The sequence below is a fragment of the Triplophysa rosa genome, linkage group LG25 (genome assembly GCF_024868665.1).
Source record: "Triplophysa rosa linkage group LG25, Trosa_1v2, whole genome shotgun sequence".
NCBI classification, from domain to species: domain Eukaryota; kingdom Metazoa; phylum Chordata; class Actinopteri; order Cypriniformes; family Nemacheilidae; genus Triplophysa; species Triplophysa rosa.
The window spans coordinates 4762251-4906429 of record NC_079914.1 but is presented as its reverse complement, the minus strand read 5'-3'; the positions used below and the strand labels follow the sequence as shown (position 1 = coordinate 4906429).

At 38.5% G+C, this 144179-nt stretch overlaps 4 protein-coding genes across 6 annotated transcripts in view; 3 read left to right on the top strand and 1 right to left on the bottom strand.

Moving 5' to 3' along the window:
• dock3 (dedicator of cytokinesis 3) overlaps positions 1-7951 on the top strand; it is a 125072-nt gene extending 117121 nt beyond the window's left edge. Inside the window, exons 49-55 of the mRNA XM_057326450.1 lie at positions 49-181; positions 1043-1124; positions 1260-1378; positions 1515-1602; positions 2386-2505; positions 3388-3470; positions 3701-7951. Of these exons, the coding sequence (XP_057182433.1) occupies positions 49-181; positions 1043-1124; positions 1260-1378; positions 1515-1602; positions 2386-2505; positions 3388-3470; positions 3701-4279 (1204 nt within the window). The 3' untranslated portion in view covers positions 4280-7951. The remainder of the gene's footprint in view (positions 1-48; positions 182-1042; positions 1125-1259; positions 1379-1514; positions 1603-2385; positions 2506-3387; positions 3471-3700) is intronic.
• Positions 7952-8596: 645 nt separating this feature from the next.
• On the top strand, positions 8597-11068 carry manf (mesencephalic astrocyte-derived neurotrophic factor). Its single transcript, XM_057325927.1, has 4 exons — positions 8597-8799; positions 9413-9540; positions 9625-9766; positions 10447-11068. The coding sequence occupies exons 1-4, from the start codon at positions 8712-8714 to the stop codon at positions 10629-10631; spliced, it is 543 nt and encodes a 180-aa protein (XP_057181910.1). The 5' UTR covers positions 8597-8711; the 3' UTR covers positions 10632-11068.
• Positions 11069-11521: 453 nt separating this feature from the next.
• Positions 11522-15189, top strand: rbm15b (RNA binding motif protein 15B). Its single transcript, XM_057325620.1, has one exon. The coding sequence runs from the start codon at positions 11720-11722 to the stop codon at positions 14135-14137; it is 2418 nt and encodes an 805-aa protein (XP_057181603.1). The 5' UTR covers positions 11522-11719; the 3' UTR covers positions 14138-15189.
• A 15458-nt stretch (positions 15190-30647) lies between these two features.
• pcbp4 (poly(rC) binding protein 4) lies at positions 30648-106619 on the bottom strand. 3 transcript variants are annotated; one of them, XM_057325887.1, is made up of 14 exons: positions 106470-106613; positions 66487-66665; positions 65007-65030; positions 59547-59579; positions 56134-56250; positions 50890-51021; positions 49345-49473; positions 47975-48049; positions 45332-45403; positions 42683-42724; positions 42429-42507; positions 40079-40131; positions 35450-35619; positions 30648-32742 (listed from the first exon to the last, which is right to left on the bottom strand). In XM_057325887.1, exons 2-14 carry the CDS (start codon positions 66592-66594, stop codon positions 32412-32414), a joined length of 1365 nt encoding a protein of 454 aa, XP_057181870.1. In that variant the 5' UTR covers positions 66595-66665; positions 106470-106613; the 3' UTR covers positions 30648-32411. The 3 variants fall into 3 exon arrangements, with proteins under 3 accessions (XP_057181870.1, XP_057181871.1, XP_057181872.1); XM_057325889.1 differs by lacking the exon at positions 30648-32742 and adding an exon at positions 32751-33015 and having other exon boundaries at positions 106470-106619; XM_057325888.1 differs by lacking the exon at positions 45332-45403 and having other exon boundaries at positions 106470-106615.
• Between the last annotated feature and the right edge of the window lie 37560 nt (positions 106620-144179).

Genomic DNA, 144179 nt, shown 5'->3' with positions numbered 1-144179 from the left:
TGGTCACTCCATCCCTGCATGTATCTGTTTGTCTGTCTGTCTGTCCAGCCCTCTGAATGTGTTGGGCTCTATCCGCCACTCCTCCTCTTCTCTTTCCTCTCACACCTCCAGTGAGACAGGAAACCTGCTCATCCTGACGGACGGCATGATGGAGCACCCGGAAGACCTCTACCACATGCAGGTGCGCTACGTGAACTCTTCGGGAGTGTTTTCTTGGTCCAGGACACTTGTTGAGACTTGTATGATTCCCTTTATTGTTGAGCATAGCATTAGGTACAAGGTATAGTTTATCCAAAAATGAAAATGCTGTCATCATTTACTCATCCTCGAGTTGTTCCAAACCTGTGTTCATTTCTCTGTTCTGTTGAACACAAAAAGAAAGATGTTTTGAAGAATGTGGGGAACCAAACAGTTCTGGGCACCATTGACTATCATAGAAGTTTTCTTTTCCTATAATGGTAGTCAATAGTGCCCCAGAACCGTTTGGTTACAAACGTTCTTCCACATATCTTTCTTTGTGTTCAGCAGAACAAATACATGTATACAGCTTTAAAACAACCTGAGAGTGAGTAAATGATGATTTTTTTAGTGAACTTTAACAGTGAACTTAAAAAAATGTCTCCATTAAGAGTTTCAGAAGAGATCTCAACAAGCTCAGATTTGTCAACATGTTATTTTTGGAAAAACATCAGAGGCTATGTTGATACTGAATTGAAACACAATTTAGAACTCTGCTATCCAACCAAAGGAAACACCTTAGCAACCGTCTAGTAACACCCTAGCAACTGATCAGAACATCATAGCAACTGCCTAGCCACACCATAGAAACTGCTTTGCAACCCTCTAAGCAGTGCCCTAGCAATCGGCAATACTGTAAAATTGTAGCAAATGCCTATCAGCATGCTAACATACATTGAGAACACTTTAGGAATGACACATTTAACATTGACATGGCAGTATATAACCATTACAATTGGTTTTATCTCAGGTCTGTATGTTACATTTAAAGAAATCTGTATCTCACCCTGTGTAATATTTTCAGCCTAGTCCATCATCATCCAGCTTGAGCTCGACTCATTCTGCTCCATCTCAGATGATCAACTCAGGTCACACCAGCATCAGAGGTGAGCACCAACTTCTGAAAATCAAGTTAGTGGATGGACAGTCAGTATGTTCACTAATGTACAAGAGTTTAGGGTCACTTGACTGAAATGTTTCTCATGATGTCTAACCTATGAGTTTTATTTTTTCCTCTTCAGTTGGGTCCCCGTCACTCCCTGACAGATACAGACACAACCGAGAGATGTTGATGCTTCTGCCGCCTCACAGGGACCGTCCAAGCAGCGCCTTGTATCCTAACCTCACTGAGAATGGACAGGTTTGCCTCAAAACCCAGTTTATTAATGTCTTACACACACATAACCAATGATGAAGGATGTTTCAGATTGAATGGCCATATGATGACTGTAATTTAAAATAATATGCATTAGTATTTTTTTGCTTTTTCCCTCCAGCCGACCAATCACCAGAGGGCTTTGTACCATCAGGTCATTGGCCCCTGCAAACCCTGCAGTGACCCAAATCTCTCTGTGGCTGATAAAGGTATGACTGGGTGTGTATGATTCTCTAAACCAACAGTACCACTCTACTCCTCCACAATCCCATAATCACCTGTACAGCCAGAGGTGACAATATGGTTTAAGTCAATGCCATTAAACCTTTAAGGACTGTCAAAGTCAAGCCATTAAAGATGCAGGTTAAAGCACATAAACAGTCAGTGTTGAAAATTATATCATATAATTATCATTATAATAATGATTTATTCATTCAGCTGTCAGGTCTGATTTCGGGGAATATGTCATGCTGTTTTTCAAAATAAAATTATAATATAAGTATTTAAAGCAACCTACAATTTTATCTTTCAAACAGAGATGCCGATAGAGAGTCAAAAGATACAGATTGCAGCTTTAGATGTAAACATTACTACGAGTTCGAAATTAGATGGGTAGCATTTGCTGTTGCTTATGTTTTGCCATCACAGATCCTGAATCAGTGTGTATGTCAGATTATTTGGAAATTTAAGATGTTAATGTTGGCTGGATAGTGCTGATTTAGTGTTGGCCTAGCTGGTCTATCAACATGTGTACGTTGTACTTGGTCCACCAGTATTAACCTTCAGTAGAGTCAACCAACACTTTTGGTATTGATCTTGTTTGTTGTGCTACTTAAGGAGCCAGTTTGATGCTTGTTTCAACATTCAAGACTCAACCCATTCTGGTATTTTGAGCAGGACTTCTTGAGAAACGTGACATTCAGGTTTAGATCCAACAGGTCAGTACAGTGATGTGTATTGTGATGGTCTTTTCTCTTCTTTCTCTCTCGCAGTGTTGACTGCTCCAAGCAGCTGGAGTTTGGACAGTGGCACCAGGGACACTCTCACGTTCCTCTCTGCTCATGTGGGGAGTGTGATGGCACCGCCCGTACCCCCCCGCACCCTCCCTCCCGGTAAGAAAGCAGTGTGTATATGTGCAAAGAAAGACTTAAGGGTGTTTCTTTTACTTCTGGAATTAATTTAAACAAGATGTAATAGTTTTATGGTGGAATAGATTGGTGAAGTTATCTTTAAGCATGAAGAGGTGTGTGTAGCTGATATGTCAGACCTCGGAAACAAGAACCTGCCACAATATGCATGTACTGTGAGGAAGTACTGAAGGTTGAGACCAACAGAATGAAGAATTAGGTTTTATTTAAACACAATTTAAAGTGCAACTCTGTAACAATACAAGGTGGGATCAAAATTGGAATTATTGGAAATGTTTTTGGTTAAAAGTAAACAAAAATCAATTGTACAAATCTCTTACCAAGATTCACAACGGTAAGCCAATAATATTTTAAAAGTTGAGCTTGACATCATTTCAATTCACCCCTTACATAAAGTTACCTGCAATTGTATGTTTCATACAGAGGTGGCGATATAGAGGCAAATGGTACGGATTACAGCTTCAACTAGATATTTACATTTACGTTTATGCATTTGGCAGACACTTATCCAAAGCGACTTAAGTTGCATTTTACTATACATTTCTTATTGAGAATGTACAATCCCTGGGATCGAACCCATGAATTTGGTGTTGCTAGCGCCATGCTCTAACCACTGAGCTATAGGAAAACTTGTAGCTATTATTATTGTACCTATGTCCTCACATGATCCAGACCACTAGGTCCCTTTCCACCCTGTTTCCCTCCCAGTCATCATTCTGCTAAGTTCTAAGTTCAGAAAGTGTCCTTCATAGCGCTCGCTATGTGTGCATGCGCGTGTGTGTGGATCTGCCTGTGGCGTGTCCTCTTTCCAACCCGGGTTCTGTCCGCCTGTGTCTCCCCCTTTAGGACACTTCTCGATGCACTTTGATGCCTTCCACCACCAGACCAGCGAACTCCCTCCAGCTCTCCCTGCGCGCTCCTTAAGAAAGGTATCCTCCGCCTAGATGTTTCTTATGCTTATCCCGTTTCGTACATGTTCCCGCTAGTATCCAAGATGCCTTGTGTCCCGTTGACCCCAGATGTCACCCCGAGTTGAAATATACTTGAGTCTGGCTCTGGATATACTTGGTTTTCAATAAAAAAATCTTGATGTTTTTGGTAGAAAGGTTTTGACGTGAAAGTATATACGTAACAACCTTTCACTTCTGATCCTCACCAGTCTCCCCTGCACCCTATACCTGCCTCACCCACCAGTCCACAATCAGGCCTGGATGGCAGTAACTCCACCCTCTCCGGCAGCGCCAGCAGCGGCGTCTCCTCCCTGAGTGAGAGCAACTTCGCCCAGTCATCCTCTGAGCCTCCGGCACGAGCCGACACCCTGGACTCCATGCCGAGCAGCCAGGCCTGGACCACGGACACAGAGGAAACCGAGAGCCCCTACCTCCCCGTGCGCTACAGCGTCTCCGAGCCCGAGGTTCTGGACCCTCTCAAGCCCGCTCCGTGCCGCAGTCACTCGGCCCCGTTGGGCGTAACCCCGGGAGTACCCCCAGATAGTCATCATCACATGCACCTTCACCACCACCATCCACACGCAATTCACATCACCCACCCCCACTATCATCACCACGACCCTGCGCCTGCTCTTCCCCCCAAACCCTACCTGAGGGAAGGATGCATCCCTGAAGAGGACCTAAGGCCAGTTCCAAGGCCCATGCCACGCAAGATCTCCCAGCCTCTGCTCACCAACAAGGAAGAACAAGCTAAAGTGGCCTGGGAACATGGAATCAGCGAAGAATAGATGAAGAATAAGGTCCTGCCTGGACTGTTGGATTTTGTTGATGTGTTGTTGGGTTTTGGGAATGTTGACGCCCCGAAGGAACTGGTTTAAAATTTCCCCTATACTTCCCATATATACAGTGTAAAGCTTTTCAGAAGTGCTTGCCATGTTGCTGAGCTTCCAAACTCGTGAGATTTTTATGTTTTGCGGTTGTTCAACCGGCTCGTATATGCCCAAAGCATCTGTACACGGATTGGATAACCCATATGTGTGATGGCATGGAAAGATATGTTCAGATGGTACAGGAAGCACAATGATCACATGGTTTAACAGGTACGCAGGGTAATTTGCCATGCCTGGTGTACTAGATGGAAAAATTGTTGGCCTTTATATCTTTTGAAGTTGTTTTACAATCCAAACCTTGTGTTATTGAAATAATAGTGTTGTCAAACCTTGCCAGGAAGCACTTTTCCATTCCGGCGGGGTTGCACTTAAGCACTTATCCTTAGGCCACCAAAAGATATATTTTTAAATGATGCTAGCAGTGGTCAAACAGCTTAAGTTTTAGCCACTACTTTGATTTGCATCTTCCCAATATAAGAGTGGATTATAGAAGTTCTTTGAAGATCTTTTCAGCATGAATATTTCTCTTGACAAGATATTCACCTTCCAATCCAATTCAAGCGTTTCATTAAAAATGATTTAACACAATGTCAGATATAACATGCCAAAACTTCATTACCGGCCCAAAACACTTAGCAGACGACTGCTACCTCCTGCATGTTTGCGAGAAGCTTCTCCAGAGAGAAGCTGCGCTGATTTGACACTAAAAGGCTTTTACAATCTCCGTAAAGCCTCATTACACGATATTGTCATGCCGCGAAAGCAAGTCAGCCTCGCCCAACATTACTATCCCGTTATGCTAATAACGCAACAGTCAAAGAGCTGTTATATCAAAGCCATTTCCCAGATGTCTCCTTACGGTAAAGCACCTTTCGGTCTCAGCAGGTTTCTTTGGGATGTGATTTCCGTTCCTCTGAGTTGACAGTTTTCATAAAAAAGTATATATTTTTAGATAGAGCTGTTATAAAATTCCAAGACTTTAATATAATTGTATAGTAAAATTTAAAAAATGAGAGAGAGAATAAATACAGCTTAGATTATATCATAAATATAGCTATGAACGATTATATAGTGTGTTTAGGAGGCTGGAAGCAAGATTTATGAGTGTGCGTGTTTTATGTTGCACTGATGTGTTTATGGACGTCAAGTCCTTCGGCTGCTGATGGATTCGCACTTGATACCTGCGTACCAATTTTTGATGACTTAAAAGTGTGTTATTTTAAGAGCTCATTTATATGTACAGTTCTGCATGTTCTCTACACTTGTGGTCACGATATTGTCATCTGTCACTTGAAGGAAGGTCTCGTAGAGACGTTGCTTGTCTATCTACTCATCCTCAACATTAATTCACGTTACGTCACGATACTGATAATATTTTTTGCATTGGGTTTATTTGGACTGGAATGGATTTTTGTGGCTAAAGTTGTCGTAAAAGCCTAAACATGCTGGGCAATTGTAAAATCATTTTTTCGTGAAAAGCAAGAATGGCCTTTGAGACCGTGTCTTAACCAGAAACGATGAGTTCAGTTGCCAAATTGGCGACTTGGTCACTAGATTTAGCGACTTGCTTTCAGAAAAGCACCTAGCAACAAAACTAGCGACTTTTTATGAACTTTAGCTGTCTTGCTTTTCCGGGACAGGAACAAATTGAAAGAATGAAAGAGATTTGCCTATACAAAGCAGTGTTTCCAAGAACCAATCATTTCCAGCCAAGTTAGTGCAAATATGATGTGATGCCATTGTTAATCTATCATTAAATATGCTAATTAAGCTAGCACTTATCTAGCGACATTTAGCGAATTTTCAAGCAGGCCTTGCGCTGTGTTGAGACTGCTAGCGACTGTGTTCACTGTGCTTTATGTCACTTTAAGACTTTATGTTTGGCGTTTGGGAAATACAATGAAGTCTTTTAAAAGTTTGGCATGCAAACACAAAGTATACAGTATAATCATACTGCTCATATGAAATTAACTTCAGTCCCATACGAGTCCCATATCAAAGGGGAATGGCAAGTGTTTAGGAGATCTACAAGTTTTTTATGTGCATTTTTGTAATATGAAAACTGTAATGGTCATGGAGAGATGTACAGTTTCAAGTGCATGTTAACGTAATGGCACATCGTTTTTAATTTTTATTGCCAAGCAAAGTCAATACAAGAGTATGTTTTGATAAGGGGCCTTTTGTAAACATGAGAATCTATCATGCATCACATAATATTCAAATCCCGTAACCATTAACTAACCTCATATCTCCATTTTAATTATCCAAATGCCATTTCTTGAAGTAATTCCAAGCTGATGATGGTATACATTAGTAGTAAAACATTGCATTTTAAACACATACAGATATGGTTTATGGATTAGTTTGTAATAGTTATTGGGATTACCCTTCAATCATTTAAATAATTATTTTTTATTTACATTAAATATCGAGTGATCAGGGATGGAACTGCAATCTATGCAAAGATCGTGTGATATAGGAAAGAGTGTAAACTGCTTAAGTGTATCCGGGACGGCCCATTCTGTGAAAATTAGCACGGATAAACAAAAAGGCATCGATATTTATTGTTTTCCACATTTCTTCTTATGGCTTTCCAGACATTTTGCATGTAAATATTGACTGACGGATACTGTGTGTCTTGTACTCATCCACCAAAATCATAATTTTGCTTGCATATTCAAGCCCAAAATTAATAAAAAAGCATTAAACATATAATCACAATTCATTTAAACCGGTTACTCATTTAGCACAAAACATCATGTAAAAACAATTGTACATATTTTACATGTTTAATATCTCAGTAGAGGAAAGCTGAAGTTTTGGATATGGAGTTTGAGGGTGACGTTTTATTTTTTACATGATGAGGTTGCCCTGGTAAGCATCTGCAATTCAGTATTCGATCAGTACTTTGATCAGTACATATATACAGCATTAGGTGTTATTTGCTAATGAAATATTTTTTTCTTCTGTATTTTGCTGAGAACATTGATTGAAAGATAGATATTGCAGTATGTTGGAAATGGACAGTTTTTGGCAAATGTGCAAAGTTATAACACTGGAAAAATGACTTTTTGTTGTTTTTGTACATAAGAAAACCTGAATAAGAGGGGTACTAAACACTGACCTGCATTACAATTTGTACCACACCATGTCTGGCTTTATTTTGTGTATATAATCCTTCAAAAGCTTTGTATTTATATGGTCAAGAAGGACAAATCATGTATAGACTGAGATTAATTGTCTGCCTTGTACTTTCTGATGTAAATGTGTTTTTAAAACTGAAATGCAAATGAGTTAAAATGAAAAAAAAAAAAAAATCAATGGGCTAATCACTGCAGTTATTTTGTGTATTTTGCATCAGAATCTAAAGAAAGTTACGTTTTACCATGCAGAAATATGAAAACCTTTGTACAAGTATTCTCAAGTATTTTTTCTGTATATATTGTGTGCTAGCATGAATAAATGTGGTGTGGATTTTAGATGTAAATACACTTTTTTTTCCTACTCACTTAACCGCTGTGACTTGTAATTCATTAATAATGCCTAATATTAAAGATAATGTTTTATCAACTTATTTTTGCCTTGCTTTCTTTTCTTCAAGTGTTTGATGTTGCTATTGTACATACATTTTTTTGTACTTTCTTATGCAACAGCACAGCCTAGTGGAATGTGTAGTTAAGACTAACAAACCCCCCCCAAGTATTGAAAATATTGTTTTTTCCATTTCAAAATACATTTTAAATACAAGTTACTGAATATTGATGAAGCAATCGTGTAAATATCAAGACTGTTTTCTGAAAAAAAATCCCCAAAATATGTTGGCCTATTTACTAATATAAGAGTTGATTTGTGTAATGACGCCACGAAATCAGTGAACTATTTTTAAAACAAAATATATTTACAACAAAAAGGAAACAGACACAATGGACTCGACAGATCAGACCCACCACAGATAAAAAAGGACCTAGTAAATAAAAATAGAAAAATGTAAAAAAAATCACTGAACTACAATGATGGCGTTTGTTTCAGACGACACGTAATCACTCCGAGTTCACCCTCGTACCCAATCAGAGGCCGCCAACTGGACTCACTCCTGAACGAACACTACACATCCAATTAGACGAGAGTGCGTGTTGCGACGTCACAATTTAACCAATAGGATTGTGAAGAGCGTTACCTTACCCAATCAGATGTGTGAGTAGGCGGGTCTTTTCCTGTAGGAAGCGGTGTTGAATCATTACGTTGCCTGCTGTACGCCCGGTATCCTTATGCTCATACCGGTACTTTTCATAAGATATTTAAGTAGTTAGACGCTCTTTTTACTTTTACGATGTTATATATAAGCGGACTTTCTGTGGCGCTGGCCCTGACACTCGTGCCGAGCTTCAGTGATGCTTTGAAAGATGGAGAATGTGAAGGTGAGTTTGTTATATGCTCGCGATATAAACACATGTCTTGCCTGTCAAGTGCATCTCGCATATCACTTTATTGATCTTCATAAGTTTAGTTTGTGTAGTTTACGTTTATGTTGTAGATTTGGTAGATGTTTTTTTCTCTGAATTAATTTATGCATCAATAACCTATTGATTTAGTTTCGGTGATGCTAGCATATATATACTTTTTACAATTATACATATATACAGTTCATATATAACTTGTTTTATATAAAAAAAATTGCATACTTTGATTATGCCGGTATATTTCCAATAATATATATTTTCTCGATTGGGTTACGTAATGTTACTGTATGTTAAACATGCATGTTATGATGTCAGTGTTATGACACACCTGATAAAATAACAACCTGTTATTTTGAACTGATCGATAACATACAGTCATTCGTATGAATTCAGATTTAAATTGAGTGACTTAATGGTCCAGGTGTCTAAAAATCATTTAAATGAATACAATCTGAAGTTTGTTGATCTAGTGTAGCATAAAACTTGCCCAAATATATACTGATAACTGATTTTGTAAAAAAATCCAAATCTTATGAGAATTGTTAACTTTTTCTTTGTTTTAACATTCTAGTTTGTGTGGGATTTCTGGAACGCTTTTACCAGTCGCTACAAGACGATGATGTTAAATTCAACAGCGACTCGATTGAAAAAGCTCTTCTAAAAGCTTGCAAAGATGCCAAAGGGAAAGAAAACCGCTTTGTAAGTGTGTCTTTGTCTATATGAAGTTCTATATTGTACATCATTTCTGTTTATTGATGAGCTGTTTTGTTATTGTGTGTATAGTGTTATTATATAGGTGCAACCAGCGATGCAGCTACAAAAATGACTAATGAAGTTTCCAAACCCATGAGTTACCACATGCCAGTGGACAAGATCTGCGAAAAACTCAAAAAGAAAGACACTCAAATTTGTGAACTGAAATATGGTAGGTTGAAAATTGTATTTGCATGAGACATCTGTTTTCATGTTGATTTCATGCATTGCTGCTGTTTAGTAGTAGTTTCACAACCCTGTTTCTGAATGGATTATTTTATACCGATGCACATATACTGTTGGGTACCACTGATACAAAGAGGCTGGGCGATTTAATGTTCATATATCATTAAATGTATCATTTATTGATGACATATACACCAAACAGCCTAAATTAAACGAATACTTCTTTTACTCAAATATTATTTTGAAAAGCAAACATGTTTATTATCCATTGACAAGGCTGTTGATAGTTTTTCAATTGATCCAAATGGGACCTTCCACCTCTTAACAGCTTAATGCAGAAAAACTATTGGCCATCACTACTGCGGTTCTGCTCTGTATGTCATCTTTATGAAAATCTAATCATAAAACCACAAGATTATTTTTTTAAGCAAATAGTTGCAAGAGGCTTTGTAAATATAGTCATGGTTGAGGATGTTGTTATATAGCACAGACTCATGGGATGGAGCTTTTGACTTTGATACAACTCATAACTAAATTAATCAGGGTGTGTGTCAGCGAAGAATCATAGGCCTAATGTTCCCAACCTCTGGTTCAAACGTCTGTCTAAGATATTTGGTTTTAAAATTAGCACCATCAATGTGGTAAACACGTTTCCCTTTCTTCTAGATAAACAAGTTGACTTGAGCACGGTCGACCTCAAGAAGCTGAAAGTGAAAGATCTGAAGAAAATTTTGGAGGAATGGGGAGAGTCCTGCAAAGGATGTGTGGAGAAATCTGACTTCATCCGCAAGATCAATGAGCTCATGCCCAAATACGCACCTAACGCAGCCAAGGCAAGGACAGATCTGTAAACACGCACAGAATTATGGGACCCAAGGCAGTGGCCAAAGCCGTTTAGGGTGGAAGGTACGGCTAACTGACCACCTAACAGTTGGGGTTCGCATTGTGCTGTCACTTTACCATGCTCTCCTGGGGTCAACACCGTGAATTCAAGCACGCACATTACCATGCAAATACAACTTTTTGTTTATAACCCGTGACACAGGCTTGACTGAGATCCACCACGACCTGCATTTACCTCCAGATGTTATGGTATCATTTGACACACTTTGCATAGTTTGAATATATAAATAGATTTTCCTTTTTTTTGAGGGGATTGGCTTTACTAGGTGACTCCTATTATATGACATGGATGGAAAGAGTCTTGCCTTCAAAACGTTTGAATGGACTTTGCTGTAAAATGTGTTTAATATGGTATACTGTCTTTTTCATTAAAAGATGAAAAATATTTTGTCGTGTCATTTTATTGATATTGTATTTTCTTAAACGTTTGTTGTAAACACAAACTTTAAACCTTGTTTTATTTTTAAATAAAATTTCTATATATGCACCATAATGCTCAACCAGACCATAACGGCATCTTTCCTACCACATTTATTAACCATGTGATTTAACATTGTCGTATGACAACACTATAGCATACTTCTGTTGCAAGCATTTATTATTGCATACTTAAAAACCGGATAGCATACTTGTGCAGTACTTCAGCCATTGTATTTTCTCTGCTATTGAAAATGAAAAGCAGTTTTAGACTAGCTAACAAAAATATTTTCTAATTTGCATCCTCAACGTGTTATTTTTAGGGACAAAAATGATTTTCTATCATTCTCTCGCAATCCGCGCTGACGTCAGCGACGTCTCCTCCCTCCCGCGGGCGCGCGCACATTCCTTTTGTCCAAGATGGCGGAATAGATGCAGCTGCGCCGACGCTAATGTTTGTTGCTTTATTTTTAACCGTATAATCAAATATCCCGCCGATTGTTTTTTTCGTGCACGCGTTGGATTAAACTCCCCTCACAAATGTGCACCGTTTCCCGGAGCCGGGACATTTCACATCGGTGCTGAATTTGTATTTTGCCAGGGGGAGCATCACTGTAAAATGAAACGGCAGGCCGAACGCGACGCGAGTCCGTCCAGGGCGCTCGCCAAACGCGTCCGCGAACGAGAGCGCGAGGCGAACCCACCGCTCGCGCTGCTCCTCGCCGAGAGCCGAAGTTACCACAAACGAAGCCGCAGCCGAGAGCGGGAAAAACCGCGGGCGCGAGAAGAGCGCGACAGCCTCCATCACCGTGAACTTGGACTGCTGGGTCGAGCCCCGCTCCGAACCGCATCGGTTTTGCCTAAAGGTAAGACCGCAACTGCCGACATGGTGGGCCCACGACTTGAATACAAGACACTACTTATAAGCAACCTCGGCTCACAGCTTTCTGACGAGCACATAGAGGACGGACTGTTTCACGAGTTTAAAAAGTTCGGCGACGTGAGCGTCAAGCTTTCTCACACGCCTGAACTGGGTCGCATCGCCTACGTAAACTTCCGGCACACGGAAAACGCGCGGGAAGCGCGGCACGCTAAAACGAGGTTGGTGCTTTACGATCGTCCCCTCAAAGTTGAACCCATGTACATGCGGCGTCGCAGTATCACGCCTCCTGACGTAAGTTACGTGTCCGTGCACGGTGCTGCATATGCCTACAGACAGCGGTCTCTTTCTCCAGGTGCTGGAGGTAGTACGAGGGATGTGAGAGCAAGGCATTACGTTGATGGTATTGGACTCAGTCGGGACAAAGTTTTGGACTATTATAGCGCCTTGGAGGAAAGGAGTCGTGCGTATGCATATCAGCTACCCGAGGACGACTTAAAACCAGAGGACGATCAGAGAGCCACAAGGAATTTATTCATTGGCAACTTGGATCATAACATTTCCGAGGTGGAACTACGACAGGGGTTCGACAAGTATGGGATTATCGAAGAAGTGGTCATCAAGCGCCCGGCTCGTGGACAGGGGGGTGCTTATGCTTTTCTCAAATTTCAGAACCTGGATATGGCTCATCGAGCAAAAGTGGCCATGCAGGGACGTATGATTAACGGAAACCCGATTAAGATCGGATACGGCAAAGCCAATCCAACGACCCGGCTGTGGGTGGGCGGACTCGGCCCGAATACATCGCTGGCTGCTTTAGCCCGCGAGTTTGACCGCTTTGGGAGTATTCGCACCATAGACTACGTCAAAGGAGATAATTTTGCCTACATTCATTACGAGAGCCTGGACGCGGCCCAGGCCGCCTGCACGCAAATGCGTGGCTTCCCTCTGGGCGGTCCGAACCGTAGGCTCCGTGTAGATTTTGCCAAAGCGGAGGAGACCCGTGCGTACCCTCAACAGTACCAGCCTCCTCTGCTTCCCCCTCCACATTTTGACGTCCTGCCCGACGGCTACGGACGGCACCGCAGTCTAGAAAGAGAACTGAGGGCAAGAGCACGTTCACCCTCCCACCCCCTGTTTGTGGAACGAGAAAAAGACCGCCTGTCGGACCGAGAGTGGAGTCCGCCGAAAGGGGAGGAGCGGAGGGCAAACCCGGATGCGTTTGGCCGAGCGAGGCCGCGCAGTCGTAGCCGCAGCCGGGAACGCTGGATTAAAGAGCGAGAACTGGAACGAGCACAGGGGAAAACCTTGGAGGAGCGTCGCAAACGGAAGAGCCTCAGCCCCATCGAGCGCTCCACAGAGGAGCGTGGAAGGTCAAAGGTACGTGGACGAGCTCCCTCCACCCCGGAGGACAGCCCAGACCGGGGGCGCGGACGACTCCCTGACTCCACTTCCGAACCCCTCGATCACACTCCTGACATAAGCAGACACTCCGGTGACGAACGCTCAGCACAAGACGAGTCCTCGCACTCAAGGAAGGACCCCGAACGCAACCATCGCAAAAGCGAAAGCGATCCTGACTCTCAAACGGAAAAATCCAAAACGGACTCCAAAAAGCCCAGCACGCTCTCGGAATACGCTCAGACTCTTAGTCGCGTGTGGCGCGGTTCTCTTGTTCTCAAAAACAGCTGCTTCCCCACAAACATGCACATGCTGGAAGGCGGCGCCAGTTTTCTTCATTCCCTCATGAGGGACAATCAAGCGGGCGGGTCCAAGATCACCCAGCTCAAAATTGCTCAGAGGCTGAGGTTAGATCAGCCAAAACTGGACGAGGTGACGCGGCGCATCAAACTGGGCGGCCCGAATGGTTACGCCGTGCTCCTCGCCGTCCAGGGACCCGTGGACCGCGAAGCCCCGCCTTCAGAACCAGGCCTTCAGCAGCGCCTTCTCCGAAACCTGGTGACTTACCTCAGGAACAAGCAGGCGGCCGGGGTCATCGGTTTGCCTCTTGGTGGCCCCAAAGAGAAAGAGATGGGGGGCATGTTGTACGCTTTTCCGCCGTGCGATTTCTCACAGCAGTATCTCCAGACTGCGCTGAAAACTCTTGGAAAACTCGAGGAGGAGCATCTGGTCATTGTGGTGGTTAGAGACTCTTAACAGATCCATTTCGATAAGTTAGATAACACTTTGTTCCCACGATCATCCAGATGTTATGCCTCTTGATTTTAGTGTTTTTAAGTCCATGGCATTCACTCCATTTACTTTGAAAGGTTTTTAATATGGAAAAAACTCCCCAACAAGCGTCAACAAACATACCAGCGAGTTTTACTGTCCAAACAATGTTCGAAAGTGTGATTGTCCTCTTGAAAAATGTGTTTATAATTTGGCATGCAACGCAAATTGACTGAGTTATTGTTTTTTTTTTTTGCAATTTGCTGGTTTTACATTTGTTTCATAAATGAGCCCATTGACCTGCATTCAAGTATAATAATATGTTCTTTGCGTTTTAACACATTTAACAATTCTTTTCTCCCACATTACATCACTTTGTCCATTCACACTAACTGGATAAAAGTGTAGTTTTTCCATTGTCAGCGATATACAGTACTCGAGAAGGCATTTGGCATCTACCTCTTAAATCACGTAACGCATCAGGTTTCTTCAACCTTGTTTTTGAGCCCACTCCAATGCCATTGTGTTTTAAATATGCCCCTGGAACACTAACAGAGGTCATGTGACCACGTGTACTGTACCAATCCGAATACACTAAAGTCTGTAAACATTATGAACACTATTGCTCGTGTAACTGTTTGTTTGTGCGCAGGAATGTTTTTTTATGCATTATCCATGTTTCGACTGCCCTCCTTTGTATGACTTTTTGCCAAGTCATTTTAACACGGTAAATTGAGCCAACGCAGGTTTTAACAGGTGCTTTTGTAATGGCTATAAAATGTCCAGCCATTTCAGTTTCGTGATGTTTGTCAAGCTCTAATCAAGTGTTATTTTGAGATTTTAGTTATTGGTGTTTGAAAGCCTGTCTGCCAACACTACAACCTTTGCACTGAACACAGTCATTGTTTTGTTTTTATTGCCTTCTGTTGTTATATCCCCTCTTTTATCACTCCTTTTTGTAACACCTTTTTTCTAGGAAAATCTTTTTTTCCCGTCTGTATGCAAACCATATGTATAACACAAAACTGTAAGTAAACATGTTCTTGTTTTAAATCTCGCTCCTGGTCCTTATTTGCAAATGTCAGCATTCGTTTCAAACGTTAAAACGTCAAATGTGTCATAACAAAGGGGAATGGGCAACACACGTCACTTAACATCCTTGAGCAATGTCTTGTCTCCATAGTTACCTCTCCATCTCAGGGTGCCAGCAAAAGTTGTGAAGGTTAAAGTGGTAACCAAGCAACCGCATCCCTCATACAAAGAGTTCAAATAAGGCCTAAATGTGAAGACGCTCATTAAAGCCACTAGGTGGCAGTGTGGTCCAAGAAAAATGCGACGTTTAACCCAACATATGAATCCAGGAGTCCCTGCTGTGCAAGTGGGATGTTGCTCTAGGGAAAACAATTGATGCAGTGCATATTAAACGCTTGCTGGAACGTTGTTACCGCATTTAACACTGACTTGAAAGCAGTCTTCATTTAGTTTCGCCCTGTGCTGAAACGCAAATGAAGTTTGCATGTGATATTTATGCTTCAGTTTCATATATAAAATCCCAATTGTTTCTTGTTGTTTTATAAGGCTTGTTAATAATATAGGAAGTAGTGTGAACTACTAGACACTGATCCTGATTTGGCTCAGCCTGCGGTAGATGTGTCTGACAGGTCGTCCTGTTAAAGACCTTTGGGTTACTTAATTGACCGGACCTCCTGATCTCGGCCTGACTGGTAATTCCCAGAATCCAGTCATTTATAAAGAATTTTGTGTTTGCACATGTACACACGCTGCTGTGATTTACAGAGTCCACTGACATCTGATGGTGTGTGCTGGAGAACTGTGATTCATGAACCCGATTCAAGGCTTTTTGTTGTTGTATGTAGACCGAAGACGGTAAGATGGTCTTATTAGGACAAAAGGGGCGTTACTAAGTTTAGTCATTGCATTTTATAACTCATTAATATATATCTTACATAATGCATATAAAAACAGGTTGCATTACATTAGTTGGTTTATTGTGTGCTATTAAAATGTACATACTTGCAGAACCAAATTTCGAAGTTGAATATGACAATCTATTCACCCTTGTGTTGTAAACCCATTGGGGCGGTTTCCCGCACAGGGGTTAGTTTAAACCAGGACTAGGCCTTAGTTAAATTAGGATATGAAGTAGTTTTAAAAGAACATACCTTATAAAAACATTACTGGTGTCTCGAGAAAAAACGAACACTAAAATATTTTAAGATGTGTCAGTGTGAGCTGTTTTCGATCAAGTTACACCTCTAACATTTGAGTTAGTCTGGGACTAGTCTTCAGCCCTGTCCGGGAAACCGCCCCATTGTGTTCACTATAAAATGCTTGAGCTTCTTGTTAGTTCGCACGTGCCATGCCAAACTAAACTTGTTTGTGACACATGACAGCATCATATTTGATTTGAGAGATGCAGCGGATGATGATATTTTCAGCAAAGATTTGGCTTATATGGACTATGTTTATGATGTGTTTATTGTTGTCCTTTTTGAAGCTTGACAGACTACATGGAGATTCTTCAGAAATGTTTTGTTGTTGGGGGAAAAACAGGTTTGGTTCAACGTGTGGGTGAGTATAGACGGTTTCAAATCAACAACATAAACCAGGGGTTCTCAACCCTTTTGACTCCAAGGCCACCCCACTATATTCCATAATATTCAAAGCCCCCCTCCCATGCACAATAATATATTTCAGAGCTGGAAAAGCGTTTATTCATTTTTAAAATGGCCAAATGATAAATAAATATATATATATATTTTGTATTTCCATGCTCATTTGTCTAATTTTAACTTTTTAGTGTTCTTGAGGTTTAGTGTCCCTGTTGAGAACCACTGATAAACGTTACCGCGCAAAGTGCGCGTGCACTTTTTTTGCTCCAAACTTAACTTCTGCTACACATCCACAAAGAATAGAGTCCCTGTAGATTATTTCTGATAACAATAAATTACATTAACTAGCAAGTTAAAAGTATGTCTAGCCAGTATTATTTTGGGTTACCAGTAGAAGAACCGTTACTTGGCTAAATTTAAATGCGACAAAGTTACATGACCCATTCAACAAATTGTTTATTTTATAAAATTATTATACAATAAAATTCAATAAATTGTTTATTTAAAAAAATATATGTAATACAATTATTATACAATACAATAAATTAAATAAAGTATAAATAGTTATATTATTAGTCACTAGCCAGACCGATCAACAAACAGAGACCGGACATTAACTTCAGGCGCGTGTGTCCGATGAAACCGTCTATAGTGAATAGATTTGATGGGGATGATAATTATCATGTACATTATCAATCTAAAGTCTGGACTAACTTGATTCAATTTATAGCCATGATCTGAAAAATCATTTGCTGTGGAGGTATATGCTCAAACATGAATAACATTTTACTGACCAACATGAATAGTGCATATTCTGGTTCACATGTGCTGAGGGAAGGGTGGCTACTTTGAGGGAGCTACAAAATTCAGAATTAACTGTTGTATTTGTATTAACTAACAATACAAGATAAATACTGTAAACACTATTCAATGTTAGTTCATGTTAGCTAATGCATTTAATAATGTTAACAAATACAACCTTGCGTAATTTATTACCTTTGATAGCTAAACACAACAATTGGCAAATCAGATTGAAGAATTACAGGGCACATATGTTTGATCTTATGTTTGAGAGTGTTTCATATTCTTATATCTGCATAATTTGAAATATATGCGTAATATTCAAGGCACAGTAGACGGACAGACAGAATTCTCAAGTCAAAACTATTTGTCGCAGACACCTCTTTCTTTATTGACATTGACGGATCCTTTGAAGCGGCACATGAAAGGCTTTTTTAGCAAAGCATCTTTCCATGGTGTGCTGAGCCAGCAGCCCGTCTGACCTGCATATGTCTCATCGCTTTAGTGTGCGCTGTTGCTCTTGAATACATTAATGTCCACAATTCATCTGAACTGAAGAATATAATATTAATCCCATCTACAAGACGTCGCGTTGATGTCTCTAGCTAAAAGATGTCACATGCTGTTCTCAAGTTTGTGTGTCAGCTAACGGAAAAAGAAAACAATTCATACCAATAAAAAAAAGCTTGCTCAAGTAATGATGGAACGGATTTTTCTGGCGATGCATTCTGGGACATGAAACATTTACTAAGTGAGCTCTCAAGTCAAACTAGGTTATTTATTTACAAGCACACGAGTCTCGTTCCGGCTCAGATTTGTTGCAAAATATTTTTGTTCGCTCAAAGGAAGTGCGATGTTTTGTTTATGTCCGTATTGGAGCTTGGCAGACTACATGAAGCGTCTCCTTTTTGTTGGAAAAACAAAACCTTTAAGGTGAGTAAATACCATCATTTTCATATTTGTGTTTAATCTCTTTACAAAATTGCTTTTGTCATTTTGGATCCATGAGGGTCACCGTTTCGATCCCCTGGGTGTGGACGGCTCATGGGCGTATCAGGGGAGTCGGACGGTTCCTGGTAGCAATCCATCGACCCGCAGAGCTTCGCTGTAAGCCAGCCCGGCGCTCTTAAAGCCAGGAAATGGAAGACACAAGTAATGAAATATTAATGCAGAATCATGAGAGGTCCAATGAAATCCATTAAAGCAGGAAAAATCAATGGAACGTGGTCCCACAGCCTCTCAGCTGGGCCAGAGAGATGATCAGATCTGGTGATGTTGTTCTCTTTATGGACCCTTGGTAAGAACACAGGTGAACAAGCATATGCTAGAGTCCAGCCATTAGTGACACACAGGACCTGTATCCTATTAAAGGGACAGTTCACCCAAAGATAAAAATTCTGTCATCATTTACTCACCCTCAGGTTGTTCCTAAGCTGTATACATTTCTTTGTTCTGCTGAACACAAAGGAAGATATTTGGAAGAATGTCAGTACACAAACAGATCTCATACCCCATTTCCTGCCATAGTAGGGAAAATAATTATTATGGGAGTCAAAGGGGATGAGATCTGTTTGGTTCCTGACATTTTTCCAAATATCTTCCTTTGTTATAGCAGAACAAATAAATGTATACAGCTTTGGAACAAACTGAGGGTGATGACAGAATTTTCATTTTTGGGTGAACTATCCCTTTAATATACGATGGGACCTTCACAGCTTAGGCCTTTAAGACATCACTGTTATTCAGGACTTTTTTAATGAAAGAAACGAATGTGTAAAAAAACTCCAAACCTCTATGTAGCCAAACCATTGACTTCCACTGTATGAGCACACAACCACTGAGACATTTCTCAAAATATCTTCTTTTGTGTTCCACAGATATGGCGTAACCACAACATCGCCGGCAGCGACATGCACCCAAATGCTCTCTACCAGATGATGTCATCGGAGCCTTTCTGAATCCCTGGCTTTGAGTTCTGTCAAGCAGGCAGTTGGCGTTTGGCCATCTGGCATGTACGTATGGCATACCTACCATATCGCTTCAAGCATTGTTATATGACTACAAAGAAAGCTCCTCACCGCTGTTGAGAGCTTACTGCGCTGTCCCGCAAATCCGACTCGTTTAAAGCAGACAAGAGTGGAATTCTTCCTAAGACAATCTCCTTCTGTTTTATCCCGATGAGATTGCCGGTGTATTTATAAAGCATGAAACAGGCACAATAGAACAGAAAGACAGTGCAGCACTGTAGATGCGTGTTTAAATGGCCATCTCTCTCCCGCGATACCTGTCAAGATGATGTCAGGAGCATACTGGAGACCGGGGCACGTGTCACACGGGGAAGATGTCACACAACATGTAACTCAGTAGGTTTAAAGTCAAAAGCCTGGTTAATGTGATTTCAATCACATATTTTATACCTCGCTTGAATTAGAACCATTTTTGTGGTTGTTTCTTCCACCCCAAGACAACATAGATGAGCATTCTTGAATGAAGATCGTTTGCATTGTTTTCTAAAAGGAGCAGTTCACCCAAAAATGAAAATTCTGTCATTTACTCACACTCAAGTTGTTCCAAATCTGATTAACACAGAGAAAGATATTTGGAAGAATGCATGTAACCAGACAGTACTTGGCCACCATAGTAGGAAAAATTGCTTTATCATTTTTTTGGTTTTGTTGAACACAAAAGAAGATATTTTGAAGAATGTAGGACAGCAAACAGTTCTGGGGCACTCCCTTGTAATTTTTCCTACTATGGTAGTCAACGGTGGCCAAGAACTGTTTGGATACAAGCATTCTTCCAAATATCTTTCTCTGTGATCATCAGAACAAAGAAAAGTATAAAGATTTGGAACAATTTGGGGGTGAGTAAATGACAGAATTTTAATTTTTTGGGTGAACTGTTCCTTTGAGGACCCCATTCACTACTGTAATTCAAATCCATTATAATTTATTCAGAGTTTCAATGGTAATTTTCATGACTGTAATATATAGATTTTAATTATTATAGCATACATTAAAGGCAGCACAACTATCATATGTAAATAGACTTGTATACATTACACTGGTAGGGCATTTGAGAATCAATCATTCTGTACAGATGCCCCATGTTTTTGCCAACACTGTGAAATTGGCTGCCACAGTGGATTAAATGGTCGCGTATATATATATATTTTTACCCTGAATAAAACAATACAGTTTTTTATTTCTATATCATATGCATACATAACAACAATTAATACCCGAGATCAACATTAAATTTGTTTTGTCCTCTAGAGCTTGGCGGCCTGTGGTCATTGGATGCAAAAGATCTGCTGAATTTGTGGTCTAGGAAAAAAATAACAGCATACAGATATAGGACAACATCAGGGTGAGTAAATATGTATTAATGGCACTGTAACAAAAAATTATAGCACCTATCACAAGCACTTTTTGGCGTCATCTCAACCAACAACATGTTAAAATCATAAGTTCTCATAACATAAATGATGTAAATTGTTACCATTACCTAATGATAGAATAACATGATTTTTTGTTGGATCAACATTAGCAGGTGGATTGATTGTTTAAATACACAATAAACATCAGTTGAACCAACTTAAAATAATTAAGCGCTTTATTTATTGAGTTTCTTCAAATAAGGACTCAACTCAAACGATTGAAGTTTTTATCTAACTTTTCTATTGCTACTTTATCATCATATATACTTTGTATATTTTCTGCTTTAGACAGATCAAAAGTCCAGTCAACAAAATAATCTTTGTTAGCAACATATTGTGCATACACCATACCACCCTTCTTGTTCAAATTACTTTGCAGGAAATTATTTTACAAGTTGGATTGTACCTACCATATGCTTATGTAGTCAAACAATCTTGACTGCCAATGAAAAAATGTATGCATTTATTTTCAACAAGATGGCAGAATTTAAGACAAGCCAAGGAATATGAAGTTAAATTAAACATCGGAGTTTATAATGGTGGTCTGAACATTTTTGGTTGCCTTAGGGGAAGTGGATGTATCCCACCTCTAATTAGAAATAAATGCTAATGTAGAGCATGCTTCACAACAGGGAGATTGTCAGAGGGGAGCTTTTGAACTTATGATTCACTGCTTCTGCTTTAAAATGTAGGCACTTTATAAAGCAGTTCTGATGAATCAATCAACTCGCGCTTATAATCAATGCTTTAATAATTCAGCGTTCTCCCCGGAGTCTGATGATCGGCGTTGGGTGCGTTAATCAAGTAAAAAAATCAAGTTAATTGTTGCTAATTACTTTTTTTAGATTGTAATGAGATTACTGTATTAAAGACTTAAAACGGCACATTTACAATCGTTTTTATGATACACTTGAAAAATGTATATCAGATGGACAGTACAGTGATATAGACCAAATTATGCAAATCTTTATTTAAAGCTGTAATCTGTAACTTTTAGTTAAAAATACAGTGTAAAATACCCATAAAAAACAGTAATATTTCGGCAGCTGAGGTGCCAAACTAAACATAAAATAACATTTTTGTACAGTAAAATTCCACGTTTTCCATGCATGTTATTTAACTTGTAAATTTGCATCTTTTTTCTAATTTGACAATTTTACCGCATTTCAAAAATGCATGAAAAATCTGTAAACTAAATCAGTAAATTTACTTTTTTACAGTGTTTAAAAAATATCATTATGCTAATATGCGCAAGTACAAGAACAAAAAAACCCAAACAAATAAAAAAGTGTTCACAACACCATTTACAGCAGTAAGATTATAATACTAATAATTAATAATTTGAGTTGACGGGTTGGATTTTGCAGGAAATTAAAGTTTGACGTCAACCAGCGTAAAAATAACTATGTAAAAGAAAATGCGATTCCATGTCTCAAACAGAAAAGGATAAAAGGCAAAGAGATGCAAAAGTTACAGATTGCAGCTTTAAATGGACAGTTAACCCAAAAATGAAAATGCTGTCATAATTTGCTCACCCTCGAGTTCTGTATAAATTTGTATACATTTCTTTGTTCTAATGAACACAGAGAAAGATATTTGGAAAAATGCTTTTAACCAAACAGTTCTTGGACACCATTGACTTCCATAGTAGGAAAAATGACAATCATTTTTGGGTGAACTGTTCCTTTAATATCAAGTAAAGTATCAAATGGAAAAACATACACGTATAAAAAATATAGTCTCATCCTTAAGTGTTTTAAAGTATTTAAAAGTAATAGGAAACATATAAAGTAATAGGAACAATGTTCAATTTTGCCATCTAGGCTATATTTAACAGCAATTAAATGTAAGTGATGCATCTATAAACTTAAAAAAAATGTTTATAGAGCAGAAACACAAGTCAGTTAAAAGTTACATAAAGATGTATAGCACATATAACAGAACTTATAACAAAATGTGTTACAGTATTAGTATTAGTGCCATTTTTAAACATTCAGCTTATCGGCCTTGGTTTTCATGATTTATTTGCATATAGACAGAAAATCCAACGACTTCACGTTATCTGACACCCATGAGTGCATAACACACCCCATCACAGCTGTATGTATTGAAAGGTGTGGTCTGTTTGTCTTTTACCCCCAAAACAGCAGCCCCGGGGCAAGCAGATGGTGACGGGGGTCCAGGTGCTCCACCTCCTCCCGTTTCAGGAATTGATCCCTCGGATTGCCCTCCTGAACCGTCCCACCACGGACGGCCCTCTGGGACAGAAAACTTAAGAGGCCTTTGATTTGAGGTGAGGGGTTTATGGTATTGGATTGAGGATCGCTGTCACAAAGGCGGGTTAAAGTAAAGGGGGTCTGGTGTCAGCACAAAGAAATGTCATTGAGCCGTCTCCCCTGTGCTCAAAAGAAAGCTTTGGTTCTTTTGAAGGCTTGTGTTGATAACCAGGTCATTCAGTCGAGCCTCTCACAATTCATTTTGCATGCAGTGAATGCTGAATGGGAAGGCGGTTGGTACGTGATGTACGTATGAATAGCTGGATAAATAGGCAGTGTGCCTAGTGTATTAACGTTTGGGACGGAGCCCTGTCACGAGGCCGATGTAGGAACACTTAACACGCACGGACCTTTGCTCTGGCACTGGGCATGTTTCTCGCCGCACGTGCAAGCGGCGTGTATTTGTTTCGCTTGCCGTATTAGCAGGTCACAATATTGCCTGCGTCAGCGACGCTGTGTGTTATAATGTAAGTTTCTGCGTCTCTAGCCTATTTTTGCTGAAAATATATTGAGAAAGCAATGTAGAGCTATTTATCAACACCATCTTCTGCGGTGTAGGCTTTTATGAAGCGACATAAATAATGCAGTTAAGTACTCACCCGTTGTATGAAGAAAAACATCTGCTGGGCTTGATGCTAAGTATAGAGAAACATCCACAAACACCGCTGTCTGATAAATGTCAATGCATAAATTTAAAGGTACATTTAGGTTTGCTTTACTGTAAATTATCATTTGAATGTAAACTTAATCTCTCCTCGTGTGAATCTGATTTCCTGAAGATCAACGTTGCACTAGTTCTCCAAGCCCGATTCCTATAACCATTATAAAATGTATTGCTGCTGTCAAAGGAAGCCAGAAATGACTTTGTCGCAGCTCTGTTATTCGGTAGAAAAACTCAATAAAAAGCTACAAAACACATTTTTTTCCATTTGTGTTGATGTGTTGGGACAGGGAAATGGGAATAGGTTCATGGCTGTGCGTTAACTTGTTTTTGCATGTAGCACTGATGCTACAGAGGTTTAAAGTTTTGTAGCACAGGCCAAACAGTTGTAGCACAAGTATAAAACGACCGTTATATTAGAAAAAGATATATACACATAAAACATATCTATACGTAGTTTATCACATAAATAGGCAGGTAACATTTATGTTACAGTTGGGTAATGTTAAATTAGAGCCATATAAGCCATTTTTCCCAAGATCCTAAGTTGGAGTAAGTATACTCTAGTGTTTATGTAGTTTATGAGTTTACTACTAGAATGCTACAATTTACTGTAGTAAATGTTATAATACAATACAGTGTTTTTAATGTGGATGTTAAAGTTAACCAGATTTTTATTTTGACGGGTCGTCGCAAAGAGTGTCTGGTTGACGATAGCTTTTTTCAAACAGTGAAATGCTTATGGAAGAAACTCCCAGATCAGCTCTGGAGATGGAGTTCATGTGTTCATGTCCTCATATAGAGACGCAAACAAATGCACGAGCGTCACACATACGTGATACGTTATATTGTTCAGCTCATTCACATTCATGCAAAACGAGCAGATGGCATATTTAAAAAGCCGTATCGCGGAAATCACAGGGCTCTAAATATGATCTTAGGAAAACAGGAAAGCAGGAAAACAAGTTGTAAACGCAAAAACAACTTGCATAGCGGTGCACCATTGATTTACACCATACGCAAACAAACAAGCATCGCGACAACAACACCTCACACAAACAAGAGGCTCTGTCTTCACGTGCAAAACTGTGTTGCACACGTGCTACACTGGCACATTTATTTAGTAAAGATTGTTTCGTAGAGCTTGTCTTTTTTAAAGGCAGATGGCATATTTTTGTTTTGTTCATTTTTGTTCACCCAAAAATGAAAATTCTGTCATAATTTACTCGCCCTCAAATTGTTCCAAACCTATATAATTGTCTTTGTTCTGATGAACACAAAGGAAGATATTTGGGAGAATATCATCAAACAGATCTCATCCCCCATTGACTCCCATAGTATTTTTTCCCTGCTATGGCAGTAAATGGGGGATGAGATCTGTTTGGTTACTGGCATTCTACCAAATATCTTCCTTTCTGTTCATCAGAAGACAGTTATTTTTGGAACAACCTGAGGGTGGTAAACGATGACAGAATTTTCATTTTTGGGTGAACTGTCCCTTTAATGTTCAGTAACCTTAGTTTGTGAGCAGTGATTTGCTTTGTGCTGTTCCTAGGCTGGAGGTGCCTAGGGGGAGGGGTTACATTCTAGAGCAGTTGATTGGACAGAAAATTGGGCACGCCCATAAGTGCAAGGTGAGTCATTACTATTTTTTGTCTGTTTTTGTGGAAGGTAAAGATACAATTTTATGTGATATTGGATGATTTGTCACAGTTTAGGAGTACACTAGCATATAGATTACTTTAATGCTACCAGATATGAACAAAATAAAGAGTTAATTGAGTTTTCGAATGTTTGTTTTTTGGTTTGGGTTCAACTGTGATGCTCGTTTGAAGGATGCTTGGGTAAATTTGACACAGGATCACTCAGAAAATATTCGCCTCTTTGTTCGGAAAAAGAATTTTAATCATGGGATTTTCAAAAACTTGGATATTATCTGAATTTTTAGAATAAAAGAATGTGATCCATGTCTTGAGTGTTCAAAACTACAATAGTGTCTTTGACGAAATTTCAGATTTGTAAAAAGTCAGCTCCGTAAAATACCACATTTTAAACCCACAGTTTAAAAAAGTAAAGCTACAAATCTCAAACAACATACCTATAAACTTGACTAGTGTAATAAAATCTCAAATTTTGTCTGGGAAAATACCAAAAGGAATTACATCAGTAACACCACCAGATGTTCACACGCTAAAAACATCAGTCCCACCAGTACAAGGACAGTTAAAAAATTGTGAGTATTCTTAGTCTAACTTTGACAAATCTGCTTTAGCTTTTTCTGGAGTGTCTTGTCCCAACAACCTATTTTATATTTGCATTCATGTAAATGAGATTCTTTCTACAAACTGAGAGTCATTTTCAGACGTGTTCAACTTTTGAACCCGGTGTCGTGCAGTGAAATATCTCCCCACAGACTCCTATCCACTGGAGAACAACTAGCATCTGTGCGTTTAGAATATCATTTTCCACAATCTTCAAAATAATCTTAGTGGTTATCCTTTGATAGCATGTGTAGCTAAAAAAAGATTAACAGTACGAAAAAACAATAGTAGTTTATTCATTTGTGTATAAACTAGGCTAATCATCTAGCAGTCAGTTAGCTTGTATGCAAATAAAATATTCTTTAAATTAAAAAAATATACGTGTTAACATTTATAGCTTTGTTAATATAATATAGTAAGTTTATAAGACAACAGTTCTTTTACATAGTTTAAACAACATACATGTGGATCTCTAGTCAGGCACCAGAAAGTACCCATTGGAAATTCATTTAGCTAATGTGTATTTGCCCAAATAAATTATAAAATAGTCCTAAATCTTTTTCAAACGAAACATTTTCTAAATTAAATATTTCTTGTGCTTTATTTAGGAGTTGAACATAAATGTTTGTGAATCACATCAACACACCACACAAAAAAAACCTCACTGCAACTCATTAACGGATCTTCTGAAAAATAAATGAATAATTTGATTATTTTCCTTTGATCCTCTTTTTGATATTTGAAGAACTCTCTGCTATTATACACATTTGGCGATGTACTTCAAAACAGCCCAAATCTGCATGCATGAATGTCTTATTGTCCCATGATGCATCTTGCTAAATATTGGCTGTTGGTGACCGGTGTCACTATTATGTAAAGAACATCAGATATATTAGTCACAGAAGACGTTTGACCTTTTTGTGATGTCATCACCGAATAGGGTCCATCTGTCACATTGCCAATTTCAGATACTAGGCCTGAAGCATTGTTGAATATAAATGTTGGGGTGGATTATATACTATAATAGTATAATAGTAAATATATACAGTGAGTGGATAACATACAGACCTCAGACTTGCTTTATGTCACAAGTAATATATGTTTGTACGGGCAAATCCAGGCCTGAAAGCAAAATCAATTCAATGTACACGTCTCACTTCGGTTTTCTGAAGTAATGTTATGATGGAGATTAGTTGTTGCTCCCTGTTAATAGGCCCTGAGAATTGGCAAAGTTTCTATTTTTGAATTCCTTTCATTTTCCTGTGACACTCCAAAATACAGGCTTTCACGTTCCCTCTGGGAAGGTCACAGCGACCCTAAATAATTCTTAGTCCTTTCCGAATAGCTTTAGGCTAGAAATACGCTCTATTTTTTGTTTAATGGGCTGAGCTGAATTTCAGTTTCCTCTAAATTGAATCCCGATTTAATGTTTTTTTTTCCCGAGTACGTGGCACGGAGCGCATTCTTCCGTCGTGTGCCAAGCCCCAACCAAGAGGCCATATAATTACAGACTTCCGTTTTAAACCGCTTTGTCCTCAAATTGTCGTTAATTGTTGGTAAATTGTAATTATCATTCCACTCACTGACTGAAGGAAGTTATCGCTTGCGTAATTACTCACGGTCGACATCGACGGGGGACCGAAAAGAACCTGGAGGTTTTTGTGAGTTGTCGTGAGTTGTTGTGTGTGGACACTACTAAGGTCCTTTGTGTGAGCTGGAGACTGTGGTTAGGCTGTCATTACACCCCCCAGCAAACCCACGCCTGTAAGAATTTGTTTGTGTTTGAGCAGCTGCTGTGAGGTGTAAGCTTTATTCATAGACCGCTTTCATCTCTGGCGTCGTCGCGTTTAGCGGCGTGATGGCCGGCCGCCAGTTGGGCGGCGCTCTTAGCCCGGGTTCGGCTGGGATTGTGAGACACGGGGATCGCTGGTGTGTCAGCATGTTATTATAGCCCAGTTTGTTTATTATACACATGAATTTCGGCTATCGCTGTAAAGACGCGCCTGCATTACTCTCGAGAGGCCTTTCCGCCGGAATGAAAATATACCTTGTGCAATGAGTGACACAAGAGGGACTTGTTGAAACAAAGCATGGATGTCTTATTTTAGATCGCTTGTTTTAAAGGGCTGCGGCGCGGTAGCTTTTTAATTAGCTTTGAGAGGATGCTAAAGCTTGTAAAAACAATGTCATGCATCGACAGACCAGAAAAGTCTGGAAATGAATGCAAAATAAGCGGAGTTCAAGCTCTACAATATGAATGATGGATGTAAACGATAAAGCAAAAATCTATATTATAACTGAAATTGTGACTTAAATCTATATTAACGTGCTTACTTTACAGTAGGGCTGTCACAATAATGATTTTTCTCTTTTTTTGGCAATGAATCACTCTAAATATGAGTGTTGGTAGGCAGAGAGTTTGCCAACATTGTGGATTTTAAGGCAAAACTATAAACAGTTGCCGAATTGTTTACAATATAACACGCACACAATATTGATTTGTGGTTTATAAATCACAGTTATTATCAATACCACATTGTAACAGTGGATTTCTAAAATTCTACAAAAAGGGAAAAACCCTGTTTATATTTTGTTTTACCAAAAGATTTTACCATATTGATACCAGGGTTTTTCCTGGCTCAAAATGAGGCGGAGGTGGTGCCATCCTGATCTTGTACACACACACACATGTAACGTTAGGCCTACCGTACCTTTAAGTGGCTTAACCAAAGTGACTTTGAGTTTGACATATTAAATGTTCTAATAAAATTAGATAAAAATGACAATTATTAAGTTATATAAAACATTACTTTTATTCAACCAAACAGAAATGTTTTTTTATTCAAATAAAGTTTTTTTATCATTTCAACTAACTTTTCAGCCCACAATAGCCAACTGAATTAACCAGTCTTTCTAAATGAGCAAAGCTCATTCACATCTTGCATTCTCTGTGGTTCACTTTAAATGATTCAATGATCTCTTATATTCGCTAGTGACTGAAAAGTTCAATAGTTTAAATGAATCGGTTCAAATGAGTCATTCGTGTGCGAGTCGTTCTGAACGCAATGTGCGTTCATACTGGTGAACTCGCTGTGTACAGTATACGCTGATTCAACGATCCAACTGCACAGCTAAAGACATTACAATGATGTACGTCATGTTAATTTAAAAAATTTCAAGAAATTAAACGTACTTTGATGCAAAACAAACTCTTGTTCTGCACCTATTTTTAGCGCCTCAGTGTACTGATAATGAAACAGCGCCTCCACTGTGGCGTAATGTCGCAACTGCAGTTACAAATGACAGTCTGTTAAATGCAAGCAGCATTTCTTGTGAAGACTTGCAACATAATTTTGGCGAGAGCCTGAGGTGGCACGACATTTGACAGAGGCGGTCGCCTCCAATTTCTCTATGCAGGAAAACCCCTGGATACTAGTTCAGATATCCATATTTGCTGGTTTAAATCCACATGTGAGGTCTCAGAGTTTTTCAGTGCCTATTTCAGAATTGTCACATCCATAACAGTCCATATTCCTCATAAATGGGCACATGGATATTCAAATAAAATACAGTAACTATTTCATGGTCTATGAAGAGGCATCCCTTCTCCAGTTGTTGGGTATTATTGCTTCTGGGTAGTACATTTTTACTCACCGAAATCTTACAAAGTATGTTGTCTCTCAAAAACTCATTTTTTGGTCATCTCCATAACACGTTTATTTCTCTCTTTTAAAATAGAAAATGTGTATAGACCGATATTTTCCTGATGTCTAGACTCTGTCAACAGGGGTTTAGTCAAATATAAACAGATGATTCAACATATTGGTAATAAACACATCTCTCAGAGTTTATATTTCAAGTTTGACTGAAAGTCACATCCATAACGCTGTAATTGTCCAGCAAGGTCATATATAAGTTCGAGAACATTTTATACTGTATTCTTATGTACAAGCCAGAAGTGTGATTTGTAACTTTTAACCACATCTCTATGTAGAAGAGGAATAGGAAAAATACTGTCAAATCTAAAGACTGCTAACAAGCGGTTCTTAATATAATAACCTTGGTGTCTTCTGTCATATTACTGTTACATTTTTTCTTTAAATCAGTAAGGCAGTTGAGGCTTTGCGATATATCGATTTGACCACAGTAAAGGGGCATTCCTCCACGCCTCAAGACCCTTTACACTAAAAATCACTGTAATCTTTTGCTTTACTGGCTTATTGTTGTAAAAAAAAGCAGGCATCACACAGAACGGCTTACTTGTTAATCTGACATTTCATCAGACATCAGATTTATATATTCTTTATAGCTCCAACTATTTGTCTTTAGAGTTAAAGTTAGTCATCGTGACCGTACTGGCCCACATGCTCCACCGTTGTTCCAATCCACACAGTTAAAAGAAGAAACAAGAGGCAGGATTACGTTAATACAGTATTGTTTTTATTCATTTGTATGGCATTGATGAATGGAACTAAAACAAGAGCATTTATGCCGAGACTGACAAACGAAAACGTGTAAATCCAAAAAACAGATGTCAGATAATTCAAGCATCTGAACAGTTTCCGAATTCTCATGGTGAAGTGCAACAGTGCATATCATATCCACACTGTGTCATTTCATATAGTTTGTGAAAGAGTGGTTACGTGTTAGGCTTTGGAATGGGAAGTATGGATATAATACAACGTATATATTCATGTATACAGTATATATTTTACAAAGCATGGTTCATAAAATCGAAAGCATCATTGTTCTTGCCTTGGGTTCCGGTTTCAGCCCTTTGTCAACGATGGTTTGTTCAGGGCTGTTGACACAGGATACTTCGCTGAACCACCCCGAGATGTTTTGCATAGACGCCAAGTAAATTCATGCAAATGAGTATGGGACAGACGTTTGAGAAATATATCTAAACAAATCATGAAGGAACAAAACGACAAACTCAAGGTTACACGACATCTACGAGTGAATGAATCGATGCGAGTGGTCACATTCAATTTTAGGACTTTAGTTTTAGAAAAATAAGTGTGATATTTCTATATTCATTTTAATAAAAAGAAAAAAGGAAGTCCATGTAAGATACTCTCGTGAGCAAGCGTAATAATTCCTGTAGCTACAGTCGAAACATGTTTACATCTAGGTCTGCTATACGTGTGTATGTGTGTGTGTGTGTTGAACCAATATTGCTCTTCTGCAACACTGCCTATTTTAAAAGCCGTCAACAAACAGACCTACACTGTTATTTGTCTTTGCTAGTGCGTACGTGTGAGGGGCCGAGTCAACATGCAGCATTAGTTTCTGACAAGGGCGGTCACCATGCATAGTAGTCATTTTACGCCATCAGAAAAAGTGAAGGAAACCCCCTGACATGGACATCACCGGCCATACCCTGCTGTTTTCAGCCGAGTTTGGAAAAGAATTAGCTAGCGTGTATTGTTTAGTATTTTTACTTTTAATAACGGTAGACTTCACCGCGGCTCACACACGCTTTCCATAAAACTGTAAAGAAGATCACTACGTAAAGAACTTGTTCAGATTCACGTCTATTAGAATGTGTGTATCATGACTGAATGGAAGATTATTTTGTTGTTGTCGTATTTCACCTGCAGCTGTTACAGAAAACAAACATTGATCGTAAAAGAAACACTCCGTACAATAAATAAAATAAATAACATTTCAAAACGAATGTGAACGAAACGTAAAAAGTTAACACAAAAGCGAGGTTTAGATCTGTTGACATTTTAAAAACGTTTTCTTTTTTTTCTCCGTATTTTCAATTTAATACATTGTTTAAAGATTCCTAAAAAAATCAGGAAGTTGTATACAGAAGCATTCACAGACATCATTGTATAAAAGCTGATACGTAAGAGATTAGCATCAGTCAACAGTGTTCTACGTTATAAATCTTTGCGGGAATATTTCATCGTTATCAATAAATAAGAGCAGACAATAAACGCGTGTAAAGATATTTCGGGAATATAGGAGATTAGGAATAGTCTATGGCTTTAGCGGCTACCTCAGCCAAAAACAACATTAAAACAAATTTTGCCATTATTTTTTTAGGACAAGCTACAAAAAAAGGAAATAAGTTGGTACTTTCTGTTTCAACTACACGGCTACATCAGGCTAGAAGAAGCATCCACAAAGGATTCCTCTCCGATTCTTGTCTCGAGAACAAAGGTTTCGGAAGTTCCTCAGTAGGGCGCAAACTTCTGTCGCTCCGGTTTCTTGATGCCGTTGGCGGAGGAGATCTTGGCGGTGTAGGAAGCCAGGGTGCCGTGAGTAGGGGCGGCCGCAGCAGCGGGGGCCGAGAGCGCCAGGAAGGGGAATGATTTGATTCCCAGGAGGCTGGAGAGGGGGAGGGTATAGGGGGAGCCCAAGATTGGAGCGTGGGGCAGGCCACCCATCGCTGCCAGGGCTGCGGCAGAGGACGATGCAGGGGGAGCAGTCTGGGTGAAGCTCATGTTGAGGTCTACAGGGGTCGACATGGAGGAGGACTGGGCAGTGGATTTGGCGGTCTCTAAACTGTACGAGGGGGAGGGAGAGGAGGTGGAGGGGAGGAGGGTGGAGGAACAGGAGAGGGAGGCGGATGGAAAAGGGTTAGAAGGTCAAATAAAAGACATGTTAAACAAAAAATTGAGAGAAATAACAGAAAAACAAAAATCAAAAAGAAAAACAGAAACCAAAAATCATAAGAGAGGTGTGTTTTGCTGGTGGTTGCAACAGATTATTTGAGGGGGGACCTTTGCACTCATGGGAAAGGAGCTGTTTAATTCGGGGTGATGGCTTGGGTAGGGGCTTAGGAAAAAGAAACAAAATGATTTCAATTTCAGTAGCATTTCTTTTATCTTTTGACACTGCAATCATCCTAATCGGCATTCTTGGCTTGTTTAAAAACAATCTAAACATCCAAAAAACAAGATAAATGTACTGAAAACAAAACAATTTAATACAAATTGTGATCGAAAAATGTCTCTTGAACTAATTTAATTTTCTTTTGCAAATGGTTTTCTTGTTTTAAGCAAAAATCGAATAATTGACCGACATTTTGTGTAAATGTGAGTGCTGTCAAATCGATTAATCACGATTAATTGATTCCAAATTAATTGTTTGTGTTTTTAATGTGTGTGTGTCATGTGTATATTTATACTGTATGTATAAACATGTACATATTTAAGAAGTGTTTGTCATGCATATTTATACAAAATATAACTTCTTTTTAAACATGAATGTATATGTACTTACATAAATATTTATTTTGTGTGTGCATTTAGATATACATATAACTATACTAGGGCTCTTAAACGATTAATCGCAATTAATCATATCCAGAATAAACGTTTGTGTTAACATTATATATGTCTGTGTACTGTGCATATTCTTTTTTATTTATAAATACATACACATGCATATATTTAAGAAAAATAGAAAATATACAAATTAATAAACATGTATAAACAGTATATATGATTTAAATTGATCAATATAAATAAGACATGTAAATACTTGCTTAGTATGTATATGTGTAAGTGTGTAACAAAATTAATACAGAATTAATATGCACAGTACACAGACACATTATTCTGGATTCGATTAATCGCGAGTAATCGATTAGACAGCACTGACACAATTTGTCAACAAAGCAAGCACAATTCAAGATATGAGACACAAGACACTGAGTCTTACACAGTTTTGATTCTCAGTACCTTTTTTATCTTGCTTTTAGGATGTTTCGTAATCATTTTTTTGGAAAACCAGACAAAAATACCGATTAAGAAGTTTCTTTGCAGTGTATTCAGTCGTCAAAAAGATGCATTTGTCAACATGTTACTAATTGCAAATGCATGTAATCAAACGTGCACTGACATTTAATGTGCGATTGGATTGTTGACACTAAAGGGCTTATGTTGAATTGATGTCGTGTGACATTCTCAAATGGGGGTGTGTTCAATATGCAGAACATTCTGATGCAACGCACTGAAACGTCTATCAGATGACGAATTCTTCAAAAGTGACATTGATTGGGACTGACGTCTGCCGATAGGACCTCCAGGAAATGAATGATCTTAATGGCTTGAACTCATTAAAATATATTTTGATGCTAGAGTGCCTTGAATTGCTCTGGGATCTGCGTATATTGGCAAAAAATTAAACTGATATGACTTCAACTAATGAGAAACCAGTGAAATCAATCATATTAAGACATAATCAAAACAACAAAAGCTTTCCCAAAATATCTTCAAACCAACTTTCATGCAGAATGCTTAAAATAAAATGAAGGGCTTGACATTACGCACCAGTCTGCTTGTTGAACACACCTGAGACAAGCATGAATATTTCATTCAAGACCTAATTATTGCTCCCTGTCAACTTGCTGAGTCATAATTTGACTGGAAAATTATTATGTAGCCGTGTCCATGTCACTACATTCATCAGGAACCGATATCTCTCTGTCTGTTAGTACTGAAATGATGAAAAACAGCAGTAACTACTTGCTGAAAAAGCCTCTCGATTCGAGTGGAGTCTAATTTATTCCCTTACCTCATTATTATTCATTAGTGAATATGCTCGGGTCGACAGTTTAAATTCTAGTCATGTCATACTGCTCCTGATCTGAACTTTGTGCTAACAAAAAACTATAAATATTTCTTCTTCCCGCTTTGAATTCCGTCAGATTTATGAGCGTTTAACAAATTCTACCTCATGGTAATTGAAATGGCGTTAGATGGATGAAGCGATCGCTTTCCTAAACCAGGGCTTAAAACCAAACTATCAATTTTCCTACATTAGCGAATTAAATTAAGCCCCAGCAATGACAGGGAAGTCTTTGCTGAGCAAAAAGAATCTGGAATCTTATGCTTTCTTGCCTGACACAACATTTGATCAAATTGCAACCGCAAAGATCTCGTGGGAGAAAATTACAGTCTGTCTATGAGGCAGCCAAAATGCCCTGCCTTTCGCTCTAACAAGCTTCTGGCTTGAAACCTGGCCAATTAATCCCTCGCCCTGGCTTCCTTCTTCCACATCTTTTGCTTTGTAGTCGGGCTACGCGTTTGCTTACAAGTGCTTTTTTTGGCCAGCAAACTATAGACTGGAAAGACCCCAAAAGAATATTCCCAAAGGTGTGGATGTGGATCTACAGTATAATGTAGTAAAATGCAACATTGGATAGACATAAAGAGTGGTTAAGTAGGAACACACTGGGTCTAGTGGGTTGGTGTCGGATGCTTACCAGGATGTGATTAGATACTGGGCCAGGTTGATGCTGATTGGGGAGCCTGTGATGGTGACGTGTCGGTCACTGGTGCTGTCGAGCTGACTGCCGATCTTAATCTGGGCCCCGGATACCTGGCGGATCTCGTTGATTTTTGTACCCTGCCTGCCAATTATTGAACCAATCAGCTGTAAGTAAACCAAGACAAATCGGGTTGATTAATAAATCTTAAGCCAACATGCAGGGTTTGTTACAAAACTATAAACTTGATTTCCAACTCTAACCAGATAAACACTGGTTATTGACTACATCATAGAAAACAAGATTTTGTAGTCTGATGTGACTAGCTTGGTCACCTGCAGTCCTGTCAAAATTCATATAACTGGACATACAATCCTACCACCCATCTGTGTGGCTTGGTGACTATTGATTTTAATGGAGAGCGTTTCATGCGCTCTCACGCTTGTATCTAATGCGTTACTACAAAAACAATTCCATCTCTGTGTGCATGTCATCACATTTGGCTGTGTGTTACTGCGAGTCCTGCTGTGCTCTGTTACGGTCGTGGAGTCAGAAGGTGTTGTTTTATCTATGAATTCATCTACTGTAGGCCTACCTTGACAAAGCTGTGCCTACGCATGGCACCGTATCTGTCTCGAGCATCTGCTAATAGCTCTGTTTGTTTTGTGGATACAGACGATTTAAACCGACAAATGGTGGTGAACTCGATTCATCCTACAAGGCTGCATCAAGCTTTTTAAAATGATGCTTGCAAAGCAGGAATATTGTGCTGAAAAGGCTGGCTTACACCGCCATGAATTTCTATGCCGGTTCTGACCTGTCCTTTGTTGGTTGAGCCACCAGAACTTAGCTGGTAAAGCTGGTCGACCACAACGTTAATGCCGGTTGATCTAATAAAGCAACTGCTTGAGGACAAATTTTGATGGTGTTGGCATATCAACAGGCCACCCTGTGTTATGCCAAACAACCCCAGTGGTTATTCCCAGATTTTGAGTTTCTAACCTGTGGAAGTGTGTACAGCTTGCAGGAAAAGGGTCACGGGGGCTGGGTGACCCCTAAGTGTTGGAGTCAAGCTTGGACCATGACAAAATGGAGTGACCCTAACCAGGATGAGTTGCTGTTTAGTATTCAAATGACTGACAGCTTGTCTTTTGTTAACCTTGTGTCCCACCCCCAGCCCTCACCGTGTCTACAAAGCATTCCTTTCCTCAAGAGTCATTCAGACGTCAAAGCCTTTGATTGGTCACACAGCTCTCCCCGGTGTCCGGGGTCTATTAATGGCTCAGTTGATTGTAGCTAAGTGTGTGATGTCGGCCGCCAGGTCTGGCTGGCACCTTGACGTAGAGCATTCAAGAATAACATGTGCACTACACCACATATCTCACTGACATCCTTCATTTTTAGAAATCTAAGAATGATCTATTCCCAAGTCATGGGACAAAGAAACAAAGACTACTTAAAAACTTGCTTTCCAGCCTACAAAGTAGTCATTTTGGTTAAACTACAGTCAAGCTACACAAACGGAAGTTTAGAGCAGTATTTCTATGGCTGACAAACAGTGAGTGGTTTTGAATAAATCATTCCCTGTTAGGATGACAACCATAAGCTTCGGGTCAAATCTAAGCAGGATACAGGTGTATATATTCTAGTATATATTCTAAGATGGAGACAGGTGTATTTTAAGTGTACAACCATTGTGGGCTTTAATTTGTGAAAATCTGGGGACCCATGTGAGGACATGTCACCTGCCAGCTAACACCGGTGCGGCCAAAATTCTCATCCGCCTCTCGCAGAGCAATCCCGGAGCAGGTAGATATGTGACTTGAGGACCCAGACGTATCCCCCGCAACTGCCGCGCTCTCAAGCTCCGATCTGATCCCAATCTAATTGCGTCGTATTCCTGGCGGAAAAACAGATCCTCTGTAGCGAGAAACCTGATTGCGAATGATAAACAACTTAGTCCGCCAGCCGTTTGATATCTGTTTGATGTCGCCTTGCTTTGGAATCGCATTGCTGTGAGGGTACTTCAATAATACATGCTTTCCGTCTCCCTGTTTATGGGTTTGTGCAGGAATACGAATGTACAAGCATGCTAAGTTGGCCCCTGATTGGAAAAACGGATGCTGTTTCTTTGAAGTTCATCGTGTCATGCTTGCCGAGATTTAGAAATGAGGTCTAGTGGCTTATGAATACATTCAGGAAAGTCAAGTTTTTTTAAAGCCGATGTCAATCTGATACGAGGCGAATGTTAATGTGGCCGAGTGCCTGAAGGTAATCAATGATTAACGCTTGTACGGAATCACTCTAGATAATGCATCCACTCAACCACACAAGTTTCGCAAATGCTGATTCACGCTGCCAACTTCAAATCTGCCTGAATAATAAAACAATTTGTCTAACAATTTAGCCATTACCAGAATCAAGATGGAGGCCCTGATTTTCAATTCTCATATGAAGGGCACTAATTTATCTAACAAATTGTAGGTGATTTACTAGAAATAATTGGGTGTTTCGCACAAAATCGTTGTCTGAAATGTGTCAAACATTATTTTTTTTAAATAGTTGCATCAGCAAATTTCATTTTAGGCAATAAAAACAAAGTCGGACATGTTTAAAAGCATTAATTTCAAAACTCTTACTGACAATTTACCAAGTTTTTTAACCATAAAAATCTCATTACAGTAACCATTCCATGACAAATACCATACCATGTTTCGCTAAAAAAGAAGTCATGCTGACTGAGCAAGTTTTTATTTATCATACCTAATTTGACGTTAATTAAGAATATTTCTATTAATTATTTCTATAAAATTCAAATGCAACATTTTTTTAAAATGTGGAAAACAAACCCGTATTGCTAGTCACAGTCAATATTAAACTTTTACCTATAGAAATAAAAAAAGTCTGTTAACCTGGTTGCCATTTGGAACGTATTGACAGATGTGTTCTATCAAAAAAATCAAGCTTAATGTATGTAAGTGTCCGTGCCTGCCTGCAATTGTATTGATTGTAAACAGTCCTTAAAATATCACGGAGGATAAGAACATTAGTCATGGACACTTCTGCTTTTTTTTTACTTGTATTATGCATAAATATTCTGCGAATATTTAGTAGAACATCCAGTTAATTTGTTTCAGAATATTTTAATTTTACGCTATTTAAAGTAATAGTTCACCCAACAATGAAAATAATGTCATCAGTTACTCGCCCTCTTGTCATTTCAAACCTGTATGACTTTCTTTCTTCCGCAGAACACAAAAGAAGATATTTTGAATAAAGTTGGTAACGGCACCTATTCACTTGCATTGGTTTTTATGTCTTTCCAATGGAAGTGAATGGGTACCGCCCTTGTTCGGTTACCAGCTTTCTTCAAAATATCTTCCTTTGTGTTCTGCAGAAGAAAGAAAGTCATACAGTCTTGAAATGACACGAGGGCGAGTAAATATTGACAGAATTTTCAATTTTGGGTGAACTTTCACTTTAAATCGCAACGTATTGTGCACTTAGACATAGCTGGACGTGTTACGGTAATGAGATTTTTAGTAAAATACAATAAAAAATCTTTTTTTAAATTGTTCTTTGTTCAGGTAGAACAAAGCTTTATTATGATGATTTTAGTGTTTTATATTTAAAAATCATTACTGATACAATAATATAGCCATCCCACCAAAGATTTATGATACATAATTACATCAGAAATTTAAACAGCATCAGCGTGCACAGAAAGGATTATCTTTATTTTATAAATATAAAATGTCAGTAAATAATGTGTACGACAATAAGTGTTATCAGTTTAAAGTAAGTACTACGGACAATGCTCAGCAATGCATTTCAAAGGAAAGAAAAAAAACCTGTTGTGGACCTGTACTGTAACTTAGTTCCTTGTTTTAAACCTTGAAGCTTTGATAGAATGTTTTACTGAAACCCACACACTACTGCTAGAATGTAATTACTAGTATCAAGCAGCAGTATATTATTGTTGGACTGACAAGGGGCCTTAAAATAACAAAACAAGAGCAGCTGGAATTATAGGTTGAGTGAGTGTGGACCGAGTCTGTGCCGTCCATTAATCCTGTGATCTCAGGGAGACGTGAGGGCGAGAGGGAGCCCCAGTCAGCAGGCATGAAGGGAACGTCCCGCATGCCCCCTGGGTGCTGGCTCTGTGTCACAAGCTAGAGCTCTGACAAAAGGCTGAGGCTTTATTTACCATCTCTGTTTTGACAGCAGAGCAACGCTAAGCATGTCAGACGCGGGAGGGTTCAGATGGACCTCGTGAGGCACACGAGTCGTGTATTTGATGGAAGATGTAAAGTTGCATGGCCAATGCATCACTTGATGCATCCATACATTCTCTAATGGTCCGAATGCTTTGAATAATTTAGATTTTTTATGCTAAAATATTCTTTTTATAGAGACTGCATGAAAAGTAAAACTCTGCTTTTTAAAGCAATGTAGCTCTGATTTCGTTCTGTTAATTATAATGAGAAATTGTATAATTAACATCTTTATATTTTATTTTCTGTGAAAAACAAGTCTCGTTTACCAATTAAAACAGTAAAGATGAAAGCATAGTTGCCTTACAAGCATTCGCCCCGAGAAACATACAAAGAAGTAAAGAGCTCTTACGTCATTTGGAATGAGGAGTTCTTGTGACGCTGTCTGGGAGCTGGACTCGATGCCTGCCGGAAGACAAACAAGTACCAAGTTAACAAGCCGAAGGAGAAATCACTTAAATTTGTTTGTTTGCATACAAACGTATGTTATTACTTATTTTTTGCTTTTTTGAGCTGCCTGACTGTGCTTGACATAACACTGACTCAACCAATAGCATGCGTTTGAAGGCGGGAGATTCGAAGTAAAAGTTGCTATCTGAAAAAAAATCAAACGCCAGTGTGGCGAAGAGTGTTTTAAACGACTGTAAAATATTTCAAGATTTGTGTAAACGTAGCCCTAGTTTAACATCATGTTCTTTCAAGAACAGTACGTAAACTAATCTGCAATTTTATGTTTGAAAGAGAGATGACGATATAGAAGCAAAAGTTACAAATTGCACCTTTAATCTTGTGCAGTGGTTCTCAACAGGGGGGCCCACAAGGGGGCCCCAACTGACTTTCAAGAGTGCCTCGAGATGACTATATTTTAAAATTAGACAAAATAAGCATTGAAATATATTCACAAAAACATAAACACAAGATATTTCTTATTATTCGGCCATTTTCTGATGAATAAACAATTTTCCAGTTAATGTCAAGCTGTAAAATATTTTATTCGGTAGAAATTTTAAAAAGTGGGGGGCGTTGGTGTCAAAAAGGTTGAAAACCCCTGTGCAGTTCACCAATTTCTCTTTTCTTGCATTAAAGGAATAGTTCACCCAAAAATGAAAATTCTGTCATCATTTACTCACCTTCGACTTGTTCCAAATCTGTATAAATTTCTTTGTTCTGATGAACACAGAGAAAGATATTTGGAAGAGTGCTTATAACCAGACAGATCTTGCCCCCCATTGACTCCCATAGTAGGAAAAATTACTTAATCTTTTTTTTTTTGTTCTGTTGTACACAAAAGAAGACATTTTGAAGAATGTAGGACAGCAAACAGTTCTGGCGCACTTTTAACAACCATTGTATATTGATAGTCAATGGGGGCAAAATATGTCTGGTTATAAGCATTCATCAGAACAAAGAAATTTATACAGATTTGGAACAACTCGAAGGTGAGTAAATGATGACAGAATTTTCATTTTTGGGTGTCCCTTTAAAGTATAAAGTATCCCTTTAAGTCACATATGCAGTGGTCTTATAGTGGTTTCACGCTAAAAGTCAGATTCAAAACTCTTTGGCCGCCACACTAACTGCGCTACAGTACTTTACATCCATCAATCCACCATAACTGAGTTTTCCAGTTTGCATGAAGCATTCTCAATAGCCAAACCTGGACGCTATCACCTAACCGCTAATGACAGTCACAGAGCTAGCGTGCCTCTCTTCTTCTCCACTTCCTGTGACAGCAGGAGGTCCAGACCCAGCGCTGCCTTCCATCCCAACAGGGGGCTATTTAATAGACTGAAACATTGCCTTGACTGATGAGCTTTTTACCTCAGACATAATCGAATTCCCCAGCCATATCACGAGTGGATGTGCTCTCGTAGTTTTAGCGGCAGGAGGGGCAACTATTACATTTGTTTCGACTTCTCGGTTGCTCCGAGGGCCCTTCTGATTCTCACATTTGCTGCGAAAGTGCTTATTTACCATAATGTTCAACAGTCTGCTGGCTGTAGGAGTGCCTGCGCAACAAACCTTTCGCTAAACAAATGTTGGGAATCTCCAGACAAGTTGAAAGACATAGCCGAATAACTTCGGGTGGCTGCATAATTGGATGTCTGCTTGTGTGGAAAAATACGAGACACTTGGAGCGAGAAATAGAGAGAGTCCCTCCTTTTGCTTCAGTCTGAAATTTGTAATGGCTATGAAAAGCCCCAGGAGCTGCCTGTGAAGTTTTGTAAGGCTTGGCCCATTTTTGCACGTCTAATCTACATGTGCCGTATGCTTCACGGAGCTCAGGTGTAATAGCTTGAACCTGGGTGGCCGATGGCTTTTTGGGAGGTCTGAGACCGAGACACGTGTTTACACACTCGAGTCCGCTTAACAAAAAACTCAAACTACTTTGAGGACCAAAAAATAAACACAATTCTCATTGCATTCACACTGTGAGTGGAAGCGGATCACAACAACATTAACATGTATGGGAATTGAAAGTAGTACTGATCATTCCTGAAACATTGAACATATAATTGTTGATCCAATATACACTTTATTCAGAAATGGTTTCAGTTCATTTCGAGTGTTCACATATAAGCCAAAATGAATCTGGATCGCATGAACCTCTAAACACAATTTGTGTGATCTGTCTCCATCTCAACCCTCTTAGATATGAAGATTATTTCTCTTCAAAAAGAAATTGGACGGGGATAACATACCGGGCAGGACTTGAGTAGCTGTGGGCTGAGACATGGGGGCAAGACCCTGCTGCATGGACAACTGGTGCAACTTGGCCAACTGAGATAAAAACAGAAACAGTAAGGAACATCTTGTATAAAAAGGTTTAATTACTCTTATCAGACGCCACAGCTCTCATACAGTTCTTCATTTAGAAGTGTTAAACAAGCGCGTGCTTCACAGAAGGACTCTCCGAAGATACAGCTTAAATATGTTTGAAGATTTTCTCTCTTACCTCTGAGTGTGGAATGCCATATTGGTTTTGTACAGTATATGCCTGAAAGAGAAACAGAGACAGGTGTTAATATACAGTATAAACAGAATGAATGAATGTGATTTTCTCAGCACATCTGTTGTTATTTTTTAAAGCGCGACGTGTTTTACGCCCACTTCGCACCATGACGCATTAAGTTTTGCCCTACTTATGAGACGTCAAAGGGGAAGCACCTATAGGTGCCGTCTGTATTGCATTATAATCTTAATTTTCGACAACATTCGATATTTACAAAGTTCTGTAATCTTAAACACAATTGCCTCAATAATACCTAATATTCCAAAATCGCCGCTCTTTAAGGTGTGTATGGTGTGGTGATCTTAGCAGACGATGTGTCTCGTAAACCAGAACGGCTTTATTGGGCAATAAGCTGTATTAAAATACAAAATGATCCGAGAGTAGAATGAAAAGAAAGTTCCCACTCAAAACTACGTGATGACGTCACAAATATGTTAATTAGCGTGTGACATCATCCAGCGCCACAAAATCCTAGCGGAAACATTGTTGATGTGTTCATTGTTGTGACGTCAATCCAATGATGATATACTATAGACCTCTTCGGATGACGAAAGCAATGCTGGTCCAGAAGAACTTCCTGTTTCAGTTACACAAATGTTTGAACATAACACAACAAACAGGATATTTATAACCGATTTAAAATGTTAAACAAATATCTTTAATATTTTACTATATGTAAGATTTAAAACAATACTAATAATAAACAGAAGTGCTTCTGGACCAGTGTTTACATCATGGAAAGTGGTCTATAAGTACAACCTAGCTTAATTTAAATAAACATTCTTGGTGAATCATGGAAGGCGTCTACACACATCGAAATACTTCAAAAGCGCACATAAAATCTTGTTTTCACTTATACATGCTTATAAATCATCGCAGCTGCTCAAAAGGGTGCAGATGTAAATGCAGAATCAAGGCCTCTGCATCAAAGAGAATGAGAAGCCAAATAGCCAGACGCTACGAAGAACGCTACAGTGCGTGCTTTTTCCAGAGGTTCTCTTGCATAAGCCCGTTTAAAAGTTTAAACACATGGAAGAGAGAGAAGCGAGAATGAAAAGCCAGAGAGTGAGAGAGAGAGGAACAAGGGAAGAAGAAACTGGAGGATGGAAATCCAAAGATCAGTGATGCAGAAATGGCAGTCCATGTTAAGGAGGAACCCTAGTTTGTGTCTCTGGCAGCCGGGTTAATACGTGATTGGTTATAGTTCTCAAGGAGAACGTTGTTTGGGGAAAAACATGAGCCTTTGTCAGGCTGGATGTAGCTTGTTTTGCGAAGCGAGTCCTGTGAGAACTAGTCTTTGACTGCCACCCATGACCCTTCAGTGTGTTTGACATTTTCTCCATATATTTACCTTTCCGATGACACTTGGTTTCCCCCCTCTCTTTATGTCCATCAGTTATCTGTCAGACAGCACTTATTCCTCAAATCTCACACCTTCTCTTTACAGCCCCCGAGGATATTGTGTATTGAAAAGTCACATGGTTCCCCTTATAACCCTTAGCTCGGAGTCTTAAAGGAATAGTTTACTCTAAATTGAAATTTAGGGGTCATCTACAAACTCTCATCCTCTCTTTTTGTGTTAAATGACTGATCATGATCTGTTTAAAAACTCAACCCCATCTGAATGTTCCCATATAAACATACACATAATGCTGATTCTGATAGTTGCGAGATTATGAGTAAATTATGATGGTATCAGAAAACAGTGAAACATCTTGAACAGACCGTATTAAACACCTTGAACTGTAAAATTGTGCCACATTAGAAACAAGTTCTCTGCAAACTTGGAGTAAGATCAGGAAAATCCAGATAGAAGTTATTAGAATGGACTAGTTTATCTAAAACTCCCGATCTTACCCTTAAATCAAACCCCTATATTTGAATTTGAAACACAGAGGGTGTTTTGGTAGCGTGTCTGAATGAATGCTGCTTTTCTCTATACATGGAAAGTAGATGGAGATTTAAGACAAAGAAAAAAAGGAAAATATAAATAAAAATACAATTGATGTATCTTAAAATAAGTTGTCTCCCCAGACACACCCCTGAATTCCCATTTAAAAAACATCACAGTGTGTATATAGCTGCAGAAGAGCAATATATAAGAATATGGCACACAAGTTGTATGGACTTATATCATGGTGATTTTTGTTTTTTTAGGCATAAGTAATTTTCCATTTTCACGGTCATTTTTGTGTGAACTAATTCATTACTAAGCAATTTTGTTACATTTCAATTTGTAAAATTTCATGTGACCAAAGTTGTGCCCGTAGAGATACTGTTTGTCCCAAAAGTTTCCCAAAGTCGAGTCAAAGCTCACAGCATCAATAAAACCAACACAGTTGCAGGGGCCGAGGGTGAAGCCATGCATAAATGGAGCGTCAACTAGAAAAACAACCTCAAGTCTTAAAAACAGTAATTGCTTGTATACTGTCGCGCCCCCTCGCTCAAATGGGGAGGACACTGGCTGCAACATGCGGTAAAAGGAATGACAGGGGGGAACAGAATTCCCACCTCCATGCTGGGGCGGAAGAGGCAAATAAAGAAAGAGCAGGGAGCACGTCTCCCTATCCGTCAAGGATAAAAGATACTCACTTGTTGCAGATCCAGCCCTCCCTGAGCCATCGAGAAAAGCGGGTGAGACGCAAACTCTGACGTTTCGAAAACCTTAGAAAGGCAAATGGGGGACAGAGACACAAACCAAGGCTTCATTCGCATGTCATTACCATTACGCATATTCATATTTGCGCACAAGTGGCAGTTTTGCTGTTACTAGTGTCATGACCGTAAAAGCGTTAATGGGAAGAAAACACATTATATGGTATGAAGCAATGAACATTAATTTCATTATTAGACATGAATCTTGCTCTGGTTATGACAGGTTGGTAAATATATCAAACAGACAATGTATCACAAGTGCACGCGTCAAAGTTACCGACACTTCGATCAATTACACCCCGGTGAATGACTGTAAAGCGATTTTAATAGAGATGAATATTCATGAGACTGTTTGAGCTTAATTCTACTGTTGTTTATGCATAAGTGTGCTGATAATAAATAGCCGTGTCAACATGAATAAACACCCATCCACTCTAGTCTCTTCTGAAGAGTTGTCGGAGAAAATGTAGGACGAATGGATTGCCAGCTAAAACGATGTTTAAACTAATAGACATTATAACTAGTAGACGTTAAACCTAAAGATAATTTATTTGACAAAAATAGTGAATAAATAAAAAATCGACGACTACCTTCATCGATCATTTACATAAGAATGATTTGAAAAATATTACACTTTGAATTTTAGGGATGCCTATTGAGCATGGTTATATCTAAATAATACGTAAAAACGTTAAGATTGAACGCAGCAATTTTGTACGAAGGAGTTTGTAAATTGACACAATGTTCCGCTTGTCTAATGAACAAATTGAAATGTGTTACAAGCTGCATGTTTCATACATGATGGTATCATCAAACCGTAAACAAATAAACAGGGCTAAATTGAAATTTGGCGTCTCGCTCGTAAATTGAACGTTTCTTTATTCGACGTTTGTAATACTTCGACTTTGTTTTCCGTCTTTCCACAACATAAATGAGAACAGACAACAAACAAGCTTGAGAAATATTTCATAAAACACAGACAGCTCCCCCCACACTCTTCATTGATGGACAGACTCCCTTTATTAAAGAAAATGGAGGCAGCGTGCTGTCAGCTGTGTGGAGCTCTGAGGCTGTACTATATTAGGAGTCTGAATGTCAACTGTTGTCATTGCACACTCCGGGCCATATTCATGAAACACACGCACAATGAATTTCTGTGTAAATCGTACATAAAGCCATTCTTACATACATTGTCCCAATATAATGCAATAATGCAATTTACATAAGAATGGTTTTATGAATGATGTGCACAGAAATGTGTATTGCTAATGTTACGTAAATGAGGACCAGAATGGGTAAAAGTATGATTTGTTTTGGTTTAATGTATAAAAGTTCTGCTGTAACCAGTACTGATTGTTAGGATTAGACTTGAGACGTGAGCCTTGTTCAGATAGGAGAAAAAAATCATTTTATGGCGTGTCAAAACCTTTTAGTTGTTCTAACACAGCAACTTTCTTAATTCGGTGTTTTTGTCTGGTTTTACACACACACACACACACACAAAATCAAAACATCCTTTAATCAATTAATTTACAAGAAGCAAAGTTGTGTAAGGTAGGACTTTTTCTTAGATACATCAAAATACACTAGAACAGGTTATTTTTAAACATTACAATGCCTGGGACCCCCCAAGTATGATGAATCCTTGGTGAGGACCCCCTTTCCTCTCTCTCTCTCGCTCGCTCTCTCTTGTATGTAACTTAAACTATAATAAATGAATAGTGTGGTATTATTGCATATTAAATCATTGCCTATCAGTAATATTGGAAGTATAAACAAGAAATATTTTCAATACAAATTTGTTTGCAATTTATTTTTATGGCATTTTTACACAGAATATTGCCTTTATACAGTTTATACAGTAAACTGTAGTAACGAGAACTGTCATAAGAAAAAATATATATATAAAAAATTCTGGACAGTATGCATGTAGCAAGAAAGAAGAGAGAAACACTTTTTATTTCTCTGAAATTTTCTGGGGACCCCTTAGGAACTTCTGGAGCCCCCCTGGACTCCAGTTTTGAAACCCCCTGCATTAGATTATATGTTTGTATGTAAGTTTTATATTTTTATATGTTTTTACATTTATCTTTCTCACCCTTTTGTTTTGATTTAAGCCTAATCACACTTAATGTTCTCAGATTTATGCTTAATTCAAGAAAAAGCTATTTGCCATTGCTGTTAGCAAAAAGTTATTTTACAATAAATTATTTGAAAATAAGGTTTAATCTTACACAGTTTTGTTCTAAAAGGTAATTTTCTTGTTGTAAGGATGTTTTGATTGTAAAAACAGGACAAAAAAATCAGATTATAAAAGCAATATTATTTATGTAGTGTGAAATCATAAATCAAAAGCACATTTCGGGATCCTTAAATCAAAGTCCTTTGATGTTTGCAATCCAATTAAGATTTTAGGATTTATGGAAATGCTTTAATTTTCATATCAGATTAAAAAAATGAAATCGGATTCGTGTGCAGTGTGAACAAGGCCTCAACACTTAATAATGAGGGAGGGTTATTATGAGAAGAGAAAATGGGACCAATTTTGTTGTTTAAAAATTAGAGCGTTGACATGTTTACCTGATTTCCAGCTAGGAGAACTGCACCTGGTGCGGGACTGGGGCGGTACGGAATTGTAGCACCCTTCGGAGGAGACTGTAAACAGAAAGTTAACAATTAATACACTTAACTCAGTACCCTAAAGATTCAAGCTCAGATTCAAACTGTGACTATCATATTCAGCTCATTAAGCAACAGCGCTAAAAGTTCTTCCAGAAATCAGGGTTTCTCTTAACCAGAGGCATCTGCAGCGAGTCATTCGAACATATTATCTTAATGAGTGGAAATACTGACGCAGCGCACAAATGCAACACATTTATCGATTAGCTCTTCGTTGCATCACTTACAAGCACACCATTATCCTCTCACAGGAAGTCGTTTGGTGGATTATTTCAGAATGCTTTTGAGAGCATTAATTCTTGCTCATGATATTCTCAGATGGACAAATTTGCGTCGGGAGGCTGCAGGGCTTCCAAACGTGAACGGGAACAAAGTGTGCTCCGAGGCATTTTTTTCAGTTATCGCTGATTGAACTTATTAATAAAATCCAGTATCTTTAAACAAAATTAAATGAAATCACCGCGTTTGGCTTATTAGTCCAAAGAACATCATCTTAATAAAATAGATAAGTACAGTGATAGCTAGGTATTTCCGGCCACATACTGTTATTCGTTTAAAAAAATCCAAAGATACAACACAATAGTCCAAGGTTGATGTGACAAAGACTCGGTGAAGCACATCCCCCACGGTTGCTCAACCAAACAAAAATCATCTTTTAAAATATTCATTGGATGACTTTGCATAATTTGCATCCCGGAGCAGGCAGACAGTTGAGGATTCCTAAAATGGGGTATGTAACCGCTGCCATCCGTCCCGTTCTTCTTGTTCTTTTGCAATGCAACAGAGTGAGTACAATCTCGCTTATTAAAAACTAAAATCTTTTCCCGAGCCACTCGTGTGCAAAAAAACCCATTTCAGAGCAAATTCATTTCACGCTGTTGGACATTTGAAAAAGCACGTTCCCTAATCATTGCCGTACTGATTTTAATTTGTGCTTAGTTAGATCAAGTATCTTGATGGAGTACTTGAAGTATCTGACAGCTCCAAAAAGCCATAAAAATACAGTCGAGGCTATTGCAAATTACTTCCTATTCATTTGAATGCCACAAATAGCTCAAACCGAAATAACAGCAAGCTGTCTTTGAAGTATGGAAGCCTTTTGAAGTCTCGCAGATAAAGAATATCACACGAAAGTCATCCACTACAGATTTTCAAAGTGAACGCGTGCATACAGATTCCGTAAATGATGCCAAAATGGATCTGCTATTGCTTAATAACTCAATGTCAAAATGGATCTGCTATTGCTTAATAACTCTCAAGAGCTGAATTACCTCCAGTATTACAGTGCAGATGAGTTTGACGCATTGGATGATGGCGTCCTGACTGCCGGATATCGTCACCCCTCTCTCTGTGGAGTTTGGGAGTAGATCTCCAGCCACCTGTACCTGAGCTCCTGTTTTCTGACATAGACACAAAGAACAGACTGTTAGTGTTCCAGTACCAAAGTCAAGTGTGTGATTCCCAAAGAGCACATGGACAGATACAAATGTGTTGCCCCGAATGCACTCAAAAGTGTGTGAAATAAATGTAATAGTTAATGAACAATCCTGAAAAGTGTATGTTTTATATATATTTTGACTGCTAGTCCCATGGGGTTCTGGTGGAGGATTCTCAACAGGGTTGACTAATCTCTAAGAAATGCTGAGTCGTTTCCACCCATGAATGGGTAAAATATGAACAAATCCAAGCGTTGGTTTAAATTAATCTAGAAAATGTCCATATTTGACCCATCCATGGGTTGAAACAATTCAGAATTTCTTCGAGATTAGTCAACCCTGTTGAGCAGAGCTTAGCAAGGCTTTTTTGTTCAACCAACATTACACAAAAGGACAAAATAACCAGCAGTGAATTCATGCTGGTCTAAACAATTCATTTTAAGAGGGAAAACTCAACTTCTCCAAGAAACTGTCATTATTCTAAATGATTTAGGCGCTGTCACATTTAGCTAACTTCAGACCTTTTTCCTGAATTTCTTTCCACCGTACGGCTTGGTTAGAGCCATGTACATTCATTCTGAAAAGCAGAGTCTCCGTGAAAATCCTAATAGCTCACCAAACCCAACAAAGCGAACGGAAAGGACTAAAAACATTGTCAGCTCTGCTGTGTTTACTTTGCGCATCTGACTTGAAAGCCTCCACTCCGTTTCTAAACCAACTTTCCTGCTTTGATCAGGTTAACACGCTCCCTATTCCCCATCTCCAGCAACCCTCCCCTTCCCCACGCCCACTGCAAGTGCATTACAGAGCGCTCCGAGTTTAGCGTGACGGACCGTTCAACATTACCTCATACCATCCTGACAGCCAAGAGACCATAAATGTAAAATAAATGGGCTTTTACTGGCATCCCAAGCAATGAAATATGCAACGGCACAAGCAGTCCTAACATAGACGTCGTATGGGGAGGGAGGAGGAAGCATAGGAATTAGGTCTGGGCGATATATCCTGCGATTCTGACGCTCTCAGTTTCTCAATGAATTACGGTTAAATGCAGCCAAAAGGGAGCTTTTGCGCAGAAATGCCAATGGTCATATTCTATCGCTGTTCTCCAAACCTTTTCAGGTATTTTCATGATAATAAAGTATATTTATAGTGATGATTTTTGACGAGTGTTGCTTTTTCAAATGCACGTTAAAAACGACTCAATCTCGTAGTGATTTCAGATCGAGGAGTACTTCCTACTGATCAAAGAGCCGTAGTTCACGGAGGAGCTGTGCATAAAACACAGAATCGATTTAGACATGTATAATTAGCGTGAATCGCGATATATATCGCCCAGCCCTAATAGGGATATGAAAAGTCTGTTGTATAGGCACTCACCTCTCTGATCTCTTTGATTTTGGAGCCACCCTTGCCGATGAGCGAACCGCACTGGCTGGCCGGGATAACCAGCCTTAGTGTGACCGGAGGCTTGCTGGTGACCGTGCCATTCGCCACGAGAGCAGACAAGTCCTTGAGGGACAAACACAGAATTGACAGCGTGTTTAATGGAAAGTTCAGGGGTTTTTTGACATAGTGGTTGAAGATCTGGTCTGGAACTATATAGAAGGCACAAAACTTCATTTTAAGTGGCAGTCGACAGATTTTCTTAGGATGTGTCTTAGATTGTTGTTAAGCAAGTCCTTTGTTTCGAGGTCTGAAAATACCACTTTACACCAGCGACCCTCGTGGTTTTCGAGCACGATCTGATGAAATGTTCTTTACCGAAGCTACTTTAATCAATTTCCCTATTCAGAGTTTGAGGATCGATGCGGGCCGCTTAACAAAAGGTTACAGTTGATTGAACACCGTCACATCGCAGTTGAAGACACCTATTGATTTTCATGACCAGATTAAATGATATTTACCAACCTGTCAAACTCACGGGTTGTCTTTATCAAGATGTGACGTGTGTGCACAATGCTCTTAAAAAAGTGTGCTTCACGATGTCATTAGAGAACCATTTTTGGCTAAATGGTTCCATAAAGAACCTTTAAAATCTGAAGAACGTTTTACAAAACGGGTTCTTTAGATTATAAAAAAGCCATTTGTAAATGGTTCTTTGGGGATTCAAAATGGTTCTATGGCAGAAATGCCCAAAAGTTGTCATATGAAGGGCCAATGAAACTTGATTGGCTGAAAGTAAGTGTTTAATGATAACAAACAGTATTTTATTGTGAATGTTGTACTTTGAAATACACATGTACATTAAATAAATGTCAACTTCACAAATAGTATGTATATTAAATTTCAATTTACATGTTTTGTGACCCCAAAATAGAAGCTACAGTACATTAGTTAATGCCATTTTTTCTCTTTCATTCAGGGGGCCAATTTTGGCTTGTGCGCCCTAGTTTGAGCATCTCTGTTCTATGGCATTGATGTAAAGAACATTTCGTAGCAATTAAGGTTTTTTTTAAGAGTGAATGTACGTGTTAAAGGAATAGTTCACGTTTCATTGTACACTTACTTCCATATTATGAAAGGGGATGGGGACTAGGCTTGTCGATCTCCAAAAGCACATAATATTATTTGATTTGTGCTCCAAAAGTACAAAATAAGCATTATAATATGTACAGTGTAAAGTAATGTATACACATCATGCAAAAACAGACAATTCAAATCATTATTCATTAAAAATATTAATTGAGTCGTAGTCACCATTCACTTTAATTGTATGTTTTGTATGACCTAAATGATGAGCTATTCCTTTAAATAAAGCTCAGATATCAGCTGAATGCCGAGAACAGCCTCGTAAGACCTTCATATTCTTGCCACTAAGAGAAATCAGTTTCGCCATCCATTATTCACCCGGTGCACTTTCAGAGGCTTTTTCTTTAATTAAACCAGGTAATAAATATCAGACTGAATCGTGGCCCACCACCGCTGCAATCAATTAGAGGGGAGAAGAAATCTTGCCGGGTTTGAAATGTAAATAGTGTGTGCTGTCTCCCTGCCCATCAACCCAGACCGCACCTACGTGATCCGAATATATACACCTCGCGTCTCCGAAAGTAACGCCTGCTGATTTTTTTCCTCTTGTTTAGTTCCCATCAGTGCTGGGGTTTGAGAGACGCTGGTTTTGTGTTCTTTCAACATCTCGCTCTGAACCTCCAGAGAATTAAGAGGAGGTGGAAAAGAGGAAGCTGAGGATGTGTTCTTGTTGATACTGTGGCGGTTTGGTTTAGAAAAGAGGAAAGGAATATCTGAATGTCTGACTTTTTTATTCCAGCGCTATTTCCTTTTTGGTCTTTTTACAAATGAATAATAGTGTTAGAGAAGCCATTGTAAATTGAGTAACTTGTACCTACAGTTTCAAAGAACAGCTGCAGTTTGGTACAGTAGTTAGCTACACTAGCTGCTAACAAAAAGTTGCTAACAACACTGAAGCTAAATTGACAAAATACTACACAGGGACTCAAATCATTAAAAAAAATGTAATTAAATGTTTTACATACCAAACTAAATCTGTAAACCTGACTTGTAAACAATAAAAGCATCACCGCAAAGTTTGGTTCAAATACATTGCAACTTATAATAGCTAAAATAAATCTTACCGCCATTTTTCATTGATGTAAAAAACATGACAATAAAAACACCAATGCAATATTTGTTTGCACTACAATGCTACTTGTTCGAAACATAACTAGTTATTTAAACAGCTACATCATTAAAAAATACATAATTTAGCGTAGCATCAATAGTCTTAGTTTACTCGACTCATGATTTATTAGGAGGGTTCGCTTTCAATCTCATAATAGGAAGTCCTGTTCCACAGCCTCCCTCAAATATCATTCAGCAACTGGAACAGAAAATATCAATTTAGATATTTCTGTCAATAGATTGACGTCTACCTATTTGCACATGGCATGTTAAATACGAGGGCCAAGAATTTATGACACTCTCTAAGAGCTCTTGATCGGACAAAGCTGTTTTAAAACTGAAATGTGAAGCTGTCAAAATAGTTTTTAATAACATGTCAAGGTTAAAAGCGTATTGGTGGCATCTATGACTGCGTTCTGGTGCAAGACGTGGTGTATTGTTATTTTTGTTGTTTGTCATTCAATGGCTTTTGTTTTGTTGGAACCTGTGATTTTCTTGATGCTAGAGCTTTCCTTGAATTAAAAAATCATTTTTGATGGACTAGCCGCAGTACATTTTATAAATAGTAATAGTAAGACACAGTTATTTCTGTCTGTTTTATGTTAAGGCTGGAAATATTATGCTTGATGAATCTTAAGAAAAACAACTGTTGAACTTGGCCCTTTAAAAAATGTATGTTAACACAGTTAACCAGTGCGTAGTGATTGGTCGAATACTGCAAGCGTGTGACGGAAATGTAACGCCTCTTACCATATTTGGAACATCAGGTTCCAAAGCAATTGTACTGACAGGTACGCCCACCTTACTTGCGTCTATATTTGGGCGGTCTTAGTCAAATCATACTACGACTGACTGATTTGTGGGGGTGTGGTTACACGAGGCGTTTCAGGCAGGTCTGGGTGAGCATTCGCTTTTAGATAGAATGCATCTTTTGTTCCCACACTTTCATTTTTGATATTTTACATGTCTAATACATGCATGGACAACTTATAACACACCAAAGACACAAAAAAACACATATTCGCGCCATATGACCCCTTTAACTTTGGGCCAGGCACGTGCGTCCGATGAAACGTCTATATTACAAAATTACGTTCCTTTTATTTTGACTTGTGAGAAATGCATGTAGTCATAATTTTTTCAAACATTTAACAGATTTTTGTGTGTAATGCCCTTTTATTAAATGTTGTGGGCACAAATGGCTCTTCTTTCTCCGTATGGAATGACTTGCACGTGGGCTTAAACACACCGTCTCAGTCTCATGATATACCCTGTGGTTCCAACATTTTTAGCCTTAAAAAAGAAGAAAAAACCTCCAGTTCTCCACTTCCTTTTAAGTACCAAAAGCTTTCTCTCTCTATTCCGCCACAGATCGACAAAAAACACATCGATTTAGCACCTCGGTCTCCCTCTATGTCCTCTCTAAAGCAGCAGACGTTTACATCCGGCATCAAAGTTGTGCCAGACCTCAACGGCGCTGCTCGTAAAATTCAACCAGAAATCCTCGTCACATGCTCGGTATAGGCGAAAGCGCACCGCTGCCTCGAGGGTTTCTATGGCGACTCCTCCCTTATGGGTAGAAGGAAGCGGGCGCGTGCTGCGCACCGGGAGAGGGAGATTCCTAACAGATGTTTAATGAATGGCACCCTGCCTGCCCTGAACGGATATCAAATACATAATAGATTTAGCAGGAGTAAGAAGATTCATTATTACTTGGTAGGGGTTGAGATGACATGCTGCAGGCAGACAGATACACATCATTGACTGGCGGTTATATAACTTTGATGATGTCATTAATAAACCACAGATGTGTGTCGAATACAAATTTATGTTACAATGGGTACTGTCGAAAAATACTAACCCACTTGCATCCACAAATGAACTTTACAAGTCTTTGATTGGCTGAACTCATAGATAGTCCCGCCCCAAACTCGTACCATTGGATGAGCCAATAAGATGCCCAAACAAACAATGTTTTGAGTTTGTTTACATTTTTTAGGGAAAATCGTCCTTACGCTTACACTTGTCTCTGCGTATTAAGATGAAATAGCAGAAAGTATTTTAACATTGAAAAAGCGCCACACATCACCAGTAATGTTTTATTCCCACAGCGACGTGGGATGTTGAAGTCTGGCGTATGTTTCTTCACAGAGCTGGATGTCTCTTTTCATCAATCGTTCCCTGGCATCGCCAAGGGGGTTGTTATGTATGCGGGGGCCCAAATTATTTCTACTGGATAATCCCACCACAGACAGGCACCCTATTGCTATGGGACCGTTTGAAGATAAATGAAAACTACCCACTGCTTCACCCAGCTGTTCTTACATACCCCGTCCTAGAATCTCTGAGATGCAAACACCTTTCGGCATCTACTGTAGACATGTTTTATTCATTCAGACCCTGACTCCATTACTTATTGTAAGAAACAATATTTGGGAAATACAATTGAACTTATATTATGAAATATTATAATTTGAAATAAAATGTACTACTTATAACTAGAAACCAATAATTGGTCCAAACTAGACAGGCTCTATTAACTAGCTATAATATTAGCATAGTTTTAGCTATCGATTTTCAGAAACGTAAGCATCTTTCATTGGCCATTTGAGAAAAAGTACCTTATTTGTAAAGTCGTCGTATAGTATAAACAATTCTAACTAAAGCTGTCGCAATAAATATACATTGTCAAAAATTGCGATAATAATAACCATGATTATCGCTATTATGTTACTACATATGATAATATAAATAATTCTGATTTGAAGTATTGTAATTATACATATAAAACATTTAATAAGGAAATAAAAATTCATTTGAGCATTATTAATATTATTATAATTCAAATTAATAAATGTCAATATGTCAATGTCAATAGTTGTCATGAGCATGTCATTATTGTGAATTCTTGTAGTGAATTCATTATTCATGAAGTGATGTCTACTTCTAATGCTCACTTATGAACATACATAGTGTACTCACCTCCTCTAGTTTGATTGTGATCATGGTGAAGGCTCTGAACACACACTCTGTGGACCCTGTGATGGTGATGATTCGCTCCGGGCACGAGCCTTCTGAGATATTGATACGTGCGCTGCTCTGTACGGATGGAAAGATGGAACAAAAGAACCAGATGGAATCAGAACGAGAAACTAAACAGATATGAATCATTTTTGTTTAACACGCTCATCCTGTTTCCTGCTGTTCGGCTCTTTCATCCTTTCGAAAAATGGAAATTCTGTCACAATCGTAGAACAAAAGTTGAGCTTTTTGTACTTGAAAAAGAAAAATGACATCGTAAAGTGAGTAATAATAATGACATCAATTCAATTTTTTTATTTGTTTTTGTATAATTGAGATTTTAATTGTATGGTGTATGGGATGTCAGCAGCACTTATGCTGGGTTCACACCGAACGCGAACAATCGCGCACGCTCCTTATTACTCGCGGGAAAAGTTCGTTATTTTCACATGAGTGACGCGATCTGAAAAATATTTTCAACCTTCGCGGAAGACTAGATTGACACGCGTTCGCGGCTATCGCGTCATTCGCATTGCCTGCCACGAGTTTGCATCTATACGCGTCTTTGCATTGACTTTTACTCGCTCAAATCGCTTCATTCGCGTTTGGTGTGAACCCAGCATTAGAGCATTTGTTTCACCAAGAAGTTGGTACTGTATATAAAGTAAATTTATAAAAAAATAAGAGATTTAGTTTTAGTGGTGATATTCAATAAATATCAAAATAAATAATGAGAAACGCTGTGAAAAAGAATATTACAAACAGATATTAACATCCAGTAATTTTGTGCAAGAAAAATGTTTGATTTGGATGAGATTAGAATCACAAATCACAAAATAGGTCTTCGTAAAATTCACCTTCCCTCCTCAATGGAAACTGGCACTCCACATGGGCATCTCTCTATTCGTTCCTCCAAAATCTCCCTCAAAAGTGTTTATTTGTAATCTCTCTCTCTCTCTCTCTCTCTCTCAGGCTGTCTATCGTTTGTTCTGTGTCTCTCAAACAAGCAGGTGAAGTGCTTGCCGTGGCCACACTTCACTTTGAAAGATAAAATAAATATATATGGGTGTGTTTGAAAGCGGCCTTTAGAAAAAAAGGTTTGAGGCTGTTTACAAAGCAGTGTGCATTCTTAAGCACACACTTGTAAAGATTGTGTTTGGTGGCTGTACCTGATTCTTCAAGATATATTTAAAAAATATGATAAGATATGAAAAACTTACTGTCTGTTAAAGTGGTCTTCACTATTTGAAGGACTCATAAATAGTCCAAATCATGTTTCGCTTGGTTGCGTTCGTGTTTTTTGTGCATGTTTCGTTGCATTTACTGTATAGTCCTAATACAGGTTCTACAGCCAATCTGTGTATTTGATCAAATTCTCCAAGACACCAAAGTCTAAATAACACAGTTTAGGTCTTAGATAAATAAAATAGAAACCTCAAAGCAATAACATTTTTCTTTTTTTCTGTGTTTACACACTCAGGAATCTAATCATAGTTTATGCAAGTGTATAAATGCGTCTGTGTAGATATGAGAGATCTGGACCGGCCGGTGTGATTGACTCTCTCGGCCTGTCTGCTTCACTGAAACTGATCTCTCTATCAATCGTGCCCAAATACATGCGCCCCTACAAAACGCCTTAACTCATTCCCCGAGAGTTCACTTTGTAAGGCACGTCTGTTTCTTTTTGTGGACCCCTACATCAAACCTATAATTTATGATGTCATAACTAAATTTAGGCAGTTGTGCTTGTGCCAGGGTACTAATATATTTCGTTGTACAGTCTGTTGCTTATGAGAATACAGATTATTTTTACATTTTCTTTCAAGGCTCTGGAGAAATGAACGTTCTGTCATCGTTTGCTCACCCACGTGTCTTTTCAAATCTGTATGACTGTTTCTCCCATAAAACACAAAAGGAAAATGTTGTAGCCTGTGTGATGGGAACAATATTTCAAGTGCTCTAAAGTCATAGGACAGTTATGGGTTAGCGTAAGAATGAATTCGAAGTTTCATTTTCATTTATTTAAGAAAAATGCGTCACGATTAGATGAGCGAATGCATTTGAGAACCGGTAGCATTAGCATTAGCAATTAGCATGCACACAGACTTTAAAGGGACAGTTCACTCAAAAACATATTTAGTTATCCTTATATCGTTCAAACCCTGTATGTGACTCTTTCAACTGTGAAACACAAAATCTATTTTGAGAAAAGAAGTCAATGGGGGCCAATGTTGTTCGGTTAGCAACATTCCTCAAAATATCTTCTTTTGTGTTCTCCAGAAGAAATAAAGTCATACAGGTTTGGAATGACATGATCGTGAACATTTTTTATTTTTTTGGTACCCTATTCCTTTTTTTGTAAGAACATTCTTCAAAAGCATCTCTCCTAGTATTCGGTGGAAGACAGACATGCTCTCATGTCCCTCCAAATCCGTACGACTGAGCAAATAAAGACAAAATTATCCATTTTGGCAATTCCTTCAAGCTTCATCTGATTACAAAAGCACACAGCGGAGGAATCCGATGGCAATTTTGTCTATTTCTGACATCTGCGGATCGACCCCTGCGGTGTCCCAACTAATGCGATGGTAAAGGCTCGTACGCGGGCTCATGTTTCCATTTGCCAACCCCTAAACCCTTAATTAGGGTGAAGGAATGAAGCCTTTTTGACATTTTATGTTGTTAGGAAGCAAAGCCCATAACGGTAGGGTGATGAAGAGCTACACAAGAAAAGACAATGTGTGTTTCAGTTAGTGCATGAAGGATTTCTACTGATTTAACTGTGTTATTATTTTTATTCTGGAAGGAACATGCTCACCCACGCCTGGGTCTCTCTCCTTGGTAACCCGCTTCAGTCTTTATCTGGGAGCTATTGTTATGAGCAGCTACCTTAAAAATACCAGCGTATCAAACTAATTAATTTATTTTGCGTTTGTGTGTGTCAGACGCCCTTGAGATGAATGGGTTCTTTTAAATATTCACATTCATATTTTCCTTATATTCACGTCTTTCACGTGCGTAAAGCTTAAATTTACATTTACATTTATGCATATGGTAGATGCTTTTATCCAAAGCGACTTACTGTACATTGCATTATACTACACATTTATTTCTAAGTATGTGCAATCCCTGGGATCGTAACCATGACCTTGGCGTTGCTAACGCCATGCTCTTACCACTGAGCTACAGCAAAGCGAACACTGCATTAAATAAGGGCATTTTGTGCGTTTTATCCGTGACAAAACCCACACAAATCATTTGTAAAATTCCACGTGGCGTACCATCGTGCTACCTTCAACAAAACACGGAACAAGCAAGATGCATGCTCGGAAGTAAAAAAAGCACAGTGACGAAGTATGTAGTACGCAGCTTACCTCCTCTCGTATCCTCTTCACGGTCTCTCCTTTCTGTTGAGAGAAAACAGATCATAATTCACTCATTGCATGTGTTGCGTTTATTTGCGTGATACGTTTTTTCCGCCGGGTGACCGTCTTTCACAATGCCCTAATAGCTTAAAGTGAGTTTGACTAGTTGAACAGCTAGCTGAAATTAATATCAATTCTGCTTCGCTACACAGCAATATGGCATCTGCATGGACGGGTCCCGGGGGAGCGGGTTTTCCAATCGAAGGGCCTGCAATTGGACTGACTAGAGAATCAATAGTCCATGAATCACTTAGATAGTTTTAGATAGCGTCCCACTATCAGACACACGTGCCGCGCGGTCATGACCGAGGATCCAAATGCCCGCTTGTGCACGCTTGACTGGCGTTTTATTGTTTATAGATGGGCAAGAGAGACGATGGGATATGTCATAACAGTGGGGCTTGAGTGGGTTTAATTCATCAAGGAAATATCGTTTTAGACAAGTGTTGTTTTTTTTTCGGAACCACACATCACATAAATCCCAACGGCAGTAGATATTTTGATGGCACAGAATCTGTTAAAATGTTACACTTTGATGCACGTGTCATTATTCACAGATGCTTATTAAATAATCACTTAATTGGGTAATGTTGCAAGAATTCTGATATGTTTTGGCTGATTCATTGGTGTAGTACATTTTCTAGTCTTGTGTGTTAAAAGAATTGTTGAAAAAATCGCATAAATGCATATAATAATTGATATTGTAACTAATGTTACTTAAATAACAATAGATCTATTTTTACTAAACATTCTTATTCTTTTAATAGTATTATATCGCTATGGGATTCTTATAGTTTTTACAATATGTAGTGACGTTCATAATACTTGCTTCTATACTTCTATACGTGAAAATCTAGTAAAGAAAAGGTTTGCAACAGTTGTATTTATGTGCACCGACTTTAAAAGGATACTTGACCACAAAATAACAATTCTGTTATCATGGTATTTCATAAAAAGAAAACATATGACTCTTTCTTCTGTGGAACACCAAAGAAGATATTTTGAGAAATGTCTCCATGGTTTTGTATCCATCCAATGGAAGTCAATGGGGGGTCAATGTTGTTGGGTTATCAACATTCTTTAAAGTATTTTATTTTTTGTTCTGCAGAAGAAAGAAACTCATGCAGGTTTGGAATGACAAGAAGGAGGGTAAATAATAAGAGTTTTCATATTTTGGTGAACTGTCACTTTGATGCTTCATTCGCAAACCTCATTAACAGAGATAATAAACAAACATCATCAAGTGAAAAGATGGGCTCCTAAGATGCACCCAAATAAAAAATAAACAGTAACAACAAAAGCAATAAAAAAGGCATAAATAAAGTCAGCGTGAAACAAAACAATCCTATAACAGTAGCCACATAATTTAGCCACACTGCAAAGCATGCTGGGAGTTCCAAAACCCTGAACAAATCAACAACATTGTTTAATATGAAATTGTTTGTGGAGACAACTCCGTTAGGATAGTTGGGACAACATTGGGGGAGATGGCCTAATGTTTGTTTTTATGTACAGTAGATTCAAAGAAACTCCCATTTCTGCGACTCAAAAGCACTTTTCTTACAACGATTTTTCAATTGGAATGTAAATGATGTTGTGGGGTGCAGAAGAACAATTCTGTCAATACTGTATGACAATGTTATTTTAGGTGTGAATCAATTGACCTTTGACCATCAAACATCCCGAAACAACCAAAAACACGATTCATAAAAACAATCATAATAACACATTTAAACCTGTTCATGATAGAGAACTAATTTCTGTTTTAATTAGGTTTTAGAAACAGTCCATTTGCATGCGTCAATTTACACAAAAAGTGTTTTCAAAAGAACTAGAATGAACATTTCATGGGAAATTTCTTCACCTTGAGTTTCATGAATGAGGCCCCAAAAACATCTGAATCTGAAGTCATTGAGTTTGTGTTTCTCCAACGAGACTCCTTGAACGGAATGTACTTTTGTCCCTAACAGCTTCCTTTTCATTCGCGTCGAATTACACATGTCGTCTACTCTGAGCTGAGGTCTATTACATCTTGTAATTTCCCATTCACCTTCATCTCTTTCTCCTCAAGATGCATTAGGAATAGTAATCAACTCAAGGTACCTCTTCCCAACGACAGTCTGCGATGGAGATTTGTGACGGAGAGTCACGGTAACTGCGCAAATTTAAGCCTGTGTTTAATCCGTGTTCGGGAACCAAACCTTAGTGTATCGATTTTACTTCAGGGAAATATATATGCCTTAGCCCTTCAATTTCTCAAGCTTCAGAGGAGGTTCAGAAAGAAAAAACAACAACAGGGGATGTCACAATCATCCACAGAGCATCCTTTAGCCGGAACGAGATGGAGCATTACTGAATCCTCACTCCATAAATGTCATGAAAAAGCTCAGGGATAGCTGTATATGAATACAGTTTCCTATGAAAGAATGTAAAATTCATAATAGTCCACTAAAATGTCTAACTGTAGCATATTAGCACTTAAAATTAGGGGAGTAACTGTACATAAAATTCACGGTTCGGAGCGTACATTGGTTTTTAGGTCACTGTTCGTTTTTTGGTACAGTTGGGGGAAGAAATGCAAAACATAAAATTGCTTGTCTTTTATTATTAATGTTGTAAACATCAACAGTTTATCGTTTTAAACACAATTTTAAATAAAATGCCTGCTTGGTTTAAATAAAAAATACATTTAAGGAGTAGTTCACCTTCAAAATGAAAATTCTGTCATCATTTACTCGCCCTCTTGTCATTTCAAACATGTATGACTCTCTTCCGCAGAAAACAAAACAATATACAGTATTTTGAAGAATGTTGCTAACAGCCCCCCATTCACTCCCCCCTACTTGCTCCCCTGGTGCTGCAGTGATAGCTGCCCACTGCTCCGGGTGTACGTGTGTTCACTACTCTCTGGATGGGTTAAATGCAGAGGTCACATTTCGGGTATGGGTCACCATATCTGACTAATAGGTCACTTTCACTTCACTTTCACTTTCACTTCACTAATGTGCAATATAGCGCCCCTAGTGGTGATGCTGAAATTGCAACATTCCATACTTATGTTAAGACTCATTTTGAAACTCAATGACATGTCAAATTGAGTTTGTCTTTTATTATTAATGTTTGTAAACATCAACAATTTATGTTTTTTAAACACAATTTTAAACAAAATGCTTGTTTTAAAGAAATACATACAAATGATATAGAATAAAACAAAAGTAACCAAAGTAAATAATATAGTATACTGCAGATTTTTTCATGTGGGTGTGTGAACAATTTGTTCAAGTTACCTGGACTTTTATTTTGACGGGTCGTAGCAAACACCTTTGAGCTTGATTTTGTGTTTGACGATAGATAGGTCAGATAGTGAAATGCTTGATATAACTCAAGTAGCTAGCTATAAAAAATGCCAACAATTTAGGTAACTCGAACTCGCTTGCTAAGCAAAATTCTCTTTAAACTGTTGCGGTGCCTTAATAATAGTTAAAAATAAAAAAACAGACAGTGGAAGAGAGTAGTTTACACAAATACGCAATATAGCACCCCTAGTGGTCACGCTGACAATGCATTGCATACTGGCTCATTTTGGAACTTCATGACGTGAAATTGAGTTTGTGTAGCTTTGCCTATGTTAACTTTCTTGTTTTGGATCTACTTGTTGAATCTTTCCGACGGGAAGTGGCAGTGCAACCTAGCTTGACCAATCCTAACATAAAATTCTCCCTTTGATGTTTGGATATTCCAATTTTAAAATAGTCTTATGTATCTTACTAAAGTTAATGAATTATTTTTGCGCATCGCTTCAGGGCAATACAGTGAACAACAATACGTGTTGGAAAAGGCAAAGTGAGCTATGTGTTGGAAATGTGTGTGTTCAGCACTGCAGTTCCCTGTGGAGCACAGAGGTCTGTATTCCTCCGTCTGGCTGTTGTATTGTGGACACTCCAGCCAAAACTCTGGCTTAGGCCCAGAGACCTATTAGCAGACCGGTTCTGAAGGGAGCATCTTTGTGTCACAGAGATTTATGTGTGGCCAAGGAAATGCCAACAACTGTGTGTGTTGTATGTGGTTGGCTGTTTGTGTAAGTATGTGTTTTGTAGCTTCGGGCCACAAAAAACACACAGAAATCACATCATGACCAGCTGACACGCTGTTTACTAATCATTGTGACATCTACATTCGGTCTCTCCGACACATTGTGCCATGTTTGGACAATTGCACTCGCTCTAGGGATAAACAGTGCTGGATGTAGACTTCAATATCGTAATACATCCAGATCATTAATACACATGATGCACGACTTGAGCATTTAACAAACCATTTGTTAGGAAACATCGTAGTGATATATTCGGTAGATGTCGAATTTTGGATTTTTGATTTTCACCGAGAGGTTTTTGAGAAGCTTAGCAAGCTAATATAGAGGGAAACGATCCTCAATAGTAGCCCACCACTTCTTCAATGACTTCTGGAAAGATTTCTCCCATTTATTTTTTCCATGGGGACTTGGGGATCTTCAATTAAGAGTTCTAAGCCACAATAAACCAGCAAGATGAATCGCAACATTGCAACAAGCAAAAACGTATTTGAAAATCAATGATGATGATTAAATCTTTTTTATTACTGCATGGAATTATGTATGTTTTTAACTTAATGTGTATTGAAATGATTTGGAGGCAGTCATGCTTCCGATGAAACACTGCGAATTACATAAGATAACATTACACATTTCATACAGTAAATACTGCATATGTGACGTTATATAATATCAGTATTAAACTATTGGCTAACCCTTAATGATCATCCCAGATAGCACAGGTACATCTTAAAGATGTCTGCTAAAGATCTGGAAAACATCTGCTGTGTAAAAACATCTGATAAACGTCTTAGATACGTCTCGAGACGTATTGCAGATGAGCAACAATAAAAAAACGTCTTGCAGATGTAAATGCAGACATCAAACAGACGTCTCCCAGATGTATGTGTTCTATTATATTCTTAAAGTTTATTGCAAAATACTAAAATCTAAATACATGTTGTTTAAGAGCGTATAGGGAGAGTTTCACAATGCATTGTGGGAGTGGGCGGTTGCTGATGAGCACTTTTGGTTCTCGTTTCCAAGGTAACAGAGATCCTTCTGATTGGTTGATCCAAAGAGGATTACTCTTCAGAATTATGGGTAGTGTCGGTTTTCCACTGGGAATTCGTCATTATATTATCGTCAAGCTAAAATGCTAGGTCTGTATTCAATTTTTATTCTTGTCTAAAATGCAATTTTTTCTGTGTGGATAACAAATAGGTTTTTACTTCCGGAATTGTAATGTTGTGCTTTATAAAGCGACAAAACCTCAGGACACACATCCACAGAACGTAAGTCAACAGAGGGAACAAACAGGAACAAAGATATTTGCTCACCTTGCCTATGATGCTTCCAACCTCCTGTGAATAGAGAAACAAAGCAAATGTCAGATTATTGATCAGCAAGCGAACGTTCCAGATATTTGTCTGTGGGGTTTTTACATAAGGCAGGATATCTGGTCAACGTATCAGACGGTAATAACATGATACTTTGATAATTCAGTAAATACACGGTACTATCATGGTATTTATGTTTATATTTAAGATCTTTTAACTGGAATGGTACTATCGTGGTACCCATCTAAATAAATTGGCATTACAATATTAAATATTAATTTGTACAAAAAACGTTAAGGAAGTAAGTAAAACACAAACAGACACATGGATTGAACATTGATTTGTAAAGTATTATAACTTCTTGAACCCAGTTTTACTCTGACATTATTGAGAAAAGTTTTCAGTTAGCATGTGTCTCGTTTTGAGCTTGAGGGAGATATCTTCTCATCCGAATGATGTCTGTTTTTATCATCATTGAAAGTGTCTTTGAAAACATCGCATCGCAATCTGTTGATGTGATGGAGAATTAACATAAATTGGCACATAAATCACCTAAATGTGGCAGTTTATTAATGGTTCGTAACGTCTTCATGGATTTTTCATGACTGTTTTAAACGACTCATTCGGTTTACTGGCACGCAAACGTGAGAGATGAGGGAGTTACAGGACTGTGGGAGGAAATCTGTCATTGACAGTTGGCTGACAGATAAAAGCACATGTTGACAACACACAATGACGACACAAACGTTACGTCCGTTTGTTTACTAATAACTCAAGTAATTGTGTTTGGAATTAGGACTGGGGAATAGGAGATCAAATAAATAATGTTTAAAAACAATAACTTAAAAAAACAATCAATTTAGGTAGTTTCCAAATATCTAAGAATATAATTTATTTATCTTTAGTGTACTGTATTGTTTTGTAATCAAAATAAATAAATAATTATTTTAATAATAAATAAATAAATAAGAATTGTTTATTGTTAATGATTTTTTTTATTTGTAATTATAAAATATAATTATTCTTCATTCTAAATGATTTAATATGATATCTTAAATGTTTATATTTGCATTAGACGTTAGGGCTTTGTGCAATTTTATTTTTAGATTCTTCTGGGTTTAGATTTTTGTCCAATAGAAATAACTGAATGTGCATTGGCTACTGTACATTTAGCTTTTTTTAACATTCCTGGCCATTTCACTTTTCACAGACTTACTCTAAATCTCATATTGATAAGAAATATAACAAAAAATATAGATTATATTAAATTATATTTATATTATTTTATATGTAAAAATGTATATTATTTGTATATTATTATATAATATTCTTTTTAATGTAAATATGTATATTTAAAAAAGTTTCAATTTTGCGATCCTCCGAAATAGTTTTTCCCTTAATATTTGTTTTTCAAAATTTCAGTACAGTTTACCATATTAAAATATTATAAATATTAATTATTAAATATGTAAAATATTACCTTGCCATGCATGAGCAGGCGGAGGGTTAGCGTGACGTTCATTCCTCCATCTCCAAAATCCTGCTCACAGTTCATCCTGACGTGGGAGTCGTGCCCAGGGAGACGCATGAAAGATGCTCTACGGATGATGGAATGGGTGGGAGGGGGGAAGGCAGGAGTCTCTCCTTTCTCTCGCTTCTCTGTAACAACAACATACAAAAACATGAAATGTCAATGACTCGGCGTTGCAACCGTCCGCATGCGTTCTACAGTATGATACAAAATGTCGGAGCATCAACATCGTTGTTAGAAAATTTGATCTACAGTATTTAGGGGCATTTATAGTTTTATTCAGGGATTTTTTTAACACTTCTGCTTTTGAAGTCTGAAAACAGGTTTCAAAATAGAAATGATTATTGGCTTTATTATAAGTTATATGTAATGCAGGAACATGTTTTCCAAAACAGACTTATTTTTTCAGTCAATACTGGTATCTCAACTTGTCAGGCCACATGCACGACCCACCAGGCCAGTTCTCTGACATATTGACCACAAAACCAAAAATCAACAGACTTTTTTGTTTGCCTCGACAGGAATCTCATTTCAGTTCATGTGTGCATCCGGCAGATGCTTTTATCCAGAGCAACTTTTGAGTAATACTGTCTAGGGATGGAACCCGTGATCTTGCCATTGTTACCCTGCCAGTTGAGTTACAGGAACACTGAATCTCCACGTCTCAGCAGTAAATAGGCTCTGTGATAGCCGTGCAGTCTGAACTTGTGCTCAAAGTATTCAGTTGTTAAGCGAAGACACACATGACACACTGATCCAACAATGCCCGGGCAGCTGAACGATGACAATGTGGTGTTCTGTTACAACAGCGCACATCACAAACCCAGTATCACCGATTTAGCCATTGTCAGAGGAACTGTAAGTGCTCGCTGAAATTACTCCCACTGCATTTCCGGGGTTTTTGGTGGCGACCCAGACGTGACGGGGTTGAATGAGAGGTGGTGCTGGTTTTGAAAAATCTTTCTTTTTAGATAGAGGAAATTGTAGGTTTTCTACACCTCTAACTGAAAGAAACAGCACAGGTTCTATTGAGACCGTCTGACTGCTTTTTATAGACTGCGTTGTGCAGAGAGCATTGAGAAACATCCAAGACAACAAATGTTTGAAATTGTTTCACCAATATTAGATTTGAAAGCTTTGCTCTTAGCCGATGTGGTTCAGGGGCTGTTCATGTTGAATATTTGTGTGCCCAACAACAGCTAGATTGGAGCACAATGGACTGGAACCTGCTAACTTGAGCATTTTAGTCATGAAATTGCAATACCATGCTCTGCTTCTGAAACAGCTGTTCTTTTCTGATGATGTCACAAATCCTATATATTTTGGCACCTCCCCGCCAACTATCTGGCTTTATTCTAGATTGCAACATCAACTTTTTCACAATCCAGTCAATTTTTTTAAGTCCAGTGTGCAATTTTTTGGAGGATCTATTGACAGAAATGCAATGTGTTCTAGGTTCAGAGCTGTATAAAGACCTTACATGATGAAGCGTTATGTTTTTATAACCTTAGAATGAATTTCTATCTACATACACCCCATGCATAGAATGTTTTTGCCATGTCGCCATGTTGTTTCTACAGTAGCCCTAAACAGGACAAACTGCTCTACAGAACGCATTTTGCAAATATGTTATTTCTTTCGGGAAAAAATCTTAGTTCTCTCTCAGTCTCCGTAGTTCTTCGAAAAGGAGGGGTGGAGTGAGCCGTTGATTGCATACATATCTAAATAAATAAAATGTATCTAATATATATATATATATATATATATACATACATATATATATATATATATATATATATATATACACACATACACTACTATATATAAACACTTTATTTAGATTTTTTCCAACTTTTAGAATGTAAGAAACCTCATGAAAACTATAGAGAAGCAGAACTGCAACTGTGGGAATTATGTTGCAAATAAAAGCATCTAAATAAACAAAAATGTTACATTCTAGCATCTTCAAAGTTGCCATTCTTTGATTACAATTTGCTCAATCGTTCTCTTGGCATTTTATTGTTGGCTGCATTTACTTCATTATTTGGTCCAAGTCATCCATTTAAAAAAATATTTTTTTAATAAAATTTTTGTTTTCTAATACAAGAAATTGTTGGGACAATTATATTTTTGTCTATAAAAGTAATTTCAGACATTCAAGCATCCACCTTGAGATTTCTTTTTTCTTTTTAAAGGGGTCATATGGTGCAAACACGTGTTTTTCTGTGTCTTTGGTGTGTTATAAGTTGCCCATGCATGTATTAGACATGTAAAATTGCAAAAATGAAAGTGTGGGAACACAAGATGCATTCTATCTAAAAGCGAATGCTCACCCAGACCTGCCTGAAACGCCTCGTGTAACCACACCCCCACATATCTACGTCAGTTGGTGGTATGATTTGACTAAGACCGCCCAAATGTATACGCAAGTAAGGTGGGCGTACCTGTCAGTACAATTGCTTTGGAACCTGATGTTCCAAATATGGTAAGAGGCGTTACATTTCCGTCACAGGCTTGCAGTATTCGACCAATCACTAAGCACTGGTTAACTGGAAAATCATAGCACACCTCGCTTTTCAGAGCCATGAGCTTTGTAAACAATCTGCGCGTTTCAGAGAGGCGGCGCAAAGAGGAGATACAAACATGCACGGTATGTGGAAAATACAGCGTTTTTGAACCTTAAATCCTGTATACACATCGCATTACATCTAAAACAAACGATAATATTCGTTTTAGCCGTGTCATGTGACCCCTTTAAGCGTTATCAAACTTTTGACCGGTACTGTATATCTACATCTACATATAAATTTATAATCGTTGTACTTCCGAAACCTTGGATGTCTAAATTTGCTCTTTTTTAGGAAATGGAAAAACAACCTCACCACTAGATGCCGCTAAAAATTAAACAATGGTCCTTTAATGTATAAAATAAAGTCTCTCCGACATTTTTTTATCAGAAATGTCACAAATACTTAAAATATAAGTATTAAAATATCCTCTGCATGCATTTTCATTTAAAAAAGGATTGGCGTGTGTCAGTCCCACTACATCAGACGTCACGCACGCTTCAAATCCATCTCGGCATGCTAATGACGAATTAGCTTGAGCTAGTTCATGACCCCTGAAAGAAAACTGTCCGTCATCTCTTCGCCATCCCCCTCTGATATCTGCCTACCTGTTAATTAAACCTGCCGTCGTCACGCGCACTAAATTAGAAAATGTATTTTTGGATCGGAACCCATCCGAAATTTCAACAGGACGTCTTCAAAATCGTGTCACAGATTTCTGATAGGTGAGAGGCATCGGTGGATCTGTCCGCGGGGTGTTTGGTAGTTTGGTGGCGTGTAATTTGGACAGTCATGTCTGCGGGTGTGCTTGTCATTAGCGCAAAGCGATCGTTACTTGTGCCTGTCTCATTTATTCTCCTCCCGCAAGGCGATCCGCCAACCAATTAGAGAAATAGCAAGAGAGAGTGAGAGAGATGCCGACCGGTGGTTTACACCTGTGGTCACAAATATGTAGAAATCACATACTGAACTCAGTTAAGCATTTATAAAGCAACAGCGGACTACTTGGGTGTCCGTACAGCTTGTAAATAAATGTAACATGGGATATTGACCATACGTCATGCGCTAGAGATCTGATCTGAGCATGTTTCAGAGCAGTGCTTGGGATCGATATATTCTCTTGCATTGACACTCAGGAGCACCTGTGCTCCTGTTGGGTGGGTTTGAATATGAACACAAACTCAGGATTTATTCAAAGCATCTGTATGCAGGTGAGCATGCCGGGTCACGGCAGAGTATTGCTATTTGCATTGGTCTATTTCTCTCTCTTCCCCCGCGCAGCTCAAACACACACGCTGCCAGTCAAGGCCATACACACTAACGTCATTTCTGTGCACGCTTATCCTGCGGAGCCCCTTCACCCCATCGACATTTATAATGGCACATTCTGTGAATACAACTGCTGTTATAAGAAACCACCCAACCTGGAATGAAGGGAGAGCCCCAGAGAGCCCTTAATGACCACTTGGGTTTTGATGAGAGTGTTAAGATGCTCTGCATTGTACGGTGTTGCTTTACATGTGGTATTATTGTTATTAAAGGCACCCCGAAAAAACTAAGAGACCATTCCAAACTTTAATTTAATCAGGATTTCTAGATGTATTGTGGTCATTCCAGTCCAGTGTTTAAGATTTCAACAAAATCAAACCTCTGGAGTGACAAAGCATCACAGGACATGTGAAAACTCACATACTTTTTTTTTACTTTTCCTAGATACATGTACAAATATTTTTGTTGTTTTGCTTAAAAGTGAGTCTGAAATTGTTTTCTTTACAGTATTTGAGGTCTGAAAGAATACAGAGCATCTTTTCTGTTATTTTTACCTGTTTCTCCAGTTTTCGAACTATATTTGTATAAAAAATTTGGGATAAATATTGTTAGTAGCTCACAGAATGAAAGCAAAATGATCATTTTACCTAAACAAACACCTATAAATAGTAAATTAAGAAAAACTAAAAAAATATTTTCAAATGATTTTTTTATGCGGCTACATATCGTGTATGTTGTTATTAAATGGAGTCATATCCTACAAAGCGATGATTATTTTTATTTGAAGTTGACTTTAAGTCAAGGTGTTCTTGCACCAAAACACCTTTTTTTTACGTAATTCATTGACAGTTGCATTTAATTACATGCGGTTAATAAAGTCATTAATTCGTTCTTTTAAACAGAAAAATTCAACATTGATTAGAAATTCTGTTCATAGATCACATTGCAATGCACAGTATGAATACAAATAAACAAAACGCTTCTGCACCTTCTAAGCGATTCATTTCCATGACCTTTACAATCCCTTTACAATTCCCTTGTAATTACGCGATATGGATTTAATATTTAATTTAGGGTTTTTTGTGATTGTTGTTTAAAGCGGCCATATTCTACAATCTTGTTTTTCAATTGAAGTTGACTTGATGTCAAGGTTTTCTTGCACCAGAAGAAGAAAAACACCATACCGTTGTTCACCCACTTTATGACAGTACGAGTTATATAAAATAAACTTGCTTCTCAGAAATGAGATTACCAAGAAAGGGTCCTGTAGGTTTCAGAATCTCAATAATGTAATGTATGTAAACACAATTTACAACAAACTCTTTCTCATCCAAATCTCATCCAAAACCAATTCACATTAAGCAACATAATTTATTCACCCTCATGTCATTTCAAACCTATATGACTTTTTCTTCTGCAAAGAAGAAAGTGTCAGATACAGGTTTTGGAAGTCATTAGGGTGAAAAAATTAAGACAGAATTTTCATTTTTGGGTGAATTATCCCTTTAACTTAAACCTTACTATATACCTGATTTGAGACATTGTTTACTGATCTCATACACATTCAAGTCTGGGTTGCAGGCGAGATTGCTCTTGTCGGAGGATGTCCATTCAGGACACAATAGAATTTCTATTACAAGTCATGACACTTCATCATAGTGTACATGAATTATGGAAGTGGTTTCGAAAGCTTCCAGGATGGAGTTAAAATCATTCTGTCCACCTCCACTTCTCTTTCTCACTGACCCATGCATGACCGATTCATGGCCCAGCCCTCTGCTTGTTCACCAGCATGGCCATCACTCCACCAAATGGACAAGCTTCTATCTCTAAAACATGGGGACGTCCTTGGACTGGAAAGTCTATTAGCATTACACAAGGGCTCAGTTAATGTTATTGTCGCTTGAATTGGTTTGACGATATGAAAAGAAGCTCTTTAAAAGCATTGTGTCTAATCTCTTATGCAGAGACAATGAAGCAGAAGGCCTTGAGTAAATAATATTTTCTCTGCTGACGAAAAAGCATTTGTGGGTGTATTTAGATTCGCAAGACAATCCCCACGTGAGCCAGTTGCGAAAGTGTGTCTAAATCCTCTTTGCAATCTCATTTGAGTTTGATGCATGGGAAAATTTGGTAAAAAATGACCTGTCTAAATTTGTGTGCATGATCTGTTAACATTCACAACCAATGAGGTTTCATTGCTGGTCAAAACAAAATAGCATAATGCAAATATATACTGTACGTGTAAACATATCACTGGTTCTGAAATTATTTTATTATTTAACAATTTGTTGCCGTAATTCACTAACTGGTACATTTTACATGACCTTTACAATCGTTTGTAATTATGCGATAAAGATGTCACTTTACAGTGAGCGCGTTACATGCACAGTCTTAAGGTCTTTGCACATACAGTCCGAAATTTTCGTATGCGTTTTTTCGTATTTGGCTCTCGTTTGTACGGTGTCTCTGAATTGTTAAAAAAGGCCACTCAAAATGCTTGACGGATGCGAAAAACACAGAAAACCAAACCCGGTCCAATTTTTTTATGACGGACAAAAATATCGGAGGCAGTGTAAATGTGATTGACACAACGTGAGGTCGTATTTATTTTTTAACGTGCAGAAATTTCGGACGCAAATTTCGGACTCAATGTGCAATACTCCGATTATGCTTAATAAGCTGATAAGAAGTAAGGTCATGTAAACGCGTAAAACTTTTTTTTTTTTTTCGGGGAAAGGTCATAAACAGCGTAAGCAAAACCCGCTTGGCAGAGGTAGTTTCTTGCCCATTACTCCGATTTCGCGTTGCATGTAAACGCCTTTAGGGCAATTCCAGTGTTATGGACGTGACATTTTGCGTTATGGACGTGACATAAAAATGCTCAGAGAATGAATTTGTTACGATTATATTGAACCATCTGTTTATATTTTACTGAACCCTTGTTGATAGAGTCTAAACATCAAAAAATGTCAGTCTATGAAAAAAAAGTATATTTAAAAAAAGGGAAATAAACATGCATTATGGATGTGACAAAAAAAGGACACGGTTTTTGGGAGACGATAAACTTTGTAGGATTTCTATAAAATAAAATGCACAATCCTGAAGCAATAATACCCAATGAATGGAGAAGGGATGCCTCTTTATAGAACATAAAATAGTTACTTTATATTCATTTTCATGTGTCCATTTATGAGGAATATGTAGCGTTATGGATGTGACAATCCTGAAAATGGCACTAACCTGACTATGAAAAATCATGAACTAAAAATAAAACAAATGCTTTACAAATTTGAAGAGAGATCTCACATGGGTATTTGAACCACCAAATGTTAAAATCTGTGCTGTTACCATAGTAAAAACCACTGGTAAAAACTTAATTTTTTCGTGGTAAGGTTGACATTTTCACGGAATTGCCCTTTACCGGTTTTCTCCCTGTTTTGTTTTATGTGCGCATGTCTGACAGCGCAATGGTAAAAGTCTCAAACAGAAGTAACAGTAAAATAATGGATAAAAGTCGTCTCTAGAATCATGCAGTTGATGTAGAAAAGGCAAAGTTAAAAATTATTGTTGCATATTCAGGTACTGCGGACACGAGAAGAGATATAAAAATAAGCCTTCTGACCGATTTCCTGCGGCATTTTTAATTACAAGACAAACTATCGATGGTGACATCACTGCAAGCGTGAAATCTGACAAGTCTCAAACTTAAAACGTGGTTTTCTGCGTAGCCGGTTTATTGACATGCATTTAAACACGTGAAGGTTCCTTTTATAAGATGATTTTTGATAGATATCCATTTATTTTGTGTACGTAAACGCGCTTGTTGTTTGTGATTGTTATTTAAAGGGGTCATCACCTACAAAGCTATTCAGTTCCATTCCTGGAGGACTCCATTCTGCAATTTAGCTCCAGCGCTAATGAAACACACCTGCCTGTAATTTTATAATCCTGAAGATTTTAAATAGCTGGGTCAGGTGTTAAATTATGGGTAGAATTAAGCTCTTTAGGTTCCTGGCCCATCAGGAATTGAATTGAATGATCCTCTCCTACACTTTGACTCAATCTTCTTGTACTGAAATGGCAGAATTTAGTTTTAACTAACCATTTTTAACACTCTATCTGACCTTTGCAGTTAAACGAATATGATTATATTGCTACAGTCTTAAAATAAAGGTGCTACAAAAGGTTCTTCACAGCGATACCATAGAAGAACCACTAAAAAAACCATTTCTTTATGATTTTTTAATTGTCTAAAGAACCTTTTTTTACATTTTTGTTCTTCAGATGTTAAAGGTTCTTTATGGAAAAATACAGCCAAAAATAATTCTTCTGTGGCATCGCGTAGCACCTTTATTTTTTTGTATTTTTAAGAGTACTGTAACTTTAAGAGTTGTATATGTAAATTACCTCTGATTTAAGTCTGTTGTCATCTTTGTTAACACCTTTTCTATGTCCTAGATACCATATTTGCATGAAAAATGAGTAAAATATATTTAGCATAGCATACAGCTTAGCATACTAGCATAGCAACTACAAAACACTAAGTACACCATAGAAATTGATTACATCGTCCATTACTTTTCCAGCCCTGAAAATCAGCATTTTCATTTTTTTTCTTTTAGTTTCATCCTAAAATGACACAATTAAAATATAAAATGAATTGGCTTAAAACAAGACCTTGACAAAAATGTAGTACATAACATTTCTTTGAGTACATACATTAACTCGCACAGAGTGATCGGCACACCAACACTTGCTCTATTTAGATCAGCAGAGAGTTTAGGGTGCCTACATGTCTCAGCTCTGACAGAACCTTGCCGGAGCGCAAGACAAAACAAGATCACACCGTTTTGCCTTTCCTCCCTCCACCCACTCCATCCATCCCCCTGTCTCTCCCTCCCTCTCCTCCCATCACTCATCTTGCACTCGCGATCACTATAATTATGCTGAGTGGGATAGCGGGGCGTTGAACAGCTCTCCAAAGAAGAAGAGTTCTCCACTCTGAAGAGTGCGTGCTTTAGCACAAAGCAGTCAGATTCTCTTTAGCCTGATCTTTTTTTGTGGCTGTTGCATCACAATCATACATCATTACGTTTTGTTGCGATAATTGCCGGTGTCTTGGCATCTTCGCAACCGTAAGCGACTGAGTGGGCGCGAATTTCTTGTGATAGGCGGATTGCCATCTTTTGAGAATCAATTTCAGCGCCCGACAGCTCGTGCCGCTACAACAACTCAAAGGTCAATAAACGCAGTCACAGACCCTTGAGGAAAAGATAACGACGCATTATCGGCAAGTAGAGAGGTATTATACTGTGAAAGGTTTGAGGTGTATTAGCATAATTATGGTGTCGAGAGATTCCAGCAGACAGTTTATAGTGAGTTGATTCTAAAGCGACGCCACTTCTGTGTCCGCGATACTATTTATTCTCACGCTTTGAATTCTTTACGTCTTTTTTCTCAGTAGAGGCCTGAGCGGGCAGCGCAGGGAGCTGTTTGGTTTGTGAAAGAGGCTCTGCCGGATGATTGACAGCTAAACGGCGTCGGTGACCTTGGCCGCTGAAGGGCCAGGGGCCACGAGAGATTTATGTGACAGCTCTGAAAACAACTCGCAAAAGGATTTGGACTGGTTGGAGATGGTTGAGGGAGAACTGGAAAGGGGTTCCAGCATCTTGTTGCTGAAGGCGACTCGACGCCAAGAGTGGCAAATGTACAAGCAGTTCGGGCAGGAAGTGTCAACAGAATGATGCAACTTTGAATATCGATGTGACACAAAATGAACACGATTCACAAGCATACAGTTTATAAATACATTTTTAAAATGAAATTATACCCAAATATGAAAGGAATCGGTCATTATTCATTCACCCTCGTGGCAATTACAACCCGTATTAAAAAAAAATAAGAAGAAAATCTGAATAATGTTACACAATTCTGAACATTAAAGGGGTAGTTCACCCAAAAATGAATATTCTGTCATCGTTTACAAAACCTCATGAAATTTCAAACCTGTATGACTTTCTTTCTTCTGCAGAACACAAAAGAAGATATTTTGAAGAATGTTAGTAACCAAACAACATTGAACCCCATTGACTAACATTATATGGACACAAAACCAATGCAAGTCAACGAGTACCACCATTGTTTGGTTACCAACACTCATCAAAATATCTTCTTTTGTGTTCTGCAGAAGAAACAAAGTCACACAGATTAGAAATGACATGAGGGTGAGTAAAATGAGGACAGGATTTTCATTTTTCGAGAGAACATTCCCTTTAACGTCTGAAGATAAAGTCACATGCGTTCAGAATAATAAAACAGATTTTTTGGGTATGCTACCCCTTTAGGAACCTAAGTGCCTCTTTGTCATTTTTGAAAGTTACCACGTATTATATGATTTTTATTTAAAATGCATCTGCAAACGCGTAAAAATACATCAACCATTGCTAAACTACAGCAAGCAGAAAGCTAAAAGGCATCAAAATAATAATAGTAAGCAAAGCTGTGTGAATGAATCATGAGATCGCAGGCATGAGCTCATCCCCAGAGTGCTGATCTGAAAACAGTCACCACAGAAGAGAACACAAACCACTCCCGGTGGAAGATGAGGCACAAACATACTCCTGACCTCAGATCAGCGAGCAAGCAGTTTTAATTAGCATAGAATCTGAAATGCTGTTTGCAGCGAGTGCAGGACGTTGGGTGATATTAAAATCCTGAACAGCAAACATTTGAATCGAAGCACTGGGAGACAGAACCTGCTTCAGCTCCATAAATAAAACGAGAAGTTCACAGGATTAATGCAACATCATTCTCAATTAAACTCCCTGTGTAGTTTCACACAGGTTTTATTCTGTTCGGTGTGAATTGGATACTATCGATCGTCTGCTCCTGAAATGACCTTTACTTACCTCTACTACACGCATTTGAGAACGTATTTTCTAGACGAGTTTAGCCTCATGGACTGAATAATAGTAAAATATACGTGGTAACTAGACATGGAAATGTTAGCATACTTTAGCTTGCTACTAGGTCTTAGCTTGAATTGTGTTGCTAACAACAAATGTATTGATTTTATTCATTTCTTATTCATTCAAGCTTTGTAGTAAAGTAGCTTTACCAAAAAAAAGACAAACTTTGCACAATTTAAGACATTCTCATTAACAAACAGCCTGAACATGGACAATAAAATAAACCGGAATAAAACTATAGAATTTTATGTGATAAACATCTGTTTCCAAGTTTTGTCTAGCTATTTAGCCCAAATGTTTATGTTAACTGTGGGTTTATTGTCCCTGCGTATTAATTGTGAGAGTCTGAACGTTTGCATTTCTTTAGACGAGATTGTACCTGATGTGTTTTTCTGCGTCAGGATGTGTGTCCTACAAAAAAGTAAAACAGCCAATCAGAAACATTTTCCTGAATGAATGTAGCCTAATCATGGACTGAATGAGACTATAATAATCTTGAATCCAACTATAGGAAAATGCATCTTCACTACATCAAATGCAGCTAACTAGCTTATACGCACATGCTAACAACTCTTAAGTTTAACTTCCTGGTGGGCTTGCTCATAGGCGTAATTTGCGGATGGGCCATATCCCCACCACTTTTGGAAGAAATTAAGAAATGCTTGTGGAAGGTGTGTATTGTTTAGGGGCCATTAACATCTAAAAGTCGTGGAAAACGCAGGCGGTTCCTCACTATCTCCCGTTGCTCACACTCAACTTATTTTTGCGGAAGACAGAGAGCCGCGACTCCAGAAACACGGCCAGAATGAAATGCGTTCATCATCCACGTTCGCGAGCTTGCTTGTGCATCCAGTGTCCAAGCACAAAAACGCGTAAACCAACGAACAAGTGACATTTTTAGTCATAGGAATAAACATTTTTTGAAGTGTAATACACCGCAACAGCCAAGTGACCTTCCCCAAGTGACAGTTTGGGAACCACATACTGTGAGAGCTGGAGTCAAAAAGCGGAGTAGGCAATGGACGGACCGCCCACTAGCCTATATGATAACTATTCCCAAGTTTCAGTTTTATTAAAGTATTAATTGTTTTTGTCCCCACAACTTTTCAAAACAAAGTTACGCCACTGGGTTTACTGTATCTATTCTTTGTGGCCAGAGCCGTCACCTAAATTAGCGCTGGATAACCTGGCGGTGGAATTACAGGGTTGGCAGAGCTGAAGCTTGGGTCGTGATTTAATCATTTGGTGGCCGGATTATGGTGTGAGAACGGCCCACGTGGTGAGCGTGGAAGTGTGCCTGTAATGACCTTTCTAATCTAATCCCCATTCTTTAGCCCTCATAATTAAAGAACAGTTTGGACAATTTCAGATCAGTGCTGCTTATAAGTGTTACGAGTACAAGAAATATAAACTGCCTGAATAAAAATGTCTGAATACGTCTAAGCAAAAGAGCTAATTCCGCTAGCATCCTGCACACCGGCTACACCAAGGGAAGTACTTAAACCTACAAGTAAAATTGTAATTTTGCACATAATAGAAGTAGTTAACGAAGTTAAACACAGGACGGCTAATCCGACCGCTGTGACTAGCATATTAATGCGTTTGCGATTTCCCTAATGCTTAAACCCAATGCTGTTCTGCTCATAATTTTTCCTCATTTCGTGTGAAAGGCTCCAGCTGAGCGTCGGTGTCGAATTAAATTTGCTCAGTGATCTCAGACTTCGAGCGAAGCTCCAAGAACAAGGTCTACGTGAGCACTTAATGAGTAGAGGCAATAACCTGAAACTGCCCTATTTTGATTTAATTAGACGCTCTTGAAAGCAGTGGAGTTATTTATTCTTCTCGGGCCTTCGCTGTTGGGTCTGTTGTACCCGGTAGGAAAGTCCATTTCCACTTTTCTTTTCTTAGCCCTCAATTCTTTGGCCGCCGCCTGGCTGGCTTCCTCCACTTAAATCGGGTTGAAGGTCGTTGGCCGAGAATATTGGCAGAAGAAAATTAGACCGGCTTGTTTTCTCATTCCCATCTCTGACCTCGGTTCTAAAGTGGCCAAGGATTGCTCGCATACCAAAGGATGGCAGTGTAAATACAATGGAGATTGGAAAAAAGGGGCCAGGGGAACAAGCGAAGGAGATGGCTAGTGTTATTAAATTCTCAGGTCCCTTTCGCTTGAATCTTCGCTGAGCTCAGAAGGGGTGCCTTTAAGTTGGACATCAATAAGTGCTGGTTCTCGACCGAAGCATGGGCTTCCTGAAGACCTCAGAGAAGAGAAGTTGTCAAATGAACCCGTCTCCTTTTCTCCTCTCAAAATCAGCCTCGCAAGCTACCGTATCTTGTTTCTTGTGTTACACAGAGATTACAGAAAAAAACCCTCAGCCAAATTTCACGACACAAACTGACCCAAATACATAATATAAAAGCGCCGCGATGCATCTTCCATTTGAATGAACTTGTGACTGATGTTTCGAGTTGCTGTCGTTACGCTTTGTTTGTTCATGGAGGGTGGCTTTTGATACCCGAGCCGACGAGGGTCTGTGTCGGCCAGCCCTTCAAGTGACAGATATGAGACTCGGACATGGTTGTTTTAGGGACTTGACGCCTGAGCCCACTAGAGCATGGTGCTAAAACAACACGACGTGCCACCCATCCTTCACACAGGGGTGGATTCCTCGACTGTCGCACAAAGCAAACTGAGGGGGCCTGGAGGGAGGGTCGGGGCAGGGCTTTTGTCAGCTGCACAAGCAGAGCGGTTCGGGCGTGTGCCTCTGATCTTTGGGACGGTCCTCAGCTGTTCCATGCCGGACAGCTGGACCCCTGAGGGAATCAGACAGCCTGCTCGAATTAGAGTATAGGCGACAGGACTCTGCGCATTTCTCTTGTGTGTCTTGCTATTTGTATAAAATTGTGTACACCCATTGACTTCCTTTGTATAGACACAAAACCACTGCGACATTTCTCAGAATGTCTTATTTTGTGTTCCACAGAATGAAGAAAGAGTCAAATACAGGTTTTGAACCATATGGGTGAATAAATGAAAAAAAATCTATTTTGGGTGAACTATCCCTTTAAAACCATTAGTTGATGATGACGTTAATAAGAAAATTCTGTCAACCCTGTTTTTTACCTCTCTACTATTAAAACTTCTGCACATTTATTTAAAGTTGTCACTGCTCTACGGTCGAATGCATTGGTCAGCTTGACACAACTCCTCGTCAATGCTTTAATGAAGTCTATGGGGAGTGATCCAGCACGCTCGCCATGCCCTTACATTCTGTAGGAGTCCTGACCCCTCACCCTATCACACCGTCAGATCATGTCAAAAGAGACCTGGGCATTATTTACGGCAAACCTCCGCAAATGTAATATGAAAAATGAGTTGCGAAGCATACGCCGCTAATGACCCGTTCAGTGTACACGCTGTCCGACACGCTGTTTATTTCTTCATTTTGCTCAAGATTGCCGGCCGTGATTAATGTTCAGTCGCGTGGACGTGATAATTACCACGACTGATATAATGTCGCGCACGTTAAAGGTTACATCGGCACTGCTTTTGATAACAATATCTTATGTTGTTCCCCTTTATGGTACGGATATTAATATGTATGTAGACATTTTGATGAATAATCTAACCTAACCTTCTATAATTACCAAAATTTTAGAGTAGAAGAACTTGATGGTTGCTATTTTTACACAATCATCTGCCTTAAAATCTCAGTGAAGACATTGCGCTTTAATTTGTTTTGTGTGATGTTATGATGTGTGAGTTTATATTAAAAATACTTTGTCCAGTCCCATTTGAATATGCAGAGATGTCTATCAGTATTCTATTTATTAGCAGATTTTCCTGGAAAAAAGTGTGACATACTAAATCAGTGGGCACTACAAAAACATTGCTTTGTGTCTTTGAGCATCCAATCGTTCTGCGTTAAACAGCAACATTGCCTCAACCAACAGTGAGAGTTGGAGGCGGGACAATTGTTTTTATCTAACCAATGAATGAGTGTTTTGGAAACCTGCTTAAAGGGGATATCGGATGGAATTTCACTTCTTTGAATTTAGTTAGTGAGTAGTATAGCTGTTGTGTCACAATGCTCAACGTTCACAGAAAAGGAAGATGTGTTCTTGAACAGAAATCACTTTGTAAAGACTACAATGAACGACTCGTTGGGACTACAACACACTTTGTTGGGTTAGTGACATCATAAATCCCAAAATGTACATTGACCCTGCCCCCTGGAACACGGATAGGGTAATGGGAGGAACATCTCAACACACCAATCATAAAAGACTGGCTCAGCTTGACCAATCAGAGCATTTCAGAAGGAGGGACTACATAGAACCAGGAACTCAACAGCATGTTTTCTGTGTAAAAAGCAGGTGAAATATGTAAGACATAAAGCATTTTTTGAAGATCGAAACATGAACACCTATTGTTTAGAACATCATAAACATAATAAAGATTTTGAAAAATAGGCAAAATAGGACCCCTTTAAAAATAGTTTTGTAATTCTGTTTGGTGATGTATGCCAAAATAATCTGATAATCTGATTCTCCAAAAACTCTTGATACAAAACAAAATGTCAATAGAGACAAACAAACGCAGGTCGTAATATCCAAATACCAATTCCCCGGATCCCACTGTGATCTAATCCATGTACCGCTGACATTTATGAATCTTTATCTTATTAGCAAAACAACATAATGTTAGTCTTAAATGAGAAAACAACATACCAAACCAACGGACAAATGATGTAATTATATAATTGTGATTTGGGAGGTTTATGCTATGACGGGCGTCGGAGTGACAACAGACAGGCTTGTTAAGGCATGTCACACTAATTGTGATTTACAGCTCGATTCGGTCATCGTGTATGTGTGTGTGTGTGTGTGTGTGCGTTTTTGATGGAGGAGCATAACAGGCCGCCTCATTAGTAAATGTCTCTGACGTGGAAAAATGGAAAGCACCGAACGCTGGATGCATCGTGTCACTTGACTAACCATCCAGGGGTCTTGGGTAGGCTCGCCGACTGGACCCACTGTTGTTAATTCAAACGTTTTTCCAATATAAAATTCCAATTTGTGCTGTTGCGTTCCAAAGGTAAAAATAACATCACTGTGCTCGCACCTAACTCAACACGCCAACCCAAGACTCTATAGCGTGACCAGCGCCGTGCGGTACTCGACCAGTGAGTGTCAGTCCATGTTTCATCTACTGAGTGAACACTCTGTCTTTGTCCCCGGGGGGCCAGTGGTGCGCTGGAGACACAGTCTGGCCCCTGGGTTTGTTTACCGTGGGCAAAGCTGTCCAGATCGCATTCAAACTCTTCTGCTCAACCTACATCTGTCTCTTTAACCCCTATTGGACCTATTGATTTTCTCCCCCCCCATGGTTTCGAGGATCCTCCAGCTTTTTACAGCCATTGTGCTAATTCCAAGTTACAAGGGATAATGTAATGCTGCGCTTCCTGTGTCTGACGCTATTCAGTAGGAAAATGACTCATGACCATTTAGCCATCTGCTTCTGCGCACAGACACCAGAAGCAGCAATCAGGCAATAGCTTTCCTTTGCTCGGCTGTTCAACCTAGACAGCTTATAGATTAGTATTAATATACCTTATTCAATTAGCTTGTATGTTTTCCTTATACAGTGTATATATATATACACACGTAGTTGTACATAATACATTTTGTATTATAAATTTTAATAAAAAACTTAAGAAGATACAAGTGTTCTAAAACTACATGTTTAGTATATTAAGTACAAAATTAATGTTTGACAATAGTTAGGTACATTATTGAAGTCTACTTAAAGGAGTAGTTCACTTCCAAATTTGCATAGTTTCCATAGTAATTAGAAAGTGAATGTGGGCAAATTTGGAAGTGAACTACTCCTTTAAATAAAGTGTACTATTTGGTGCCCTTTTTTACCTGGGCATGCAGAAGTGGCCAAAAGTGATGTCCAACGTTGGAAAATTGACTTGACACTCAAATATATTATTATTTTATTGAAAATATTACTAAAAATGCATTTAAACATTTCTTATGAATGCAGTGTGTTTGGAGTGTAAACTGAAGCTTTGGAAAAATGTTCAATTCTTATTGAGTCAAGACTTGTTTTGTACTCAAAAACAAGATTAGATCAACAACATATTAATAACTGATCAAACTGTGGTCGATGTTTAATATACTGTTGCTTTTTTGCTTTTTTTGTATATTCAAAACAAAATAATATACTTTATGATTCGTGATACATACATACATTATTTGCCAAATAATTTTGTCCAATACTTTAAAAGTTCAAAGTTTTTCAGTCCATTTCATACCATACCCCTAATATTTCGCTGGTTAAATTGAACCTGAAGGAATAATAAAAACAAATGTTGTAGAAATATGCCATCCTGACATCACTTTTGGTCACAACTGTACATATAAATAATACACCCACACACAGCAGCATTTCACAAGGTGCAACATACACAAACACAGAAATTGTGCATAAACAATTGCATATACTTGTAGCATTAATATAGTTTACAGCCGATGTGCAGTCACTTATTTTGTTTCTATACTGGAGATTTATAATATAGTTCTTATATATTCAATATACTATATATACTTAATATAATATATATACTTAATATTTGGCTTTAACCCAAATTTATCATAACATAAAGCAGCTGTTTTGTACTATTGCCAAATTCATCATTCTGTTTGTTATGAATAATCTTATTGTTTGGTTTGTGTTTATCAAGTTCCATATAAACGGGCAAATTAATCAAATGAACTATTCAGCTTTTGTATCTTCTACAGCATTTGTTTACTTATTGCAGCATTAAATAGACTAACCTAACTGCAAACCCAAAAAGGTTTTAGTGCTTGTAGACGGATGAAGCTCACTGTTTATGTCACCTGTTGTAGTAAGGCCCAAAATAACCGTGTAAATCAGTCACCGGTGTAAATCATTACTCTGTGTAGTTTTGTAGTAATATTATATAATATATTGTAAGTAATATTCAATAATGGTATATTACAGCAGTTGGTCATGAAGGACAAGAAAGTGATGTTTCATTTCATTTTTCTTGATCAAACCTTTAATTTGATCAGGCTTTATAATTATTAGTAGCAGGAGTCCCACGCTTTGATTATTAATCAGAACAAAAGCCTATTATAATTGCTCAAAATATGAAAGTCTTGAGCGGATTAATTCACAAGTTAATTAAGTGGCGCGAATGGTTTGCTTAGAAAAACACGTCTTGTGGAAATATTTCCTCTGCCTACATACTTAACCATATTGCTTGTGTTTTAAAGATGGATTTACCTATTACAATCCACTTATTTCTCATGTTCCTCGTGACCATGTTTACTTGTACAAACCAAATGGCCAAGGAAGAAAAAGAAAAGGGTTTAAATGCAGTTATGCCCAATTCTCTCATATCTTTCAAAACAAGCAACCAGGGTACAATAAAAACCTCAAACACGTTTAAGCACCTGAAAATGTTTGAAACAAATCCAACCAAGAGGCACGGAAACCTTTCACAACAAATGCGAGGCATTGTCGCTTAGCTTTGTGTCTCCAGAACCCAGACTACAGTCCGTGTGAATAATACCCCATGTTGCCGGTGACCGCAGTATCTGAGCCCAACCAAAAACAAAATGTGATCACTTCATTTATGCATATCTGAATCAAAAATGATTGTATAAGCGATATCGAAATGGTTTACAGTTAACTTGAAATCCGACTTGAACTTATTGTGTATGTTTAGCACAGAAGAGAGAGATGACAGCTCTCATTACAATTTCATATAGATTTGAATGCATCCGATCTTTCCGCCACTCAGAACAGAGGCAAAGTGAAACCACTACTTTGGAATAGCTTCCCTTGCCTGCACTTTAGCTCTTTCCTTCTTTCTCTCTCCCGGCGAATTGGCATTCCGCTGTTCTTTACTTTCAATTAAAGTAATGGACATCTGGACAGCAATCAGAACGGCCCCTCCGGGTAAAAAACACCCACAAAGGATCCGCGTGTCACGTCCACTGTCAGATAGCGGACTCTAATCGATGAGCTCAGAAGACTAATTGTGGAACACGCTACGACGATATAGAATCCCGTTAAGACGCGAGTCATCATTTCCTGCCGTATCTCGGATGAATTTCCTCCCAGGCTCATTTGTGGGTCATTTATAGGGTCTGTTTATTAGAGGCGATCAAAGATGCATTGTTCAGTGCTTGTTTCCCTATTCTTTTTGAAGGCAGCAGCTGTGAAATACACAAGTTAACAAACATTCCAAGGCTTGCAAACACCCCTAAAACACCGAAATATACAATTTTAGCAACACAAGCTCAGTTTGATGTCGTTTCTGTAAGAAATAAGTTAGGCTAATCGTTTTGGACCGCAAATAATGTGCAGCATTCTTTGCCTTGCCACTAGGGGCACTATAGCAGGCAATAATGTAAACTGTAAACACTTTATGATAGCATTCGCAAGCAATTCAAAATGCTTAGAATAACAAAAGAATTATAATGTTACACAACAGCATAACGTGAAATTTACAATGCTGTATATTCAGCATAACAGAAAAATCCATAACGATGCACATCACACACACAGTTTAAAATGCCAGAATATTCTGTGCATTCTTAGCATAACAACAAATCCATTATGCTACACATCAGCGTCACAAGGAATTCCAAATGCTACACATTCTTAACATCACATGAAGCGAAATTGTGGGCATTAATGTAAAGTAGGCCAAAACATGCTTCTAGCAAGATACTTCTAGCAACTGTTTGTTTCCAAAATGCGCTGAAGTGTGATCCATTGTGCAGTGAGTTACCTCAACATTTCCACGAGGGGCGCCCGCAGAGCGATTAGTGTAAAGTGTATTTCAGTGTCTTTTAACAGTCAGTTATCTCGCGATTACTGTCATGGAGAAGCAACAGTTTGCTCAGCAAGTAAGATCTAGCATTTATTGCTAGCCGCGTGAATAGCATTGTGCAATGGCACACATTTTGAGGCATTTCTATTGCAGAGCATGTGACCAAGCACTTGCAATGTGCTGACCAAGGCGAGCATGGAATTGGTGTACTTTTCTGGTTTAATAGCGCTAATGTGCTGTATTATGCTTTCAGTGCAAAAATCCACCCCGATTGAAGGCCAAAACAAGCTTCTAGAAAGAGTCTTCCTAAAGTACATGACGCACCCCTCTTCAGATCAAGCTAGATAAATCCTCTTAACGCAGGAGTAAATGGGTGCGCTGCGGCGGGGACCGCTTGGTACTCGCGGGACACATTAGCCCCTCAGGCCAGATCTCTGCATATGCTGCCGATTCTCTCAGATTACAACCAATTTATGGACACATGCGCTCGCGACGCCAGCAGGCACAGCGTAGCCAGAGAGCATCTATAAATATATGTAATACAGTCCTGTTGGGAATAATGCAACATGCATTTGTTTCTTATGCTTCGGTAAAAAATATTTATGTTTTTTAAATATTCTCTCCCTCAGTGGAATTTAGCTCATTTTCAAGGAAATGTATGTTCATTTGTATTCTCCCTGCTATTTGTGTTTCCTGACAAAAGCTAAAGAAAATACGAGAGAAGCAGAGGGACTTTTAAAATACAGTGCGCTAAAAATATCATGCTGGTGTAGTTGAAGAGATGCCATAAAATGGCTTGACAAATGCAGTTTTCTTTCCTATCCTTTAGTTTATGTCACAGCCTCGAAAAAAGATGAAAGTTGTACTTGCTAATGCAAAGGACATTTTTATTCCAGAAAACATCTATCTAGACAAAAATGAGCATACGCTCTTGAGGGCAAGATGAGTCTTCACTATTTTTCGTCCGTTTTGCAGATTTTGTGGCCAAACAATGGAAGTCAATGAGGTCTAATGTTGTTTGGTTACCAACATTCTTCAAAATATCTTCTTTTGTGTTCTGCAGAAGAAGGAAAGACATGCAGGTTTGAAATGACATGCAGATGAGTAACTCATGACAGATTTTTCATTTTAGGTTGAACTATCCCTTTAAAGTGTTGTCCTCCTCTAATCCTTGTTCTGACCTTGGTTAAGGTCTTTAAACATCTTCTAATTTAGCAGAAACGCCTTTTTTCGACCGCTTTCTGGGTTGAAGGTCAATCTCTCAGTCTGTCACTTTATTCTTGTTCTGTGAGATGATGATGACGCAAGCAACCCGAGAAGCCACTGGAGATGCTGGGATGGGGGTGTCGAGCCAGATGATCGATAGTCGCAGAACAGTCAGGCAGTCAGGTTATGGATACTCTCATTACTGTCTGCTTACGGGAACTCTTCCTGTGTTATACACCACTGCAATGTATACTGCTCATTGAGCACTGACTCAATGCACTTTTATTGACAGAACATTACAGAAGACAAATGAAAGACTTTTTCCCTTTTCTCCTAATGGATAGTGAAAGGGGGTTAACCTCATGTTAATGTTGATCAACCTTTGAGATCAGAATTGAATAGAGTAACAGGGTTGAAAGTTAAGCTTTGATATATTTAAGTTGATGCTTAAAGGGATAGTTCACCCAAAAATAAACTATTTTTATCATTTACTCACCCTCGTGTCATTTCAAACCTGTATGAATTCTTTTTTTTCTGCAGAACACAAGAGAAGATATTATGAAGAATGTTGGTAACCAAACAATATTGGCCCACATTGACTTCCATTGTATGAACACAAAACATTTCTCAAAATATCTTCTTTTGTGTTCCACAGAAGAAAGGGTCATAAACAGGTTTGAAACCACATGAGGGTGAATAAATGGTGATACAATATTTATTCTAAGGTGAACTGTCCCTTTAAGAAGGCATTATGTCTTAGGAGTTTTTATAAAGGCACATTGTTTGACCTGGGTGTAAATATTAACCTATTAATTAGCATATAGATTTCAGAAAACTCCTAAGCGAGATAAATGTGTAAATTGGAGTCATGGCATTTGTCATCTGTAATAGTTATCGTATAGTCCTGTCAGGACTCTCTCTACCCTGCAGAGATGGTTGACAGAATCTGTGGAGACTCAGAGTTTAAGAGGAGGATAAGGACGGATAAAGAACGCCGGTGGATTGGAATAAGTCTTTCAAAGAGTTAAAAAAAATATTCTTAAAATAATCCTTTCCTGAACTTTGACTCCGATCATTTTAGTGAAGTAAACTTTGCAGAGGATTAAAGAAAGAGGATGTGATGAGCAAAAAAATGAGTGTGGTGCTTGGCCAACACTGTGCTAGTGTTTTAAAAGTTGCATTGCTATATGATTGCTATGGTGTTTTGAATGGCTTTTGATGTTATGGGGTTGCTAGGGTGTTTTGGGTGGCATTGAGCGTGTTGTTATGGAGTTGCTAGGGTTTTGGTGGCTTTTACAATGTTGTTATGGGGTTGCTAGGGTGTTCTGGATGGCTTTCAACATGTTGTTATGGTGTTGCTAAGGTGTTCTGGGTGGCTTTTAGCATTCTGCTATGGGATTGCTAGGGTGTTCTGGGTGGTTTGTTGTTATGGGGTTGCTAGGGTGTTCTGGGTGGCTTTTAGCATGCTGCTATGGGATTGCTAGGGTGTTCTGGGTGGTTTTTAGCACGTTGTTATGGGGTTGCTAGGGTGTTTTGGGTGGCGTTTAACATGTTGCTATGAGGTTGGCTAGGGACGGTGTTCTGGGTGGTGTTTAGCATGTTGTAATGGTGTTGCTAGGGTGTTCTGGGTGGTTTTTCGCATGTTGTTATGAGGTTTCTAGGGTGTTCTGGGTGGTGTTTAGCATGTTGCTATGAGGTTGGCTAGGGTGTTCTGGGTGGTTGCTATGGAAATTATATGTTTTTCTGTGACTGACGGATGTTGATATGCCGCTGCTAAGATGTTCAGGGTAGTTGCTGGGTGGCTGCTTAGAGGCCCAGTCAAAACATCTGATTTGCTGTGATAATTCAATCCCTAAATATATATCCATCATATGTGTCTCTTGTTGGTATTGTTTTAAAATGTAAGTTTGATCATTTAGAGCTTAAAGCTTTCCCTTATAAGTTATAATTTCTGAGGTTTTGTTCCTCCAAAGCGCAAAACAGAGCTGGATAATGTGCATGTAAACATTTATTCAAATCGCTAAATGAAAGTGCTAGTAATTCTTCCGCTAGCAAACACCGCTAAAAATCTAACCACCATTAGCGACATTCAGACAGCAGTTTTCTGCACCTTTCCCTTGAGATCATCATCTGATCTCCAATCAGCTCGCCAAACCACCAGAAAATGTTATAAGGACACATTACGGTTATGTACATTTTGTCCTTGCGCCTAAATCGGGCGTAATTCGAGCCGAGCTATTCTTAATTAGATTATATCAGCAAGCTTGTGTCTTTTGGCTCCGCGTGGAACTGCTCCAGCCATTAAACTAAAGACTGAGACATGCTAACAAATCATTATTTATTACACTGCGAATCGGTAGATTGCATCGCTATTTTTACATCTGGAGCGCTAGGCTGAAACCCTGTGATGGGCGAGCGGTGGCAGGAGTCTTTAGTGAAGTACTCTGGCTCGTGACATAGAGGGATAGAGAAGAGAAAGAGTAATATATGACTAGCAGGACAGACATCTCCATCTGGCTTTGACTGATCTCTCGTGAAGGAACCAGGGCCCTGTGGAGTGGCCGGGGTGGAAATTAAAATGCAGGTGCACGTAATGTCTTGGATGTCAAGATCCCTATGTTCCGAATACGCTGCCGGAGGACCAGAAACATCTTTATTTTATTATTTTCATTTCATGTTTGTGCAGTGAGAACAGCTGCTACATGTAAGGCATATTTCAGCACAAAATGTAGAAAGGGAATATGAAATTGCATTTTGTTAAGCAAAAATAAAAAACTATAAAAAAATTCCACTTTGTGACATTTTTTCTTAACAATGAAGCCCCCAGCCTCCTAAGGTTGTCATTGTGTTTTTTACTTTATAATAATAAAGGGACATTATTTTTAAAAATACATTCTTAATTTTATAAATTGTATTTAGTATATTGTATATTTAGTTATTTAATTTATTCATGCAAATAAAACATGTTATATTGGTTATATAAGTGGACATGTGTAAAAAGTCCCACTATTTCTTTTGAGCTTCTATTAAATGAGCTTCTATTAAATGAGCTTCTATTAAATATACAATATATTTATTTTTCATAAAGTTAAGTCATAGAAATGATGTAAAATAAGTATTCATGATTTCTGAATGAATTTCACACTTTTGATTTCCTTTGATTTTTGCACAAAAATGTCACTTGGTTAGTGATTTACCCATATTCCATTAAACGACATTAAAAATGTCTCATGTGTGTAATTTTGTACAGTTAAATCATGTTATGACAGTTTCTCTTTCAACACTGCCTTTGAAACCCAAATATACACATTATAACCCAGAGCGAAGGCATGACTGGGCATTGTAACACCTACTCATTTATGTTGGCGAGAGGCCACGCAGATAAAACACCAGAACAGGTAGTTAAATGCGGGCGCTTACCTTGCCCGGATTGCTTTAGTGAATGCCAGGGCTCTAAACGGTCACCTAAATTGGTCACTCGGAGCGTCGGCCAAAAACAAGAAATAAAAATAATTGATATATACGTGATTTCATCGTGACCTGCCAATCTGGGCAGTGACCTTCAGTTCCCGTCTCCAATCTACCTCTTTCAAATCTGATTGAACGTGCCAATTCAGGCACCTTAGAAATAACTTCCAGTTGAAATGCTGCAACTCCTGAAGTCAAGAATCCAAAGTGCTCCATTTAATCTCTAATTACCTGTAAACAATGTATTACAAATACAAGTATAATAGATGGTATTGTTTTCCAAGCTGCAATAAACTAGGACATCAAGTGCCATGTAATCCAAAATGTCTAGACCGATGGTTGTATAATCTATCATGGCGGTAATCCAAAATGTAGAACATCTGAAAGCAGCCAGTTTTCCAATGAGAAACCATCCCACAGATACAACAGGGTCTTTATGTTGAGTTCTGGGTATGTGTGGAAAGACCTCATTTGAAGCCACTTGTATTCTCAAATTCTACATGTTGTCCCGTTGGGTGTGAGTGACGTGTCTTGGAGGATCCTGAAAGGCATTGCTCAAACAAGTCCCATCTCCTCTCGCCATAAACGGCACCATTACGCCGATGTGACCTTTGAAACTAATTCGAGGCGGCTTGTTTTGTGTTCACGCTTCAGGGAACGTACAACTGGGGAGTATTGGTTTGTCAAAACTGGGCGACTGATATTGATCAGTCGTTGATCTTTCATGGCTCAGAAGATTTGATGGAGTTCAGTTGTGTTTCGTTTAAGTATCAACTTCGCCTGAGATGTTTCTTCTAAAATTGCTAAGGACGAATAAAACAAACAAATAATATTGGTATTCAAATACATGAAGTTATGAAATGATAAAAGTATGCTATGCGCAAAACCTCTTAACATTATTCATTGATGTTGAGAATAAAAGCATCAAGCGTTTCAATCAATAGTCAACCGTCTTATGACATCTGTCAGGATTTGAGACGGTTCTTCAACAGCTGACTTCACTTCAACGCCATGTGGACAACCTACAGCACAGCAACACAGATCTAACCTTTTGCCCAGCGGAAAATCATTCCTGAGTAGACAAACTGTCCACGGATCAGTTTTGATTGGTCAGGGCGCAGAGGATAAGCGCATTACGAACAGAACCTGTTTCTAGATTAGCTCTTTCTGACTGAGATGTCTCCACGATTTGGTCCTTCTGTCTCTGACAACAGCAGATTTTCAGTTCCAGGGCACATCCCATCTGTCCGTCATTCTGATGGACAGATGCACGGGGGGTGTTGGATTGAAAAAGATGAGAGATGGTGAGAGATGACAGAAAGTGGCAGGGAATCAGGATGTTATGAAAGTAATCAAAATGCAAGACAATGCAAAGAGGGATGCAAACCAAAATATTCGTAACAAATGCTTATACAATAGCTTAAATGTACCTGTGACCACAGAGCAGTTAAACTCTATACAATACTAATACTTCCTGTCCATTATAGGCTTATTAACTTAAAGTGTTTGTCTGAGGAGACTACACTGTCGTTTGTCTGACACTGGAACACTTCTACTTTCACGCAGTATTTAAATACCTCCTACTGAAATTCAGTCGACGTCGTATCATGGCCGGATTGAGGAAAAATAGGAGCACGTACCCACACGCACTGGGTTGAATGAACTTCCAGCCAAAAATAGCACAAACCTTGTTAAAAATTTCAGGCATTTGGCAGACAGAAAGAAGAAAATAAGTCGCAAACAAAAACACTCAAACGTAGAATGATTAAACCCCCATCTTGCATTAAAAGGTCATGAATATGTACCGTGTCGCAGCTTCGCTAAACAGATGTTGATTTATCAGCAACGGCCATGCGACGTACACTTTTGATAACGTTCCATAATTCCCTGGCCTGGCTGACTGTTTGCAAAGCCAGAGTAGCTATTTAGGTGCTAGCTTTGCAAAAACAAAGTGAGATTAGCCAGTGCTAGGAAAAGCGGGCCACTTTTAGCAATGGTTAGCGGTTGCTACTGTCACGGCAGCAACAAACGGCTTAGTGCATGGGGACGGGTGGGGGGGAACCTCTAAGAGCTCAAAACTTCTCACCCACTCATAACACCCGATGACATTCTATCAAAACCCCCATAGGCCATCAAGGGATAACCGAGTAGATGCAGAGGTAACGGGCATCAGGCTCTGTCATGGAAAGCCGAGTAAAGGCGGAGTGAAGGGGTGTGTGGAAACGGGGTTTGATCAAAGCCGGCGAGAGGGAACCAGCCTCTGGAATTATAAGCAGCTCGGTGCGAGTTAAAGAATGCCGCATGCCGCAGAGGAACACAAACACGAGCACTGGAGCGAATAGTGTGTAAAAATAAATGCATTCACGAACGCATTTATGAAAGTCTTTTACCCTTATTTACACTGCTTACTGGTGCTATTGTGGAATATCTAGGTGACGTTTATTAAAATTTTCAACTTAAGACGAATACAGTGTAAAAAAATATTTTTTTGTTCGTTTTTGTTCAATTGAGAAACATCTTGCATGATTAATACTATCACAATATAAATACAAATGAGTTATACAAAATAATATTCCCAATATAAAAATAATCAGTTTACTCAAGTAAATTGGAATTTAATTCAGCTGTTTAAAAGTTTTGTTTAGATGTTTAAACATTTTGCTAAACAGATCTCATCCCCCATTTACTGCAATATAAGGAAAATAAATCCTATGGGAGTAAATGGGGGGTGAGATCTGTTTGGTGTTTGGATGAGAACTGACATGCTTGCAAATATCTTCCATTGTGTTTAGCAGAACAAAGATATTTATACAGGTTTGGAACAATCTGAGGGTGAGTAAATGATGACAGAATTTTCATTTATAGGTGAACTATCCCTTTACCATCACGTTGTATTACATTAAGTGTGGTAACCTTGGTTCAATTCTTAAAGATTACATTAAGTGTTATCACTTTGTTTGTATGCTTAAAAATAATGTTAAGTGTGGTAACCTTGTTTCAATTCTTAAAGATTACGTTAAGTGTTATCACTTTGTTTGTATGCTTAAAAATTATGTTAAGTGTGGTAACCTTGTTTAAATTCTTAAAACTTATGTTAAGTGTTATCACTTTGTTTGTATTCTTAAAAAAAACGTTAAATATTATCACTTTGTTTGTATGCTTAAAAATGACGTTAAGTGTGGTAACCTTGTTTCTATTCTTAAAAATTACGTTAAGTGTTATCACTTAATTTGTATGCTTAAAAATTACGTTAAGTGTGGTAACCTTGTTTCTAGTCTATTAACTGCTGATTATACAAATCCATAAAGTGCACATTGTTTTGATTAAATGATGTTTTAGCTGTGTTTTCTCAACAAAATTTTAAAAACACATCAGTTCATAAAACATTTATTTATTTGCTTGTTTGTTTGTTTGCTGGGTTGTGCATATTGTAGACCATGTCATTTCTAACATGATTAGTAGAATGACAAACCCAAGAATGAACAACCATGACAGAAATGAGGAGAAATTTCTGTTCTCTCCTGTAGCGCACGCTTGAAGCACCCTTGGTAGTGATCACGTAGTCAGATTTATTTCCCAATTCCTGGAAATAGACCATTTCAACGAACGGTTCACAGAGTACAGCCTTAATTCTGGAACTACCAGGAGCCTGCTGTTAAACCCCTAAGCCACAGCACCATGACACTAAACCTTCCCGCCGTCACTCCGATGTAGGGACGCTAAACCCTAAATCCCGTTCATAAACCATGAATCACAAACTAGACCAGCGTAATCGATTTATTTGGAGAAATCTAGCAGTGTAATATAGCGATTAACTCGTTGTTTTGCTGTAACGAGTGGGTGGGGACTGGAGCTGGTGGATGATTATATCTTCAAAACGAACGCAGCCGTCAGCTGCAGGGCTGGCTCATCCCTAATTTATACTGACACTACATCCTCTGCACTAGATAACAGAGTGATCCGTGCAGTAATTACCAGCACAGACATGTATATTCTCCAGAAAACAAGAGGCGATCCTGTAAGAGAGAGAGAGAGGGAGAGATAAACAGCGGGAGAGAGAACGGAGTGTGCTGTAAATAAATGTTTATTGCTCAAAGGTTGCTCTTTTATAGGTCAGGAGATGCTATAGTTCTCGGTTATGTTTCAGTCAAAGTCAACAAGAAGTCCAAATTGACTATTTACTTCCTAAAACTCGTTTCTGGTCTTATTGTGAATGATCCATTGGTGCTTGTTATTCCAATAATTCTTGATTTGTTCTTAAAATGTTTTCTTGAATGATGTCACCTTGGCCACTGAAGCTATAGTTATTGTTATGTATTTATATACCGGATACACATACTGGAACAAAATAAGACACCAGTCCAGTTTTGTCTTTTATAAGCATTTCTCCATTTGTGTCAATTCCAGTTCAGTATCTGAATTTGACTTCACATGAAATAAAGTCAACAGCAAAGTGAAAGACTGAAAAGTCGCATGAAAGTTGTGAATAAAAATGTGTCTTGCTCCATCAGAGAGTATCGTCACACTTTAGATTAGGGTCCATTTCTCACTATTAACTATGACGTTTGCCTCAATGAACTCCTAATGACTGCTTATAAGGTAGTTTTTAGGTTTAGGTATTGGGTACGATTAAGGGATGTAGAATAAAGTCAGGCATGTGCTTTATACATACTAATTTACAACCAATATGCAAGTAGTTAATAATGACTTTGTGTACCTTAATATAAAGTGTAACCAATATTGGTTTTTGTACGGATTCTAAAATAAATATAACAACATTAGTATTGTGTTGTTCAAACGTGAATATGAACTTCTGATCTGATGGTCATTGCATCCTTTTGTTATTTTGACCAGTTTGTCGTGTTAAAATGTTCCGCGTATACATTCAAACTAAAAACAACTTTTCATTTGGGATTTGGGGAAATGTTGTCAGGACTTCTTAGGATAAAACAAAAATGATCAATTTACTTACCTAAATTACACGTATCTATCAATAGTACATTCAGAAAAACAGACAATTATTTTGGAGTGGTCTTTCACTTCAATTGTGGTATTTTCTGTGGCTGTATATACAAAAGTGGCCAAAAATGACCCCGACTTAAGAAACGTTACATTTTAGGCCTTTATTCAAATATATTATTAAAGAATTCATTAAAAAAAAAATGTTGTGTTGTGTAGTGCTTAGAATGAACACTAAAGCTCAACTTCACCAAGAATGTAAGGCAAGTTGGCAAAAATGGCACACAACACACAAACAAAGGCTGAAGAAAATGACTGCCGTAGTAAAAAATAAGACATGGTCAACAAAATATTATCGTTTTATTGTATCTTTTTATTCTTCAGCATTTTGTGTTTATTAAATAAAACAATAAAGCCCATTTCCACTGTTATGCAATAGTTTTCCCTATTTTATCAAATAAACACCTATTACTCACACGTTTTAAAATGATCAGATATTTGAGCTAAACCACCAAACACTGAAATGCAACAAAGACAAAGTGGTTTTCTGAATGGCCAGATTGAGGTCTCGCAGTCAGCAGTACTTCAGTCTCCAGAAAATTTCCCCCCTGCAAAGCCCTTTTTCTGCTCCGGCCGGCATCTTTGCACCACAAATAAGTCCAGATATTGGCATTTCCGAGAGCTTTTGGAAACGTGCGTGTCACTTCCTGACTCTGTAATTTATGTTAGGCCTTCAACCCCCCTCTCCCTCGCTGCTTGAGAGATTTCTGCCCAGTTTTCATTATTGAAAAGGCCCGCCCTCCTTCTCTCTCCCCTTTCCCACCCACCCTCTCAATCTCTCTCTCTTATTAGATCTGCGATTCGCAGAACGCATTAGGATATTAAATTCAGGATGGGAATGGATGCTGCCCGCCGACTTGGCAAGACTCCCCGTTGCTGCCTCCTCTCCTTGCTCCTCCCCCTTCTCGATGTGGAACCGGTCGAATCCAGAGAGAGTGGGCATCTCCCGCTGAAAGGACCCGGCCAGTCGCGTCCTGCTCTTTCTGTACGGCCCTGTGCCCGGCCTGACAGAGGCACAAAGCAGCCACTTGTGAGCAGGAAGAGATGGCGAGGCCGGCACAGTGGCTGCTCTGTCATCGCATGAATCATTCTGACGTGTTCGAGGATAAAGACGTGCATGCATGCGCCCACACGGCATATCGCCCCCCTCCTCGCGCCGCCTTAGGAGCATTCCTCATGACATGTGAGCTTCCATTATGACGGATCCTTCGCTATTGTTATATGGAAAACAGGGACGCATTTTTCTTAGTTAGCTAAGAGGTTAGTTGCAGGGCAAAGTGCATGAAGATAAAGAAAGAAAAAGAGAAAATCAAGTCAAATTAACAAGATTTCTACTGAAAATGGGAGTGATGCTTGTCTGCGCGAAACCTGCCACCACGATGCTTCATAATGTTTTGCTTCCTGGGGCATTTTGAGTGGCTGCTTATTGACCAACGTCAAAAGAGCCCTCAAGTCTCTCTATATATTGTTGTCCCTAGATCAGGACCATTCTTCAATACGTCTATGAGATTTCTTCACCCGTGTTATAATCCCCAAGGTCAAAATCATACGTCGCATAGCTCTCTTCAACAAACCTCATGATTGATGCATCATTCTAGGGTGAAGCACATATGTGTCATCATTTATTCACCCTCATGTGGTTCAGAACCTGTGTATGACTCTTTCTTTACAAAAAAAGATATTTTTGTGAGGTTTTGTGTTCATGCAATGGAAGTCAATGGAGGTAAGAGTTGTATAGTTGTCATTCTTCAAAATATCTTCCTGTTCTGCAGAAGAAAGAAAGTCACGCAGGTTTGGAATCACACGAGGATGAGTAGTAAATGAGGAATGCATTTTCATTTTTGACCGAAACCCATCATCAAACAAAATTGGAGTACAATCAGTAAGTAGCTCCTCCCCTTTTCCTTTGTTTGCCATATCAGCTTGACCTTATTCAGGATGATGCCCACCAGCCCTGCTCATGGGGCAAAAAATGCGACATTCATTGATGTCTGACGGTCACAGATTAGTCCAAGATAGACGATTGGTTGCGTCTACAGGATATAACATCTAGAAGCACTGTGTGGTAGTCGATTGAGGTCTGGCGGGGGTCTTGTCGTTGGGCCACATAAACAAATCCACCTCATCTATGCTCAGGAGATACGGCTCCAGCCTGGTCCACTGAGCATATGGGTTTTAAATAATAAAGCACTCTGGCGCTTTCTGCTATCTTCTCTACGGCCGAGTGAACCATTTAGCCACTTGTTCAAGCCAAAGCATTGCTTGACATAATTGTGCAGTCATGCTTGTGGGCGGGCATATCGAATAAGGCAAGAGTTTTTTTTTTTTTTTTTTTTTAAGAACTTATTCATATAAAAAAATGTGGTGGCGTGCTACGTACAGTATGAGACATACGGGTTGACCTAGATCTTTACATTTGGCAGACGCTTTTATCTAAAGAGACTGACAACGCATTGCATGGGAATGGAAGCCATGACCCTTCCATTGTTGGTGGTTGAGCTACAGAAACTGTTTCGGAAAAGTTACAGGAACACACACTTTGTACAATTCGATTACAAAGAAGCTCTTCTCAGCCACGGTTGCAACGTCTCGCCATATATTCACTCTGTGTTATTCAACCTGGCTTTTGCAGTCTGTGTCTTTAGTCGAAAAAATATAGTAGCATATGAGCACTGCCGTCAACATTTCCAGAGCTGCTGTTAGTAATATACAAATAATATTTGGTAGATATCACACATGAAGGTCAATACCACCCATGCGGCAGATATCACTTAAATACGTTTCCTGATCAATTACATAATTGTTTACATGGGGTTTGCCGAGCTGTTTTGGATATATAAACAGTACAAATTATTTTTTTCAGTTTTTCTAAATTTACCAGGTATGTGTTGAACTAAAATGGTATTTTTTGTTTCATTCTGTGAATTAGTGACCAAACTTCAAATGTAAATATTGTTTTAATTAGCATTTTTTTGCAGAAAATTGAAACGGGACAAAATGGTAAAAAAAACTAAAATGCAATGTATGTCTATCTCTCACTCTCTCTCTCTCTATATACTGTATAATAAACTAAATAACCCATTTATATAGTGACTACATATAGTTACATAATTTAATAAGTAAAGAATTACAGATTCATTGGTGAATAAAGGGAAAAAATGCTGTGCAGGTTTGGATGAATCATAACTGTTGAGAAATAGATAGTCTATTTATATTGCCGTGCTAGTCATCAGACAGCTGTTAGTTTCATGTAAAATTGCGGCGTAATTCTGCAGTCATGCTTGAGCATTTCCTGACTGATTGTGAAGACCTCATCTTTTTGTAATTTGTAAAACTATGGGTGTCGTGTGATTGATTGTTGCAGTGCATTTATATGCATTACATTCAAATTCAAGTTTTTTTAATTTGTTGAGTAATTGAGATCACACACGTGCGCACGCACACACTTTTCAAAAAGTTTGTTTGGTGTAAGAGCTAGGGCTTTTAAAAATATATTTTATTTTTAACAATTTTTTTATTATAAATCTCAATTAATTAACCTAACCACACATTTTTACAGTAACTTTATTTTTAATAAAGAATTATCAAATATTTCTTAATTCAATAAATGTATTTAAGATTTCTATATATGAGTTGATTAACTGAAGGTACGAATTTACAAAGAATTAAATTGAATAATTACAATAATTTGTGACAGTTATTGAATGAATGAAGTATGCCTATTTGTTTTACAGTTCATACTAAAAAGTATTGAATTTGTAAAACAGACAATTCAGTTGTTTATAAGGCTATTAATTTTCTATTTCTTTATAAAAAACCTAAGCCTCTCTCTCTCAACGGGTCTTGTACAAGCACTTCTTGTATTACTGACTCCCTAAGATATGTTGCCTCATTGTTTACTTTAAGTCTCTTTGGATAAAAGCATCTGCTAAATGCCTAAATGTAAATGTAACTGTCAGCCAAATTTCATATTCGTCACAGCACCATCAGCGTACAGCTTGTGAAAGAGTATAGCTTGAAAGTAGCCGTCCTACTCTGTTAAAACACAAATCAGGTCAATATTGACTTCATGTAGACTTCACCATCTGAATATTACAGCCAGGACCCTATCCTTCATATACTTCTATATGCTTCTCATGTTTGTAAAACCCAAGGTTCACTTAGCCAGATTGCCAAAAAGCATTCATCCTCCTATCCTATTCCAGAGCGAGTCATTAACCTGTAACCTTCCAGCCTGATGGTGGATTTCAACGGTTCCTCATGCGCTTAGCCGGCCCTGTGAGAATACAGAGTGCTTTCAAATGAGCACTCCCATTTCTTGTGTCTTATATTTCCCTTCATAAAGACTCTTAACCAATGATGGAAAGTCCAGAGGTCCCGCCCCCCTCTTTCTTTAAGTACTTTGGAAAATGGAAAGCTGCTTGCCATGGCAAAGCGCCCACGACGCTCAGGTAAGCGCGTGCCTTTCCGGAACGGGCATCATTTGAGGATGTGGGAGGTGGATATTGCTTCTTATAAATATGGCTTCGGGGGAATCTCTCTCAGATCCGTGCTTCTGGGCTGATTAGAATGGAAGGTGGCAGCCGTTCTGTTTGGGGAAAACAGGTGTTTGATACACATGTCAGATTGATTATGTCCCCAAAATCACCATGGAAGTCATTTTCGGTTGTTGTCAGGAAACTGTCTCCATGTGAAATTAGTTAATTACCTAAAAAAGCTCACTGGGCTAATGAAATAAAGCGTAGTGGTGTATAGTTTTATTTCTCCCTGACTAACTTAAAACTGTCCCTTTAATTTTTTAATATCTCTAGTCTAGATTTGAACACTGTAAACCTGAATAAGTTGGGAAAACTAAAAAAATTGAAGTAATCAGTTACATCAAATCTTTTGAGTTATGATGTTCCCAAGTTTTGAGCTTATTTATTACTAAGGTTTTAATGTACAGTTAAATTTTAAATGTACAGTTAAACAAAAGAAAGGTCTCATTAAGACAACCTAAACATTTCAGCTACATCAACAATGAACAAAAAACCTTCACAGAGGGTGATGTAACACACATGACTGCTATGGCACTTCCCACAATCTAAGCATAAGCACCACTCTTCTAAACGAAGGTAACCCCAAAAGTTAAGAAATTAAGTTAAACTAACTCAAAATTAAGACTTAGTTACAGGAACTCAAAATATTTAAGTTAGTACAATTTTTTATATAAAATTATGTTTACACTACTTTAACTATTTAATTACTTTGAACATTCAGGTTTACAGTGAAGATTTAAAGGAACAGTTCAAAATATACAAATTCTGTCATCACGAGACACAGTATGAGAAACACATCACCGTGTTATAGTTTAACACTGAATAATAATAAGTTAGTTAATGTAAGGTATAATATATACAGTATAAAGTAAATGCACATACTGATTTCACGTTATGTGCCACGGTACATTGATTGCAAAAAGGCTTTATAGTTTACTCAATTCTACTGCATTAATGAAACGTTTAAATATGGGTGGCAAAAAATGTATATATTGCCAGTTATGTATGAGTGCCAACCTGATATCACGGCAATTCGTAACTTTTTTACGAGGCTGCTAATTCATATATTTTGTACAATGTCAATTACACAAAAAACATTTAAATAAAAAGGAATACTGAAGCCCCTCCCCTTACCCCACCCTTAAACCTCACTGGTTCGAAAACAAATCGTATAAAAGAACAAATAAGGTCGTACATACTCATATGAATTGGAAATTGAAATTTCAACGATTAAAATTGAAATTTCAAACGAAAAAGTTTGCGCTTACATAATATATGGCTGTGCACTGCACATTTTATTTTTGTATCAATAAACACATATGTGTGTATATTTGGGAAACATTTAAAAATAAATAAAATGTTTATATATAACTTAAATTATACATAAATATATATATATGCAAATGTTTCCTAAATAATATATACAGTACATGTATGTGCAGTGTGCACGTGTGTATAAACAATACAAAACATATGTGCTCAGTGCAGAGACATATTTTATGTGCAAACAAACTTTTATTCCGATTAATCGCGATTTATCGTCGAACAGCACACCTCGTAAACTAGTTACGATTTGTATTGAGATTGTGTTCATAAGTGTGTTAAGTAAAGGCAAATATGAAAAGAAATACATTGATCTGGCCCATCTTCTATTAGAAATGTGAACTTAAGCTCACGCATACTCGCGAGTTGTCGTCGATGTGACGCGGCATCGCCCGATGCGCGACCCCCTTTACGTATGACGTATCATCTGACATATGCATCAGCCTGAATGTTTAAAGTCATGTAATGTAAGTCAAAACTTCTCCTGTTATGTTCCACAGAGGAAAAAACGAAAGTAAATAACGCAAGGATTTGTGGGCCAACTGTTTCTTTAATTAATTTTTCCATGCGGCAATGAGAGAAAGCTCATCATTTATTAAAGGACATTGTTAGTTGGAGAGATTCAAGGGAAAATATCTCACACTAATTAACATGTGTCTGTGTTTCAATTAACAATGACCTCAATCTCTCAGAAAGCAGAAAAATAAGGGGCCGCTTGTTCGGAACAGTGGGCTGCTCAACTCCTACCCGCTCGCATGAAACAATATATGTATTCTCTCTCTATGAAAGGAACGTTCTGTTGGAAATTATACAGAGTACAAGTTTGTAAAAATCGACAGCACAATTACACAATTCTCACTAACAGTCAATATCAAGTAAAATCCTAAACATCTCTATGTGCTTTTCATCCAAACCACAATAAGTTCCACACCCTCGCGAGTCAAACGTGTCAAAATCATTTTGCTTTTTGATTGCAACCCTGCCAGTTCGCTTTGAAACCAACGAAAATTGGAGAAAAATTCTCGGCGCTCTAAATTGCAACACCTTCCCTCTTCCAAAGAAACGCATTAAAAAAGTTGGAGGCAAAAGCACAACATTGACAGTGGGCGGCAAGGGGGGTGTTGTGACATTGATGGGAGCAGTGTTTCGACTGAAGAAGAGATGAGTGTCAAACAACACGCGCGACGGAGAACCGCTTCTAAGTTTAGATACAGTCTCTAGACAAAAGCAACAACCTTGGCATTTCGTTTAAAGCAGGCTGATATCAGAAGATGGCAAAACAGTGAGATGAGATATGCTTTCAGAATTAACATTCTTTTCTCCTCGCTTCTTTTCCGAGCAGAAGAATTGGCAGGTTGGAGTAAAAGCTAACCTTTGCTGTTTCTACGTCATAGACATCTGTGAAATTCATATGGCAACAATATAACATTTCAGAACTTAATATGTAGGAAAGAACGATCAGGACAACATAGTAAAACATAATAGCAATGAAATGTATACTTGTTTATTTTATTTATAAATTCATTTTAAAATCCAAAGCGTAGCTGTTTGCTATTGAATAAATTCTGTAAATCTGGGAAGTGTCATCTGTCAAAAATAAAATACATTGCACAAACCATAATTGTACCAGACAGGAAATTCCTCATGACAGATTTAGCTAAAGGAAGCACTATAGGTGGATTGTCTGGTGGAATAGTTGTCTCGGCACCCAACACGTTCTCAAAAGACAGCACGTTGTTTCTCTGTGAAGAGTCAATGGATCTCATTTGTTTACCTCACACGACTGACGTTAAGCCATTATTATACTATCAATCTGTCACTACACTCTTTTCCCTTTACCTAAAGGAACAGTTCACCAAAAATAAAAATGTTTTCTCCCTCATGTTGCTCAAAATCTGAGTCAATGGGGGTCAATGTTGTTTGGTTGTCAACATTCTTCAAATTATCTTCTTTTGTGTTCTGAAGATGAAAGAAAGTCATACAGGTTTGAAATGACAAGAGGGTGAGTAAATAACACCGATAGCCTCTCAAGTCAAAATAAAAACCTCATAAAATGGAATAAACCCTCTCAGTCCAAATGGTTTTGATAGCTTAAAGTCATGTTGCAGGCCTAAGGCCACATTTACTGATGCTACCATGCAACCAAACAGTCGATATCTTTTTACGGCGAATTTACAAGATGAGCTTGCACGAGGAGTCCGCTCTGCAAACTCGGAGCACAGAAACAGCAGAAACAAAGGAAAAATTTGCATGAACCACTAGCGTGTCACGCAGATAAACTTAGCATCCTCTGCCGAGTGAGCGCTCTTATCTTAAATGCTGGATTCCTCACAGACGCCTGCAGCGAGGCAGCGTTTTTGGTGGGATTGGGGGGGTTTGGACGGGGGCCGGGTTGTTTTGTGGGGCTAAAAATAGTGCGTCAGATCAGAATGTTGAGGAGAATATGGCCTCACGCAGATTAAACTGCTGTTAATCGTCCGTCTGCGATGGAGCGTGGGTGGGGGGCGGGGAGTGTTTGTAATGCCATTGTGTCACTTAAACACGGCAAGATCTCCCAGTTTGTTTAACGTGAACACGTCGTTTTTCTTTACCATGTCATTCATCACTTTTTTCCATCTCTTCTCATTTCCTCAAGCAGAGAGGCAATTTCTTTTTCTATAAACATGTTTTGAGGGAATATCGGTTTGAGGGGTCTCGAGTTGACAAGGGACTTAATCAAAGAACCAAAGCTAATGTGCTTTGCTGCAGATTTGTCAAAATCTTAATGGTAAGCAACCTACAGACATTTCCAGTTGAAACTAAATTTATGCAAGATGCCAAACACGGCTCGTTGGAATGCTTGATTCTCATTGGCCAGTCGCGACATTTGCAGGTTCGTTATTCCCAGATAACAACCGCTCAAAACTAATAACACGCAGTAACCCGGATGCTGCAAATCATTTTGACAGTTTAATATTACACAAAAAATAAATATATGTCTTTTAATAACATATGACATTATTTTTTACAAATGATTAAACCAAATTGCCTGAATTCGTGACATTTGAACGTCGTTTCTTACCTTAAAACCGAAACTAGACGGCTTTTCCTCATGGAAGGTCTGCATTCGGTAAAAATGGCCTAATAAAATATTTCAAAATCACAATTAATGTCCAACTGGACATTTCTCGTATGGCAAGTAGCAGTGTAATAAGCGGGATAATGTACAGGCAGCCGACTGTTATAGCGAAATAAGACCCTTTAGTGTGATACAAGACCTTCCTTATTTCAGCGATAACGACCGGCTGCCTGTACATTATCCCTTACATGATAACACGTTGAAGTTAAAATCAAATGGACTCATTTTAGATGGAGCTTGTGAGTGTAATGTTCTTATACAGACAGTTAGGACAGAGCTAACAACACGTCCCGGTACAAACTATTAATTTCCGAAGTTAACTTCAAAGGTAGTTTGTACAGACAGTCAAAACAGCGACGACAAAGATCACCATTCAATGATTCAGGCAATGAGAATTAGCTTCTCACATACCAAACAGTTTAATGCCACAAGGACACAAGAGTTTGGGTGAACTTGATGAGAAATGTTTGAGTTCATATTGAGATCAATAATATTGACTTTTGATTGCAGACTTGACAAATCTGATATTAGCATGCGAGATTGTCAAGATCTTATAAAGGAAACAAGATGTCTGGCTCTTTTTTCTTCGAGAAATATCCATGTAATCTCAATGTAGAAATAAACGAGACATTAAAGATCTTGATATTTTTTTCCTGATCACAAACAGACACTGAGTCCTAGATCATTTCGATTACAAAGATGCTCAGTCATTGTGGGGGTTCGTGTCTTGGTCAACCTAATCAATTAGAATAACCAAAATCAAATCACGTGTCCTGGAGGAATGATCAGCCAGGCAACCGGCCGTCTGTAATCTGTGAATTCTGTCTTAAACCACAGTCACATGCCATCCGAATGCTACAACTGAAGGATTTTATTGTTGAATGTTTCCAAAAATCCACATGGCGCTTTTTGTTCTTTGGAAAACCAATTACGTGCGGATGCTTAAAAACCCAGAAACCAAAACACTGATTAGAACCACCTATAAAGAAACATCAAGAACTTTATTTAATCACCATATAGCAACTCGAGATCCATATATTCAACCAAATCTTTAAAGTGCCTCGTGAACCATTTCAGAACCTTTATGTTGATTTTAGAGGAGACGTGAAGCTCTAAATCACTGCTCAGGCTTGCTCCATCCATTGCTTTGCATTATTGGTTCAACCGCCTAACCAGGTATTCAAATACACAAATAACTAGTCTAGTCTAATCTTCTCCATCACGTGCGCACCGCGGATAGGATTGCTGTTGTTTTTATGCTGTTAAATGTCCCTCATACGGCTTACTCCAAGAGACGTTCAATAAACGGTACATAAAACGTACATTAAAAAATGTAAACTGGACAGTTAGGCTCTGGATTAGTTGTTAAACTTGTATTCGCGGAGCTGAAACGGACCCGCACGCGACGCGAAACGCTTTTATTGCCATAACAACAGCAGCGCTTTCCTACGGGATATCAGCGCAAGTCCGGGTGTCATCCCTCTCACTTCTGATCGGATCGTGTTCGGACGCATTTGACAAAAGCTACATGCGACATTCGGACGTAAAAAAAGAGGTGTTACGTAAGGATGGCGTCTTACCTGTTAATAGCGAAGTTGAATAGAATAGCCTAACACGATGCGGATGTGGATGATAGATACTATATATTCCCTGCTGATGTCCACATTGTCAGTGCCAGCCGCTTACTGTATGAGAAAATCCCGATGTCAGAGACTGAGCGAGAGAGAGAGAGAGAGAGAGAGAGGAGGGGGGCTAAAAGAGATAGCACCATCCTATCCAATTACAGCAGACAAATGAGGGTTAAGAGAATAACAACGTACAACAATATAGCGAGGACGTCTAGCGCATTTGCTTCTCTTAAACCTGTCCTGTCTCGATTCTTTCACATGAATCCCAGGCTCGTCTCACATTATATTTATAATCTGGCGCAAGTGAACGAGTTGTGATAGACTTAATGATGGAGAACTGACTGAAAAACAAAGAGTCGACGGAAAGATTCGATTCAGGCAGAGTAAATAAAGAAATTCAATTCGACTAGTAGGGGAAAATGAATATCCGATCATCCAATCCAGTCAACGATTAACAAAAAACATCCTTAAATATGTGTTTATTTAATTTATTTAAAGGAATAGTTTACCCCCAAAAAAGAAAATTGTAAATCTGTATAATTTCTTTGTTCTTTTGAACACAAAGATATTTGGAAGAATTACATTTCTGGGACATCATTGACTACCATAGTAGGAAAAATGTAAAGGGGTCATATGGCGCGAATACGTGTTTTTATGTGTCTATGGTGTGTTATAAGTTGCCCATGCATGTATTAGACACATAAAATTGCAAAAATGAAAGTGTGGGAACAAAAGATGCATTCTATCTAAAAGCGAATGCTCACCCAGACCTGCCTGAAACGCCTCGTGTAACCACACCCCCACAAATCTAGTCAGTTCGTGGTATGAGTTGACTAAGACCGCCCAAATGTATACGCAAGTAAGGTGCACGCGCGTACCTGTCAGTACAATTGCTTTGGATCCTGATGTTCCAAATATGGTAAGAGGCGTTACATTTCCGTCACACGCTTGCAATATTCGACCAATCGCTGTGCACTGGTTAACTGGCCAATCATAGCACACCTCGCTTTTCAGAGCGATGAGCTTTGTAAAAAATCTGCGCGTTTCAGAGAGGCGGGGCAAAGAGGAGATACAAACATGCATGGTTTGTGGAAAATACAGCGTTTTTGAACCTTAAATCGTGTATACACATTGCATTACATCTAAAACAAACGATAATATTCGTTTTAGCCGTGTCACATGACCCCTTTAAATGGTAGTCAAAGGTGCCCAGGAACTGTTTGTTTTCCTAAATTCTTCAAAATATCTAATTTTGTGTTCAACAGAGCAAATATATATATATATATATATATATATATATAATTATTTTCTACTATGGTAGTGAATGATGTCCCAGAATTGAAAATTGCTAACATTCTTGCAAATAGATTTCTTTGTTTTTAACAGAACAAAGTCATTCATACAGGTTTGGAAAGACTGTGTTAGTAAATGGTAACAGAATTTTCATTTTTGGGTGAACTGTCCCTTTAAAAAGGGCTATTATTTATTATAGGACAGAACACGTCATAAAGGAGAACAGGTAGTTATCTTACAACAATAATAGGCTTTATGTAATGCTATTATAATTATTAGAATCTATTCAACTACCGATCTGTTATATAGACGGTTTCATCGGACACATGCGCCTGGCCCGAAGTTAACTTCCGGTCTGTGTTTGGTTATAGGTTTTATATAACAATTTATATTAGCCTATATGATCAATTTATATTAATTAATTTACGTTTATATTTTATTGTTTATTAATTGTTTTAAAAACTTGAGTTTATGAATGTCATTGTAATGTGTGATTTACATCCTTCATTTTTTATTTTGGTGACAAAATGGTTAACTTTAAACGTACGTTAAAACAATACTGATGATTTTCTCTCCCACCTTTTCCAGCGCTGATTAACTTTATAGCTAATTTGCTTGCTGAATAATTCAGATTTTTTAAACATTATAAAATCTATTTTCGTGATCAAACCTATTGTGGACTGATCTGTTAAAAACTATTGAGCTATTCAAAAGCCAGACTGATCAACTTTACTTCGACTTTCTGCATTATGCATTGTGTTTATCAACTATGAATGAATGAATAAATACATGAATATCAGTGGAAAGCCGACATGTCTAAAGAAACACTGCCCTCTAGTGGTATTATACAAATTAACATTGTGCAGTAATTTACAGTACAGTAGTTTGTCAATAAGCATTTATGACAATGAAAATTTCATTGCTTAACATACAACTATAAAAAAGTCATGAGATGACACTACTACTTCAATATATATATATATATATATATATATATATATATATATATATATCCAAAACAGTCTGCATAAATTCAATTAGATTGAAATGATATAAACAGTGTAAAGTTCAAATTGCTTTGCTTATTTCTTCTAACTCTACGTTTCCCTCGCAGGTTCACTTAAAACGTATCTTGTGCATGTTATTACTTTCTCCGGATCTTTTAATTAATTTTACAGGTGTAGAATTAAAGTCAACGATTGCCGTAAGCTACATTACTCAAAATTCTGTTGTCTTTTAACATGCTGGGTAAGGCCACTCAGTATCAGAAATCTTTCATTTCAGACAGCCAGGGATGATTTCAACAAAACACATGGCTTGTGAGGATTATTTATCATCCCAGAAATTTGCTGGATTACCTGCGCCTGTAAATTTCAATAGAAATGCAAAATGCTTGTGGAGTAAAAATTGATGTGACTACAGGTTACTGTTTTGCAGTGTGCAATGCTGTGCAGGATTATGATATTCTGTATAAATTCATAAATTAAATTTGATTATAATGATTTATCTATTTATAAATTATATTAAAAATACATGTTTTATTGTATATTTTAGCAAATGCAATATTTTATATGTTATGCATAAAGCACATTTCCAAACTATTAAGATTATAGATATATATAGAAATATACAATATACATACAGTACATTGCTGTGAAAATCTTTGGTCTGTCATACCATAGATCTTTAAATTAGTTACAACAACACAGTTATCTGTGTGTATAACTGGGTTGAAATCAATACACATGTATTTGAGTTCCTTGAATAAATTGTAGATGGTCATGTGACAATGAAAAATGGCCACATGTGCTTCTGTGTTATGTGTCTTTTTCTATTGTTGTACAGTTGTTTTAATCATTGTTAGCAACACCTGTAGTGAAGTAGTATAGTGTAGACATAGTAATGTATAAATCACAGAAGCTGTGGTGTAAACCTTACAGCACGCTTACAAGACAACATTTGATCATCATAACAGGTAGCCTAGTTGTGGCATGTAAATCCAACATACCCTATCCACTGTCAAAATATTTATAATCACAAACTATATATCTTTATAAACGTATAATAGCTCATATTGATACTATACAGTTCTAATATTTGACAACAGTTAATGGTAGAAAATAACATGTCTATGCATTTGTGCCAGTAGGCTACACATCAAAGCATGCAAAATATACCTGCATTAAACCTGCAAGTTACCATGACTTACAAAACTCCCTATTTTTATGGCGTATTTTATTATATTTGTATACATTATAAATGATGTAGTCCCCCGATGACTACTAACGGCCAATGACGGCCCAATCATAATGATTCCCTTTCCAAAATCGCGCTAGAAGACACCTGGTAGGCTACAACTCCTATGCATGCAATAAAATGTCGAGTTAAATTGTTTACAATTTTTAAATAATGTTTTATTCAGTGGAGTAGCAGACGGGCACGCTCTGTGGGCACCCGAAAATAAAATAAAATAAAATAAAATAAGTAACGTTAAATAACCTTGGCTTGGCCGAGTTGATGCTGCGCCGTACGATCCGACAGGCGGATGACATCAAAGTACCGCGAGAGCGATTCGAAAGCAAACTTTCTGTGGTATTTCGAATCACTCTCGCGGTACTTTGATGTCATCCGCCTGTCAGATCTTGTGGCGCAGAGTCAAGTCGAACAAGCCTGGCCCTAATTACTGCGCACCTGTTTGCCGATGATGTCTATGGCCTAAGCGTCTTTAGCCGTGTTATCACAGTGGCAAGTTACGAGGTCTTTTTCTAAATAAAATAAACTAATAAAATCCTGCTTGAGAAGCACAATGAGTCCTAACAGACTTTCCGATATTGCGATTCTAAACATTTAAAGTCAGCGCCAGCGTTACAGATAATATGAAGAACTGTGCAGAACAACACTAGACGAAAGGGGCGGTTTGGACATTTTTAAAGGTAAGATGTTTTATTGTAATGAATGAAGTAGGCGACATATGCAGCTTTAAACATGAACTCGTTGTATTTCCGTTTGACATATTCATTGTTTTATAGGCCTACATATAACCAAAAATTGTTTTGATGCAAGAAACACTAGTAATCGCATGGCTGCTATGCGATTTATAAGGGGCCGTTTACACGAGACCGTTTTCAACTGAAAACGCAATAAAATGTATGCGTCTTGGCCGTTCGTTTAGACGGAAACGGTGTTTGGGGGACTGAACACGCAAACTTTTGAAGACGGGTCTCTTGAAAACGCCGCCTTTTTCGTTTCCATAGCTGCGTCTGAATTCTCTCACTTGTTTACTCATTCCCTATTCCCTATATAGCGAATGATAAATAGTCCACTATATGGGGAAGAAGTGAATGAAAATGAGTGAAAGATTTCGGACACTGACGTAATTTAACCCGTGTCTGATAGTAGCCTACTGTTATGACATTCGTCATAACGCTTATAATGCACCTGTATGGCTTTATGGAATGTTTAATAAAATGGTTAAAAAAGTAAATTTTTACTTTATTTGTCACGTTTTTGTATTCGTTTTTTTATAAAGAGAAAAAACAACTGTTTGCCACGTTTATTTTATTACATTTATTACGTTTAATACAATTATTTAATATATTTAAAATAAAGCACCACTGTCTATACATTTATTTAATCTGTTTATTCTCAAAAAGTAGAAAATAACTGTCAACAAGAACAAAGTATAAGCGTGCATTCGTGGCATTAACCTGATATCTGTGGCATTAACCGTCACTCTCCACCAGTTGATTCTAATCCGACGATTGATTCGCGCTGTATCATGGGAAATAATGAGTGAACGAGTACACTCTTGATCAGAATGCATTGTGGGTAAAAAGTAGTTAACGAATGTAGGGAATGTTCACTCAGAATTCGGACAACACTACAAAATGGCGGACACCTGATATAGTGCACTATATAGGAGATAGGGGGAGAATCCAGACACAGCTCATGTAAACTGCAAGACGGAATTTTCCGCTGACGTCACGCGCGCGTATAGCCAAAACAATATGGCCGCTTCCCGTACTGTGAGCTCTCGCTGCTCGACTATGTATTAAAGTTTCCCCAGCAAAATGTGGATTTGCTGCACCAATAAGACCAGCGGAGACACACTATTTACATTCGCCAGACTTTAAACACACATATAGGCTACGTCGACCAACATTTTTTTTTTCGCCAACTACTTTTGCCTTATAAATATGCCAAGGCACGTCCTGTTCCTTTACACAACAACATCGCCATCCAGTGGCCTGGCGTGCATACTACAGCGTTTTTATCCGTGTAAATCCAGACAGTTTTGATAACGCTGTCATGTGTACGTGAAACTTTTCCGTCTTTCATCGTTTAAACGTGGCCTAAGGAAAAGATGCATAAAACCTGGGTGTTTTCGACTTCACGCTGTGTTGCCCAGACACAGAGCCGTTGAATATGAGAGTGACGACACTCGCGGAATATGCGAAATCGCGTCATGGAGCCTCCGATAGTTCCAAACATTGCAAACACACATTCTGTACAGTTGGTGAAATAACTAAACATTTATTATGGTGAAATAAATATTTTTACAATTTAACGAACCGGCAGTTGAAATTAAATGTTAAAATTAAACACAAAGATCATGTTCATATTACTCCCAAGATAAAAATCTGCGCAGACCGATTGGTGTGTGACATCACAGAACCGCGAGAGCAGGTAATTTGTTTAATTTAGAACAAACTCTCCTCTTATTTTAATATAAAAATTACATTTGTATACACATGTATACATCTTATAAAACTGAAAATAAAGACAAGAGTCATGTAATTCAGGAAGGTCATACTTGTTTAAAAGTACATGAAGATGAGCGAATGACAATACATTTTGTAGAGTGCAACTGGTTTTATTTGGTTGGTGTGTGATGGGAACAATGGAGTGGAGCTCTTTATATTGTTCCTTTTTTATGCCTGTATGGTTGGCATCTTCCTTTTGACGTGAACTTGATTTGTCTCTGGTAAACAGCTATAAATTGTTTTATGGGAATGATTTATTGTACCTGGCTTCGGTCAATTATAGCGTCCACCTGTACTTGTGTCTCATGTGCGGACAGCCATGAGAGATAGTCAGTGCCAGAGGAGAATGCGAGTCATTCACCACCACACACGTCCACACTTCACTGTGCTTACCAGTGAATCTGAGTGTAATGTGACTGAGGCGTGTGTCGGGTGTGAGAGAGAATTCTAGATACTGCACAGGTGCATAATAGCAGGCACTCTAGAGGTATTTTAGTGACATCCACACACAACAAATGCAAGCGGTATTGTGTGTGCTAGGTTTTTGTGGTAATCCCAAGGCACAAATAGTACAGTAATGCAATCGTGCTGGCTCTCGAGTCATTTCTTAACAACAGCTGCTGCTAGTGCTCAAAACGATTCTTACATTGATAATGCAATCAGTTTCAACATTAGGTTTATAGTAAAAGTGTAGCATTTAAATCTTTTTTAAACATCACTGCAATTTTCCAACAAATATCATGGTTATACTATAGATATTTTTGTGAGACTATAATAGGACTATATTTGTGGTTACTGTTGTTATTTTACAGCATTAAAACCCGTAGTGGTTACTAAAGTTTAACTGTGGCTCATTTTTGTAAGTGAACCCAAGAGTCCAAAGACAATTTCCGGATCATGTTTTTTTTTGTCTGGACCTTACAACAATATATTATTAATGTACCACTAAACTTGGTACACTAAAACTCACTAAAATTGGTGAACACAGTCGGTGCGTTCCAAACGGGATATATCGCCCTTGTTACGACCTCTAGGGGTAAGCCGTAACAGAAAAAGGAATATTTTCACACCAAAAAGTTGCCAAATAAACAATTTTCTTTTCTTTTCAAAGGGAATCTCTTCAGAGGCAGACAAGGCCAAAACAATAAACAAAAAAATCATTTTGTTTGAAAACTAAATAACCTCAAACCTAAATGAAGAAAACAAAATACCAATCAACTTACCTACCTCCCTCAACCATAAACAAAGTGACAAAAAAGATGTATATAAACAAAATGGCGTCTAACCCCCTACGTCCCTTAATTTGGCAATTTAGTATATACAAGAATATTTACAGTTATTTACAAAGTTTCAGAGTGTACATAAAACAGAATTAGCATTCAAATCGTAGTAAAAGCAGACAACATTCAGATAACAGGAGATTCAAGATTTAAAGTACAATAATAAACACTCCACCGATTCATGTCTCAGAATATAACTCTCTGGTACAACACTCACAATTAACGACGTCGAAGATATCAACAATAGCAGAAATTAGGCTACCAGAATGCTAGCGAAACACAAGTCAGCGAGGCTCAAAGGCCCTTGGTAAGCGTTTGGGGCCGTCTTTATATGCGTGGCCTGTGCACAGTAGGACCAATCACCATCTCCAGCTGGTAAACAGAGGCCACACCCATCTGGAACACAAACACGTCTACACACGCGAACAGAGATCAAGATACATACAAAAAAACACCATTCACAGATGCATAGACTTTATCAAGGTTCTAACACCCCCACCCAAAAAAATAAAACAATGTTTTACATATTTACACGGGACAGAGAATCAGCAATAACATTCTCAATACCTTTCTTGTGACATATTTGCAAGTTGTAACCTTGACAGATCAGAGACCATCGCATTAAACGATGATTAGCATTTGACATTTGTTGAAGAAAGGTTAGAGGGTTATGATCCGTAAAAATAGTAACGGGTTGTACACTTGAACCTATATACACTTCAAAGTGTTGCAAGGCGAGGATTAAAGCAAGGGCTTCTTTTTCTATAGTACTGTAGTTCAGTTGATGTTTGAGAAACTTTTTCGAGAAGAAACTGATTGGATGATTCAAACCATTTTCTCCAGTCTGTAATAAAACAGCCCCGACGCCTGTACAACTGGCATCAACTTCTAAAAGAAACGGTTTTCCAAAATGAGGGGCAACCAGCACGGGAGCACTACAGAGCAAAGTTTTCAGAGCTTCAAAAGCAGACTGACATTCAGGAGTCCACTTAAAAGAAACCGCTTTTCGGAGTAACCCTGTGAGAGGATTAGCAACAACAGAAAAATTTCTATAAAAACAGCGATAATAACCTGTAATACCGAGGAATCGCCGAAGTTCTCTCCTAGTTTTCGGGACTGGAAATTCGAGGATAGCCTGGATCTTTGAATTCAGAGGACGAACTTGACCACTACCGACTTCTTTACCTAGATATGTGACTGTAACACAACCAAACTCACATTTAGCTAGATTCAAGGTAAGATTAGCATCAGAGAAACGATTGAAAACTTCATCTATGCTCTTAAGATGATCTTCCCAAGTATCATCAAAGCAGACAACATCATCTAAATAAGCCTCACACTTAGAAACATTAGATAACACCTGAGACATTAATCTTTGAAAGGTAGCTCCCGCATTTCTAAGGCCAAAAGGCATAACCTGATATTGTAGGAAGACATCAGGAGAGCAAAGGCAGAAATTTCAGATGCACGCTCTGTAAACGGCACCTGCCAATAACCCTTAAGCAGGTCGAGTTTGGTCACAAATTTAGCATTTCCCACACGGTCTACGCAATCCTCCATGCGCGGCATAGGATAGGAATCAGCTTTGGTTAATGCATTTACCTTTCTGTAATCTGTACAGAACCTTGAAGCACCGTCTGGCTTGGGAACAAGAAGACATGGGGAACACCATGGGCTAGAACTAGGGACTGCCAAGTTATGTTACAGTAGATACTGTGTTTCTTGCCTCATCAATTCTCTCTTGAGTGGATTAACACGATAAGCCCGTCGTGTGATGGGAGCATGCGAACCAACATCAATGTCATGTGTTAATACTTGTGTAGTGGTGGGTAAATCACCAAACAAATTAGGATATCTCTTAATCACATTTTTGATATCAGCCTGGGCAGACATAGATAAGTGAGATAACGTTTCTGAATTGGACAAACGAGCAGAGGTAAATGTGGCACTATTCATTTTCAATCCATCGATTTCTGGTGAATATTCGGAGGGTGGTACAACTACTGGAGCAACAGTAAGGACCGAGGTCTTAACCTCAGAGCGTGCAACGTATGCCTTCAGCATATTGATATGACAGACACGTGATTTTCGCCTACGCTCGGGGGTGTAAACCACATAATCAGTATCACTCATATTCTCTTTAATCTCATAGGGACCGGTGAATTTCGCTTGGAGCGCTGAACCAACCACTGGAAGTAACACGAGAACGTTATCACCAACTTGGAAGGAGCGCTAGACAGCGTTTTGATCATACCGAATCTTCATTTGGACTTATGCAGACCCAAGCGAGCGTTTTTCCAGTTTCCACAACTGATGCAGTCGTTCGCGAAACTTACTAATATGATCTAAAATGTTCCTAGTAGGTGAGAGATGGTCGGACAAAAGGATTTGTTCCTGCAAAATCTTCAATGGACCACGCACAGTGTGTCCAAAGATCAACTCTGAAGGACTGAAACCAAGGGAAGCTTGAGTCGTAGTACGAATGGCAAATAATAACAGTGGGATTTCTTCATCCCATTCTTTTTCTTGTTCTACACAAAAAGTTCGGAGCATAGATTTGAGAGTTTGATGGAACCGCTCGATGGCACCTTGAAACTGAGGGTGATACGCACTAGATACTTGATGTTTGATGTTTAATTTTTTTATGACTTTGGCAAACACTTTAGACATGAAATTTGTTCCTTGATCAGATAGGATCAATTTCGGCACCCCAAAGGTAGTGTAGAATTTGACGATCGCTTTGACAATTGCATGAGCTTTAAGTAAACGCAGAGGTATCACTTCAGGATACCTGGTCGATGCACACATCAGCGTTAACAAGTAGGAATTTCCGGATTTGGTTTTGGGCAATGGCCCAACACAATCCATCAATACGCGCTCAAAGGGTTCACCAATAGCTGGTATCGGCTTCAATGGGGCTGGGGGAATAACTTGATTGGGTTTGCCAGATAACTGACATGCATGACATGACTTACAGAATTTAGAAACATCAGATTTCATTGAAGGCCAGAAGAAATGTTTCAACAAACAATCATAAGTTTTTCGAACTCCTACATGTCCAGAAAGTTCATGGTCATGTGCTACACTCAAAACTTGCTCTCGAAAGGGTTTTGGAACTACAACTTGAAAAGTGGTACCCCATTCATCGGTGGCATGATGATGAGACCACTTGCGCATAAGGAAGCCGTCGTCAACGAAATAGGCAACTCAATGCTCTGGCAAAACGTTCAACTCGACAGCAGCTGCAACACAGGAACACAGAGTTTGATCGGCACGTTGTCAATTAACATGGTTTTTCCAAATGGCAAATCATCACTAGGAAGTGCGCAAATTTTTACTTCAACTGAATCAACTTTTTCTTCCATCTCAGCAGAGTAGTTATTACACAAAAAGGTATTTGACAAATCTACAGTGTCTTCTCATTTCTGAGCTTGAGCTCGGGTCACCACACATGTGCTAAACACATCAGGAAACTCTTCCTGTAACTCATCTTCATAATGTACATCAGGAACATCTATAACTTCAGGTAAGCAAAAAACTTTGTTACCTGCTAGGTCATTTCCAAGTATAAGCGCTACACCTTTAACAAGTAACTCCTCCCGAACTGACAGTTTAACTTTCCCAGAAATAATTCCAGAATACAAATAGACATTGTGTAAAGGAATTTTAACTACTGAGAGGTCAATGCCTTGCACTAATACACTGGAACCACAGCTTGACTGCTCTGAAAATGGCAGCACACTTCCCAATATTATGGACTGAGAGGCACCAGTATCACGGAGGATGCGAACCTTTTTCATTTCAGAGTTTGCTTTGCTAAACCACACCATACCATCAAAAATAAATGGCCTAAATGCAGATTCAGTGGATGTATCTAGAATTTCTGGCTCGGGGAGAATATAGGACACTCCACTAATGCAACACTTTTATAAGTGTTTGTTTTCTTGCTAGTTTTACGTTTTAGCGTGGGACAGGTGGCAATGAGGTGTCCAACTTCATGACAGTAAAAACATTCACGGTTCTCCACATTTAAAGCACCTGAAGCATTTCTGGGTACTGTCGGAGAATCTTTAAAATTTCGGATACGATCCGCAACACATGGTTGTTGGATACACTACTTTATGTGTTAGTACAAACTCATCCGCAAAAACAGCGGCTTCAGAAATTGAAGACACTTTCTGCTCATTCAAGTATATCACAACTTTCTCAGGTAGACCATTCTTAAACTCTTCCAACAATATTAACTCTTTTAACTGCTCGAACGTACTAACCTTCTTTGCAGTGCACCACTTCTCAAAAAAATTGGCTTTGTCTCTTGCGAATTCAACGAATGTTTGACTGGTGGTTTTTACATGATTTCGGAATTTCTGTCTGTATGCTTCGGGAACTAACTCGTAAGCGCGCAACACAGCATTTTTCATTACCTCATAATTCAGGCTCTGTTCAAGTGTTAAGGCGGAACAGACTTCCTGTGCCTTCCCGACGAGTTTACATTGTAACAGGAGTGGCCAAATACTCTGTGGCCATTTTAAAGTTGCGGCAATGCGTTCAAAAACCATAAAATACGTGTCGACTTCACTCTCACGAAACAGTGGAACTAATGCAATTTGTCTACTTATATCAAATTCAGGTTCACTTACTTGTAAAGTGCAGTGAAGGAATCGGACTCGGAGTGGAAGCATTCTTAGGCGGTTATACAGGCATAACCACGCTGGGCGTATCAGCAGCTGAGGGGTGAACAAGTTGTTTAGTTTTTAGCTCCAGGTCCAGCTCTTTGAGCCTGATTGCTCTCTGGGTTTCAAGATCAACTGTGCGCACATGCAACGGTTGGCTCTGATATTGCTTTTTGCTAAACTCCAACTCCAGCTCTTTCAATTTGATCAATTTTGCCAGCAAAGGATCACTAGGTGAAGGAAAGTTAGCGGGATCCATTCTAGTTAACTCCGCAGGTTTGGGTTCCTCCCCCTTCCCTACGGAAGCTGACAGTTGACCTGCAACACCTGCTTCACCCTCTCCTTCATCAGACAAAACGCCACGTTCAACCAGATGCTTATAAATCACTTCTTTAATGTCCGGTTTCCTAGCACTGCGAGTAATCTGGATTTGATATAAATCCGCGATCATAAACAAATCATCTTTGCGACAAATATTTAACTGATGTACTGAAGGTTTGATCGCGAACTTATCTAATTCAAATTTTGAAGTCATTTCTAATTCCCTCTGCCTTAAAATAAAAACCACCAGGCAAATGAACAACCACAAAGCCAATTTCATGAGTTTCCAAATATCTATTTCCGGAGTTTTAAGACGAGCCCCCAATTTCCCTCCCTCAACCATAAGCAAAGTGACAAAAAAGATGTATATAAACAAAATGGCGTCTAACCCCCTACGTCCCTTAATTTGGCAATTTAGTATATACAAGAATATTTACAGTTATTTACAAAGTTTCAGAGTGTACATAAAACAGAATTAGCATCCAAATCGTAATAAAAGCAGACAACATTCAGATAACAGGAGATTCAAGATTTAAAGTACAATAATAAATACTCCACCGATTCATGTCTCAGAATATAACTCTCTGGTACAACAAAATTAACGACGTGGAAGATATCAACAATAGCAGAAATTAGGCTACCAGAACGCTAGTGAAACACAAAGGTAATACCGGCGATTGCGAAAAAAAATAAGACACTTGATAAACCGCGTGATGACAACTCGAGGTTAGTTTCACCTTTGTTTCCGCTTCCAGTCATGTTTTCCTCCTCATGTTGAGTTTTCTTTGCCAAGTGCAGTATGAAATGGACTTTGTACTTTGACGCGCATGATAAAAGCTGCACGCTGACTGACTGTTGTTGCGTTTATTTCTGCGTTCTGTTAGACTGTAAAATTAATCCATATCGAGTCAAAATGCCAATAGCTTATCATCATTTTTGAAATACATTCTATCGCGATTCGATATGATATAGTTTATCGGCACAGCCCTATGTTGATATTAAAATCATGTTTACCATATATGATTAATGATCATATTTAGAAGGAAATTTCTTCTCTTCAAAGCATCTTCATGTCTTAATCTCGCCAATGCATGCGATGCTTTCAGAACAACGAAATGTAAAATTGAAGCTTACAAATTGCATCAACCCTCAAAACAGCGAAGGTCAAACTGCAAATTGAATCCAATCCCTGTGTTTGTTGTGGTGACCTTATTGAGGCCTGTTACATACAACAGAGAGCCGCTTCATTATCACATGAGTAGGTGTTGATTATCCTCTGCAGAACAAGCTTTAACAGGCCTCTGCCAGCCATTACACCACTATAGTGCAACATATGTTCTCATCTGTAGTGTGGCATGCTGCCGTCTGTCGGCGCTCCTGATTTTGACAAGTGGTTGATGTCCTTAGGGCAGTGGTCACCAACCCTGCTCCTGGAGATCAACCGTCCTGAAGATTTCAGCTCCAACCCCAATCAAACACACCTGAACTATCTAATCAAGGTGTTTAGGTTTTCTTGATAATTACAGACAGGTGTGCTGAAGCAGGGTTGGAGCTGCAGTCTGCAGGACGGTCGATCTCCAGGAGCAGGGTTGGTGACCACTGCCTTAGGGCAACATCATGTTGACCCCGGGACAACATTTAAATCAACCAATCAGATTTAAGAAATAAGTTTACAAATTAACTTTTTTTGTATCGACACCACCATACATACAGTGCATCCGGAAAGTATTCACAGCGCTTCACTTTTTCCACATTTTGTTATATTACAGCCTTATTCCAAAATGGATTAAATTCATTATTTTCCTCAAAATTCTACAAACATAACCCCATAATGACAGTGTGAAAGAAGTTTGTTTGAAATCTTTGCAAATTTATTAAAAATTAAAAACGAAAAAAGCACATGTACATAAGTATTCACAGGCTTTGCTCAATACTTTGTTGAAGCACCTTTGGCACCAATTACAGCCTCAAGTCTTTTTGAGGATGATGCTACAAGCTTGTCACACCTATTTTTGGGCAGTTTCTCCCATTCTTCTTTGCAGGACCTCTCAAACTCCATCAGGTTGGATGGGGAGCGTCGGTGCACAGCCATTTTCAGATCTCTCCAGAGATGTTCAATCGGGTTCAAGTCTGGGCTCTGGCTGGGCCACTCAAGGACATTCACAGAGTTGTCCTGTAGCCACTCCTTTGTTATCTTGGCTGTGTGCTTAGGGTCATTGCCCTGTTGGAAGATGAACCTTCGCCCCAGTCTGAGGTCCAGAACACTCTGTAGCAGGTTTTCATCGAGGATGTCTCTGTACATTGCTGCATTCATCTTTCCCTCAATCCTGACTAGTCTCCCAGTTCCTGCCCGCTGAAAAACATCCCCACAGCATGATGCTGCCACCACCATGCTTCACTGTAGGGATGGTATTGGCCAGGTGATGAGCGGTGCCTGGTTTCCTCCAGACATGACGCTTGCCATTCAGGCCAGAATTCAATCTTTGTTTCATCAGACCAGGGAATCTTGTTTCTCAAGGTCTGAGAGTCCTTCAGGTGCCTTTTGGCAAACTCCAGGTGGGCTGTCATGTGCCTTTTACTGAAGAGTGGCTTCCGTCTGGCCACTCTGCCATACAGACCTGATTGGTGGAGTGCTGCAGAGATGGTTGTTCTTCTGGAAGGTTCACCTCTCTCCACAGAGACATGCTGGAGCTCTGTCAGAGTGACCATCGGGTTCTTGGTCATCTCCCTGACTAAGGCCCTTCTCCCCCGATCGCTCAGTTTGGCCGGGCGGCCAGCTCTAGGAAGAGTCCTGGTGGTTCCAAACTTTTTCCATTTACGGATTATGGAGGACACTGTGCTCATTGGGACCTTCATTGCTGCAGAAATTTTTATGTACCCTTCCCCACTGTGCCTTGATACAATCCTGTCTCGGCGGTCTACAGACAATTCCTTGGACTTCATGGCTTGGTTTGTGCTCTGACATGCACTGTTAACTGTGAGACCTTATATAGACAGGTGTGTGCCTTTCCAAATCATGTCCAATCAACTGAATTTACCACAGGTGGACTCCAATCAAGTTGTAGAAACATCTCAAGAAAGATCAGTGGAAACAGGATGCACCTAAGCTCAATTTTGAGTGTCATGGCAAAGCCTGTGAATACTTAGCCTTCTTAACTAGCTAAAGCAAGACCTGTCTAAGTCTACCAGAAAGGGTTAACATGGTTGTCAAGCTGGAATTTCATAATAGAAAAAGCAACCAATAGACTTCATATTTTAAAAAGTAAAAGAAACAATTTATGTTTTGAGTTACAAAAACATATGAAATGTGTTTTGCCAACGCATTTCGTAAATCGCAGCATCGACAAACAGTTAAAAATAAGTACAACGGATCACACTAATGATGGCAGAGATCTGACACGCATGCAAGATGTCACGTCCATAAACCAATAACCTCTTCTGCTGTAGCGGCTAAAAATATGGAAATGAAATCATCACCTCAGCATTCCGTGCCGAGACGGTCTCCGCATGGCCTGAAGCAATGATGCTGTCAACCCTCTGGAGGGAATGATAATATTGAGATCAGGGCAGGTGCGAAATATTGCTGAGATTACATTGAATAATAGAAGAAAAGTGGGCAGATTCACTATATTTGCTGGAAATAATTGAAGATGGGGAGTTGCTGTCAGCTCGGCACCACGGGGCAGATGTTACAATTAATTCTGCTGCCTCAGAAGGTGAAATCTTATTTAAGACCATTGTTTCAAGTCACCAAAGTTATCCAGGCAGATGGAGGCTAATGCAAGTTGTGCAGACTTAAAAAAAAAAAAAAAAATCGTTGGAAGTTATAAATATCTTTGCGTTTTCTTTATGATTGACCCTTTGCTAAGCGTTGCTCTCCAATTGATAAGTTACAGAAGCTGTACAGAACAGGAATTAGTTGGAGATATCTGTAAATAGTTTATTTCATAAACTGTTAAAATCTGAATCAAGTTAAATGTTTATCAGTTAATTGTGACTTAAACATCCTCAATTGACTATATAAAAGGATTGTCACATCAATGCCATATATAGAACAACTTTTGGTTCCCCAAAGAACAAGCAACCATTTGCTCAAAGGTTTTTCTGATGTTAGGCCTAATGGTTCTTTGTTAGGACAAGGTAAAAAATATTGATTCCAATTTAACAAAACGACATCATTTCGAGAATCCCCGAATCGTTTCTTAATGTGCGTGCTTTGTTAATATTATCTGCAACTCGCTTCTCGTCCTGATGATGTCGCCATTTTCGCTTCTCTTAATGACAGAGGATCACGGTGGATAGTTTAGAAAAAAGCTTTTTGTGGACCTGTTTAAGAAATTAAGAAAAACGTTTTCGAAACATGTTTTTTTAGGGTGTTATTGTTAATGTGTAGGCTATTTCTGTAATATAACCATATAAGTTGGAGGGGTCTAGTAACCAGCAACTACAGGTGCTGGTCATATAATTAGAATATCATCAAAAAGTTGATTTATTTCACTAATTCCATTCAAAAAGTGAAACTTGTATATTATATTCATTCATTACACACAGACTGATATATTTCAAATGTTTATTTCTTTTAATTTGATGATTATAACTGACAACTAATGAAAATCCCAAATTCAGTATCTCAGAAAATTAGAATATTACTTAAGACCAATACAAAGAAAGGATTTTTAGAAATCTTGGCCAACTGAAAAGTATGAACATGAAAAGTATGAGCATGTACAGCACTCAATACTTAGTTGGGGCTCCTTTTGCCTGAATTACTGCAGCAATGCGGCGTGGCATGGAGTCGATCAGTCTGTGGCACTGCTCAGGTGTTATGAGAGCCCAGGTTGCTCTGATAGTGGCCTTCAGCTCTTCTGCATTGTTGGGTCTGGCATATCGCATCTTCCTCTTCACAATACCCCATAGATTTTCTATGGGGTTAAGGTCAGGCGAGTTTGCTGGCCAATTAAGAACAGGGATACCATGGTCCTTAAACCAGGTACTGGTAGCTTTGGCACTGTGTGCAGGTGCCAAGTCCTGTTGGAAAATGAAATCTGCATCTCCATAAAGTTGGTCAGCAGCAGGAAGCATGAAGTGCTCTAAAACTTCCTGGTATACGGCTGCGTTGACCTTGGACCTCAGAAAACACAGTGGACCAACACCAGCAGATGACATGGCACCCCAAACCATCACTGACTGTGGAAACTTTACACTGGACCTCAAGCAACGTGGATTCTGTGCCTCTCCTCTCTTCCTCCAGACTCTGGGACCCTGATTTCCAAAGGAAATGCAAAATTTACTTTCATCAGAGAACATAACTTTGGACCACTCAGCAGCAGTCCAGTCCTTTTTGTCTTTAGCCCAGGCGAGACGCTTCTGATGCTTTCTGCTGCTGACCAACTTTATGGAGATGCAGATTTCATTTTCCAACAGGACTTGGCACCTGCACACAGTGCCAAAGCTACCAGTACCTGGTTTAAGGACCATGGTATCCCTGTTCTTAATTGGCCAGCAAACTCGCCTGACCTTAACCCCATAGAAAATCTATGGGGTATTGTGAAGAGGAAGATGCGATATGCCAGACCCAACAATGCAGAAGAGCTGAAGGCCACTATCAGAGCAACCTGGGCTCTCATAACACCTGAGCAGTGCCACAGACTGATCGACTCCATGCCACGCCGCATTGCTGCAGTAATTCAGGCAAAAGGAGCCCCAACTAAGTATTGAGTGCTGTACATGCTCATACTTTTCATGTTCATACTTTTCAGTTGGCCAAGATTTCTAAAAATCCTTTCTTTGTATTGGTCTTAAGTAATATTCAAATTTTCTGAGATACTGAATTTGGGATTTTCACTAGTTGTCAATTATAATCATCAAATTAAAAGAAATAAACATTTGATATATATCAGTCTGTGTGTAATGAATGAATATAATATACAAGTTTCACTTTTTGAATGGAATTAGTGAAATAAATCAACTTTTTGATGATATTCTAATTATATGACCAGCACCTGTATATTTAAATAGGCCTATGAAGCATCTTCACACTGCAAAAAAATGAATTTCTTACTAAGCATTTTTGTCTTGTTTTCTTGAAAAAAAAAACCAGAAAAGTTCTTAAGATACATTTACTTGACAATGAAAGCGAGCTAAGATATTTTGTCTTGTTTTATGAAAGAAAATAAGAGATTATTAAATGAGCTACTTATGAAAAAGGTACATTTAAATTCAAGATTGTTCTTCTTACCCCATTGGCAGTGTCACGATCTCGAGGGAGAGAAGAACCCAGATGCAGGCAGGCAGTGAAGGGGTTAACTCATCTAGACTTTAATAACTAATAAAACACAAAACAAACACCCTCAATGGGGGAAAACGAAACTAAGAGATATAAAGAAAACAAAGACTTCCCACGAGGGGGCAAAACGAAAACAAGTACAGCCAACAACAAATAAACTAACTAAAAACAATGACCAAACGTCTTACCAAAAATAACATGGAAGGGAACACAGGCAGGGCAAGGAACCAGGAACACAAAGACTTCTCCAACGAGAACGAACACGGGCATGGGCACAGAGTACAAGAACAGACACACAAACCATACACAAAGCAATACACGAGCACAGGACAAAGAAACATGAGGGTATATATAGGAAAGACAAACGAGGGATAATGACACAGGGCAGGTGGGCAACATTAGACAAGGCAGGGAAGCAATACATGACACAAGAGGGGCGGGGCCAATGACAAGACACGAGAAAACACATGAGATGTCCAAAACATGAACATCTCATGGCCTTCTCACATAAAACCAAAGGGCTCTGTCCCGATCCTGCCACATGACTAAAAATTCATAAACAAGAAGGTAGGACCGTGACAGGCAGATATTTGTTTGCTTGTTTTAAACATAAACTTATCTAATTCTTATATTTTCATTCATAAAACAAGCGCTGTGAAGCACCTTTTTAAGAGTCTTTTTATGGTCCGTTTTCTCTCAAACCATTTACTGTCATGATGGTGTAAACGTCTTAAGAGAATCTTTCCGACCAAGTTAGAAAAAGTGTTCAATTGTCTATATTTTGGCTGCGCTGTTTGATGGATATCCAAAAACATTTTTATGAACGCACAAAATATATATCTTTAAAAAGGGGAGCGTACAAACGCTATGATCAAATATAACTCCAGCTCAATGATTCAAAGCTTGACAAGAAGATGCTCTGTTTGGGGAGCATCCTGATTTAAGAGCAGAATTTCACTCGCACTAGCTGAAATAAACTGGCATGTCAGGCCCTATCGGCTCTAAACCATGAGATCATATGGCAGTAAAGTGGTTTGCTTAGAATGAGGTCTAAACAGAAATTGAAAAGCCGTTGTGAAGAAGTAAGGAGGCCAATTTTAACACTGGGCTTTTGTGATCTGCCTAAGGGTTAGACCTCTAAAATTCTGAGAAAAGTTGTCTTCAAATGCTTCTGCTAACTTTGGTAAGCCGAAGGAGGCGTTAGCCTGGCACAAAATCAATAATCCATTGTTCAAACATTCTTTCACCTGTTATAAATGCAGACCGAGGTTGAAAATGACTATATTGATTTGTTCAGCGTGTTTTCCTTTGGAGTTTGACTGGCGTGCCTCTCATTACCCTTCGCACAACAATCTTAATCCCAGAATTTTGTGGCTGATCGGACAGTTTCCTTTATTGTTTTGAAGAAAGTGAATTTGCATTTGATTTTCTTATAGCCGTTTCGTCAATTATTCCCAAAGGCAGTTTAGCAGCGGCTCATTTGGGCTTCAAACACTGAGCCGTATCCCTAGAAACAAGTAAATGACATTTTCGGAAGTTACAAATTGTGTAATTAAGTATTTAAAGGGTTCTTGCATGTCTGGTTAATTTCCTAAACAGTAGGGATTAAGACCTTAGTGGTACCAACAGTGGTCACGAAAAGTATTTTGTCGCTTAGCCAGACTTGATGTGAATATGTCATTGCACTAGATAACAAAATATACACTTAAAAGATTGAAACATTTTATGTGTGATGATAACACACTAAACTGTAGACATACTGTTGGAAGTAAATGCAAAAATATTGTAGCTCAGATTTCCGTACAATAGAACTCAATGGGGGCCAATTTGGTTATCAATGTTTTTCAAAATATCTTATTTTGTGCTTTTGTGTTCTGCAGAAGTAAGAAAGTCTCACAAGTCGGCAATGACATAAGTGTCATTTTTGGGGTGAACTTGATTTAAAATCGATGCAAAGTGGCTTGTAAAGGTGTGGTGTAACTGGCTTGCAGACTCTTGGTTTGTTTGACATATCCATTTTACCTAATACAAATCTAATGCATGCATTTTTAATATGATTAAAACACCATCCCCAATGTAAATGTGACAAAGAATTATGGAATGTCACAGCGTGTTGCTTTTATGAATTTGGATGTATAAAAAACGGAGTTGTAAGTACGTTAATGTCCATGAGATGGCGACGTAACCACAGAGTTGATAAATATCAAGCCTGAATGTGCATATTTCTAAATCACAGATTCCCAAATTTAGTCTTGGCGAAGAGCTAAAAATAGCATTAAGGTTTATGATTTTGGGGAATTTATATCGTGTAGAGTCATTTAGAAGCAGTTTTTCACCTAAATGAAAACATAATTGCATGACATTATGTTTAAATGTATAGCTCATATACAAAATGGCTTAATTTGATTTCTTCTTTCACCTTCTGAAATGTCACATGCATTAATATATAATCAAATACGGAACATCAATTAATAAATACGCAAGTACAGAAAATCTATAAAATTGAGTCTTTTGCAGTATAAAAATGTCACTGTAGGGTGTTAAGTAATTATAAATTGCTTTTATACAGTACGGCTTAATTTCACTGATTATTGAAGCTTATTGAAGTGGATCTTTCTCCTTCTGTAACCTTTAAGATAATGGAAAAGGTGTGCATTAATGATTAATCTATGGGAAATGAATGAATAAATAAGGAACTATGGAACTGTTGAATTCCCTTTTGAAGTTACGTAAGCGACGTATAGCTTTACAAGGTGCACTCAGATGAAAGACATCCAGTACTGGATGAATGAAAGAGTCAAGTCTTTTAACTGCAGAATAGACGGTTCAAAGCAAAACACACACACACATTATACCACATACTTCCATTATACCACATACCTCCATTATACACACACAACCATGCTCTTCATTCAAACATTTCAAGCTTCATATCTACTTTAAAGTTCAACAAACCAAACTTTTGACTTCAGGTTTACTACACAAATCCACACGGCCTGAGCAAAGCCGCTATTAAATTCACAGCTCCCCTTCGTGCATTCTTGTGAGCTTTTCACCACGTCCCCCAGCAACACCGATCCGAGATCTGGCCTCCGGTTTCCACGTAATGTGTCAGATTGGAATTACCATCCAGCTGGGTTGCCCGGGCCATTTCTGAGGTACACACACTCTCTACAGGAATTCTGACAGAAAGCCAAATACCATTTTTGAACATTTATCTTTCTGTCTTATAGTTATATCCCATCTGACTCGCCTGACACCTTATGTTTGCAGTGTAGGATTTATATTTTTATAAAGGTGCATTGCTTTAACGCCTCTGGTTTTCTTTCACCAATACACAGCCCAGAGAATGAGAAGATTTATGGGGTTTGGTTAAAATTTTCCTTTTTTTTCAAACTGAGTGAGTATTGACCTTAGCAGGCATGGATTACAGATCGAGCCAATGGAACTAAAGCCTCGGGGCATTTGATTGTTAGAGGTCTTCAGCTGAGAGACCCGCGGTGACCTGACACCTGGAAACAAGCCACTGCAGCTGTACAGTTGATATACAAACTGGGCATTTTCCAAACGGAAGTGAGCATCCCTATGCTGAGCCCTTGAAGTGAACCGTTTGAAGGGTCTACTAGGGCATTACTGTCTGTCCTGTATGAGTTTGGAACTCCCTGCACAAAGGGAATGACTGGCCTAAGGTAACCTTGACAACGCCGCATGTGCACACTCTGAATCCAGCGCTCGTTTGTTGAAAATAAACAACATTTTTAATACATGTTGTTGTAATTATGTATTATTTCACCTTGTTTTTTCACTCCACTTGGTATTAATAAAGGAAGTATATGATAAAGGAAACCTGTAAACAAGTAGCTATTTTTAAACATATGAAACATATTTTCCTATAAACTCAATTATCTTATACTATATTTTAACCATATTAAAGTCCCAGTGAAATAAAAAATGACAATGCCTATTTTTTCATGAAATATTGCAGCGTTTATAGTAAATAGCTTATCAATGTGGGTCATATTCTTTTTAAAATTCATGTACCCTCATAATCTTCAGTTAAAATCTGAAAATGCACCTCCGCCCTGAAATGACTATCCATTTTAAATGACATAGATTAGGTGGCTTGGGCGGAGCATCCGTTAACTCCTCCCCTTCAACTGTCAGTCTGCTGCTAGTTTCATTTCAAATGCAACAGCTGTTTTTATATACAGCCAATCAATTCGCAGTAAAAAACGCAAGCCACGCCCACTAATTTTCTCCTTTGAAATTCCTTTTCACTCGGAAATGAGTCAGAATACGGAAGTAAAAACGATCGCAACTTCCGGTTCACGGGGACTTTAAATCATATATATCACTGACAAAAATAGCAAATACATACTAAATTATTGTACTTACATTTGTAGGTAACGTCAAAATCCCGCACTTTATTTGCTTCAAAATGCATCGCGAGAACTCCAAGATCACGTGATCACAAACTGAACTCACTTCCTTGAAGTGACCATGGCATGTACCCATCACTAACGGACTTCTGAAAGGGCCCTTCGCAAAGGGATTCAGGTATTCACTTTCATTTGTAACGCCCCAACAAATGGCGCCCCCTTCGTGAAGGGCCCTTCAAGGGTGCATAAATGCTGTTTGGAAAATGCCCATTGACTGAACGTCTGCCAGTTACTATTTTCACTGAATAATGAAAAACATGGAGAAAAAATGTTTTTTGTCCTCCTGTTGGCACTGACAGGACACCTATAATTGCAAGCTTTGTACTCTGACTTCAAGTCTACAAGTCATTGTTTGTTTTTGCAGTTTTTTTAACCCTTGGTGGTGTGTGTGTGTGTGTGTTCATGTTTGTATATCCCGGTGGGGACCTAAACCTGAATACACACCAACACATGGGGACTCGTGTCACCGTGGGGACCAAAATTGAGGTCCCCATGGGCAAAAAAGCTAATAAATTGTACAGAACAATATTTTTTACAAATCTAAAAATGCAAAAAGTGTTCTATGATCTTTAGGTTTAGGGATAGGGTTAGGGATAGGGGATAGAATATACAGTTTGTACAGTATAAAAACATTACGCCTATGGACTGTCCCCACGGGGATAGTCAACCAAAGCCTGTGTGTGTGTGATCTTTCATTCAATTGCATCTTTGAGACTTTATATGATGCACCTGCTACTTTGTTTCTCATATTTACGATGCAGTTTCTTTTAATTGGGCGTTATGTCTTGAATTGAAGACAAGATGGGCCTCCAAAAAGCCTCGTGCTTCAGGGGCTCAAGGGAACATAATCTGTCTTTAGACGTTAGTCAGAGTGGACTTCATATTTAATTTGATGAGAATAAATGTAAGGATCTGAGGGTAGACAAACAATATGCCTTAACAATGTCTTGGGTAACAACTTTTTACAATCCACCACTGGAAACCTTTTTGTAAAGGTTTCAGCTAAAAAATCATCAATCGGCTTTAAAGTGTTAGTTTTACATTATATCAACTTATTTAATTACTCTTTTTAATAATGTACACCTGGCTTTCTCCTTACAACCTCATGTGCCACCCCAATTTCTGATCAATAGTTAACAGGCATTGTTGATGTTTAAGTGTTCTATTATTATACTTCTTTTTTTTAATGAAATATTGCAGCGTTTATTGTAAATAGTTTATCAATGTGGTTCATTTTCTTTTTTAAATTCGTGTGCTCTCATAATCTTTAGTTAAAATCTGAAACTGCACTTCCTTCCAGTAATGACTATCCATCTTAAATGACGTACAGTATGTTAGACGGCTTGGGAGGAGCATCTGTGAACTCCTCCCCTTTAACTGTCAGTCTGCTGCCAGTTCCATTTCAAAACGCAACGACTGTTTCTATACATCCAATCAAATCGCAGAGAAAGCCGAAAGCCACGCCCACTATTTTTAATCATTAGAAATTCCATTTCACTCGGAAATGCATCAAAATACGGATGTAAAAATGATAGCAACTTCTGTTTCACGGGGACTTTAAAGTGAAAATTAAAAGGTCTACTTTCAGTCTATCACTGTAAAAAAGTACTTATCTGTACCTTTTCCGAGATTGCTTTTTATACCAATACAGGTATACATTAAAAAATGTTGTAGTTTTTTGGGTACATTATATTAAAGGTACATATTATGTACCTTTAAAGGTAGGGTTTCATGTTAATGGTGACTGTACCTTTAAAGGTACACAACAGGGGGCGTATTACAGAAAGATCATAACTTGAAAATCTTATCCTATCTGTTTGGTAACCATGGAAATTTCAGATAGGACCTCATTTAGGACAAAAGCTATTACAGAACAGCACTTTCTAAGTGCATAATCTTATCTTAACTACATATAGAAAAATGGTATTACAGAAGCGTCTTAACTTGACAAATAAACGGTCTTAACTTTAGGACGACCCCACAGCTGTCCTAACTTCAAAATTATTTCAAAACTAACAGAAAAAACGCTCACAATTGCGCTGTCCAACAATGGCATTACATTGATTAATAATTGAAAATGAAGAACAGAGATGTTTAATGGAAGAAAGATTCTTGGAGGACCCTGAAGATGTGTAACAATTGACAAAACACTTAAGTAATTACAGAATGTCGCGCAACATGATATTAAAGTTAGCACAGGAACACAGCAAGGGTGGTAAACTTTTTCTTCACAGCCTCAGCTGTTTTTGTTTTGTTTTTCCATTTTGTTTACCTCCATCAGCAGCTCGCGCAGTATTGGTTGCTTGGTAACAGACCTGAAAGTGGATTGCAGAGCTTGATGGTGCAATTTAAGATTTCCTAACTTGAGATAAGATACGATTTTGTAAGATTGGATAGGAATCCCAAATCAAGCTAAGATTTGCTTCTGTAATACAGATTTGTGAAAAATCCTAATTTAACGTATCATAAATTAAGACCTAAGATAAGAAACCTTCTGTAATACGCCCCCTGGTCCACAATACTGTAGGTAAAGGGACAAAAACTGGGTAACCTTTACCTCCTTGTATTGCCAAGTGCCACTCGAGGGCATATGAGTGACAGGTAATTAACTAATCACATTTTGTTTTGAGCTACGTCATATTTAGAGGCGTGGAAAGTCCCAACAGTGACCGACCGGTGTGCATTTACGAACGTCCCCAAAGTTAACAACAACACTTATGAGTTCATGCTGTGAACCTTGCATACTTTTAGGAATTCAGTGTTAACGACAGCTTAGGTTTTCGATCAGACAGCTTTGTGTTGTTTCCAGGTGGACTGTTAAAGAACACTACACGCATGTCTCCCTGAAATCCTGTAGAATTCAACCAATCAAAGGAGGACTTTGATTGTGTTTCCACTTAATATACTGTATATGGTTTTACCCTAAAAGCATGCACAAATTTCGTACACGTCTATTTGATGTATGCATTTACATCTGCAAGATGTTTTTTTATTGTTTGCTCATCTGCAATGATCGTTTCCTTTCAAATGTCATATAGACATCTTTAAGATGTTTAGGATTTAGAATCTATGTAAAACTGCTTCTTGTCTAAGGCGTTTATCAGATGTTTTACACAGCAGATGTTTTCCAGATCTTCAACAGACGTACCTGTGCTATCTGAGTGCGGTTTATATTTACATTTATGTGTATTAAGGCATGTCTTTGGTGTTAAAAGTTGTGGAATTTATCATCAGTCAATTTCTCGCTTAATGTCAATAAATGCTCTTGTTGGACTGGGGAAGTTTGTTTCACACTGAACTTAGACGTGCCAGCTGTCACAAGTCATTAGTGCACTACGGGCATCTGGGATGGGAGTGTCTTAGGTCTCTACGGTGACTCCCACCTGAACTAGCTTTAATCGTGTCATGTGCTTTCTGCCCTTTTTTAACAGGTATGCAGGGAATTCTAGTCTGTCTGTCATAACAGATTACAGCTATGCATTCTGTGTGCTTGTCATGGCAGTCATTCACACAACCAGTCAACCGTATTCAAAAATATATATTTGTGCATTACGGTTGAAGCTACTTCTGTGTATTGCATCATTCAAACACGAATTTACTCGCACTGACATTCAGATTATGTGATAACATCGTACCAATGCCGAATTTTGACAGAATCTTCACAGAACATCCATGTGGTGACGTTTTGGTTGCATTTGTGTTACTGTCCTGGGCAAGACAGTGACGGCTGGATAAGATTTACAATAGCCACCTAAATTTATGTGGGTTATGGGGCGATTCACATTTCGCATCTATAACCGAGCGGAAAACGTGAGCCGTGCTGCTTTCTCTTAAATGACGCGCGCGGAGCACTCTGAAAAGTGGAAATATTGCGAATATTTTCGCACCTAGAAAAATGTGCCGACCGCATCACTCCCTATTTGCGCGCCTGCCCCGGCGGGTCTACATATAAAATAGCGAACTTGTACGCGCAAAACACGCGAAATGTGAATGGCCCTTACTGTAAGTGTGCCCATTGTGGTACTTAAAGACATTGAAAATCTAAAAGTAATGCACAGCAGTTCTTACGGGAATAGGGCATCAAAGCTGATACTTAAAGTGATAGTACAGTGATAGAAATTATTTTATTTATTCATCCTCATGTCATTCCAAAGCTGTTTGATGTTCATTCTTCTGCAGAACACAAAATGAGATATTTTGAAGAATGTTGGTAACACTGAACCCCATTGACTTCCATTGTATGAACACAAAACCACTGAGACATTTCTCAAAATATATTTTGTGTTCCAGAGAAAGAGTCCTACTGTATTCGGGTTTTGAACAACATGAGGGTAAAATAACTGATGACAGAATTTAGATTTTGGGGTGTTTCCTTCAAGCTCCTCCCACAAACCCCATCACTGTGAATTCATTGGCCTGTTTATGCATCTCCTGTGAATACTCACGATTATATTTCGATGAGACGGGAGTCTTTTATTTGGTCATTTTACACATCACTTGTTGTCGAACATATTCAAAATGTTGAAATATTAAAAAGGCTTTGTAATATTGCAAAGGCGTTTTGTGTCACCATTCACACCCGTTTTCATTTTATTCACACAAGAATTTTGATAGGTTTTGTTTGATAGGTGCAAACATGGCCACAGACACCTCGCATCATTAATTGAGGAAAGTTCCAGCGATTTATCTGAACTTCAATCTCTCTTCTCGCTTGACTGTATTTCAAAGAGGGAAAAGACAGTCGTACATCTGTTATTCTCCAGCGCATTGAATCCATTTAGCGAGACAAACCGTCGACGGTCTGGCTTTCACTGGATTAAACACATTCTCGCAAATAAGGGGCGTGATTTCGAGCAGAAAAAATACAATTATTCACACGGTCAGGTCTTTGTGTAACACCTGCACATTCTAAAAGGCGCAGGTAACTTCACACCTGTATGAAGATGCGAAAAAGATGCCGTCTGAATAGAATTGTAACCCAAACTTGCCGCTAGCCGAAAAGATGATACGCTTCCAAATCTGGCACCCTCGAGCAGGCACCGTAGATCTCGCCAGATTTGAACAGAAAAGTTAAACTTCAGAAACATTGCAGGAGCAGCCATCTGGACGGACCAGAAACAGACTTGCTATAATTACTGCCGTGAGACTGTAATGGGGCCTGCTTTTCCCACAACCGCCCACAAGAAACTGCTCATCCTTTCCTTGTTGTGAATTTCTTGAAATTACAACATACCCACATGAGATTCAAGCTGTTTTAATGCTGCTTCTATGGTACACCTACACGCTCAACCCACGCATTTACTCAAGCGGTGAGAAACTGTAGCTCTGACGCCCTTCCAGTTAAATGCTTCCTCGCACCTGACGCACAGAAACGCATACAGCCTGAAAAAGAGATCGGCTTCGTCTGGAATAAAAAATACCCTAGAGCATACTGAGGTTTTGAGCCACGTTTGTTTGGTTTGCGTAACATACAAGATGCTGCAAGAAGGCAGCATAGATTCAGTTTCACCTTATGACATCCCACACTCTAACAAGAAAAGGTTCAAAAATGAACGTTTTGAGGTTCCTGGAGATTGCAACTGTGGGGGAACCTTAAAGGTTCATTTCTGAACCTTTTTAAAAAGGTTCCAATTGGAACCCTCTCTTAAAGGTGCATTAAAGAACCAGCAGAGTTCCTTTTGGAACCCCTTTATAGTCACCATTTCAGTAGTATTATTTGTCACGATTTGCGTGGTGGAAGAACCCAAATGCAGGCAGCGGCAGTGAAGGGGTTAACACAAAAGACTTTAATGACAAAACGAGAAAACAAAAACCCACAATGAGGACAACCAGACTCGATAATTAAAATAAAAACTGAAACAAAACACTTCCCACGGGGGGGCAAAAATAAACTAACAAAACAACCAGCGACACAACGTCTTAAACAAACAAGGTAGAACTAGACAAGGTAAGACAATGGTATCCGGGGGCAAGGAAAAACACGAAGCACACGACCATGGGTACATACACAATCCACGAGCACAGGTCAAAGAAACATGAGGGCATTTATAGGAGAGACAAACGAGGGATAATGACACAGGGCAGGTGTGGGAAACATTAGACATGGCAGGGAAGCAATACATGAAACGAGAGGGGCGGGGCCAATGACAAGACACGAGAAAGCACATGAGATGTAAAAACGTAAACAACTCATGGCTTTCTCACATAAAACCTAAGGGCTCCGTCCCGATCCTGCCACACGACTAGAAATACAGAACCAAGAAGGCAGGACCGTGACAATTATTACTATTGTTATTATTATTATTATATTACACATTATACTATAACAACATTTCATAACACATGACACAACACCATGATTCTCCATTAAATATTTATTGCGTACATGCACAAATTTCAGACAAAACACAAAATGACAATACATTTTATTTAACATCTGATTGTGATATGTATAACATTAACAAAGTAAAATAATTATGAAATAAAGCAAGCCCACCTCACTGCATCCATTTATTTAAACAAACAAAAATGCCCATTTTAATCTATAATATGTGATCATATTTGATCATGATTACTCGCCATCATATTCCAAACCCTTCTGACTGTCTTTCCTTAGCAGAGCACAAGAGAAAAAAAGTTGCTTTTTGACTAGTGTTTTGTATGTAAGTGAAAGGTGAATTTGTCAGTCAGTAACATTCTTCCTAACATCAGCCATAAACAGAGAGAAAGTCCATTAACTGATGTATGCAGAGCTGTGTAAATCCCAGTTGTATGATCCTTCAGTACTGCAGGGTGACAGGACCACAGTCTGTTTTTTGAAGAAGTGCAATAGTAAGTAATACAAATACAACACTAAGAAATTACGTTTTGCCCATCAGCTGCCACATTGCACTGATGTAGGCTTCACTGACCTGAGAGAAAGAAAAACAGACAAATTAATAAACCAACAATTAACTTTAACATCTTCAACTCTGTAATTTTAGATGTAGAGCTTAATGATATGTCGCACAGTAGAGGGATATGTATCATCAGTAAACATCAAGATGCCACTGGCTGAGGTAATAATAAAGATCATTCATTCATGTTCATATTGCTGTTATTGTGTATTAATAAGAAACTATAATAAATACATCCCCTTAAAACTGACCAAAAATACTGAATAGAGAGAGAGGCAAGAAACCTGAATATAAATATGTTATTTACCTGTGATGGTAATCCAGATCATTGATGAAAACTTGCTCAGCGTCTTGCACGGACAAATTCTGCAGCACAGCCAAACCAGTGTATGATGGCCTACTAAATACAAAATGTTCATTTAAATATACCTTTATACGAATGCAGAATTGCAAACCACTTTACTCAGATCTCTACATAAGTTCACCATCGTAGACATAATGTTTACATACCGTACAGTGGGCTTTAAAAGTGCAGAGCAGGAGAAGGCACAAATGCATAACATGGGTGGACACAGCTCTGGAAACCGAACACCACAGATCAGTGAAACTCATTTGTATTATGTTGTGTCCTCTGCAGTACTCCTTAAGGCCACAAGGCTTTCTCAATGAAATGTATTATTCACAGATTATGCATTTATCAATTTAGATCAAACATTACCTGTAGCATGTTCCTTGTGGTTAGGCATAAATGGAGATCAAGGATTATCCCTTCATTAAAATTATGTAGGATTTTGACTCTTTGTACAGGTTGTGGGTTCCACATTAATGGCAACATGACAGTAGAGAGACACATCTGGAAAACCACAAATTCAACAGAAAGCATATTGAATGATTAAAAGCTATAGGCCTACAGTAATATACCACAGTAAACTTGATCAAGAAATCATTGGTTTCAGTTAAATATTCAGTCTTGTCATGTAAATAATCATAATTAAGATTAAACAAACGTTCACACTTAAAGGGATACAGTATTTCACCCAAAAATGAAAATTCTCACATCAATTACTCACCCTCTGATTGTTCCAAACCTGTATACATTACTTTGTTCTGCTGGAAGATATTTGGAAGAATGTCAGATCTCATCCCCTACTGACACCCATGGTATTTATTTCCCCTAATATGGCAGTAAATGGGGGATGAGATCAGACATTCTTCCAAATATCTTCCTGTGTGTTCAACAAAACAAAGAAATGTATACATGTTTGGAACAATCCGAGGGTGAGTAAATGATGACAGAATTTACATTTTTTTGGGTTAAGTATCCTTTAAGACAGACTACTGCTGACTTAATGCAGCTGATGGACACAGAATGTATTAACATGTTAATATGTTATGAAGTTTAGTTCTATACTTGACAGAATACATTATAATAGTCACTAAATCAGCACATGTTTACCTAAATAAACAGACTGTTTATTTCTGCTTGTTGTGCCTTGCAGACTACAGTTACCAACTTTGGCTGTTCAATAAGAAAGCACAATTTTTGTAACGTTAAACACATAAATCTTCATTAACATTCAGTACTTACACTCTGATTGTTGTCCATATTTGGTTGCTAGAAATGCGCTTCATCCATTTTGCAGGTGCGTTATTGTCTCCTGCGTCTTAGCATCTTTCCCCCTTTCAGTGATATATGTTTATCTTTTTCTCTACTTAAAAGAAAGTGAAGGGGTGAAATAATTAACACAAATGTTGCCTTTGTAGCACTATATATCTCTATAACTTTTTCATGGGGAAATTACATGTTTATTGTTTGAGATGGTGGTGTCCTACTCTCAAATTGTTTGTGTATTTCATTTTTTTATATATTAATCTTTAAATATGACTAATGTAAATGTAAACGAAATAAATTAATAATAATAACAAAAACAGCAGAAAATCTAGTCCATCTCAGAAAAGGGTCAAAAAGAAACCTTGTTAACAGGCCAGGTTCTAATTTCAGGTTCTTTTGCCACAATAGAGGTTCTAAAAAGAACTTCTAACAGTATAGCAAATAACAAAGGGTTACTTGTAGAACTTATAAGTTCAACTTTGAACCTTTTTGATTATTAGAAGTTCATATTTGAACTTTAAAGTTCTTTTTCTAACTCTAAAGGTTCAATCGCTTCTAAGAGTGCACAATCCGTTGCATGCAAAAATTGGCTACAAAATTGGTTACAAATGTCTTCTGTAGTGAGAGTTTACGCAAGCGAGAGACACATGGGGGAGAAAGCTATTCATATTTTGTGCTTATTTATCGATCAATACGTCTGGTATAATTACCCAGCTAACAGGGAACGTTCTCTAAAAGGTCTCTCAAAGTTAAAAAACGTTACAGTAAGTTTAAAAAGGCGTTTTATCTACATTTGGCATTTTTAAACATTCTAAAAATGTTATGAAAATGACATTTTAAAAAATGACAACGCGTAGTGGGCAGTTCAATTCCCGCCGCGCGGTCTTTTGGTGGTCCCGTTCCCCTCTCTCCACCCTGTACTTTGCTATTTTCACATTCCCCTGTATTCAATAAAGACAAGACATAACACAAAAACTGTTCTTACGTTGTTAGTTGAATGTTTAAAAGCAATCAGAAATAACGTTTTCGTAACGTAATGGCAATGTTAGCAGAATGTCTTTATCACATATCTTTGTTAGCAGGGTATAAACAGACAGCCCTCCAAAGTTCAAATATGGCGGCAGGGCGATAGTGCTGAATCTCATTGCTTCTCACATGTCTCATGACTCGCCATACACGTTCTGTTGTTGACGGACACAGGCGCAACAGTTTTGGACACAAGGGCCACGTTCCCCCGACTCTGGCTAGTTCTGAAAATACAGAACGGATCAGCTGTGGATGGACATTAGTTCTGACATCTGCAGGATCGGTTTGATTTGTACACGCATTAATGTAAATGCTGGCAGAATGCCACTCGGGGAAAAATGATGCCAGGCTGGGCACGTTGAAAAATGTTCGGAAGTACTTTTTGCTGATATGGGGAGGGAAGAAACTCGAATAATTCATAAATAAATAAAGCAGCCGAGGAGGTCATCCAAATTTAATCCGCAGTCATTTTTTTAATCTCTTAAGGCACCTGAATCAGCATCAAGTCTGAATGTGTTGCTTCGTCCGATCAAGGTCCTGGAGGGGAAAGATGATTGGCCGACAGCCAAACAAACATCAGGAGTGGGTCCTGGGCCTTGTTGATGGACTCCAGGTCAGGGACAAATCCACCGGTGGATAGAACATACAAAAAAAGTGTCCTCTATCTGTCTACAGGATACAGTAGATGTTAAATTGTGGACCTCATTAATTTTCAGTTAAGGGAGATTTTAGTTGTATCTCCATCAAAGATTTATCCGCAGTTTGACGTGTGGAATCGCTCACGCTTCAGTTCGGTCTCTTCGTGCTGATGGGTAATGTGGGCTTGTCAGTGCCGGATATCAGCACAAGGGCAGTTTATAAGCAGTCCAAGCAGCTAAGCCTCTTGAAACCCTCCAGCAGAGTTGTTTTCTGAGGCATGTTACGCATAACTGATGCACCGTTTATGCCGTGGACGTGAATCGTACCCAGAATCGCGCGAATTGCCAGCAGCAAAATAATCCCTCAGACTTGCATTGATGACCCATATCCAAAGACCTGTTTACAACAGAGACTCAAGGTGGGCTATTTTGAAACGGGCTGGTAAGCATTCACCTGAAACAACCTAGCAACTGAGCAACTGCATAGAAACATCCTTAAAAAAACAACACTCTTACTCTACACCATAGCAACTGCATAGCAATGCACTGGCACACACCCAGAAGTGCTTCTGTATATCAAGCACCACTCGCATTCTCTTACAGAAATGCAAAAATCTGGTTCTCCGCAGGTCATGTGACAAGAACCAACCAACCAATATAGACAAGCTCAGTGAAGATGGAGACACAGATCTACTAGCAGAGTTATTGCAAGGTATTTTCAGTTTATATAATCCATTTATCCTTTGTTTATACCTCCTTGTCTCAATGGCTAGCGTGGCCCATGGTTGCTTAGCAATGATAGATGCCAGGAGAGCTCAAACTCCCAGGCGCTTTGGAAAAAAAGGAGAAAGCAATGCGACTCGCGTTTTCCGTGCAGTTTTAGATGCAAAATGTGAATCGCCCCTAACAGTATACTTAACAATATGCTGTCAGAGTAAAACACTATGACAAATATATGGCTAAATATTAACTTAAATATATACTTAAATACTTCTACAGCAATAGAAGTTGCATAAAAAATTTCCAGGGAGCATTTTTAAAGTGTTCTTTCACAAAAAATAAATATATCAGTTTCCATGATTTATTTAAATTATTTATTATTTATATGTGTTGTGGATGTGACTTGTGCCATATCATCACCATTAATACCTATGAAACTAATGATTAAATTACTCAGGATTTTTTTTGCTTTAACCCCTGTGGGAGCGTTGCACCGCATGCGGATCTCGACCGGCGTCGCTCACTATTTGAGCGCTCTTGTCGCGCGGCTACATTTAAAATAACTAATATGCGCGCACAAAAGACGCAAAATGTGAATCGCCCCTTTTAGTGTAAACACTGTAAAATATTGATGCACTAAAATGACAATTGTGGGGCGAAACCAATACCGAAAATTTAATATGCACTTGGCCGAAAACCGATACAAAAACCGAAAATTTGTTACTTAAAAAATCTTTTTGAAATAGTTTTTATTTAATTGTATTAATTACACACTCTAAAACCACAAAAATGATGGAGAACATATTTTAAAACAGTACAAAATATATTGTTTTTCCTTAATTGAGTTATTAGTACTGCTTAACTATTGACGGATGTTCCATAAAACCCTCGTCGTCAGCTAAGAATCTTGGCGTTCTATTCGATAGTAATCTGATTAAAATTGCGTTTTTCCATTTTAAGAATATATCTAAACTACGTCATATGCTGTCACTGTCAGATGCACAGAAGTTAATTCATGCATTCATGACATCAAGACTAGACTACTGTAATGCACTGTTAGGCGGTTGCCCTGCAGGCTTATTACAAAAACTCCAACTGGTCCAAAATGCGGCAGCTCGAGTTCTTACACGTACAAAAAAGTATGAACATATTAGCCCGGTTCTGTCAACCTTGCACTGGTTGCATTAACTTTAAAATCTTGCTTCTTACCTATAAAGCCCTACATGATTTAGCTCCTCAGTACTTTAGTGAACTCCTCTTGTATTACAGTCCGTCACGTGAATTACGCTCTCAGGCGTCCTGTCAGTTGGTAATACCTAGAATTTCAAAATCAAGTGCAGGTGGTAGATCCTTTTCCTATTTAGCGCCTAAACTTTGGAATTGTCTTCCCTGCACTGTCCGGGAGGCAGACACACTCTGTCAGTTTAAATCTAGACTAAAGACGCATCTTTTTAATCTTGCATACACTACTCTTCCATAATATAAATCTTCAGAGGGTTTAGGCTGCATTAGTTAGATCAACCGGAACCAAAAACACAACTGATGTACTTGTTGCATCAAAGAGTGCAGAACAGTACTCTACTCTCAGCCAGTCTTGTCTCATTGTTCCAAGGTTACCACAGCGAGCAGGATGCAGTTCATGGCCTGACCTGATGGTAGAGCGGAGAATGGGAAGTGGTGACCTGACAAGAGCTGAGATGATAGAGCTGGATAAAGAAGGACGCGGTCACTTGACACGTCTTCACCACAAAATTTCAAATGCTATTAGATTATTAATGATAATCTTAAACTATAATTTACCTTATTAGTAAGTTTTTTTATTTTTATTTAGCCTTGTTGTGCAAGCTCTCTGGAGCTTGTGCAGAGGCAGCAGCTTTTGCCAGAGGGGAACTGGAATCCCCTGGTTGGGCCTGGGTTCTCCTGAGGTTTTTTTTCTCCATTGGAGTTTTGGGTTCCTCGCCATCGTTTGCATACTGTTTTGCACTATTTGCCTGACTGGGGGGGCTGCTTTAGAATTTTAAAGTTTTACTTAATTAATATTGCATATAGGAATTTATAATCTGTTATATTTGACCTGTGCTTCTCTCTCCTTTATCTTAAATGTGTGCTCTCACTGTGCGTGCGTGTCTGTGTGTGTGCGTGCTTGACTGCGTGTGTGTGTGTGCGTGTGCATGTGCGTGAGCGTCCGTGTGTGTGTGTCTATGTCTATGTGTGTTAGTACGTGTGCATATTGTGTGTGTGGAGTGTTTTGTATGTGGGTATGTCTGTCTTCTGTGTTTTCACCTTTTTCTTGTTTTTGCAGGTATAACTTTAATCATTTTGCTTATAGTCAATATGTCTCATGTACAGCTGCTTTGTAACAATAAAAATTGTAAAAAGTGCTATAAATAAAGTTGAGTTGAGTTATTATATGCATAACAGTAGTCAAGTTACAGTCAAACTCAACAGCTCTCATACAATAAGTTTATATATGGTATATATGGTTTATATAACTGTTCTTGTTATATTTATTAGTTTCAGCCTTTGTTATGGCGCGCTTACATGATCGTCCTTTGATAACAGCTAGAGTGAGAATGAGCCCGAGCACTGAAGGGAGAGGCGCCTGTGCCGGATATTTCGGCTCGTTTCAGGTTGATAATTTGATACAATATCAAGCATATAACTTAAAAGATACGATCTGTGTTACAATGGCATATCATGCAATGTGCTCCAGCTACACATACCCATGGCACCACGGAGGGCTCACTCTTAACAACTGCATTTGCAATGAATCTGTAATGTAGCACCCACACACGCGCAGTGCTGTCCATAGTGCAATGGCCCACTTTTTTTTGAGAAGTATTTTTTTTCCAAAAGTTATTTTCTCCATAAGCGTTTCGAAAGAATTCAGAGTTCTCAGCCTTGAACCGAACCCACTCAGTCAGAGATGAATCGCACCATTCAAGCTTTGATTTAAAGAAAAAGTGTTTAAAAAACAGTCAAAGTTAAAAGACCTTGTGTCCTTAAAGCCCAAGACTTCTTCACATTTAGCGTAATGTAATGAAATTGTACACGCCCCTTAGTGCAAGATGAGTCATCGGTATTCTCAGTCAGTTTTCCTGTAAGAAGATGAATGTACATTTGAAATGTGTGTATCTGCTTAAATTTCATTTTGTCACGTTTTAGCATTACACTAGCATATACAGAACAACTGTGCTGATTTATTTATCCTTATTTACTGATGTTGTTTTTTATTATTCATTTTAACAGTGAGTTTAATTCTTCAGATGCACATCCCTACATGCAAAATATGAACTCAAGAGGCCACGTATCCTCTCTGGAGACACATACTGCCTGGTTATGTTATCCAAAACACTGCAAGACACTACAAACCCAAAGAGCATAAGATCAATAAATAATGTCCTTTGACACCACAGCATGCATTTCCCTGAATGTAGAAGACAGTCCAGATACAGTGCTGCCATACAGAATACTGCATTTACCATCACGTCCAAAGGCCAAAACATTCAGTTATAGTTTGACTTCTTGAATGCACTAGGTTTAGGGGAGAAAGATATTTTGAGAAATGTGTCCGTGGTTTTGTGCTCATACAATGGAAGTCAACGGTGGTCAGTGTTGTTTGGTTACCAACGTTCTTTAAAAATCTTGTTTGTGTCATACAAGTTTGAAATGATATGAGGGAGAATAAATGATGAAAGAATTTTATAGTTTAGGA

What these genes read in the sequence shown, in the direction of transcription:
- rbm15b (XM_057325620.1), top strand. Translation starts at nt 11,720, where the DNA reads ATGAAACGGCAGGCCGAACGCGACGCGAGTCCGTCCAGGGCGCTCGCC.
- pcbp4 (XM_057325887.1), bottom strand. Translation starts at nt 66,594, where the DNA reads ATGCGTCTCCCTGGGCACGACTCCCACGTCAGGATGAACTGTGAGCAG. An exon ending in TGAAGAGGATACGAGAGGAG is followed by an intron (nt 56,251 to 59,546) that starts GTAAGCTGCGTA and finishes CCATCCGTACAG; the next exon opens with AGCAGCGCACGTATCAATAT. An exon ending in AGCTACTCAAGTCCTGCCCG is followed by an intron (nt 40,132 to 42,428) that starts GTATGTTATCCC and finishes GTCTTCCGGCAG; the next exon opens with GCATCGAGTCCAGCTCCCAG.
- manf (XM_057325927.1), top strand. Translation starts at nt 8,712, where the DNA reads ATGTTATATATAAGCGGACTTTCTGTGGCGCTGGCCCTGACACTCGTG. An exon ending in AAGGGAAAGAAAACCGCTTT is followed by an intron (nt 9,541 to 9,624) that starts GTAAGTGTGTCT and finishes TTGTGTGTATAG; the next exon opens with TGTTATTATATAGGTGCAAC. An exon ending in AATTTGTGAACTGAAATATG is followed by an intron (nt 9,767 to 10,446) that starts GTAGGTTGAAAA and finishes CCTTTCTTCTAG; the next exon opens with ATAAACAAGTTGACTTGAGC.